This window comes from Ornithodoros turicata, chromosome 2 (genome assembly GCF_037126465.1).
Source record: "Ornithodoros turicata isolate Travis chromosome 2, ASM3712646v1, whole genome shotgun sequence".
Classification (NCBI taxonomy): Eukaryota; Metazoa; Arthropoda; class Arachnida; order Ixodida; family Argasidae; genus Ornithodoros; species Ornithodoros turicata.
Window position 1 is genome coordinate 116,536,184 of NC_088202.1, and position 144,179 is coordinate 116,680,362.

Genomic DNA, 144,179 nt, shown 5'->3' on the forward strand with positions numbered 1-144,179 from the left:
GCTGCCTTGCTTTTTCGACGACTGCTACATTTGAGTTCATCAAAATGAAGTTGTTGTAGCTATCTTGAGAACAAGCGGCCCAATTTTGGCGTTTACGCCTTCAAATACAAGAAAGCATTCTTCCTAGCATGGCACTTCGTGACTAAGCAATTTAAGTGTTCGCAACAGATTCCCTTTTAAGAGTTTGATGTTCCGGATGGCATTATTGTCCCGATTCGCATATCCATATTTTTTTCTTTTTCAATCAATCAATCGATTCATCCATCAATCAATTGTTTCCGTGTTTGAAAATCACTGAATCGCACTACATGAAAGCACGTTGCCGTCGTCTTCAGCAATATCTGGGAGGAGATCTCATGTCTGAGAAGAGAACTTACTCATACTCGCTTTCTGTTTTGTTTTTTTTCCGCTCCAACACGCGCAACTTCTCCTTCTCCATTAGCAGTGCGACACACGGGCATGTTGAGCATCGTTTCCACTTAACGCAGTGCTTTCGGAACTTCCCCAACAAGCTCTGTTAGAGCAACCATCGGAGTTCATTCCCATATGGCCAACTGCGCTGGGCGTGTCGATAAAGCTGTCCATTTCAGCTCTCAACATCCGGCGCACCATTTAACTGGTCATTTCATTTCTCGAATCGTGCCGTTGACACCGTCCTTTTCTCCCCTCGGTGCGAGAGCGCCGTGTTCGATCTTCCGTGCCGTGCTTTGTTCCGCGGAAAATTCCTAAAGCTTCTTCAGTGAAGTTTTCTGCCTGATCCCATTGGCCCATTCCTGATTAGAGAATTTCCGTGCAGGTAGTGAGGCCTTTTGTATCGCGTCTTATATTCCGGACGTTGTTGACGCGCAGCTTGTCTCTTTATTTATTATAACCTTTTCCGGGTGTTCGTGTTGAACATGAATCTCTTTCTCAGTCAACAGCGCGTCAAGATATGCTAGGTAGCAGAGGTGGGGTGTAACGCACTACAAAGTTGTGCGGTACTGGTAAGGCGTTACGGTAACGCATTGCATTTTGGAGAGAAGTAATGAGTAACGTAATGTCATTACATTTTTACCAAGTAACATGTACAGCGGCGGTACGCATTACTCAGGTTTCGAGAACGACGCTCATTCACTGTATAAGCTCCAAAGAATTGTGACAGTTCTGCCGTGTAGAGCCCCTGGATTCTTCTATTCGTCTTTAACCAGGACAAGAAAGTCACAGTCGCACCCACGGAGAACACCAAGGAAGGATTATTGACCCGTAGGTTAACACCTGTTCAGGTGTCCCATATAGTTTTCCCACCACCTTTATTTTTCTCTCCCTCTGGCACATTTGAGGAGAGGGAGGAGGAATGTTTCTTCCAAGCAGGTTGCCGCCATGCTGGAGGAAAATGTTTCTAGTTTCAGTCATTGTCTTGGTGAGCCTGAATATATCCCTGCAAGTTAATGTTCGTGTTGCACACTAAAAAACAAAAAGAGAAAAGAGAATAAGTGAGAGATTAATTTAGTCAAGCATTGCCAGAACCATTAGTTCCTTTCGGGTCTAGACGCATGGGGACTAAACGAATGCCACACACTGTGGACTGTATTTAACGCTTTGTCCTCACAGTCCTATCTACATAAGCCATGTGCATGAATGAATGGAATACACGAATACATGATAAGGGAAGGATCTCCGTATTATTTTTAGTCCGTCCAACTCCATGATAAGGGAAGGAATGGAAATACTTCGAATACTTCGAAGCGTGATATGTCAAGTAATATAAAACCTTGTGACAGGTATAGGGCATATTTTGCCAAGAAAGAACAGATAGCTATTTCTTACGCCGCGGGCAGCAATTACGCAATTATATAGCCATGTTCCAGCAAATTCACGAAGAGAGCATATTTACGTTGCACTCAGGGGACCATTTGCGAAGTTTAGTGACTATTTAAGCCCTGGGGAGCAAATTTCAAGGTCGAAGAACTAAAGTGAAAATAATTTCACCCTGGGGGAGGGGGGATATGTTTAATAGAAAGAAAAGAAAACAGGAACCTGGGGACTGGAAGTTTTCGAAAGAAGTAAAACGTACGTGAATTCTTTTCCAAAAGTACAACGAAGCAAAATTCAAAAACCTTCCTGACTTTCTTGAACACACACATTTTCATACAGTGTCTACATTTTAAACTTAAATAGTCTAAACGTTGCAAGAGAAGTTGACGGTCGCGCCATTTCATGGCACATCTTCATTCATATTTTCGTCCCTGCCGTCGACCAACTGTCGAGCCGCAGAAAGCGAACGGATGCCCGCGGGGGCAAACGGGCTCGCCTAACAATTATTCCTTTGCGCGTGGCCGCGTCAGCAACTTTAGAGAATGAATGGCTTATTCCTTCGGTGTGCAATGTGATGCTGCTTTGCACTTGGCACTGAATCAAGAAGTCTTCTCAATTAATGGAGAGCCTGCGTGGTTATAGCAGATCTTATTTATTGTGCCCTATATTTTGCACAGAGCGGAGAAAAAGGAAGTTGTAAAAAAATAAGGGGAACTTTCTCCGTTCGAGAGGTCCTCGTGGTTTTGGGCTAAGAATTTACTTTGGAGACTTTCGTGATATTAATTCTGTTAATGAGTAGATGACCTTGACTGATAAGTTGCAGCCCTTGTTGACAGTCCTGAAACTGCTGAAGAACCTCTCGCAGACGAAGTTGACGGCCGTTGATTGGTGATCGAGCGTGTTTGAGAGCACTTGGATGAAACTGGTAGAGGAGCCGCGGCCATCGAAGGTTTCTCGATCTGCAGACTTTCTAGCTCTACGCCCTCGGAGACAGATGCTCCGTAACACCACAGTATTTACATGAAATTTCTTGAGTTTCAGCCACGTAAACGATCGGAGAGACGTAATTCTCGTACAAAATATCACGCACAATCAGTGGACAATACAATTGAAATCTTTGTTTTGAGCCGACCAGAATCATGATGACAAAAGAAATGAACACACAACCTGGCCCTGTGGTAATTATACCAGACCCAAAAGCCGCCCTCCATATAATATCCCACAACTACGAAAACCGCCCTACTGCATTGCAAATTCTTAATCGTTAAAGGTCAATGACAGTACAATAGCCTTGCAGTGGGTACCATCACACAAGGACCTACCTGAAAATGAGACAACCAACACATCGGCCAAGGCAAACTTCGACCTACATTGCCTGTCATTCCAAGTAGCGCTCAAGGGCAAACTACGAGGGGTGTTCAAGTCAAACCGGGACTTTTCATTTTTCGCAAAAGTAAAATGAACTTTCAGGCGAGAAATTAGTTTTATTTTTCAAGGTAATATCCAGCTGCACTAATGCACTTGTCTCAGCGTTTCACGAGGGCTTGGATACCAGCAGCGAAGAAATATTTACCGGTGCGTAGCAGCCATGATCGGACCGCATTCTTGACCTCGTCGTCGTAGCAGAAGTGGCGGCCCCCAAGGAACGCCTTCAGTGGCCCGAATTGATGCAAATCGCTGGGGGCGAGGTCTGGACTGTAAGGGGGATATGGCAGCAACTCCCAGCCAAGTTAATGTAAGGTGCGTGTCGAGAGATGCGTGGTATGCGGGCGTGCATTGTGCTGTAGGAGTAGGACTCCTAGGACGAGGCCCGGACGAGTAGGACGAGGCCCGGCCGCTTTTGCTTCAGCGCCTTATGCACATCACTGAGAACCCGGCACTAATATGCACTATTGATTGTGGTACCTGTTCTATATCCGGCAGAAAATCAACATGAACAACGCCAGCCTTGTCCCAGAAAACCGTGGCCATGACCTTACCCGCAGACGGGGTACTTCGGAACTTCTTGGGAGCTGGCGAGCCCCCTATGCTTCCACTGTTTTGATGCCCGTCTAGACTCAGGAATGAAGTGGTGCACTCACGTTTCATCGCACGTGATGATCCGATCAAGGAACAACTGTCCTTCAGTGTCGAAGCGGTACCTTAGCTCTTGGGAGGTTTCCAGCCTCCTCTGCCGGTCAAACACGGAGAGCTGCCTCGGGACCCAACGGGCACTAACTTTCCGAAGCTGGAGGTGTTCATGAATGATAGTGTTCAACGTTCCCACAGAAAGGTCCGTCTTTCGAGACAGTTCTAGACATGTTATCCGTCGGTCCTTGAGGATCAGGCGCTCCGCAAGTTGGATGTTCTCAGGAACTCTTGCACTGGGCTCTGAGCCGCCCCGGGCGGAATCGTCCTGCACTGATGTACGGCCGTCTCGGAACCGTTTGCACCACTCAAACGCTTTGCTGCGGCTACATGTATCGTGGCCATACTGAGCCTGAAGTGTTCTGTGAATTTCAGATGACTTTACGCCTTCATTCACGAGAAACTTCACGACAATTCCCTGGTCGATGTGCGCGCTCACCTCGTTGTCGGCCATCTTGTCCAGCACGTGTCTTCTGTTTTGCACAAACTTTGGACCATTACGTGGTGAACGCGGAGGCCTGTCGCGTGTGAAAATGACGAAAAAGAAGTAGTGAGAGCCATTTGTACACTCAGGAGACAGAAAGTCCCGGTTTGAATTGAACACCCCTCGTACTATCAACCAACATGTGTGGGCGCTCTCACCCCGATGAAAGTACATCGATGAAAACAGATCCCCCCCCCCCCCTCTGCATCACGAGGGGCTTCACCACGGAAGAAACTTCGCTTCCAATGAAACTAAGAACTAAAAAGCGCCAAGAAATAAGGATGTCCTCTACACTACAGGACGAAGTAAAGAATGCGTCGTGCAGCACCTGTGATGCCGAAGAAGATATCGAACACATCCTGCTTCACTGCAAAAAAAAGACAAACACCAGAAAAGACGCCTCATGAGAAGAATGGAAAACTTTGGTCGCCTGGCTCCTTTACTGGAATCACTCATTTACCTCCACTGGACCAGTGTCAACACCACGGACGGCGTAAAGAATAGTACTAGACTCCATGAGAGTGAGCGCCATCCTAGGGGTCTTCTGACAGCGAGGGTAGACACCCGCACAACGAGGCAAAGCTGTGACCAGCTGAAAGGTGACCAATGGCCCTCTCAACGGACCACCGACGGTGACCAACGGACACCATAGCCACGGCCAGCACCACTTATGAACATTACACCGTGCGGGACATTTCTGTGTGTTGTGTGCGTTTAGTTCAGTTTTCTTTGGTTTTGGGGGCAACCTGCCGCCCTTCCCGGCAGGCAGATCGCCTTTTTCCTTTTCCTTTTTTTATTCCTTGTTAGCGCCGCGAGGCAACTGTGGCTATGAGCGGCGTACAGATGTGCACACATGGAGAGGGGACAGCAGGAAAGAGTGGGGGACAGGAGGGTTAGTATGCGTCCTTTGCCGACTTCAGGGGGAACTGTGCCGGCATTCGTCTGGAAAGTCTTCGGAAAACCCAGGGAAAACCTCAGACAGCACAGCCAGTGGTAGGATTCGAACCCACTACCTCCCAGTCTTCAGCACGACCTTTGCTAGCCTTTTTTCTTTCCGTAAGCAACTTGGAGTCTACACCTCCATGTGCTTCTGCTTCGTTTATTTTTTTCATTTTCAATACAATGCAGTACAATTCTTTGACTTTTAATGAAGCTGATACATGAAGTTATAAAATGTTGTGAGTGCACTGGACGCACTTTATGGGAAGAGAGAGCCACTAACGTTTTCTTATTCTGGTAGAGAGAAAGTTGCTTAATTATATTACGTTCTTCTATGAAACCCTCGCAGAACACATGCAGGGTGTCCGCGCTGATTGTGTCCACTTTTCTTTCTCTCTCTCTCTTCTTCTTTTTTTTTTTTTGTTAATGTGGGGATGTCTTCCTTCAATTACAATATATTCTTGGTTAAGTGGGCCACCTTATGTCCGCACTAGCCACCTCCTGGAGCGTTGCCCTCATTAATTTTCACTAATGAACTTTTTAATTATGAAACATAAAAGTTCGGCCCACATGGCAATATATGTTTCCTTTGGCAGGCTGAATGCCGTTTTCAGAATGGCCCCTGAAAGACGGCAGATTCTGAGGTTGCCTGTGTCGCTGCCCCAGAAATGCGCTCTTCTCTTGCCCTTAAGTGGGAGGGAGAACAAGCAGTAACTGTTTATCTCCCTCCCGTTCATGGGGAAGGAAAAGCATGTTTCTAGGGGAGCTACAAGAATGGCCTCCAAATTTGCCGTTTTTCCGGGGCGATTTCCTCGGGCTCGATAGATTGATAAGATAAGTTTAACTGGGTTATGGTGTATTGGAGCTAGGTGGTTGCCCTGAGGGCGCCTGCAGCTCCAGTCTTGCGTGTTAAAATATGACAGTTGGCTCGATCCTTTCTCTGAAAACGGCAACGGCGTCGGCGCGCCAAAGGTAATATAATACGCTGTTATTGGGCCGAACTTATATCTTTCGTGATTAATAAGCTCATTGGTGAGCTCAGGAGGCCATCACGTGGCCTACTTAACTAATAATATATAGCCAATTATTGTAATTGAAAGAAAGGCATTTCCCTATTGTTACGAAGTGGGAGACGACGAAGAAACACACGCTCATTCTGTTATTAAACTCATGCGTACCGCTTTGCAAGGATGTACATTTCCTCTTCACAAACTGGTGGAGGTTCTCTATCCCCACCAACCAACAGTTGAACCGCACGCAGTTGAACAGAGACGCACGCTCATTCTGTCATTGAACTCCTGCATACTGCTTTGCACGGTTGTACATTTCCTCTCCGGAAGAGGGGATTGAGGCTTGTGCAGTGACGTCATGTTTGGTCACGTGACATTGGAAAACATATTGCAGACTGAAGTCACAGTAGGACGGCATCCCGTGAGTTGTTGCGGTATGCGTGCAATTACGAGAGAAAATTGTAAAAACATACGCTGCTGCCTCATTCGGCCCGAAGAAAGACGCCTCTGAAGCATCCCCATGTTTTCCCATGTCACGTGGCTCCAAGGCTGCGCCTGCGCGGCTCCGTAGGTGCACGACAATCTGTTGTGCAACGCCTCTACCTTCTAATTCATACAAAAAGAAGAAAGAAGAAAAATACCTTGCACTACAACAACAACTTTATTTTGTGATCATGATTATGGAGTTTCATCGCCAGGGGAGATACTCTACCCATTGCTGATGGTAATTTGGGAAATGAAATAATGAGTCGCCTCATTACCCAATGAGACCACATGTTACCATGTTTGTAGCTCAAACGTTTCTAGACCAGCAGTGGACAGGGTTTCGTCCCTCTCGGACTTCGAGAAAAAATAGAGCGTATATCTCCTTGTTTTTGTAATTCCTAATGAAGATCAATTATTTCAGCGTCAGGTACGCATTCCTGCGAATGTGAATCGGAAATACATCAACGTGGAATGCATGGGCCCTGGTAATTTCAGATGTACGTGCTGCATAGGCAAACACAGCAGGAGGGAGAAAAAATGATAATGTTACTATGTAACTAACTTGCGTGGTCCTGACTCAACCTACATAAATTACACGCCACATACTGTCACTCCCGGTTTTAAGCAGTACGAGCCTAATTTCCTGCCCTGCCCCAGGAGTGTTTGTAAGCCGGTTATGCGGAAGATTATAGTGGAATCAAGTAGAATCCCCTCTATTAACCATTTTTGCGCCTCGAAGGCTCTCGTGCGCTGCGATTGTGCAAGCTCTGCGTCTGTGCTCTGCGTGCTTCCATGAATATTAGAGGGCTACGTTCCCACCGAGACTATATCAACGTTTCGCTGACAGGGAACAATTCTTACCGCCTGCTCGAGGAATGCGTAGTACAGTTACTACGTCAGCTCGTGCGGTTGAAAAGAAAGGTTAGATAACTGTTACAGGAAAGGGAGGGTGCGCACTTTCGCCCAGCACATGTCCGTCTCCCTTCCTGGATGTGTTTCACAGCAGTTTGCCCTCCGGACGACTCATTGTAGTGTCCGTACCAAAAAATGAAGGGGGATGCATCGGCGTTTCCTATTTGTACGAATTTGGGTGGAAAACGTGTTACGGTTCCTGCGATAAGTGCGGGCAGTCACGCTAGGCGGATGCGTTCGTCGTACGGTGGTCCTTTCTATCCCATCAAACAAATCGCACGCCAAGCCTTGACATTGCGGTACGCGTTTGCGAACGCTGAGTAACGACCAAGTCTCAAGAACTTTCGACCAAGTCTCAAATTAAAACATATTTCATGGCGAAGTTTGTAAGCTTCCTTGCAAATTTTGCGATTTGCTCGCAAAAACCCGTCCACGAATCGGCAACATCCTCTGTGTATGATGTCACGGCCAGCACGTCTTGCAGGCAGGTCGTAGCAGCCGCCGTTCACGGCCGGGGTTAATATAGAATATTTTCGCCATTTGAACGATTTTTCAACTTCATATTTCACAGGGTGAATGCTTTAGTACAGAGGAACAAATTGAAAATGTTTGTAGGCTTGTCAATTACCCTTTCATTGTCCCTTTAAGTGCTCGTGTTACTTTAGCTTTCATCCGGCGGTACGCTATAATGTCAGGAAGTTGCCCTGTTCGACGAGGCGTTCTTTCTGGTTGGCGACGTAATTCCCTAAGGTGGTTAATTGCTGGAGAAAAGATAGAAGAAATAATTCGTAAGAAATGACGCTTTGTACTGTAGGCTTTTTAGCGCTAGCTCATAAAATCATATTAACTCATATGCACTCGGGTAGGTTCCAGTAGCCTAAGCGGAAGAACACCCCATGACAGCAATGGCATCATCATTCATAATTAAAGTGTTGTTGTTGCCGTTTTAATGCGCATACAATGAGACAGATCAGGCTTACAATGGTGGATAGGGACCTCTTGACGGTGGCAAATTAAGTCGACGGAATGGAACCTCCCTCTCATCCTGTTTTCCGTTTACAAACAGATGTAACAGGGATGGTGTTTTCAACATTGATAGTAAATGTATTCGTAGCCCTTTCGCTTTGACCTTATAGTCCGTATTGCTGCATTTGGTGAGGATAATACGTTTCTAGAGGCTGCCTATAGCCGCGAATCGCTAGATGCTGCAAGCGTACCTGCATGGAATCTCCGTGTGGACAGACTCGGCTCACTTAGCACTAAGTGTGCAAAACTCAGCTGCGTCCAGTGGATGCTTTCCTCAAGCTTGATCTGAAATTAGGCCCGTGTTCCGTCCGCTAAATCAAACCAAGGCCTTGCGATACCTGGGAATCCGCTTCGATGTCAAAAGGGAGACTTCGGGGGAAGGATAAAGTTTTCCCAAACTTTGTCCAGCGGGAAACTTGCGACAGAGCCTGTATTCAGGGCGCGCGGGCGTTGTAAGATCTTTGTGTCTTGCGACAGAATAAATTCTCTCTCTCTCTCTTACGACAGAATCCCACGGAAGCCACCGAGCTGTCGCCCTACGACCATCATACATGTGCACATGGTTACATTGCAGTTCGAATATTGAATGATTTTGCAGTATGAGCGAGCTTTCGTGCCACGTACGGTCAATGTTTGCAGATATTTCCCAGAGTCACCTCTTACGTCATTGCAAACTACCACCAGCGGCGTGGCCGAGCGCGTTAAAGCGTATGCTCGTTAGTGGTAGCCAAGTTCGTGCTGAAGACTGCGGGGGGTAGGTTCGAATCTTACCACCGGGTGTGCCGTCTGAGGCTTTCCTTGGGTTTTCCGGCGCGTCTTGACCGACGAATGTCGGCACAGTCCCCCATTAAGTCGGCGCAGGACGCACACTAATACCCCCACTCTTTCCACCTGTCTTATCTCCATTCGTCTAGGTCTCTGGGCCGCTGAGAGTAGAGCACTGCACGGGCCCGGGCCCCCGACCCGGCCCGGGCCCGACCCGGCCCGCGGGCAGGGCTGGGCTTGTTATTGGCTGTGTGCTCCGGGCCGGGCCGAGCCCGGGCCGACAAAATACGGCAGCACCGCGGGCCGGGCCGGGCCCGGGCCGTTAAAATACGCCACCACCGTGGGCCGGGCCGGGCCCGGGCCGACAAATATGTTCCCGAGAGTCAGGCCCGGCCGGGCCACGCAGCTAATTCCACACATTGGAGACGCATTAGTTCATATCATCATGCGCTTGCGTCATTCCTGTGCATATTTTGCAAAGACAAGCAAAGGGTACTGCATTATGCATATGATTCGACCCTCTAGAACATTCTCCAAGCCACTTTACATTGCTCCTCACTCCTCATATATTTCACAATCACTTTGGCAAAGCTTGGTGAGAGGGATAGGGACTGGGAGAAGCAGTTTGTCGACAGCATGCTCTATCTCCGCAAAATCTTGACAGTGTAACGATAACGCCCCGTGCGTTCTGGATTTAATTTGGTCTCGTGCGGTTACGGTGTTAAACCGCCATCACTTGTATGTTTGTCTTCTCTCCTTATAAATTTACTTATAAATTTGTTTGATAATCGCCAGAAACGCGTACGTCGCGGCTGGAAATACTAGGCCGGGATCTACTCGCCGGGTCACCGGGCCGGGCCGGGCCGGGCCGGGCTCTATTTGCTTAGACGCCGGGCCGGGCCGGGCTCTAGTCACTGGGTCACCGGGCCGGGCCAGGTCGGGCCGCATAAAAATGTGAAGGTCCGGGCCCGGGTCGGGCCGGGCCATTTTTCGATGCGCCCGGGCCGGGTCAGGCCCGGAAAAGTCGGCCCGTGCAGTGCTCTAGCTGAGAGCCACAGTTGCTTCGCGGCGCTAACACGGAATAAAAAGAAAACTATCAATTTCCGAGTACGTTAAAACGTATAAGTTATGCAAGAATTTGTACCTGTGTGGGCGGCATCTGTAGACCGATAGTTCGATTATGTGTTTCATTAGTACCATTGCCATAAGTACCATTGAAATCGCCATAAGTGTTTCACACCGGCATGAATTTGCGTACGGACTGCGTTATGTTTTCACCAGCGCAGCGTCGAGCAGCTTGCGCAGGTGGACGCAAAGAGGCTGTAGGTTACACCTTCACCCTCACTTGATGACAGTGCACACACCTTCAAGGACCTGCGTCACCCACTTGTATCCGCTCCTGGGACCAGCGGCATGGCCGAGCTGATAAAGGCCAAGGTCGCGCTGAAGACTAGGAGGAAGAGTGACGAAATCTGGGCTTGTTGGTATGAGACCATATTGCTGCTGAGCGCTATAAGACGAGGACTTAAGAAGGAACACAACACATGCGCAACTAGGAGGAAGACAGTACCGCACCCCTGACTCCTTCCTACTGTCCTCTCTCCATTTGTCGATGTCTGTACCGCGCTCATAGACCCAGTTGCTTCGCGGCGCTAACATGGAAATAAAAAAAATCAGTTGCGGGATAGAGCTGGTTAGAACCGGTGATCAGCTTTCAAATAAACGTGCGATCTTTGAAATAAAAAAACAAAGAAGTTTTGTCTTGCTTAGTCAGTAGCGCACGAGACTATTAATCTCGGGTTCGTGAATGCGTGCCTCGCTTTGGGCGCCAAATTGTTGGATTTCCCATGTGGAACACAACCGGGATTCTTTGTCTGACCTGCTTAAACCTCAGCCGCTCCACTATAAAGTACGAATACAGCTATCTAGCATAGAGAAACATCAATGAGTTTCACTGAATCGCTTTCGCTCAAACGATTCGCGAACGTTATCCCGGGTGACCAATGACAAAGGGAAGTGACTCAAAATGTTATCCTCCGGTTGAGCTGTGGCCAAACCGTTCGCGAATGGTTTGAGTAAAAACGATTCATCCAAACTCCCCAAGGTATCATGAAGTCTAACCGTAGGGATATTCTTCATTTACCAGTGTCTTCCCCATTTCAAAGCCACTGTTATCATTGTTTATAAGGCGCCACACGATTGTGACCACGTTCCTTGGCGTCTTTCACAGCACTTTCATGCGACAAGTACACGTCTAACGGGAAGTCGGCCGGGTTTGACATGGATGAATCGAAACACGGCCTAAGTTGCTTAGACGGGCCGTTCTCCATGATAGACGTTGCGCCATTTACTGAGATTTGAGCGCACATTAAATTACCCTCCTGTGGGCGACACTAATCTTCTTACGCAATATCGTGGCATCGATCGTGACTATACTTGCCTACACTGTACAAGACAAAACATCGAATTATCATTGTTTTGAAAATGCTTCGTTGACCAGTATATTTCCTTGTTGAGTGCTTTACTTCTTGACTTCGCGTCATCATCAGGAGGAGCTTCATCGCTCGAACGCGGACCGCAGGAAACCGGTGTGAACAAGGTTTCTTCAGGGCCTCCGACATGAGTCCTACGGACAGCGGCCACCTAAGCGACCACCTGTGGCCCGCTACACAGATCCCTCGCGAACTCTATAGATGCACTGTGTTTCGGTAGTTATTTGCCTCTGTCAGCGTTCCTGCACGGGGTGTTGGGGAATCCACTTCGCTAACATATAGACGACTCGCAGCAGTACCGCATGAAAAGCCCTTATAGGACTCAGCATACCGGCCACGCGACTACGTGGCCTTTCGAAATGCACACTGTCACACAGCATTGGCATGCTGGCGGCCCTGTTTTGAACTGGGTGTCATTCAGGTGCACCTTTTACAGTACCGGTAAGAATAACGCAGAACACTGAGCTCATGGGGGGGGGTCATCCATGGACATTCTCAAAGTCATGCACTCCTGCGTTTGCTATGCAAGAGCGCGCACATTCTTCGTGCCCATACAGAGAAGCACGTACCGACCAACAACAAGGCGTACTGAAAAAGTTACGCTTGGAATGCCTTTTCATATCTACATAGTTCACAGTAAAGAGATCCGAGCTTGGGAACTTCATAGCACTTTGATATACTCAGCCGTTTCCGCTCCACGAACATTTCATACAGCCACCGTTCCCCTTTCCCATTCTGCGTCGTTTTTTTTTTATCGTAACGTTATTTTAATCTCCACATTCTTTCCCTCATGTATGTTTTAGCACCCCCATCTGACCCGCCCCAGTCCGCACTAAACGGCGGGGAAGCGCAGTAAGACTAGCGTACCCAAGGTGGTCACCCCATTTCCCATTGTCTGGAAATAATGGACGCTCTTATCGGCAGCAGACACAGCGCGCCAAGCAAGCGAGCGAGGTGATGAGTACAATCCGGCAATCTCTTTTCTGTTTCTTTTCCTTTTTACTCTTCATTCATTTTCTTCCTCCGCCATTACTTCTTCGTTATTTACTGCCTCCCGCCCCTTTTGCTGAGCTATACACATATGTATCTATATATTTCAAATCGAGCTGGTCTCAGTTTTTTTTTTTTTCTCCAGGACTATTTTTTTTTTGTCGCACTAAACCCCAACGAAAGGATGAAAGGCGAAAAATTGATCAAGAAGTGTTGACGGGTTATGAAGGAGGGAAAAATGAGAGGCGCCTGATAAAACCGGAATCTTGTTTTACAGGCGAAGAAAAAAAATGTCGTTGCGATGAATACCAAGTGGGATGGAAGGAGTGGGTGTGAAAGCGAGGAGGTGTTCGCTTTTGTCAGCGTTCCCCCTGCTTTACTCCGATGTCGCGAGCGATTGATTAATGTCTGCCATTGTGCGGCTCCTTGCTTGTGGGGCTCAAAAGGATGTCGTCGTCTTCCTCCGGTATACGTTATAAGTTGTCTTCTGGGGACTTTCGTCGTTCTGTTGATGCAATTCAGCGTTAAACATCATCCGCAACATGTCGCATTTTAGTGGGTCAGGTTGCAGCCCCAGGCAAAATGGTGAAGGTGGGTGTTCCTTGACAAGAGATGGAATTGAATGCTTCTTGAAATCAAGCTGTATTGAAAGGAAATGAGCGTGGACAGACAATCGGGCGAACAGTGTGCGCACATGCATCGTAATGAAAGATAAACAAAAAGCTTTGTTTTAGCGACTATATGTATATTGGGTGTTTCATCACCACAGGCGATACTCTACCCCATTTGTTGGGAGTAATTTGGGTAAAATATAATGACGAACCTCACAGTGAGGATGACCGAAGCCCTACATTATCCAGAAAGTTTAGTACTTCCTTTAGAGCAGCGCGTTGATGGGTTCTATTGTACCGTGGACCAGGTAATTTTGGTGTACTGAGAAAGCCAAAGCCTAGCTGATTTACAATAATAGAAATGTCCTGCTGGCTGTGGGATAATTTTGTGCCGTTTTTATATCACCCTAGATGATACGGAATTGTCGGAATTTGTAGAAGTTCGTAACGAGGCATAAATACGTTTGTATACGAAAGCAGCAAGCGATCGGTAACAGAGCACATCAGGGAAGTGTGGTCGACAGTCCTTTTACTAGTACTCTATTAGCGGGTATACAGCAGTAAAAAAAAAAGAAAGAAATCAGTTCTTTGATGAATCCCTTAGAGGTCCTGTGAGTGCACGTACAGTGCTGGACAGAAGGTTACGGAACACGCCCCGGCGCATTCCTTCCTGTGTGTGACACGCTAGCAGCGAATGGGACCTTACGGACTTACAGACGTGTGCCTAGGTAAGCGAGTCACGTGTTTGCAAGTCCGTACAGTACCATACGATGCTAGCGTGTCACTCAGAATAATCAAGAATCGAACCCATTGCACTACGCTGGCGTCGCGCTCTCCTCAACACACCAATTCCTTATTCATGAAGACGCGTGCACACATTCACTCTGGAGGCATTCTCCAATTCATTTTTCGTCGCAGAGTCACACAACTTCACATTTCCTGGGTTTTCCTCAGCCGTTTTCAGACATATGTCGGCACAGTTCCCTTCGAAGTCGGCCCAGGACGCACATTCCCCCAGGGCGTTAGTCGTGACTTTGCCCACCTCTGTGAGGCCGACAACGGCGAACCCTTTCACCATCCACCACCACCTATAGAACGTGAAGCGTGTATCTGTAAAGCGTGCTTTGCCTGCATGACTTCAGCGCACGCAAGAAAGCCAACATTACTATCACTTGGTCCATACTGCACTTCGCGATAGCGTCTATTCGTGATCTGATTTTCATGTTTCGTATTTATTTATTTTATGCATACAACTCCACAAGACCTTCAGACGTAATAGGTTCATTTTCAAGTTGCACATAAACGAACCGATACTCCTTACTTAAAAGGTGTCGCGTATGAACAGCCTTGAGTGGGTGGCGTGTGTGTGTCTACGTTGATCTATGTATTTGTGTGGTTTTCATTCGTCCCCTCTACTATATGTGCTATTAATACGGTTCCACATATTATTTGGACGGCCTTGACGAAACTTTATATCACGATAACATTTTCTTATGTCTTATATCACGATTTAACATTTTCTCAGAACATAATTGTGCCGTTTTTTACACCAGCTTACCGCCAAGGAAAGACAGACTCCATTTCGTCGACATCGCTATTGCTGTTTCGCCACAGATAAACCATAAAAGGGAAAGCAGTAGCTTTTACGTACTTTGTATCACCACTTCATTCACACAAGCTCACACTCTAAAGATAAGTGACACATTATACACAATCTTACGAAGAGCAAGGGAAATTGCGATTAAGAGAAGACATCCTCCTTAAGATCTTTTTTAACCACTAGGTAGAAAGTAACGGCACACGATAATTCAACAACATGATTTAACGTAGCGAGCGGCATAAATGGTTTTTCCTACGTTTCGTCCATTGAATGCGAAGATCCTCTGTGTTTATTTCATCTTTCTACTACAGAGGGAACTGCAGTTTCTACGACCACGAAACTAAAGACGTGATAGCACTAAGAAAGCGAGAAGAAAATTGGCGTAGGGAATTGTGCCGGTTCCTTGAGCCATCTGTCTGTTTTTCCGTCGGAATGGCTCTCCGCTAATTAAACGCATGACATTAAGCTTCCAACGTAGTAAGTCCATGAGTAAGAAAGTAACAAATGTCATTTATGCTACATAATTATTAGCTTAGTTTGACTTGGTCTCGTGGGTTTTCTTTTCGTCTTCTTCTTCTTCTTCTTTTTTCTTTTTACTTTGCGCCAGTGTCTTACTTTTTTGACACGGTCGTCGTTTCTCGTCGTATCGAGATATATGTTCTCCCAAGTAGACAAATACTTTCCACGCTTTTATCACGCCACACACTGACAGTTAGTAGCAGCTTCAATTCATTTTTTCCGCGCTTCGTTTCTCTCCACACTCGCGCCTGTAACACGCACAGTACTGTGACGAATACTGGCAACTCTGTCGCCGTCCTCCCCCTTCTGTCGAAAGCTGTATTCTGTTTCAGTGTAGGATTTCAAGAGGATTATGTTTACAAAGGAGGGAATAGAGAGAAAGAAGAACAATAAAACATAAGGCACACGCGTGGGGGTAAACATTTCGCAGAAGTGTCGAGAACGAAAACCACCAACACGTGGTGTGACAACTGCGTTCCTGATTGATTCATCTGACGATTCTATTACACAGGAATTATTGCACAGCAGACAATATATCACGTACCCTAGAAGAACGTGACATACTGCAACGTCGATTGAATTGATAAGCATGGCATTTCATATCCTTTGGTCAGAATCCTGAAATTCCCGACCGTCGTCACGCTTACTTTAATCTTTTTTTTTTTCTTGCTCAGAAAAACGAGCTGAGCTGTCTTGTGGCATAACTCGTAATGTACAGTCGAATAAAACTTCAGCTGTGACACACGCACAATAATAACAAATAAGGTCGAATAAGTGAATATTTTTTTTTCTTTATTTATGCCTTGGTTTTCTCCCTCTCCGTCGTGCGTGGGCGACATGTGCGCTGCTATATACAAAGACGAGAAGAGCCGTAAAATGCAAATATAGTAAATACACAGGAGTTGGCTGCTACCAAATGTTACCGCGCGTATCGGACTATTAATATTACATGATGCATTTGGATACGCAATTCATTGGACACTTTTACAATCCGATTACACGCCAGGGACGGTCGTCGTATGTGCATATGTCATAATCTGTTAAGCCTCTGTCCAGATTTACAAAAAGCACCCTGGCAAATGGACTGTGACGGGGGATTAGGATCGCAGAGAGACACGTCTTTCTTCGTTTTACGAGTCCGGATTACGAATTGACGGCTTCAATCCCGTCGTCGGCTCGTATTCAAAATGAATTTCGCTTTTTAAGGCCCCTTATCTTGGGTGCGCGATTCATTCCACCCTCGTTCGACAGGCATCGCCAATAAGCAAGCGATGGAGAAGCTAAAAAAGAAAGTCTAAGGCTCTCGCCGATTCCGTGTCGCTATGATGTCGCATTGGAAGTTTCAAACTATTAAAGGTCGCATTGGAAGTGGAATTGAAAAGCGCGCATAAGTCGCTCAGAATAATGCCGAAAGGGAGCGCTACAGTACAGGCGCGAGACGTTGGGACTTCTATTTAAAATGTACTTGGAGTGATTTGAAGCAATACAATTTACAATTACTGCAATAGGTCGTGCAAGGCAGGCGAGAAAAACACGAATCCCAGTGGTATCTGTCGAGAACCGCGGAATGACTTCCGATGCATCAACTGATTATTCTACTGTGATTACTTTTCCCAAGGAAGCAGGCTGCGCCGCGAAATGTTTCGTGTAGTAACCACACGTTTTGTGCGGGGCAAAGTCAGTGGCTGCGGCATCGGTACCCGCACAGCCGACCGCTCAACGTTTGCTCAAGCAGTGGCATTCGTATACGTTGACCACGAAAAAGGTGCGTTCTCTAACCAAAGCAGTTCAACGTCTTCATTGTATATATAGTTAGGCTGTACATCGGCGACGCGGACATACAACCTGTGTCCGAGTTCTGCTTACAGAAAAGAGAGAGAAAGAAAGAGAGAGCATTCACACTCAGTGTTATATAGATTTAAATAAACTCTTGAAATATGTGGAATGCAGTAAGCTTTCAAGGCTGGTCTGGTGGCGCGCAGCAAAATAATAAGTCTGAATATGTTTGGTCGTTGGTTGTTCCATGAAATGCATGCCTATTTATCTGTTCAGTACACCAAGCAACATAGCCAATAACACATTTCTCGCCTTTCGACGGTCGTCGACTAGCTACTCTGACCGTGAAGAAAACAATAACGGACGTTGAGTTCCAGTAGATCGCGGCCGTGTTCTGTTGATAACCTTGTTTGGAGATTTTTTTAAAAGATAACACTGCTCAAGTCACAGGTCTTTTGCCTGAACTCAAATTTATTTCTTTCGTGGCCATAGTATATTTTGTGCAAGTGCGACGAGGATCTGTACATGCATGCAAGTAATTAGCCAAACAAGCACAAGTAATGGAGAGTGAGGAATTTCCCACGCCGACAGCGGAACGCCAATGGGGCCAGCCACCACAACACACGGGTGGACTGTCGGCAATAACAGTAAGCCCCGTTCGAACCTACAGATCTACCATGTAATACCGGATGTGGGTTTTACGTAATTTTGCTGAGGACATCACAGAAATAAGGATTACATTTCGAGATGTAAACGAAATATACAATGAACGTGGTGCCACACGTGATAGAGACCGAAGAGTGGAACGGAGACAGTGATAAAGTAATTACATCAAAAGAAGAATTTTAAAAAAATATATATTTATCGTTATTTGGGTTACCCCAGCGATGTCTGCAGTGAAACCGGTTACTCGATAATACTTATTACAATATTTAGCAGTTTGGAATGCGTAGTTTAATAGTGAACGGGAAGGTGGCATTGTTTGATGTTCCATATTAATGGTCACGGCTTTCTCGATGGATGATTTTTCTTGTACAGACACTGGCGAACAGGCACCCAATTCTGGCAATAATGTTTATCTCAAGAAGAACGTTTCGTAGACTATATTTCTTAGAACCGACATAATCTCTTTTCGTTATCATAAAGATATATACAGCGAATGTCCGTCTGAAATGTACGCTCCAATGTCAATGCATGTACGATACCACAACGCAGGTTGAACCCCGAAAGCTGTGGAGCCCCGGAATGGGGTATGTAGCCCTTAGATTCGCGCCGCACCACACACTGCGCACTTCGTTTGCGTTATGTCCGATGAGTGTCGCCTATTGAAGCACGTTCCATGCTCGTGTTTCCGCGTTCCAAGGCCCGCGATGTTGCGTGCGATCCGTTGTTCACAGTGAGTTCATGGAGCACAATCCCTGTAGTTACGTCTGTCACTTGGTGATTGTAATCCAGGGCGCGCTGCGTTGGAGCACGAGAATTGCCAGGCACACGACCAACAGCAGTCGTTGGCAGCTGTCACCGCTGAAGGTTGCCCGCGCTCCGGCTGAAAAGAAAATACAGGGTAGAGACATACACAAATGTATCGGCGACTCCGTACACAATGTACGATGCGTGCTTTTGGCGTAGACAGGTTCCTATGATAGGTACAAGGATTTGAGTAATGGGAAATGCTGGAGGGACGGTGTCCCGTAAGATTGCCTCAGAAGAAGGGTTTGTCTTGACGTAATGGGCCTTCGAGCTATCCCCAGTTTCTAGCTCTGCCAACGAGCAAGATGTTAGTCGCGTGTTTTCTCACAAGCTCTGTATTCAGAACGACGTGTATAGGAACGGAAAATGACACAGGAAGAACAATGAAAAGCGCTAACCACAGATTCACACAATCACATCGTCACTTATGACTTTCAGTACTTGCTTCGCGTGGTCACGTGTTTGCTAGAAATCACGCCACATCAATTATGCAATGCGTGTGCTCGTCAGTAAACGAGGAAAGACACGGAAACATCGCACACGTAGGACGCGTTAAAAGAAGAAAGTCCGGGCTGACACGAACTGGCGAAGCATAAATACATGAAATGCAGACAACAGTGGTAGGGAAAGTTGCAAAAATGAAAGTTATTTTGCTCTGAGATAAGCAATTTAGACTGGCGCTAAATAAAAGTTAAGAAGAATACAGAGGCTCTGTCGTTTTTTTTTCTTCTTCTTCTTCTGTGTGTGCGTTTGTGTATTTATTAGTTAATGTGTGTACGTGTTCCGCATATATTTAACGGAATTCCGAGAGAATTACTGTACTTAACTAATCCCCGTAGAACACTTCAGCATATCAATATAACTTCTTCTGAAGAACGCAATATATATATATATATATATATATATATACTGTATCCTGTATCATCGAAATAGTGTTAAGGTGTTGTGTCTGTGTTGCATCCATGTATCTTGAGGGTCATTGATGTATCTCCTTATTTATTTATTTTTATTTTATGCATAAGTCTGCTAATTCGACACTTCGTACAGCAATGGTGCAACTTTGTAACATGAACATGCCACGCTGACGGTCTGGAGTGGCCAAGAAGCCTTTCAGGCTTAGGCCACCCATGTCAAATAATAATGGACGTTGTAAGTTACAATACGACGTTATATTAGATAACCCGGATAAGCATGGCGGCACGATTTGATGGTGAACTCTGGAGAAAACGAAAAAAAAAAAAAGGACGAAGGTGATAAAAATGTGCACTTGGAAATATGAACCACTCGACTGACCGTTAGCGGTCATGTACAAATTGTTGCTCTGCTATACAATTATGCCATCCTTCTGTTTTCTCTATCCCACTCCTACAATAGATTTGTAGGCTAGCAGTATAAATAATCAAAGGCATCCTTTTGACTGAACATGGGCAAATATGTCACCGAAGACGACAATACACAGTCCAGTCCTATGAAAGATAAAGCCAGAATTTATGGAATGCTTACAGACTCGGATCATCTTCTCGGCGAATATTGTCCGGAAGGAAGGAGCATCAGCTGAGACTTCGCATTTGTAGCTACCCTCTGAGGTGGCGTCCATTCCGCGAATAACCACACTCCCGTTGTGAGACCGCAACATCTGTCAAGAGAACAAATACATACATACAGATCCACGCGAAAGAACAAGTGTGCAGCGAGTGGCGCGAAAGGAATAGAGAGAGAGAGAGAGAGACAGAGAGTAAAGCCAGGGCGCGCGCACTTTGTGAAAGCAAGAAGCCGCGAAACAATTTGTGAAGAAGAAAGAAAAGGAGGCTTCTTGCGCAGCCTGTGCCGGCGCCCACGTTCGTTTTTGCGAGATTGACGAGCATGGAGTCTAAGGTATCTCCCTTCTACCTCATATTAATACCTAATGTACGTGCTGTTTAGGAGTGGTATTCCAGCGATGCAACGCGGACAATAAAAATATCCAATTGAATACGATTAGAGCTCAACTTACTATCTGCTGTACGATATGTGACGAACTCGTACGAAGTACGCGTAGAGATGCGAATGCACATTCTCAAAGACATCGTCAAGTTATGTCGTCGTGAAACACCATTACATGAACGGGAGATGGCGATGGGAGATGGCGATAAAAGATGTCACGCTCTGCAATAAATAAACGATTGTCTCGTTTCAGACCATGTCCAAAGAGAATGATGATGTTAGCGAGCGAAATGCGTCTGCATAGTTTAACTCTAATAATGCACAGTACAACAGTAAACGACGCTGGGAGGAACACATCAACACTGGCACTTCAGCGGCGTACATATCACAAATATGCGACACCGACCTCAACGGCAACGGAAATATACGCAGTATACCTATCGAGAGCTCCGGAACTCGGGAACGGGAAAACTCCCGAAAGGAGAAAAGTAAAGAGAACAAAAGAGGGTTGAAACGAGGGGACGACAGACGGAAGAGCCGTCATCCACTTTGGACTCGGTGGGCCGATCGAAGAGCCATATCTGTTGGGATTCCTGGCATTTCTGGTGGGAATCGAAGGGCTCGCTCTCATAACATGGTTTCTGAGGCAGTCACACGGAGAGCTGATAGCTCCACTTAGTCTCGGCCTGCCTTTGTTGCCCGTTGCCCTGGAGCCGCACGCCTTACTATACGCAGCGACAACTGCACTAAAGAAATTGCAGCTGCCTTCCCCTTACAGGAGGCATTTCTTTCTACGAAAGTAATGTTCGTCTCTTGTGGGCCGTTGATCTTCTTCCGTCTTGCAAAGTGTGCCCTCTCGGCATTCCGGTGAAGCAACACACCGACTGTGGGGTACCGCATCTGTGTCTCAGACGCAGCGTATGTGCTATTGCAGTTCCACGGATAAGTGCATCCCTAATGCGTTGTACTCTAGTTCTTTTTTCTTCTTCCCCTCAAACAACTCATTTTTGCGTTCAAGAATGATCATCACATAGCCCGCTACGTACATTTGAGGTGGAAGATGCTGCCTTGTGTTCTTCAGACGTAAGCTGAAGCTTCCGTACTAAAAAGGATGGGTCTCCATCTAAGTTGTCGCATATCTTGTACATATGGTGTTTAGGGTAATGGGGCTATTACATCGCAGGATGAGGTCGCGGGGAAGCAGAAATACGAGGCGATCCAGTGGGCGTCAGAAACGTAAACGACACAAAAAAGATCTCTCTTAACGCCGTTCTATTTGTGGAGCGTGCGTACACTCTCACTTTTACGTGGGTGGTTAGTGCTATATGTTATTCTTCTCAAGTCATCCTAACGGAAATACTGGTAGAGTTCCGTGTGAAGTCGGACCAGGAAGCATGGGTCCTCAAGCAACGTACTGGCAAAATAGACAATAAGATGCCACAACGAGCGATACAACCAGCCAGTGGCGGAAAGAGCCAAGTTTTGCACTATGAGTGCATCGCAAAGTACATAAGCGACGTTTTGGGCGTAGAGTTTCCATTGGGGGCCTATAATATAACACAACTAATTAAGTTTACTTTAATATAAAAAAAAAGGTTAATGTCAGCTGTATCATGATATGAGTTAGCTATATATCGATCGATGCAGAGAAAGAAAATAACTTCAAGATCACACCCACGCTTTCGCTGCGGTGTTTCTGTTTCCCAAAATATACAGGAAAATTCTAAATTTTTCAGGATTTTTTTTTCTACCTTCTTTATGCGCATAAATTATGCAAGCAGATGATATCATTTTTGCGACGTTCACAGTAGGCACACCACGACCCAACGCACTGCAAAACCTTTCCACTGTACTAGCAGGTCACCGGGCATGCCTGTGCGTGTTTAGATTCAAATAGCCCTACGATTAATTTGTATTAATTACATAATCCATTAATTTTAAAGGTAGACGAGGAGGGATCTGCTCTATGTCGAGTTCCTACACGGTGCTATATAGAAGTGCAATATCGACTTCGGCAACAGCCGTGTTACGAGCCATGATTTATCCAGACGCCCCCCCCCCCCCCCCCCCCCAACGCACACGCCTCCTCAACACCTCCCAGACCTTTGGAGACACCCCCTAACTTTTTAACCTGCGCACCTCTTACAGGGTGGCCCTTGCTATTTCAGCTTTAGACACATGTGGGTAATGATACGTTAAGCTGCTATGACGTAAATGTAATAATGACGCTCCCCCACCAGCCCCCATTTTTTTGCAACCCTCCGACGTGCTGGGTTTCTGGATAAACAACTGGTTACGGGTATTCGGCAACGACATTTACGTGTACTTGGTTTCAACGGACAATTTGCACATACTTCAGAACAGCAACAGGAAACGGAACGGGGGCACTCGTGCAGCTTGATTTAGAGTTCCACCAACATTTGCCAATACTGTATTTGGCGCATTTCCGCAGTAAGTCGGTATAGGGTGCTCCGTGCTCCCCAAGCAGCATCCCCCCACATCTGAGGGCCAGTCATTAGTCATCGGAACGACACAACCCACCAACGCTCCCATACTTTCGCGAGAACACGTGTGTTGAACGGACATTGACAGTTTGGCCATTCCACGCCAAATGATCAAAACATGCCTCTCGACCATCACAGATATATATTTTTTTACAAAATTGCGCAGGTACAGGGCTTCGAGGGAAGAGTAGTTTCGAAGGTCTTGGTTCAAAATATATCAATATTTAAAAGTGCTCGAAGGTTGAGCCGGGTGAGAAAAGTGTACCTGACATTTTCGCGATCAATTGGTCCGTGCTTAATTCTATAACCTTCTATAAGTGATTTTTATGTCATTGGAAGATGCGACACTCTACCCTGTACACCTCATGGAAAACATGTTTCCCCTCACCCTGTAATAGGACGCGCAAAGGACGCGATGTTTGGACTATGTTTGCAAATTTTTACCGCCTTCCTTTTAAGAAAATAAACACAGTCTTATGTTGTATGGCGTTCCAGCTGTACATGAACAAAGGTTTCGTTTTTCTCTGAGCAGTACCTTCCGCGCTAGCGACACTTGAAAACAAAAGTTTGGCAAAACTGGCGATTTTCGAGCTGGGTTTTCGGAATGTGGCGGTCCAGACAAATATAACACCGTTGTGTGACTCGATTGTAAAATGCTTTCACTAAGTCCTCCTAAGAAACTAGTAAAAACTAGGAATACAAAAGGACATCAGTGGTGGTCGAGCGGCATGTTTGGATCATTTGACGTGGGATGGCCCAGTTGGAAGTCACGAATTACACGCTGTACAGTGGCCTTTAAATCGGATAGCGCAGCAAACTGGCAGATCGAGGTACTATAGTGAGTGACTTACGTCCACTCGAATGCCGTTCACTTGGAAGTACTGCCCCGGCGGCCGGTCAGACGGCACGTAACGGAAGAACTCGATGTCGTCCTTGTACCACTTGACCGAGTAGAGCAGGTCTCCCTCCAAGTCGTAGGCGCACTTGAGCTGCGCCTCACGTCCGACGCTCACCTTCTGTGGAACATCCAACGACAGGATACGGATGCCCAGAATACCTACAACAAACACGATCAAAATGTAAGCGCATGTAGGATGGAAGCTGACCGAAGGGTTACTCTACGTGTTTGTTGCGCACTCATAAATCCCGTTGGTCGTTTTTGTGCAGCGTAGTGTAGTGTGTCGATATGCCTTCAGTGTCGAAACGACCGATGAAACGCGACACGCGTTGCGTTGAGGCGAGCAGTGTAACACGCGCACTCAGTGCGCACTTTTCTGCACTACCACCATTAGTGGAATTCGCCATCACAAACTAATACGCTAAAGCTTAGGATAAAAGTGCCAAAAATTGGAGAGGACGAAACACGAGCACATGTTTCGTCGTGCCCGATTTAGCGCTTCTAACATAAGTTCAATGTTGCACCAACAGGCCCAAAAAGTGGTCTTAAACGGCTTTGTCACTAAAGCTTGTTGCTACATCTCATCAAGTCGCCACATCTGCTGTCAAGTGCCAGTGAATCCATCCCATATAACTTCCTGACCTGTAGATGTGTGAGCAAAGTGGCCATCGTACTTTGCTGAAAAGGATGGTGTTGTTCCCTGTATGCCACTATTCATTTTATCTGCAGGGGAGCCAAACATGCTTTTAGTTGGTAGTAGTTGGTACTACCAACTAAAAGCATGTTTGGCTCTCCTGCAGATAAAAGGAACAACGAAACGATATCATTTCGTTGAGCTTGAGGCGATGGTAGGGACAGGAACACAAAATACAAGTAGACAGAACTAGACTCAAACCAGCAATGAAGCCTTTAAAGGGACAATGAAATGATTTTCGCGAATTCCGAGTGCTCTGCCCGAAATGGTTCTCATGATCATTGACTATCATACACAGATCGACTTTTAACCGTATTCAGTGCGTCGGGGGCGCAGTTACCACGCATAAATAGCGGGGCGTGACCGCCGGATATATCCCTTCGAAGCGGGCTCCCGTCATCAAGATCCAGTCCTCTCAGCCAAGTGTAGATGACCCGGAACACGCACCCCGCGGAACCACGTGGGTACATGGTTTCGGGTTGGACAACGACGTCGTATATCTGCCGTCGAAATCAGTAGAAATATGGCGAAACGCAAATTGTCAGCGATGGAGGAAGAGATTATGCGACGCACACAGCAGGGATCGTTCCGTACGCAGCAGCTCCCAAAAGGTAACCGACAGAGACATTTTCTGACGAAGAAGATGCTCACAGAGGAAAACGTGCCCACCATAACCATGCTGACAATCAACGGTTAGGGGAGGGGGGTGGGGGAAGTATGTTTATTGCAAAAGAAAGGGAGGAAAGGTTAGTCAGTCGGAGGCCGACTTGCTATTCGTTAAAAAAAGAAATGTAAAAACCACACCTACAATCAACGGCTACATTACACTTCTGGTAGGATTCTGCGTCAACGATTAGATACGATCTCAGCTCGAGGTCAAAGCAAAACATATCTGGCGGCGACGTTTGCGAGCTTACTTGCAAATTTTGCAATTTGCTTGCAAAAGGCCGTCCGCGAATCGGCAACATCCCCCGTGTATGATGTCACGTACGGCAGGCGGGTGATGCCTCGCAGACGGGTCGTAGCAGCAGCCGTTCAAAGCTGTGGTTAATATAGAATATTTTCCCTATTTGAACTATTTTTTGCTTCATATTTCCAAGGGTGAATGTTTTACTTCAGAGGAACAAGATGAAAATGATCGTAGGCTTGTCAAATATGCTTTCATGGTCCATGCATTGTGTGTAAGGGATGCAGAGAACCCAGAGTAAATAGAAAGAAAGCACTTCGGCGTTTCGGCGAAGGTGAATATGCGTGAAACTTGATTCTTTTAACGGTTAGCGGGAGCCTTGGCAACAGCATGAGGAAGCGCAGATGGTCGATCAAAGGTTTGTGATAGGTCAAAGATTGCAAAGCCTAAACAATGGTGCAAGGACAATCAGTAAAAACAGACATACACAACAGCAGGCTAAGTTAGCAAGTACTGGATAAAAAGCCTTTTGAATTTTTTAACATTTGAAGTCAACAGGTCAATATCACAAATATCATGTACAGTACCCTATTAAGTAAACATTGCAACCGTATTATTGGATTTAGCAAATTCACTTGAGTCACTACGAACACCTCATAATGTCTTAGTTGTCTAGTGGGTGCATTGTACACACAAAGCACGAGTCTACAGTCCATCGACTACATATATCACAGCCATTTAAAATTCTCAAGTCTTCATAATAGAAACGCCTTCCCAAACATAGTCATAGTAGATTTGCATAAATCTATACGTTGTACATCCCCGATTTTAGATGTCTGGAGTAGACAAATACTGTTCCACACTGCAGAACAGTATTCATGCATGATTTAAAACCCCGAGACTAGGGAACACGAAGGGACAGACACAAACACGAAGAGACATAACACAAACACACAATAGAGACTTCGTGTTTGTGTCTGTCCCTTCGTGTTCCCTAGTCTCGGGGTTTTACATCATGCATCATCTTCACCAGCTCGCTTGCTTCCTAGCCATTTTTTCACACTATTCATGCCTTGGGGTAATGAGAGCACAAAACAATCTTATAAAGCAATGTCGATCACTGGACGCACGAGTGACTTTTGTGATATGTATGCAACGATATGTAGTAAAAGATGAGTAAAAAGTTTTTTATCACTGGAATAGAAAAGGAAATTTAACAGCGGAATAAAGAATATGATCAAAAAACAAGTTAGGTCGTGCAATCTGTAGAGATCTATTTCGCTTCAAAGGACTATATAAGTATCATATTATTACACGTTTTACCGCACTTTTTAGGACTATTTCCCACCAGCCTGTTTCTGACGTGAAGTACAAAGGAGGTTCCCATTACAGCGGAAGCGATACAGAAGCGATAAACAAACTGGGGCTATTATAAATTGAACTTTTCTGTCGAAAGGCAATTCAATACAGGTTTTTTAAAAAGTACCCTGACTCAACATTAATCCTACTTCGTAATTAAGCTAATTAAGCGTAATTAAGCGATGCAACCTGATATCTACTAGCAAGTGTTTTACACAAGAGTAAGGCGTAGGAAGGTAAAACAAAATCAACAAATGCTGTTTTTTTGTGTGTAGAGAGAAGGCGGAGCTTCCGCCGAAACGTAAACTTCCCCAGACCCTTAGCTTAAATGCCAGTTTAATAAATAACTCTCCCCCACTCCCTACTTCAGTCTCTGGTGTCTTTTGTCCCCTATCTATATACAACATCCTGGTCGTTCGAACCTCCATTTTGCAGCGTATATATATATATATATTATACTCATGGAACGATGCGACAGCACCAGAGGACACGTGTTTCGCCGTGTTTGAGGCTCGTCAGCCCTGGGTAGCTGCGCATCGTTCGGGATTGGCAAACCAGGGGTCACTCAGCGAGCGCTATACACCTGGGGTGGGGGGTGGGGGGGTGGGGGGGGGGTGACTGAGCACTCCTCAATGCCACAGTGCAAGCCAGTGAATTATAAAGAGGGGAAAAAGCCATTAAAGAAATAAGTAAATGACGCTAGCGTCATTTGCTTATTTTTTTAATGGCTTTTCCCCCTCTTTATATATATATATATATATATATATTTCATCTATCAGGGTGTACTCCCTCTGGTTCCTCTATGTGTATATTCATCTATGTATTTTCATTTGTTTTGGTAGAATAAATAAATGTCAAATGTAAAAAAAAAATATTTATTTATTTATTTATCTTGCAACGTGTGCGCATCCCAACGATGTAAAATTACTTGTGTAGTGTGTACGCGTGACACCGAAGCAGCACTTGGGCAAAGCAGGGTGCTGGTAGAGCCGGACGGGCTATCCTCCGGCAGCTCTGTAACAACCGTTCCACTAGCGGAAACAGTAAGGGAAACGAAACGGAAACGAAATTAAAAGGCCGGTATCAGAAACAGATAACGGAAACGAAAATGTAGCAGTAACGACAATGGAAACGGTAACCAAAATACGTCCGTTATCCTTCCCTGGTACATACACAGTGCTCATGTTCGTGATCGAGAAGGCACAAGTTTTTTCTACGAATGCTCGCAAGTATGTTGCATACTTCGAAGTTCGACAAAACAGTGCAGCTGAAACAGAAGCGAAGCAAGGAAACGCGACACACGAGGCCGCACACTGCACTGGCGCGAAACTTATTTATTAATCGGGTTGTTGCGTTTATTTGCACTGCTTACAACCTTTCTCAACGCGGTTCATGTATACCCGTCTCATTGTCATCAGTCTGCTGCGAGCACTGCAATTCAGCGCAATGAGCGCGTTAGCACGTTGGATGTTTTCCCCGGTATTGTTCCCCCTTGAGCTGTGAACATCAGTGATGTACAGGGTTCACCAAGAAACTTTGGGGTTTGTAATGGTTAGAGAACAAAAGTGTCTGAAGCTAAAGTAGACGCTAGAGGACGTATTATGCACCAAAATTTTATATCGATACTGCCACTTGGATAAATCCTGGAAATTAAAAAAAAAACTGGCTATACATGTGTTTTCAATCTGCTATACCTGTGCTTCATTTGCTTCCGTCAGGTGGCGCCACAGCCGAACGCGGCGTTGCAGATGATATCGAAAAGTTGACGCAGATCGGAAAGTTCGTCGTTGGACTTGCAGAAGATCGCTGTAGGCAGGATAGCCTGCTTATTATTTTTAGTACAGTAGTGATTTTTAGTAATTTAGTAGTAGTAACTTGTGCGTTTTGTGTTCAGTTATGTGCTATAACGACATGTTTTACCACTTATAAAACGACTTCACGTAGTAGTACTCTATATTTAGTTCCAGTTGTTTACGTGGTTTCGACATCGTCTGCAACGCCGCGTTCGACCGTGTTGCCATCTGACGGAAGGAGCTGAAACACAGGTACAGCCCATTGGAAATGTTAAGGCAGCGGTGTTTTTTTAATTTCCACGATTTATCCGCAGCGAAACGGCCAAGTGCCACTATCGTTATAAACTTTTGGTGCATAATACGTCCTCTAACATCTGCTTTAGCTTCCCGACACTGTTTTTATTTGTTTTATCTCCGTTACAAATCCCAAAGTTTATCTTAGCGACCCCTGTACTTTGAAATCTGGAGCGCCACAACATATTTACATATATATCTTAATTTTCGCAATTTATGAATTATTTGTTTAGCAAACAAGCCAGTATCAGCCATTATAGCGCCCACAGTCAGGGAGCCCACTCTGTTTATGTCCCCTGAATCTTTAATTGGTTTTCCGATAGGCTTCGCGTATACCCACGTCTAATGGATCACTATCTGCGGTAATGGTTTGATCTTTTTCTTTTGCCATATTGCGTAGTGCGTGCGGCACGCATCGTGCAGTCACACAGTCGATACTTACTGTAGTGTGTCCATTACCTGCTTCTGACAAACACCGCGGAGCTATTTACCTGCGTGGAGTACCACGGAAGCGAATATAACGCTTTTCTTTCTTTTGCTGTGCGCAAAGCGAAATTCTCGAACGAATATAACAGAAAAGACCACAATATATTTAATCCCGGTTGGACGTTCATGCGAGGATTGATGTCGCAACCTCGCCTAAGTACACTCGTCCATTGGTGTGGGAGCATATTCTAAAAGATCGCAATGGGTCTTGCACGGCTAGTTAGGTACTATGGGGCGCCGTGAAGAGAATAGAGGGTAGATTTCTTTAATATGGTTAAACACTTTTGGGGGACTTGGTAACCACCCGTTATCAAACCGTCCTACACTGGCAAACATGACTTCAGTGAGGCCACTAATAGAGTTTTTTTTATAAAGTGATTGTTATTAAAAATCAAAACTATCTTAATTATTCAATTTCAATCAGATTTATCCGATTCAGACTAGGTGCTTTTGACCACAAGGACCGCATCTGTCAAAATTTCCGAATAAAACCCTGGCAAGTTAGACGGAGCAGTGGTCGCTAGTGTCAGTGACATAGAGCTTTAGAGATGCGAAGTGCGAAGGCGTTAGCGTCCAAAAGCCAAGATGAATCTCTCACGACAAACTGCAACAAAGAAGTCGCTGTATTGCAGATCCTGTCAAAATCTGGAAACCACTTCAAGAAACACCGGAATGTCTGTTAAAGAGAAACGTCAGGACGTAACAGAGGGCGCGTCGGAGGCTTGTCCAGGCGCTCGGCCGACCACATGTTCTCACCAATATCACCCAGCCCAAGTGAGAAAGTAAGCTTCTCGACCCTGCAGAAGGATGTGCAATGCCTCGGGCCTTTCATTCTCTTCCTACCATAAGCGTAGACTACCCAAACGTTACCGAAACGTTTGTGAGGTTCCAGAGCGGGAGCCCACGTTGTTTCGTGACTGGCGAGGGCGAGGGGTGCACAACTCTTCGTTGCGCACACGGCGCGCCTTCTTTGTCCGAGAAAATACGAGAACGTACTCAGGGAAAGTATCGCTTCGCCGCTTGTATGGTCTGCTGAAGACGCTCGGTGCTTGACACGTCAGTCTACGAGAAGGTCCAGTCAGCCTGACATGCAGAATGAACATGTAACTCATCCAGAGACCATGATTGTCTGCTGCAGCACCTGAAACTCCAAGCTGCCAGGTCCACCTATACCGGTGCTTCATCTAACAATGGCGACGTCCACAGTCCGTTTGTGGCCGGCAAATCTGTTGGTGTGGGCCCTTCAGCAGTTATTGCAGGAGACATCCTGGGCCCGTCTTCAGCTACCGTAGATATAACTTCAGCTGGCAAACCAAGCACGCGAGGGTGTCATGAAAAGACCAAGCCGTCATCCACCAAAAGCTACGGTGGGCGGGGCTACCTAAAGAGTTGAGAACCCATCAACGAGTGGCTTTCGTACAATGCAAAAACCGCTAAGGTTCATTGTGCCATCTGTGTCACTGCCAGGGACAAATAAGAAAAAAAAATCTGCTACCATGCGCATTGCGAGACAAGGATTCATACATTCCATTTCTTGAAAGAGGTTTCCAGGACTGAAGAAAAAGCACTGCAACCCTTCAGAAACCATGAAAATTCAGCGCTTGATCGCGCAGCTTCCATGGCGTTGAGAGCTACAAGTGCAGGACTTCAGTTGGCGTCTGCGCTCTCACAGTCAAAGCTTCACCAAATGAAGGATAGTCGCCGAGCTCTGTTGGCAGTATGTAGTCGTCTGTTCGCGTTTTGGCATGCCAAGACCTCGCATTGCGCGGTAACTTGAGGTAACTTTTAACGTTACACAAAGCCGACGTACCAGATCATGGGGCATGACTCAACACAACAGGGTATAAGTGGATTTCCTCGGAAGTGCAGAACGAACTGTTGGAGTTAATTACCCAAAGCATGCTTCACTCCCAAATGAGTGTTTAGGATGCAGTGTTTGATGCGGTGATTGCTGACGAGACTTCCGACATAAATACGCACGAACAGCTATCCTTTTGCCTCAGGCACGTTAAACAAGGTCTGCAGGTGGAAGACGTATATATGTTGCATTTTATGTGATCGCGGACACCAGAACGAATACCCTCCTCTCGGTTCCGAAAGATGTGCTTTGTCGAGTCGAAAACTGCCGTGGGCAATGCAGAGCTGCATGATTTAGTTGTTGTTGTTGTTTGCAAATGTTTCCAACAAAAGCGGTGGGCTTCGAGCCCTAGTGAAACACATTCATCCATCATCATCCATCATCATCATCATCGTATCTCTATTTGTGTGTGTGAAACACATTGAACCAAGAGCTATGTAGGTCCACTGCCTTGCACACACACTGAACCTGGTATTGCAAGACTTGTGCATGAAAATAGATGTATGTCGGGACTTTGTAAGTTTGTTCGGTCGGGGTCAAGAAACTATTCCGAGCTAGTTCAATTTCTTTTCATGGCGTCATCGGATAAACAAAAATGCACAGGGGCAAAAGCTGGTGGGTACGAAAAGGGGCAGGCTCAAGAAATTCGATTACTATTTCGTGCTTAGGCTCATGATCCTTGTTTTTGACTGGGTCGTTTTTACGGATTCCAGATGTGCGCTGCAGTGCGTGTCAACTATGGGACTTCGCGGCTCCCTCGGTCCTGTGGTCATTGAAATTCTGCAACTCAATAAGAAAGCAAGCGCACAGGGCCACTATATCGTCTTCCAGTGGATCGCGGGTCATGTGGGCATGAATGGAAACGAGAACGCAGATCGAACAGCCGCAGGCGCGCATCAGTACACCCGGTGTGTCCCCAAAATCTTGTCTTGGTTGGATCGCCGTTACCTCGTCTCAAGCCTCACCAGCTCCAAGATGCACTCTCAACGGCAACATGACATCACCACTCACTCTCTGCTTTACTCCGTTGACCCCACATTGTCCTCTCCTCTCCCTCGCCGAATGCCACGTTCCTTTACCACAGTCTTTCACCGCATGAAACTTAATGTGGCTTTTACATCGGCTTTCTAACATCTCCTTGGTGTTGGCGTGTTCCGTCCCTGTTCCACAGCAACAAGAAGAACTGCGCACGATTCCGACGTTGTGCGAAGGACACGTGGCAAACGAGGTTTGCGTGACGGCGAAATAGACCGCAAAGGAGCCTCGCCGTGTGACACTCGTAGAGAGCATATGTGTCATGCGTGGTGGGATACTCCTGTAATTAGATGACTCTTGAGTTGTAGTTAAAACATGTCTTGATACATCCATGAATTCCATCGTTATACGAAAGGGACCGTAACGTGCATCGATGTCTAAAAACAATAGAGTGTTTTAGGTAACTGTGAGTACAATTTTGTTTCCTCTTACGATTCAGGTTTTTGTCACGAGACGACAGAAAAGAAAAAAAAAAAAAAAACTAGAGATACTCGTCGCTTTATGCGCTACGACTCCATATCGTGATTGGCGGTAACATCTGATTCCGCGATCGACGATCACTTGGCAACGTTTTCGAAATGATTTTCATGAAACACTTCACGTAGAAGGCAAAAGTCGTCGTCTAGTGTGAATAGAGAGGTTTAGTGCATCGTACACTATCGCCTTTGCATACTTAAGGGATAGCGTTGGCGGCTCTGCGCAAGCTCTGGAAGCTCTCTTTCCGTTTTGCGCGTGCGCAGAACATACACAAAGGCGATAGCGTACCATGCACTTATCTTGCACCATACTATTATCTTGCGGGATATGCCGTTCATTCCGGGACACTATAGCATCTCATTTCTGACAGTCTCCATTGCGCTGGAATAATCAATTTGTTAAAGTAACCCGGTTCAACTACAGTGAGTTATATGTCCGTAAAAACGTATCTCTCCCTGACTCAACCTGCGCCCTTGACTGCCTGCGGGTGATAGGAAGTCTGATTGGAGACGCATGTATAATTCCCTAAAACTCCCTAATGCTGCCTGTTTACCACGGACGTGTGTCGTCTGCAGACGCGATAAGTTTATACGTTTTCGGGCAACGCGTATGAAACGTTTGCCACGGTAACATTGAACAGGAGTGGACCTAGACCCATTTATCATGTTCCCTGTCCTGCGCATGCATGTGCACCGATCCTGCACGTAGGTTCGCCACGAACCAGCGAAAGCTGGATGCAGGAACCGTATACAACACGTTGTTTTAACGAAGGTATTTGTAATGCACCCGGGAGCTAACACAAATTTTCAACGAAAAATCTGAAACTCGAACACACACGAACAACTGAAGTACTAATGTTGTAGTGGATCAGGCAATTAAACTTACGACTGAAATACTCTTTGGACGCATCTGACCCTACAAACATTTCTAGAGAAATGTGAAAAATTCAACACCAAACAGTTGTCTCGCGACGTAAACACCGAATTATTATTAATCAAAATCAAACGAAAAAGTGCGTAGATATAGTGCTTGCAGACTTTTTTTTAACTGTCGCTTTGCTTGAGGCCATAGAAGGTGCCTTTGACTCAACCGTTCCGATGCACTACACCACGAGCAATATGAATTTTACACAGTGCACGAAAGTGTTAAGCACTACATAATTAACAGACATACATGTATATTGCCTTGTTCGAAGCTGTATAATTCATTCATGTCAGTCCGTTTTTATTCTTCGTGTCCATGAACAGCATAAGTCCTGATAATGGTGCGTATGCAAGTAGCAACATAAAAGCAGAACAAAGAGTGGTGAAACGTAAGGTGGTGAAAAATAAACGTACCTAGAAGATTGGTCAACCATTGAGAGAGCTGATGCTACAATAGAACAATAAATGTTCTACGAAACAAAAAGTCGTTGGATCGGGGATTATATTGATTTTACCAATAGACGTAATGGTGATATGCGTTTCGAGCGTGAAGTTTTCAGTACTTTCCGTTGAGTAAGAAGTGCAATAAGAGTAGTGGGGCAATACAGTTAAATTCACATCAGGATCGATCAGGATATTATTGTCTTTTTTTTTTACTTTCGTGTTAGCGCCGCAAAGCAACTGTGGCTATGAGCGGCGTACAGACGTGGACAGATGAAGAGAGGACAGAAGTAAGGAGTGGGCGAAAGGGGGGGGTTAGTATGCGTCTTGGGCCGACTTCATGGGGAACTGTGCCGACATTCGTCTGGAAAGTCTTAGGAAAAAAACAGGGAAAAGCTCAGACAGCACAGCCGGTGCCGGGACTCGAACCCGTATCACCTCCTAGGCTCGGCGTGGAAAGCGATCATCCTAACCACTATGCCACGGAAGATGGTCACCTCAGAATTGTGATGCGGAAATCTGTACCTAGCAAGCAGGCCTGCTTTCTGTTGCGCTGCAAGTACCGCAACCGAAGAAAAAAAAAAGAAACAGTGAAAAATAAATAAATAATAATAATAATAACAACGTCCGAAGAAAAATGCGAGACATAATGCAGTGCGCGGCGAAAGCCACATGGCAGTAGCAATAATCCAGTACGCCTTCTATCTCGCAACCACATAACCGTAAACACACGCATATAATACATCGCAGGCATTCAGCCGCATTATATGGAAAGGAGCTCCGGATCTAAGTGCACGTGAAAGCCAAGAAACGCCAGCAAATGCCTCTATTATGGTGCCCGTGAGGTCTGGAAGGTTTTACCGGGGTACATTTGCTATTGTCCATAACGTCAGAGAGATGAGGCTGTAAAAATACAGCACCGTTCCGAGAGCGACGTAAAATGCGAGGCTCCTGCTGAGTGAAGACATCCCTCAGAATAAAGCGTCCACGAAATCCATCCAGCCGACATCAGCCCTAAAACGGCAACATAAGACGCTACAGATAAGCAACATAGCTGAGCTTAGCCAGCTCGAGAGCCTGCATTGCGTTACCCAACTCGAAAGCAAGGGACGTTTCAGTTTTACTTTTCGCTTCAAACTGCAGAACGTATCCTTTGGTTATACAACTTGTGCGCAAGACGTTGTCTAAGGCCATAGTGCCTGCAGATCTTCTTAGTTAGTGGCTCTGTCCCGAGGGTATATATTTACTACGACGTTCGAAATGATGACACACGGCTTGAAATAAATATAAGAGAGGAACAAAATAATTGAAATGGCTACTTTTACAGTCTTATTCGTCGCGCAGTATTTGCATCATACTTTGAGTAATGCTGGAGACACTAAGGTCAGCATTTTTTAGCGTCCTATAGTCCCTGGGTGTGCAATCTTGTGTTCTTTCCTTTATATACGAGGTCTAGGCAAATTAGGTCGTCGCTACAGTAGAGCTCTATCTTTTCCTTCTTATCCTTATTGTCTGAGTAGGATGTAGAGGAACATAATCTAAATAGGACCTTCATCTAGAATACCGCATCTTTCTTGCACGCCGTGCAAGAATAACACGATGCCGTGCTTTCTGCAATGCAAATTGATCGTTCGTCTTCATGAACATTGAAGCCAATGACTTCAGCAAAGCAGTGTGGAAAGTATCAGATGAACAGAATACAAATCTAACTGGGAAACTATTCGAAATATCGGTGGCTGTCGTCTTGAGGAAATTCCCTTCATACTTGAATTTCGTAGTTTCTTACATCGAGCCGTCGAGACACGCGAAGAGAAACAAGTTTAATCATTCTTATCCCTATTCACTAAGTTTTCACTCTTATAGCGAAGGCGTCAGCAAACAATTTTCTCGTAGTCGTCTTTCTCGTCGTCTCGTGACGTCTTTCCGAACGAAGCTTATAGTCTATTCAATGGCAAAGTAGTAGAAACATAGAAAGAAAGAAGAGCGAAAAGGAATCATGACGACCCATCGATGTGGATCAAGCGAAGAAAAGATGCTGGCCAAAATCGATTGCCCAGGATTGAACTTTATTCTATACCAACAAATCCCCGCGGTGTCGACCCGAACACGGGTCCACCTCTGCAGTGTCTTGTACGACCGAGAGTGGAAAAAAGAAAAAGAAAGGAAACGCAGCATTTACGAATTGCCCGAACGGGCCGTGCGAAAAACCAGGAAGAGGGGAAAAAAGGACGAACTGTGCATTGTGCCTTCTATCTGTTGAAAGGACGGCAAAGGCGTGCTCATATGTCGTCGAACGAAGTCTCTAGGGAAACGATTTCACTGGAAAGCAAAAGAAGGTTCGACAAGTTTAACAGATGTTTATGAGCGACCCTAGTGCTGTTCTGATGTGGCTCCAGGGAACGGAGCCGAAGAGGTAAGGGAAGGCGTATGTCGTCATGTGCTCATGCGATATCGACGTTGAGCGCTCTGGGGTGTGGGATGTGTTTTGAGAGATATACACGGACGTGAGGTTTGAAGCGCCGTTGCTAATGGGTGCGAAGTGGGTATCAGTGCTGCACATGTGCGAAAGTGGTTTCGAGAGTCGTTTCTCGATGGATTGCGAGGGTGGGTGGAGTTAGTTGGGGTCTCCTACTAAGGATGGATGAGAGCACGCGGGAAGCCGAACGCTATTGCCGAATGGGAGACTGGCTGCCGGTGTGCACTTTGTACGTGTTTGAGGAGGAGGTGGAGGAGGAGGAGGTGGTAGTGGCTATCAGTTGTGAGGACAACCACGGAAGCGAGCGATATGGGTGACTGTGAAGAGTGCGACCAAAACACCCATGGCGTATGTCGTGAGGTCCAGAGCGGCCCAAGGAGGCGCTAACTGTATTGGAGGCTATTGGTGGAATTGAAAACGAGACCCTGCGTGGTAGTCGATTCAAACCAACGGCATCTGCTATGCCGTTTACGCTCACAAGCATACAGGAGGTGGCACTTATACGCACTGAAGAAATAAAAGTGTTTCACTTCCTGTACAAATTTCAAACCCACCATCTATGTGAGAAACTGTCAGCTCCACCTGCTAAAAGGCTGCGAAAGTTTAGAGTGAGAAGGAAACTTATTCTGTCATACACGTTCAAAAAATTTTGCACACCAGGTACTGCTAGCCAGGCCTGTAAAGTAATTAATTACAAGTAATTGAATTACTGTAATTAATTACTTTCTTAGTAATTAATTATCTTTCTTAGTAATTAATTACTTTCATAGTAATTAATTACTTCCAGAATTACATTAGGTTTTATGTAACTGTAATTGAATTACTTTTACAAGTAACGCGTAACACATTTGAATTACTTACGGAATTACTTCGAACGCTATCTGGGAAGGCACAATGTTTAAAGTTTGGGTCAGTTCCACACCGTTTCTTTTTCTTTTTTTTTCACAGTAATTACCCAAAGACTTGATTCAGATCGGTACAATTTTCGGTACAGATTTTTTACATTTGAATGTAGAAGGAGAAAAACTCTTGCGCCATGGGAAAAGGAGTATACGAATTGTGGGTATCGACCCGCACTTCAGAGTCGTTAGAGTGCTTGAAAGATCTTCCTTGTGTGCTCGAGGTGTTCATGAAGTACAATGTTGGGCTGCCCAGCAGTGCACCAGTGGAGCGTCTGTTTTCGGTTGGTGGTCTTGTTATGACAAGGAGACGTGGCAGCCTTACAGACAGGAACTTTGAGAATACCTTACTCTTGAAAGCCAATGGACGTTACAAGTTGCACTCATGATCTGCACTTTGTTCACATACGTGAAGAAAGAAAGCCCTTGACTGTGATGTTTGGTGTTGCTTTAACATGGCAAGAGACTTGTCCTTGTGTAAGACTTCTCTAACTTGTTTTTCTACCACAAGCACAACTACCACCATCTTTCAGAACATGTGCAATAAATGTGTACATGAAATCTCGCAGTTTGCACGTCGTTTGCCCGTTGCAGTCAACTTTGTGAATGTAATTCAGTGTAATGCAATTACTTTTTTCAGTAATTGTAATCGTAATTGAATTACAATAGAAAATGAGTAATTGTAACTGTAATTTAATTACTTTTGTGAACATGTAATAGTAATCGTAATTCAATTACTGGCAAAGTAATTTTCACTGGTCTGCTGCTAGCATTTTGCTCACATTACGCCGAGCATTACTCGCGAACTCGACGATCTGCGTAGTTTCACGACTTGAAACTGCTAAAATGTCACATCTAGTAAATGGAACAGGCAAAAAAAAAAAAAGGGGGGGGAAAGAAAGTGGTACATAAGAGTGACGCACATGAAATCAAAGAGTACAATGGCAAGATGCGTAGCTACTCCTCCTTTGAATCAGCCAGACTCACGACCTCTCACTGTGACAAAATTAGTTTCGTCCATGGTCAAATGCAGCCAGGGTGTCGAACCGCAAAAAATATGGGTTCGGTTCGGGTTCGCGTTGCTTTGGTTTCGTTCTGGTTCAGTTCGGGTTCGGCCACGCCAAAAATCGAACCGGTTTGCAAACCGGTTCGCAGCCCCGAACCGATTCGCGAACCCGATCAACCCTTCCATATTACATGTTCCATAAGACTGCTTTTATCAGGAAATGCGTGGCTGATAGCATACTGCTGTTGTCTGCATTGACGTTTTTAGCGGTCAGGTACTTCCCTTAGCGAGAGAAAGGAGAAGTGGATGAACACTTATTGCAAATAGAGTCCACGTTGATGAAGCGGTGTAGTCGTGCTACTTTCTGTTCTCGAAATCTCTTTTTTCACATGCACAGTGCCAGCACGATAAAGGAAGTCTAATAAGATGAACAGCATTACATAGACCACGGTACTTGCCGGCACACTGCATTCGCAGCATAAATCGATCTGAAACCGTACTGAAGCATGTCGAAAATAAGCCTGCCAGCCGTACTCTGTCCGAGCTCACAGCAGTGTACCAGTTAATCCACAACACAAAGGCACAGAATTGCACTACCAATAAGCAGAACTGCATTTACTTTTCAAACCACGACCAATCAAACAGGCACCATTCTGCGTACGCTTCTTCTCCACTTCTCATGTTTCTGACTTGTTTAATTTTTACTGTTCACGTGTAAAGGGAAATGTTGGGTGTTTACTTAATCACATATTCGTCCTATAGAGCTACATAACTGCCCTACTCCATTCCTGTGTCATTCGTGGCGCCTCGTCTCTGAAGAGTAGACGCCGCAGCGCGTGCGTGGGGTGCTAGCCGCGGCGGTCACACGGAAAACTGCGCTTCATCGTGCTAAAAAGACGCTCAAAGTATACTTGCTATACGTCCTCGTTTGACTGCTAGGTGAAAATTTCCGAAATCCATGATATGGACGCGTGATGATGATTCCAATGTGACTTCGTTCGGGGATTGGGAGGAACTCTTATCCTGACTTCTCTTATGTCCGAACCGTTTCGTTGCGAACCGGTTACCGCTATTATTTTTTACGGTTCTGCTCCGTTCGGGTTCAACAGTGTCATGAAAATTTCGGTTCGCGTTCGGGTACGGTTTTCGGTTCGGGTTCGCGTTCGGTTCGACACCCTGCTACCAACCTCTCTGCCCTAAACGCACAGCTATGACCTTACTGGATAACGTGGAGCTCGCGGTACTCATAGTGAGGTTCATGATTATATTTCCACCAAGTTACCGCGACCGATGGCGTATACTCACCCTAATCATCATCATCATCAAAATAAAGTTACTGCTACTACCCTTTAAACACCTATTGCACAATGAGGTATTCCAAATAATAAATTACGAACACTGTCTTCTATTTCTTCAATGCGCAACCAAAGGCCCTCCGTATGTTTACTCAACATCACCATCACATAGATACGGAGTGCACTATTGCATCATTTTCAAAGTCGGGTACTGCAATGGCATTTTAGACACCGCGTGGGTGTCTAGCAAAAGGGTGTCTAGGGTGTCTGTCACAGCAAAAGTATTCGCGCCTGCGTGAATAAAACCGTGAATCGCATGCGCGTTATGTTCATGAATATCACGATAGAGCTGCCGCCAGAAGATGTAAAAAGAAGGTTCTTGATGTTTACAACAACGTCCTGTCTGCCGAGCTTATTTCAAAACAGCAGGCGTGCTACTTGTAATCTATGTCCGCGAATGCATTCATACGCCGCGCTGCGTGCATCTACGACTGCGCTCATAAATTTCGTGTCACAAAAACCTTTTTTCTTCTATCTCTTTATGTCCGTCCTACTGCAACGTCCGCTCTGCAAGAACAAAAGCTCATTTCGCAAACTCATATTTATATATTAAGGAAAACAGGAAGCACGATGACAGTACATTACCTCTTGTTGTCGGCAGAACACAAATAAATGTTTCCTATTTCTGAAAGCATTCAACGTTAGCAGGTAAACCTGCTTCTGTTCTGAACGGCACGTTGACCAGGTTTAAAGCTGCCGAAAGTTATTTATATTTATAGGTCACACCATGTGTATAGAGGGAGAAGTTGTTGTTGAAGATTGAAGAAAGCACATTCTTGTTTCGCCGCAGGGACCAGACGACACATGAGCTCGTAGAAGCCACGCAGGTTTTAAAAGCCGGTTACAGGTGTATCAGCTCGTCCTCATTATCACTACCTGATAGTGGAGTGGCCCTGTTAGATAATCAACCGGTTTCTCTCGCTTCATCAACCACTTGATGTTTTAAAACCGTCATATGTGCACAATAAAGTTCCATTTGAAAGTAGCGCCATGTCCTGAGTTCGTCTCTTCTGTCCTTTCGCCTTGCGCAGGTGTATGTAGGGAGATGCAACTGAACAATCATCGATCATCACTTCAGTATTACTTATTGAGTAATTGATCTGCAGTTAGCGAGTTATACTAGGAGTTAGAAATCCTGAACTGTCTGTGTTGTCTCTGAATGGGCAATGGCACGAAAATATTGTTTTAAGAACAGGACGAGGAGGCCTCCAGCTTAATATTCTCGCCGTGTATTCTCTGGCAATATCAAAGAACGCAATTGTCATTTGTAGATTATGTTTACGTTCCTTGATACAGGATAGCAGTGACCGCCATCACGATGTATTGCACGCGCCCCCTGTGTACAAGATGTATCGCACTTACACCGTACAATATCAGTTTTGCAACGAGCATCATATGCTGCTCTTTCGGCTTGAAGCGTTTCCATTAATTTCTCATTTATCAACTTTTATCTCCTCTAAGCCAGGTCGTTTAGCACGTAGAAGGGCTTATCGGCCTACATCCGTCCCGTCGTCTGTGTTTCTTTCCGAGAAAATTGTGGATGAAAGCTTTCCCGTCTCCACGAACTTCTTTTTAGGCTGGTTTCGCAGTAACGTTTTTTTCGTCCGTGTCTTTCACGGATGCAAAACGGACCCATTGGCACCTAAGCGCATCGATTGCCTTTAGGTTCTATTTTTGAAGCAAACGGACGACAAAAACGTCAGTGTGATTGATTGATTGAGGTATAAAACATATGGAGAACATTATGAAATGAACCTTTAGTCGCATGTCGGAAAGGTGTCGTTGAAGTCAACGTTTCCCACGCTGTAGACAATGATGCAATGGTAAATACACTCAATCGGCCGGTGTAAAAAGATACAGGTAATAAGTCATACATGGGTGTTCCAATTATCGTGTCAAAAAAGTAGAAAAGCAGAAAATCGACAGAACCAGAGAGGGAATGTTAAGAACAGAGCCTCGGGACAAGAGCCGTCAATATTTGAAACAGAGACAAAGGAGGAGAAGAACAGTTTCTGTTCGAAGTATCGGCTGCTCTCGTCCTGATACTCTTCCCTTTACGTAATAACGAAAAACACGTACTATACTGAAAAATATGCGATCAGAGGCATTTGAATTGATCGTTGAAAGTTACAAAGTTAAAGAAACATTCTCTTGCCAGAATCAGTAAGTGCAATGTGGATTTGCCAAAATCCACCACAAAATATGCTACCTACTGCAATGATGACACTTTAAAAAAAAGTTAAAGTGATCACTTCAGACGCGCGATTGCCGAGTTATTAACGTTGCAGAACGAGTGCTGAAATAAATGTTGAAGTTCGACTGTATGCGACTGTTTTATTTTGCAGCTGTCCACGCCCGGGTGGCTTCAATAGAAAGCATGAATAGGCTGCTTATTGGAGAGGTAGGTTGCATGTCCTCATTTGAGTAGCTTCACTTTTTCGTCGATATTATTGCCTCGTCGAGTGATATTACCTGCCAATAGAAAAATAAAGTACATATAGCGAGATAACCAAAACGCCCATAATCGTAACGGCATTCGACTTCTGCCGGATGGTGGATGCATGGTGTCTAATCGATATCGGCGTTCCACGCTTAAATCGTATCGGGATCTATGACTGTGCACACCACGACTACGTAAAACGAGTCGATATTGAAAGCAGTCGGTATAAACGGCGATAATGGCGGCAGCTACTAAGATACAATATACACAAGGTCCGTCCGCGAAACAGCCAAGAGTTCAGACTTGGTGAACTGTTTGGTATGCCATGCAGCACACAACTATCTCACATTCTTTAGGCAATAACTCCCCTACACACACATTCCTATGAGATATATAACCTATCATATGTTAGCATTGATGGATCACCGTATGCGGAGTGAACTATTGTTCACGTGACACGGGCAACCAATAAGGTGCGCTCTCGTATATTGAGCGTCATCACTTTAAAAGGGTGTTCAAAAGCGAGTACGACCTTGGAAGAAATATATTGGCTGTTCACTTTTATACTTCGCCGCTTGATCACCCAGAAAGGACTGGTTTCGAAATATGGTGCGGTAGGTGGGTTCGTATAATTAAAATGCTCGCTGTATTTATTGTATTGCAATTTAAAATGATCTGCTGGAACGCTGTGCAGCGATTAAACGAAAATAGAGTTTGTCTGAAACTGAGAGTACCGATTTCCTACGCATTGGAAACATTCTCAGTGTTGGAAAGATTTATTCTGCCTACAGCACAGACCAAATCCAGCACCTTCCCCGTGTTGTTTTCACAACGTCGATATAACACATTAAAGGGGCACTAAAATGCAAAAACAACTTGTTCTCAAATGAAAGTCACTGTTTCAATTAGTACAGTGCATACAAAATTAATTCACACATGCTACCGTTTGGAAGGAAAACACAATCAAACAGAGCCGCATTTGGCAGCAACGAATGGTACCCTCAAAAAGCGAAGATTGGCGGCATCCAATGAGACAGCATGAGAAGCACGCGCATACCTGTCGTGTGCGTGTGGATTTGGAACGGGTCCGATCGTAGTGTTCCGCACATGTTGTGCATGATGCCAATTGTTGCGCTTTTCAGTAATGGTTTACTGAATTGTAGACCAGAAGAGTTATCACAAATGTTCCACTGACACCAATTATCTTCACGTCCCTCGGACAGCGACACCAGTCCACTTCGCAACTCGCACTACGTTTTTTCCTGGGACTGCTCCATGGCGTGGCACGCGCGTGCACGAGCAGCATGGACGAAAGCCACTCGATGTATAACCGATGGACGAGATGAAGCGACGCTACCTAAATACAGAAGGCCTGCTCATTTTCAGTGAAGGTCTTTTCAGTGACTTCCTTCTTTCCTCATTAATTTCTTAGGCACTACAGTCTTTGTATGTATTTGTCATTTCTATGTGTTCAGCCTCAGAACATCAATTCCCATCTTGTTTTTACATTTTGGTGACCCTTTAAGGTTTGCCCTGTCTACCGCTTAGTATGAACATGCAATGTTAGAAATGTTCTCGTTTTTCTTTTTCTTTTTAGGAATTCGTGGGGGAATACATAGCGATTGTGTGACTGAATCTGTGAATGTAAATCTTTATAGGTTTTATTCTTACGTATGCAAATGAGCAGTCTTCCCAGCCACGTGTAGGATGGTCGATAGCAGGGCCTGTCAAAGTACGGTCGAATGCGGCAGCCGGTTCATATCGCGTGCAGGAGAGCGGTATGCACGGTTTGCTACCTTGTCGCTTATGACGCGGCGTTCTTCCCCTACCGTACCCAGATCCAGCCTTCCAAGAGGGACCAGACGAACTGGATCCAGCTGCCTAGAATGTTTCGTATAGTAGTATGCTGTGTGTGGAATTAAAGGGGAACTCCTGGCTTGAATAAACACTCGACTGCATGCGACTCTGCGCTTGCATTCCCCTAGGGGAAGTGACAGACAGTGCTGAATGGATAAAAGGACATGCATAACTAAACATAAGCGAGTTGCTCAATCCGCTCTCTATTGTATGCTAGCTCCAGCTGATTACACCCAGCACATTTGCTGCCCATAGTTAACCTAAAGCATTTCTTCTTGCGCCCATCTGTCCTGTGTTACCAAAAGATCCGTCGACATTTAACACCCTCAGCAGAGCACAAGATATCGTCGACAACCATACACTGCCACACGACGTAACTAAGCCAGGCGGGCACTGTATTCGATGCCACGCAGTGCCAAGCACTGCAGGCCATATATCTGGAACTTGTTGAACGGTTTAACCGAAACAGATATGACGTTCCGATAGAACTACTCAACCTGCCTTATTGGGAATGGTTTCAACTCAGTGGTTCACCAGGTATGTTTTTCAAACGAAGACATGTGGAAGCATTAATGTTTTTCTTTTTTTTCGAATGACACAAGCCACACAAAACATTATGTTGAAACGCTTCTGCCCAACATTCATGGTGGTTCCATCGTCACACCAGCGGCAGTAAAGCAACGAGACTACTCTTCTTCGCAGAACAACAACAACTTTATTTTGGCTGTGGAGAGTGGGGAGGTTCATCGCCACAGGCGATACTCTACCCCATTGCTGGTGGGAATGTGGGGAATAAAATAACGAGCCCCGTCACAATAACGATCGAAGTCCGATGGTGTCCAGAAATGTCAAAAGAGCTTTGAGTGCAGAGCGTTGCTGGGCTGGATTAGGCCAGGGACCAAGCAATTTCAATAGGGAGAAGGGGCGAGAGTCCAGCTGACGAAGAGACTCGAAGAGTGTGGTTCGGGAAGGTTGGTAGTGGGAGCAACGAAGAAGAATATGCTCCAGATCCTCAAGCACACCACAGTGGCAGCAGGTGGGAGGGTCAACTTGTCTCAAGCGGTAACGCCACTGAGCTGTAAAGGCCACATCGAGGCGCATTCGGTTGATTAATGCAGCATCTTGACGAGAGGTATTTCGTGGCATGCGGAAAGCGAGCGTTGGATCAACTCTGCTCAACATAGAGGGGGGAAGAATGTCGGTTGTCCATTGGCGAGAAGCAAGGGGTGTCACTAGTGTCGTCGGAGAATTGAACGGCGGTCTCCTCTCAGCAGAACAATACTGGTCCGTTTCCGATACGAGAGTGCTGCTTCTGCGGCGCTGTCGGCCTGCTCGTTCCCCACGACACCACAATGGGCTGGAACCCACTGGAGAACTAGCCTGTGGCCTGCTGCGTAGATATTGTGTTAAGCCATTAACACATATGTGACTAGGGGTGTGGATGGGCCTCGTATGCCGGAATTTTCAATTGCTTGAAGTGCAGATTTGGAGTCTGTGAAGACTGCCCATTCCCGCGGTGTAAAATCAGCGATGTGTTTTAGAAGGAAACGGATGGCATAGAGTTCCGCAGCTGTGGAGGAGGTTGGATGTGAGAGGCGTCTTCCGTGCACTACGCCTTCGGATGGTATGACGAATGCTGAGGCGGACTTGTTGTTTCGGGATGCGCCATCGGTATATGCTGCCGTAGACGTCGAAAACTTCTTGTCTATCAGAGCATGAAAACGGGCTCCCAGGACTTTATTGGGGGACCTGATCTCTTCTTTCCAGAAGGTTTGGAAGGCGTACAAAAGTGGGCGGTACCGGTAGAGACCAGGGGGCTTCCGGCGGTATAGTGTCCTTAGTTATGAAGCCAGTGAGAGTCTGGCGTGTCCTCTGCGCTACTCGATAGAAGTCACTTTCAGGGCGGTATCGAATTTTCCTGAGGAGCGGGTGGCAGGGAATGTGAGCACGCAACCGGAGGAAGTGCCGAGCCGTATTACGTTCACGGAGAACCTCAATCGGGAGCTCACCAGCTTCAGCCAGTACTTGCCGTGTTTCAGCCATTCTTGGAACTCCGAGGCATCGACGAAGGCTTCGAGCAAACAGGGACCGAAGTGTATTTAATGAAGTTGTTGATATCCTGTGCAGAATAGGAAGGCTGTAAAGCACAGTCGCCCTCACCAATGTCGCGTGAACCGCGAGCAGGGAACGCTGATAACAGTCCCATCCTGAGCCAGAAAGATGTTGAATTGCGGGGAGCCATCGCTGCACTTTAGTTTCAAGGTGTTTATTGTGGCGAGCCGAGCGCAAGTCCGAGTCGGTTACCACGCCAAGGAAGCGGTGGAAGCGTACCGGCTGAAGTTTCTTTATACCAAGCTAAAGAGGGAAATTGGCCATAGCTTTGCGCGTGAAAGGGAGCTCGACACACTTTTTGGGTGAAAGCTCCATGCCAAAGTGCGTGAGGTACGTATGGATATTATTTAAAGCGAGCTGCAGGCGGCGCTGCATGGCTGGGCGTGATTTTCCTACTGTCCAAAGGGCGACGTCATCTGCATACACGGAAAACGACACTTTACGAGGAATTACTGATTGTAGGCCTGCCATCACCACGTTAAAGAGTGTCGGGCTGAGAATGCTTCCTTGGGGGACTCCTTGTGGAGCAGGATGCTGAGGGCTTTGGCCTTGCGACGTACGGACAGCGACAGTTCGGTCCGTAAGGAAGTCTTGGAGCCAGATGAAGAGCCGACCGGATACCCCAAACGAGCGCAAGGCGTGCAGCACACAAATGTGCGAGACGGTATCATATGCGCGCTTAATGTCGAGGAAACCCGATAGGACGATCCGTCGATGGGCATGAGCATGTGGAACTGTTGAGACTAGGTCGAGAACTGGATCCATGGAGCTTCGGTGGCGACGAAATCCAGCCATTTTGTGAGGGAACGCACGTTGTTTTTCGAGCCACCAGTCGAGGCGATGCAAAACCATTCTCTCCATCAGTTTCTCCATACAGCTTGTCAGGCTCACAGGGCGGAAGGAGGATAGTGCATTTGGGGGCTTGCCTGGTTTCAGGATGGGAACAACAAATGCCTCCTTCCATGTATGTGGTAAAAATCCTTGTTGCCAAGACGTATTATACACATGAAGGAGAGCTTGAAGTAACCGCCCATCAAGGTTTCGCAGGGCAGCATAGGTGATTTTATCGGGTCCAGGGGACGAGCTGCTAACGTTCACAAGCTGCAACGCTGCCTTTAGCTCGATTAGTGTGAAGTCGCGGTCCATAACTTCCGGGGGACGGGGCCAGTCTTGGTGAAGTTCAGCTGTCAAACTGTGGACAAAACTGGGGTGTAGTGGCGTGGTCGACGCAGCCGCCGGAGTCGTTAGTACCACACAGAAGTCCGTCGCTAGCGTGTTTTCGTCTACAACCTTAACGATAGCCAAGACCGCGAGAGGATTCTTTTGAGGGGGCGCTTCCTTCAGAGATCGGATTGTCCACCAGATCTTCGTGGCGGGATCAAAGGGTGAAAGGTGGTTGCAAAACTTACGCCAACGCTTCCTGTCCTCTTTCTTAAGTTCTCGTGTTACTTTAGATTTCATCCGGCGCTATTCCACAATGTCCGTAAGTTGCCCTGTCCGACGAGCCGTTCTTTCTGCTCGGCGACGTAATGGTCTAAGGTGGTTAATTGCTGGGGAATGACCGACATGGCCTGTTACCCTTTTAGACATGACCACCGCTTCCTGAATACCGCGGGTAATTGCTTGAGAGAGAGCCTCTGGGGACATACCAGTGTGCACAAATGTTCTGAGGCCCGCACGAAAAAGTCTTCAGTTTGTGAAAGAAATCAAGAAACCACAGAACAGAAGGTCACTTTCTCTCCCTAAAATATAATCGCAACATCGAGCCATATATGAATGCCTTATGCAATTGAGCTGAACCCCCCACCCCCACCCCACCTTCTTCCAAGGTACGGCTACCATTCCATAATGTCCCACTTTTATCGATACACCCTGGCACTGAAATGGAGCGGGACAAGCGAATGTTTGCCAGCTTCGAATGTTCAGTCGTATCGCAAGGCTAACTATAACCGCAGTCTCTCAAACTTTCACACTCGGATACATACGAGCAACGAAAACGCCCCAACACTCCCGTAGGCACAAAAAGGAAAGAAGTGTACACACATTTTCGCTCGCCTCCCACAACCATACAAAAACCACAGGCAATTAACAAAGCGCAAAAAAAGTTCTCGGCAAACAAGAGGGACGCATGTGCCGCAAACTCTAACACATCAGCACATTCGGATCACGTACAGTACGTAATTAGGGGAGGCTGCGCTTCCCCGAATTATTAATACAAACGAGCCTGCATGTCTCACCTACGAAACGAGCATTTTAGCGAAATTGTGCCAACCTGTAACGGGGAAAAAGGCGGGCATCGATGCAACTTCAATTACTCGAACTCGTTGTTTTTCCCTTCAGGTCTCCCAGGCGCGTAATGCATACGCGGCGAGCGAGCCTACCCGCGGCAGCCAGTTCCTTAGGTGAATCGAAAGAAATTGCATCCATTTGTATGCACAGCATCGCTCGAGACGCGTAGCTGCTACCTCGCCTGCTCACCTAACTTAGCTTTAGCCTTTACTTCCTTTTCCCCCTCATTCCAGTTTGAGTCGGGTAAGTTTCGTGCCTGAGTTGTTGTTTCGTAAGCGATTCGAGGAGCTCCCTTTTTCAGATGGGGTCGGCCTACGCGCTCTGCAAGCTGTGCGTATGTGCGTGTACGTGTGTCTGGGGAAGTTCTGCGCTTGAAGTACTGCGGTGAGCAGGTGGTAAAGTGGTTTTGTTCATCGACTAATGCGTTCTACGATAGAATAATGGTATTGTCTCGGACTCGCTGTTGGAGGGTGATACGGGTCCAGGGTTAGGAAGCCAGTTGGACGGAGGATTGCCATGTATTGTGCATGATGACTGTTTTTGTGAGCATGAGGACAGGATGGGCGGTTGTAGTAGCACGCACAGTGTAATTGTTCACTTTTGTTTCTTGAAGACGCTTTTTGGCATTCATTTAATACTTGCAGGAATGATGTGTTGCACGGTGCTACACGGTGCTCGAGGACGACAATTGATAGTCGTCAGGTGTACCTAACTGAAATCTGAAGGGTCCATGTTTCTGTCTTCTGTTATTCCGACTCTTTCGAACAGCCGCTTTCGAGTTTTCTTATCAATATCTAGTTTATTAGACCGGAAAAAAAGGGAGGGGGGCGGGACGTATTGGTTACGGAAAGAAAGAAAAAAAAAAGAGAAAGAGAGACATAATTTGAAAAGAACGTGATTGTCGAAGCGTAAGGGTGCAATGTTTTTTAAACCAACTAACACAGGAAGGTGTCAAGTGTTGGTTCAGGAATATGATGTCATCCACTTCAATAGCGTGTTCGGCTGGTCGTTGAAGAGTAAGTCGTCGTCTGGACTCGTTGGTAAGGTATACTTCCAGTAAAGGCGCGACCCCGAACACAACACAAAACAGAGAGAGATACAGAGACAGAAGGACTATTTCTAGCGCTGGCGCCATTGCTAGAAGTATGGGTTATCGTGTTTTCGAAAAGGTTATCGTAGATGCCGTTTGAGGCCCATGGAGCTCTCCATTGTCTGAGTGTCGAGATACCGACTACGCGGAGCTTTGCAGTGTTTTATCGGTCATTTCTCATTGTTGGAATACGACGTCTAATAAAGCCAGTCTAGTTCCATATTTGCTCTGTTAGCATCATCATCATTATCAAGGCCAGTCTAGCTGTTGATGGTGAATTAATACTCCAACCAGTTTCTTACTTCACTGACGTTTGTGTGTGTAATGGAATTAAGCTTAGACACCTCACCCTTCTTACTGTATCAGAACCGAGCAGGACTCTCGAATTCGCGGAAGCTTCTAAACTAATGGTAGAAGAGCAAGGGTGCAGGCGAGCTGGTACATTGTAAAACGTGTCTCTGGTTTTATCGTCTTCTAAACTAGATGTGTACAGTATCTGTTTTCTTCGTGGGTGGGAGGGAAGAATGTTCAGGTCCCCCTTCAAATCTGCGTACTTACGTGAGGAGGGGGCAGAAGTCCTCCTGCTCTCCTGTTAACGCGGTTTACCTTACTGGTCCTATCGACTGTCTCTGCATTTTGTTTTGGTAACCTGAAATAGCGTACCGTAGCATATGCACCAACTCAGTGCAGTATCCGCGGAGCTCCGCGATACATTACGTTACACGGCCACTCGTATGTCCGTGGAATGTCGCTAAGAGTAATGGCTTTCTCTTACGGAGATTGCAATCTCCGTAAGCGGATGATCCATGGAAATCCCCAGGACATTGTGTTCTGTCTGTGTTCTACCACTGAACTTAGTGTCAAAATCATTATCACCACCTCCACCTGGAGTTAAAGAAGTCATGGCTGCTTCCACAAGCGACTTCTGCTAATTAGCAACAGGACCATATAACCGTTCCGTACAATGTAAAAGATAAACTTTTCTGTCAAGTTTGGTTTGATGAAATACTATGGAGAGGCAGCCTAACACCACGTTGAACCAGCTACTCCAGGGGCTGAAGATGAACGAACACCGCAACTTTTACAACGGGGAATGCTTTTCGAGGGTCTTGATTAATGATACAAGAAGGTGGAACGCACCTTCTCTATAGACGAATGGCCTGAGCCCTTCTTAATGTTGAGATGTCTATTGTTGGATCTCCACGATACACTATGGAGAACTCAGGGCTACTGGCGCTACAAAGCGCTGGAAGTAGGTAATTTGTGTGGAACTCCACAAAGGGAAAAGTCTCGTCTGGAGAGATCGCTCCGCAATCATATTCAGAAACCCCCGACCAAGGACAACATGCAACCGGAACGGGTGAAAGTGTGTCCAGCGGCGTTCGGAAGAGATTCGCTATGCGCGTTGAGGGTCTATGTCGACGAGCGGTACATCTAGCATACTTGTAGATATCTTGAGTACGTACTCAAAATACAGCATTTTAAGTACTTTTCCCGATATTTTGGTACTCTACTCAATACTTTTTGCGACAAGTATGTTTAAAGTATTTAAAATTATTTTTTCAGTATTTGCTACTCAGTACTCAAAATACTTTCCTTGCGCATCTGTCATTTATCCTCCTGTACAATAGGCTGGTCCCAAGCTTGGCCTTTCTTGTCAATACACCGACCCCTTCGTCAGGAGACGGTTCCTATTCATATTGCCAGGTGAATCCCCAGGGGATTAGGTACAAGAGAATCCCGGCATTTATTTCCTTGGTCGCCGAAGCAATAAACACGCGCCAGAAGCTGAAAGACCCGAGCTGACATACAGGAGGGATCACGAAGTTTTGGGTCAGAACATATCACGAAACCGCAGAGCCCTGGACCGGTAATCCAGAAGATGTGGGTTCGAGTCCTACATCTGGCTAACCTTTTCAGTGACTCCCATCTTTCATCGTTAATATCACGGAAGTTTACTTGAGTTCACCAAAGTTCACAGAACATTACTTGACACTGAGACCTTGCAAATAAAAGATATTGCTTAAGTATGGCGGATGAAGTTTTTTTTTGTTTCATTTTTATGGACACGTTCAGAATACGCGTTTCACTTAATGCTAATACGCACTAAAGTACTTTAAATAGTATCTTAAATACTTCTTAGAGTATTTAGTACTCAACACAAATTACTTTCAGTATTGAGTATTTTGTACTCCATTTTGAATGCTTTTACGCGGAGTATTTAGTATCTTATTTTAAATATTTTTGCGCAGTATTTTCTACATGTCTGCATCTAGGCTAATGGGTTTTTACTCGGTATGGAAGTATGCTCCCTGCATGAACCTGCGTTGGCGGACTCCAACCGCTGGTAGGTCAGCTGCTTCGTTCTTGCAGGAGACTACATGACCCATAAGGTATGGTGGCTAGATGAATACTGTCTGGTGTGAGGAGCGCCCACAGCCTCCTACCCGACGGAGCGGGACTCTTGCGGAAGACGGCCACCAGGCGCGCTGCTCCACGGATGTATGCTAGTTTCTGGACGCTCTGGCTAGTCCCCGGGCGGAATTCTTTCGTCCGTGACATATCAGAGGGTGGTATAGCGACGGTGTCGCATCTTTGAAGTGTTTTATTTTACTTTATGGTGGGCTGTGCACTGTTTCTGTGGAATGGTGAACCTTTAGCAGACGTCTGACGCCCCTGTGAAGCAAAAGCAGCGTGCAAAAACGAACAGAGCGCAGACCATCTGTCGTCGTACATGAACGAATTCAACAGGGGGCCTACGATACTGTTCAGAAACACTCTTCAAGCTTGTCTCCAAACTTGAAGATACCTTCACAATGTTGTTCTCATGTCATAAAGGGCATGCAGACAGCCTACTAGAAGTCATGGCATGTGATAGGGCAGTGACGGGCAGTACTTGATGTATACCAAGTACTCAAGTAGTACTTTGTACATTTCTGTGTACTTGTACTTTACTTTAAGTACATTTTAAACCGTGTACATTGTACCGTACTTAAAGTACTTTTTTCCAAGTACTTTCCCATCAAGTACTTAAGTACAAAAAACTTGGGCTCCAGACAAAAAGTCACAAAAGAGTATCAAAAATGCTCATCAAATGCCTATCAGTGCTTTTAGTGGGATGCAGTACTAAGAGTCCCAGTCTGACATTTTACCACAAGTGATTTTTATGCTCTCTTAAAAGCATATTTGTTGAAGCAAATTTATTGTTGAGAGGCTTGGAACGTTGAAAAAGTATCAACACTTCTATGACTATGTAAAACGAATGGAATGCACAGACATCCACACATTATTACACTGCAACCGGCCGCACAGTGACTTGGTCAATTGTCGTTTCAGTTCTTCCAATGCAGGGTTCTATGCTTTTTTATATTGTTTCCTTCATTGGCAATTAATAATCATTTTATATCACAATGTGTGATCGCATTACACGATGAACACTCTGAAAGACACACATGCTTTCATTTTTGACATTTTACGTTTTGTTTTAATTGGTCACGTGGATTACATTGCTGCAGATCACAGTCGTATAAAAATTATGGCTTACATTGTGCTTCATCCTTTTTTACTTTCTTCATATCAATCTTCAGGCACAATCACAGCCCAGATGACCCATTACCGCTTACATGTAGCTGCAAATTATGTCATCTGATTAAGTTCATATTCACGCGTTAGCACTTAACCTACGACTTTATGGCTTTAGAGCATTTGTCAAAAATGCTCGCTACAGTTTTGCCAAACAAACAAGACACATATACTAAACAGTGAAATGCAATGCGATACAAATTAAATTAAATGTACTTGAAGAATACTTGAAGTACTTTGCCTAGTATTTTGTACTTTACTTGAACTACATTTGGAATTGGGTACTTGTACTGTACTTCAAGTATTAATGACGCCAGGTACTTTGTACTTTACTTTAAGTATAATTTTGAGGTACTTTTCCCATTACTGGCTAGGCGAAGGCTTGAGAATGAATGTTGGCTGTCAAACCCATAGTGAATATCTCATTATGAACATTGTAAAATTCTATGCTGTGATGAGAATGCACTTCCCCGTAAAGGGCATTAACCGTTCTTGCGCAGAGCGGAGCAAAAAGCAGAAACCTTCAAAGGAGGCGCGTCTCCAGTAAATACACTTATGTGAGCATTCAGACTCGTGCACAGATGTTCTTTGTTTTCATTGTGTGCATATGTATGTACATATATATCATGATGAGGGGATGAAACAGCCCAAGCAGCAAAATGCACTGAAAGTCGAGTGCAATAGGGGTGGACGGGTAGATGAAAGGCCTTGAACAGATTCATGAAACTAGAACATTGATAAGACACATACCGTCCACCCCTAATGCACTCGACTTCCAGAACATTGTGCTGCTTGGGAGGTTGTTGCTATTGCTGTGTATAATAAATCTTGTTTTTGGCATTGCCAGGTTGAAATTTGGACATGATCGTGTCTTCATTGACTGATAGGAAACTTTATGCATCGAGGAACAAAAAGAAAGATTAACCGGCCTTGTTGCTGTGACATTAAAAAATAAAAAGGTACTAAAAGTAAGAATGAATAAAGAAAACACCTGATAAAAGAGATACAAAAGTTGAAAAGGATGATTGCTATCAGCTTTGTCACGTCCAAGCTACGCATGGGACCTACAAAGCTGAGTACCTGTTCCTTTGCATGCTTGAATAAGAGATCTTCAATGTGTTTTAAGCTATGACCATTACTATTTTGTTTTCCATTGATATCTACCCCTCACCGTTCCATTCCTCCGCAAAACTTCTCGGCCACACGGGCGAAAACGGCCCGTTCAGCAGACGCGCTTCGGGAGCGCTCGGGAGAATCTTCGCATACATCCGTGTTGGCGCGCCACCGGACGGCGTCTTCCGCGAACGGGCCGCCTCGGCTGCGGCGCCCCTCACACCAGACAATATTCATCTAGCCACCATACATAAGGCTTTCATTTCAAATGGACCATTTCCATATCCGCGTCGCCCCTGGCGGCCGAATGTGGAACATCGTATCTTTGGAGACGCTTGGGACGCTTTCCGGACTGGCACGTTGCGTGGGAAAGTAGCAAGAGAAGATTCTCAGAAGAATTCGGAAAGAGTGAAAGCGCATTGTACTGATTATCAGTACAAAGCGCTGTGAAATGTCGACCTCAAGCGTCAGTGTAACCTTGAAACGGATTATCTCCCCCAATGAATATGGCACTTGCCCGCAGGTGGCTGCGCATGCGCATACGCTTACCCGGAAAAGGTCCATTCCCATATACATATTTTTCTATGCACATTCGACGATCGTAACGTCGTGCTCTTTCGGAACACTGGAAACATGCAGTGGTTGGTTGGTTGGTTGGTTGGTGTAAAAAAAGAAAAATATGGAGATGTTGGCCGAACTCTACATTGGGCCGGCATTGCTACGTTATCAAGCTTCGTGCACGTGGATGCAGCTATTCGCAATCCAAATGTCTTGAACTGCTGTGCGGTCTGCGCCCAAAGCTGTTACGAACCGAAATTTGGACCAGGGTATACGATCTGCAAACCAATCATTTTTAGTTCCCAAAGCCCATTACTGTACCTTATGCGTTGTTCGTGGAACATAGTCTGCGTACAAAGCACGGAACTCGCGGTAAATGTCGCCGGAAAGAAGTCTGCTTAATGCTACGAAGACGAACAATACGAGAATGACGAATTGTATAGTCAAATCTAGCACGTTTCTTGCATGTATTAGTCGCGCCTGATGCTGACGAACAGGAACCGTGCTTTTGCATGAAAGGCTTAGGGCACCCCACAGTGCACGTCGCCCATATATAACCCTTATCATATTTATTTTAATGCAGATCTGGCAAGCACGTCCCTTAAACGCACGTCAGAGCGATACTGTCAAGCCAAGATACGCACAGTACAGCAGGGACGACAGTGGGACGCCGTCCGAATGCACAAGTAAGGACGTAGCGCGGAATATCGAAATGGTTTCCTTTGTTCCACGTTGTCAAACAGTGACCAATGATCTCCTGAAACATGCGTACAACGTGACGGATGTTCTGAGAACCTGGATTTCCTTGCAGTAGGCAAGAAATGTTATCCCGCTGTTAAATATTTACAACCGTGCCCTGAATAAATATACTTGTCTCTAACAATGAAAACTTAACAACTCTCATGTGTCTTGCGGCTGATACGAAACTGAGTAGCATGGAATTTTTATGCAGTGTACGAAAAAGGGAGGCGAACTGAGTTTCTCTTTTGGTCTTTTAATTGCGCCTGGAACACGGATGGAATGGTAAATATTATGCACAAACAGCGATGTCGTAAGGAATGCTGAACACATTCCTCTTAGGCTGTCACTCAGACTTCCACGTAACGCATTATAAGTAATTGCGTGACTAGTAATCAGTTACTTTCTCGAGTAATTGTGCAAGTAATCGATTAGTTTTCCGAGCAAGTAATTTTCCAAGTAATATGATTACAATTTTGAGTTATCGGTTAGAAGTAATCGATTACTTTTCGACTAAGCTTTATTCATATACGAAACCAACCCACAGGCTCTATCACAGCCTTTCCTATCTGCTTTGCTTTCCACAGCCATAAGTGGAGGTCATTGTAATAGTATTCCGCACATGCATTTTGAGTTTCTGGGGGTGAATCGCCCACCCCATCACCATCCAATGTATGTGTGTGTGTGTGTTCTGGGGATACCTTAATCCCTTCGGACCGCAGTCTGCTGTATATACAGTAGGTCAAGCTTTGGACATAATGAGTCACCTGGAATTTCCAAGTTAGAATGTAGCGCGGCTGAGCGCTTCTATTGTGAAGACATCAAAGGTAGACGCCTTGGTAGGAGATCCACAGAGAGGTCGTTCAGAACACTGAGTCGGTAATTGCCATTGTTATCGAAAGGAACGGCCAAAGGAACACATTACTTTTTTAGCCGTTACTTTATTACAATTCTAGCAGAGTAATTTGTAACCGTAAAAAAATACTTTTTGTCACCAGAGTAATAGTAACGGTAATCAATTACATTTCTCGAGTAACATATACAAGTCTGCTGCCACTGAAACATATAATTCCGGCTCAAATTGACTAAAGCCTCAGAAAGAAGCTATATTCTACGCCTTCGCCGTTAACCCTTTGGAGCACCGCACGGTCTTCGACTAGTTGGGGACTTCTTGACGGCCAGCGGTACGCTCCAGACGCTTTTGTTGCGCCCAGTAGGCTTCCGCTATTTCTCCGTTTTCTTTTTTCTCTTTTTTCTACTTCACAGCCGCCCTCGGGATGCTCCAATCGTTCTTCGAACTCTTTTCATTCATTGCTGTTGTGTCTTAGCCGTAATGGGTAACGTGCCCGAGTTTCAGAGTTGAACTTACCCATGATATCATTCACTGTGTGTTTGTTGTTGTCGTTCATTGTGAACGTCAATGTAGTAATTGCGTCCAGTTCATTGGGCGTTATACATACTACAGCTACACTGTCGCATATTTCACTCTCACGGCCTTGTACGTTCGCCAACTGCGCTATCATTAAATACTTTAGATTCGCCGGCCACTCTTCAGACTCTCGCACTTCGCCACGGAGACATACTGGAGTGTTTCGAAAGCTAACCGTTATTCAGTCGCTTACAATATCTAACTTCCTTCCATTGTTGCGTCATTGTCAGCGCACAAATACCTCAGCACTCGTTCACACGCCGAGCATTCAATTGAAGGGCTTAATTGTGTCCGTCTGCCTCGTGCGAAGAAAGCCTCCACACGTCTCACAGATTCAATTTGGTAAAATCAGTTGCGTCTTCCGCAAACGCAGACAACGCTCACCGCCCTGACGTCTTAGGCCGTGAAGCGCCTGAGCTGTGAAATGAAGTAATGATGATTATTACGAAAGCAGTGACACTGATATAATGACTTATTTAAACAAGTACAGATATGGGTGGAGGCAAGAGGTAGCAAGCTCTGCAGTTTATTTATACACACATACGCTCGCACGCATATACATGGGTTGGAGTTGGAGTTGGACGGACTATTAATAATAATGAGAGGTTGAAAATGGGCACATGGGTTGATGATGTGATGTCCCATTCATCGCCGCTATAGCGGTGCAGTTTCTTTACAGCCTCAAGGTGCGTTCTCATTGCCGGGCGGGAGTCCGGAACGGCGCCCGCAACGGCAGGAACGTCACTTGGAGAACGCCGGAGGCCCGTCCTCCGGCGCCGTCCAAGCAGTCGCTCATTGCTCGACTGACGCCGTCGGACGAATGATGACGAACCAACCGTAGCAAAGGAGAGCAAGGCGTTCCGAACGGGGCGTTTGTTTTTCGCCTCATTACCCACGTGGTAAACACGCCACTTCCGCTCTCGTCTGAACGTCATGCGCCATGGCAGATCGCGACGTGGAATTGCAGCTGGAAAGGATATATCTACGACAAAAGCCACCCAAACTACAAACATACACGATTGAAGGAGTGGACGTGGAAACTAGCAGGGAAAGCGTTTAATTATTATTATTTTATTGTTATTGTTTATAATAATAATTATTAATATTGATAATAAATACTAATTAATGATTAGGGAAAGAGTGTACACACGCATTCACTTAAATTTAGTAGACATTGGACGTTATATCCTCACGTCGGCGATTGTAGGGGTAGGTCGGGGATTAAGATGAAAGGCAACACTTCCTTCACTAGCTGGACTGCATTTTATTCGAGTAACTTGTAATAGTGAAAGTTGCATTTTTCAAATCATCGACGGTGGTGCTAATGAGTGACCTTGAAGGGTAACATGTGCAGTGGTACGAATCTTTGAATAAGTGCCCTTCCTAATATTCCTTTCTCCGTGTTCTTTTTATTTGTTTGCTTTACCACAGAATACCGACAAAGACCATAATATATAGTAGACTCGAACGCTCTAAATATACGAGAGAAAATAAAATAGAAAGGAAAGCCTCAGCAAAAAAAGAAAAAGAAAAGTACTAAACGCCACGCAAGCCGATCTATGGGGTGTGGTCGTACTTCAACCATCTGTCTTGATATCAATGATGAAATTTCTACGCGTCCTTCGTGTCTTTATTTCTTTTTCGTTTTGTTGAGCAGACTATAAATCACACAAACGCGGGCAATGTGTCACGTCGCACTATCCAAGTGACGCGAAACCTGAATTAACAGAGCCGATGATCGACGCAAATTAGGTGCTGTTTCTTCGTACCAGTGGAGTGGAGTGAGCATGAAATTGCACGTTCTGCACGTTAGTGCATGTTTAGATTTACGTTGCGTGTTTTTGCATAAATGGATGCTTCGACCGCCAAGACGTGCGGTAAGTTTAACCATAGCCTCCTATACAGGGTGTCCCAGAAAACGTGTCATTGAATTATAAAAAAAAAACTACACCACCTAGAGTCATGCCGTCAACGGCATTTGTTCTTACTGGGTTTTTGCCACCTCCTGATGTGAATGTTGTGTAACATAAGTTTAATTATGTAAATTTTTGCGAGCTTAAGTCGGAACTTTGCCAAGTAAAGGTCACTTTTTTACCCCACCAATGTGAAGAGCGTGTCTAATTTACTCAAATTAATGATAATTGATAGGGATATTCAGGAGATATCCCATCGGAACAAATAGCCGAACATCATGCTCTACGGAGTTCCCACAGGATAGCGCACGATGAATTTTTCAGCGCAATCTTTGTCAGTCCGACGAAAGGAGGTTGGAATTTTGGAAACCCATCCCACCCCGGCATCGCAGAAAGAGATAACACAGACATGGCTTATCGCGTCCGACTTTCGCTGTGATAATGCTTTCCCTCTCCCAATTTAAGAACTGCTACTTTTTCTACTATCACTCTGTGGGCTGGCTTTGGAACCTACTTTCGTCGGACTGTGAGTGATTGCGCTTGTCATCGCGCGTTATGGTCTGGTGCTCCAAAAAGCATGATGTTCGGCTATTTTTTTCGATGGGATAGCTCATGAATATCACTGTCAATTATCATGAATTTGAGTGAATTCGGCACGCTCTTCATATTGGTGGGGTAAAAAAGTGACCTTCACTTGGTAAATTTCCGGTATATTTACATAATTAAACTTACGGTACATGACATTCACATCATGGAGGTGGTAAAATACTAATAAAACCAAATAAAACCAACGGCATTTGTTCTTACTAGATTTCTGCCAACTCCTGATGCGAATGTGATGTATCGCAAGTTTAATTATGTAAATATTTGCGAACTGAACTCGGAAATTCGCCAAGTAAATGCCGTTGACCGCATGATTCTAAGTGGTGTAGTTTTTTTAATTATAATTCAATGACACGTTTTCTGGGACACCCTGTATGTCTGCCCAATGAGGCAAAAGCGGCCGTTCACGCGAACGTATGGGGGGCGCCAGTTTCCTATAGGTTATATACATATAGGTTTCCTATACGGACAGTCAGAGCAATGACAACCTTTGCCTTCCCCGTAAGTGTACGGGGTAGGCTCCGTATATGCTCGGTGCATACGTTGCTCACAGTGCTTTGCGGAGATAAGCGTCCTGGATGGGCGCACGCTGTGCAGGCTCTGTCATCTTTACAACTTGGATAACAACAGAACTCTTGGATAACCATCGTGACGCAGCAGAGTGAACAGAGTATTTAAACGTGCCCGCTTCCTCTTATTAAAGTAGTTGGAAGTCAGCGGTTGTGTTGTTTGTATATTTCTTTGTGTTGTCTCCTGCGCTGTTTCATTCCAGAGGAACTTCATCACGTTGTTCATTGCTGTTGACAGAACGGAGTGAGTCAGTACCCTGTTAATCTTCATTTCCAAGGCGAGATGGACTATCTGCGCACAGGTTAATGCTGACTGGTTGTGCTACGCTCAAAGCCGAAGAACATGAAATGGCAAGAAGCAGGGTGCTATCTGTTGTTACTGCCTATCTTTTCTCCCACTTCTATTTTCTTTTGATCATTTGGTTCCTGCTGCGTTTATAAATTGCACACAGAAACGTTGAAGCTGTTCAGTTGAGAGTACGCAGTTGTCTGGGTAGTCTACTTGTCTTTGTCCGTGTCTTCTTGGGCTGCGCTACAGGTATGACATATTCGGAATCAGACGTTAAGAACAGGCCAGATAACAGGCAAAGGATAAAGCATATTCAGGTCGCTGACGGAGTACACGTGTACGTAGAAGGCACTGAATACAAGCCGGCCATCGCGCGTCCCTGCTGCTCAATATTGGTTTACTCGTAGAAATGAAATTCAGAACTATTCAGGCGGTTCCGATGAATGCCCCGTGTTGCCAATAGGTTCGGCATAAGTGAGCGCAACTGACTTTGCAAATTGTTTAATGTGTGCAACCGTAAAGAAGACGAAACACGCCTTCATGATGTGCTGTGCACAAGTGTACCCCAAAGGTTAAATCGAAATCGGCCCTCGACTGTTTCAACAACATAAATTTTGCTATCGCGAAGGTGTTTGGAACTCAAGATGAGGGACGTAGCGTTTTCGGCACTTTTAAACGTTGTAGTGGGTTGTGTTACGGATAGAGTGTGTTAGGCTCGTGAGCAAAGCGCGTATTATCGAGTTCCTTTGAGCTCTGAGTTTTTGCTGAGTGTGTGGCGAGGGGGCACTGTATAACGGGAGGTGGGACGTGGTCTAGGAGTAGCAGAATCTGTCAGGTGATGCATTCAATTTATTTTATTTTCCTTCGCACTTCAGTTCGATTTAATAAGATTATAAACGTGCACCCCTGAACTAGGTTTATCACTGCGGCGGGAGCTTCATAAGCAATGAACTAGCTATCTAATAATAATCAATCAATCAATCAATAATAATAATTCGGGGCGTTACGTCGCGAGACAACTGTGATCATGAGCGACGCCACAGTGGTCGGATCTGTGGATTAACTTTGCCCACCTGACTGTTCCTTAACGTGAGCCGAAATCTCGATACACGGCAGACCACATTTAACGTCCCTCGCGGGAGATGGCGTGTCCGAGCAACTTGTACCCTTCCACCAAGTTGCCACCGTCCTCGACCGGGTTTGAACCCGTTGAACCCGCGATCTTGTGATCAGCAGGCAGACAGCCTGCCGAATGAGCCACCGAGGCCGGCGAACTAGTCCTCTGTTGGTGGTGGGTGTACAAAGTTCGTTTGGTGGCGAGTTCAAAATTTTCCCCGCTTTCGGAATGAAATTATTTCGTTCCTGACACAAAGATATGGATAACTGTGCATCTCCTGACGCGCTGGTTTCCGTAATTATCTATATCATACCGCAGTCGTAGCGTGCGCCATGCGTCTAAACAAAAGTATTTACGCAGTATGTCCTTACTGCTTGTGTACCTCTGCGTCGGAGCCCATTTGGATGACATTGTAGGAGCATTAGGGACAAAAAGAAAGAAACAGAAACACATTAGGCTCTCACATTAGTGATCCGGTTCGGTTGACTAATGGATATGATAGCAGATAGGAAGAGCTTGCCGAGATCGATGACAACCGGCTCTCATCGCGTTTGCTTTACAGACCTCGGGTGACGTCGATTTCCCGCAGGGCATGTTGTCACTGACTGCGCCACTGATTTATGGACTGCTAGATGGGACCGCCGTATTTCCGCTTCCAGACACTTTTTATGAACATGAAATTGTTTTGTCACAACCGGGGGACCCTTCTGTCATATCGTCCTCTCTTTGGAGTATTGCGATCGGAGAACAGGCGCAGGGGAGCACCTCGTGATTGCGCGATGAGAAAGCAGGATGAGCATTTATTTGTGTTTGTCTGGTATCGTCCCTACCTCGTCTCGGGTTTTCAAGTTCTTTTTTTTTTTTTTTGAGACTGTGTTTGTGTTTGTCTGTTATCGTCCCTACCTCGTCTCGGGTTTTCAAGTCATGGATCATTTATTTGTATTCGATTTCGACTGTTTACTGATATCATTCGCGAATTGAGATAGGATAAGCTATGCGGGTTCTTCTCTTGATGGCGTCATAAGAAGATTGGTTTACCTTGTAGGGATCGCATCGAAGCCGAAGGTACTGACGTGCTGAGATTGCCACTGAGCACGGAAAGAGGGAACGTACTGCTTTGCTGAGCATCTGTTGTGTCTCGATTGAAAACACAGTGGTGTTGTTCCAGTGCGCTTCACAAGCTCCAGAATACTAATATTCGTGTTCCATCGCACTGCTCAACCAACTGACAGTGTGGATTTTGTCTGCGTCTGAACATCTAACCAGTGGGCTGAGAAACGTCTTCTAGTACGCGATGTATGTAAAACAAAATGGCGAAGATCGAAAACGGATCTGTCAGATATTTAATATTCTTCTCAAAAATTTGATGCATTCAGCTCAGCTCCACAAACCGCATGCGACAACCCACAAGCCCCCCCCCCCCCCCCCCCACACACACACTTACTGCTTGTGTACCTCTGCGTTGGAGCCCACCATTGACATTGTAGGAGCGGCAGATCCCCCCGGTCGCAGGCACACGGGCACGCATATATATTTTTTTGGCGTCGATACATGTCAGCTCAGAAAGAGGAAAAGCGAAAAGCTGACAGTCTTCGTCTTAATTTTCACGAATATTTGGGCGGGGCGAGGACCCGTACTTCAAAAACACATTAAAATGTAACGGCAGATTCATTAAGATGACATCTGCCAGGAAATTCTTGAGAAGCCTCATCGCGGTCTCTGAAGATGATCTCAGCAGGCAGCTCATTAGGAACCGTCTAATAACCTATGCGAGCACATAATGCCTTTGTACCGCGGGGGAAAGGGGAGAAATGACTGTCATAACGATAACGGGAAGTGACGAGCGTGGCCGCAATTAAAGGTGGACTTCACATATCTAATCGCATTTGAGCAAATCGTCGTGGCTTCCGACACGTTCTGTTTGTGTAGAGGCTTTCCAGGCATCGTAGGCATATCCAACACATCTTTTGTGGGATCTGACGACGTGTCACGCAAACAGGGTACGTGAATAGTAACAGACACATGCGAGGATGGTGATGAAGTGACGCCACAATTGGTGCAAGTATTCCATGTGGCAGTTGTCGGTGAGCCATATTCTGGAACTTTAAATAATTCTGGAACCCTTTAAATAAACTAGTTTTTGTTAACCTTCCTGTAATCTGTTGTTCACGTCTTATTATTTTACTTATATATATATGTGTGTATATATATTGTGAGGGAGATGATGGTCTCATGAAGGAAGCACGTCGTCGTCATCATCACGCTCATCTGTTTAAGTCGTTTGGCGCGCGGATTCATTCGCTCGGCTGCACGAAGCTTAATAAACGTGGTTCCACCCTTTCCGTATCCTTCTAACAGTTTGGTGGAGGTGCGGGATATATATACATATATTATATATATTTACAGTTTGACCGTGCGCTCCCAGCCGAGTACAGCTGTTTCGTCCACAGGTGACGCCGTCACCGTGGAACATTGACGTCTCACCGAGACGCACTGTTAGCGCCGACCCAATACCGTGTCACTTCCCTACGCCGGGCTTACGAGTCCCAGTAGGACGAAACAGCTGTACTCGGCTGGGAGTGCACGGTCAAACTGTAAACATATGCTCAACGTGCAGCTACAGAGCTTCGGCTATTTTCCCTTTGTGTGTGTGTGTGTGTAACGTATGAAAGAGGAGGTGCAGCGCGCGCAATAAACATATGTTCGTTCTCCGGTTCACTGATTGCTCCGTTCCTTCATCACATGTATATAAAGAAAATTTATTACACTGATCCGATGGCTTATGCAATGAAGTCATTCCCAATTTTTTAAAATCTCTCTTACGCGAGAGAATACTTCGATTCCATTTCAGAAGCTACTTTGTTTCGAAACGCGAACGGCTTTCTTCTTTCATCATTAATTTCTTCGGCACTTGAGGCTTTGTATGCAATTGTCCTTTCTATGTGTCCCAGCTGCAGAACATCAATTGCCGTCATGCAAACAATACACCTTGTAGTTGAAAGTATGCAGCAATGCTTCATGACTGCAGACCCTTTAGCAGACTATAGCTTTGGAAGGGCAGTTCGATAGGAGAGATCTCTCTACAAGTCTGTACAGATTAGCAAGAAGGCTTCTACTCGTCGTCGAGTAGGCCATAAAGAGTCGTCCACGTATGTAATACTGCATCAGCCCCTAGAGAAATCACAAGAAACATGTTCCCTGGTGCTCAGGTTAATGTCGAAGCAAGAAAATTAGTACAGGGTAGTGCTCTTATCCCATGGCCCCTCCACCTCTTCCGTCGCAGCGTCTCTCTTCTGCTGAAGCTTTCGATATGGCTTCCTCTTTTTGCCTTTTCCTCTCTTTTTTGTCCGTTGGCGTACTAGAAGGGCCTTCTTCCCGAATGCTTCGTTCAGTGGCCACTTAAGCAGAAAACAGCGTCGATCAATGTCCGGACTGTGTGGCTTGTTCCGCGACTTGTTGATGTATTGCTCTAGGGTTTCCTGGCTTTGCGTTTGGAGATTTCTTTAGCCTCAAACGAGCGGAAAGAGAATGGAGTGTGTGCGTAATAAATTTCTGCGGTTCAGACCCGTCGGCGGTCGGCTCAAACAGCCTGTTGGAAAGGTTCTACAAGATCGATATTGATATTAGTCTGCCTTCGACGCTCGGGCAATCACTGATTGCGTGCACGTGACATAATGTGCTCTGTCGCCTGTTATCTACCTCTTCTGACGAGACGGCCAAGCTATAACGTGTAGAAAGACATATTTTTAGGATACAATACTGAATGATGGAAGATAAAGGCGTTACTATGGAGATAAAAAAAAAATAACGCGAGGAAAAAGGAATACGCAGTGTGATGGAATATTTGTCTTTGCACGACAAAGAAGTGAAACCGATCGACGAAAGCGGTTGCTCTCGGCATCACGATTCAGTATAGGGTTGAATGAATGGATCGAACGCATTCATTTTAGGAGACGGCACGTTGTTTGGTTTTCGAGTAGAAAATGGAGCGGGCGTCAGTCACGATCCGAGGGTACGAGATGTCACCACCCGTAAATATCAGGAGGAATAATTTAATAGGAGTAGTAGGTTCTTTAGGCGAAGCCATTTTCGACAATCGGTAGCTCGCGTGTTCATGCGAAAATATGATGAATAAGATTCCGTTTGCTATTAAGGTTGGTTCACAGTGTCACGTTTACGCTTGCGTCTACGGGTTACGGGCGCTTACGGTGGGGGTTGCCATGACGACGAAGAGACGGCGCCCGCAAGATGGTTTCCGCAAGGAGTTGAAGCAACTTCAACTTTTCTCCCGCAAGCTCCGTAACCGTAAGAGCACTGGCCAATAGGATGGCAGAAAAGTTCGGATGCCGCGCAAGCGTTTTGTCTCGCGCGTCTCCTTGCAAAGGGGGCGTAAACATTGGATGTCTTAGAAGCTCTTATTCTCCTAGTTGATAAGTTTCCCTGGCTATACAATAGCAAAATAAGCGACTACAGGGATGCCACGAAAAAAGAAAACTCATGAATGACAATTAGCATAGCAGTGGGTCTGTTAGGTGATATCTTCACTCAATGAATCTGTCCGAAGTAGCGAGTTGTACGTTGCACTGTCGACGATGGCGTTAAGTTAAGAACATTAACAGTTAACAGTTAAGAACATCGTCAAGGAATGTCTGATTGTCTTCCAAAGCAGCCGGCACCGGGGTGCTGGACGCCATGCTACTCTGTGGCTCTATTTCACTTTTCTTCGCAAGGATGGCGCTCAGGAGGCCGCTCCTCATTGGAGGAATGGACTGCCGAAACGTAGTAATGTGTAACGATGGAGGAACGGGGGGGGGGGGGGGGGGGGGTAGCCGGCAACGAGATGGGTACTATGTAAGCGCAACCCGTAGCCCGTAAGCGCGAATGTGGCAGTGTGAACCAGCCTTTATACACCGTAAACTCTGACAGTTGCAGTCACACAGTACAGTTGTCACAGAGTAGTGTTCACATTACATGTGACTTTACGAAGAATGAGTTCCAAAAACAGGCGTCCTCCTCCAGTGGCGTGTAGCCAGACCTCCAAGTTAGGGGGGCTCGATACGAAAACTCTCCCCTCTTTCTCCCCCCCCCCCCGCTGATCCTGATCCTGTGTGCGACAACACACACCACATACTTGTGCACACTGCAAAGTGCAGATGAAAACACGAAAGTTGATTTCGACGTTCACAATACGATTACATGTATAGGCTGCCATGACCAATGAGGTGGTGTCACGAGATTGGGAGTATTTTGAAAAGCTCATACGTTGAAGACCATTCAAGAGTGCTACATAGGTAGGGGGTGGGCTCAAGCCCCCTAGCCCCCCCCCCCCCCCCGTGGCCACACCACTGTTTCCCACACAGTTAGTATAGATCACGGTTTACGATAGGAGAAGCAAGAATATGTGGATACGTTATGTCACAGCGCGCATGGCCGTTGTGAAATTATGTAAAGCATCGTCATCAGTGGATTCCACTGTTACTCAGTATTGATGGCGGGGAACAACCTTTTTGCCAATAAATTGAAGGCGATATGAAGTTTGCTGCTATGAAACTGCCGAGTTATGCGTGCGTTGAATCTATTGTGGTATATCCTATGTGAGTTCGGGTTGCCGTTCTCCGTGCCTACCGGAATGTTTTCGTTTTGTTTTTTCTAAACAAACCAGTTTTCTGCTTTTGCATGACGAAAAGGCAGTTACATTTTATTTATTTCAGTGTTAGTGCCGCGAAGCTACTGTGGCTAAGACAGTTACAGAGGTGTCCATTACGGTCCTTGAATAATCTAGTAGAGTCGATATGGCAGGAAGTACTAACATGCAACGCATTCAGTGAACGTGCCCATATGTGAACCATCTTTTGCATACTGTTCCTCGAATAAAGGCCGAAACGCATTGGACGTTTGCTCAGCGTCAAAACGTCGCGCGCACGCCATGGCCTTGCACACGCGGCGATCTTCGCCGCGTGTGCAACGCCAACGAGGCGACCACCCGAAACGCATGGGACGCGTACGGAGCGAGTGACGCGCGCCAGTGTTGCTACATTCGTCGACCACAAATGTCTGCTAGAACGTGCAGATGCTCTTCTTTCCTCACACGCGCGCCGAGCGTGCGCGCGTCCTGAAAACGTGGGAAAAACGCTCCATGCGTTTATTCCTTAAACGCAAATCACGAAAGACTAGGGCGTTCTAGGAAATCGTAAGCGTTCTCCGATTCCGACTCCGTATCGCTGACAGTCAATCAGATATCAGCAACGCGATTTCAGCCACTATAAAGGAATCTCGCGATGGGCTTATCATGTTCTCGCAAATGTTGTCGTGAAACTTCTACGTTCTTCTTAAATTCCCTATTGTCATCTGGACGCTTTTTTCTTGTTATTTCGTTGTAAAGCTCGCGTTGGTTAAAAGCCAACCTTATATCTCAAATAAGAAACAAAACAAAAACAAAAAAATGTTGCAGCGAGGTTTTAGTATGCGCGAGCCTAACAGGTGGAGTGCTGAGTGCTGAGTAAAATCTCATGGTAAAAAACAACAATAACAACAATAGATCATGACGATGAGTAAAAAAGTTATAACTTGGTCATAGCGCAAAAGCATTATTGTCTGTAATAAAGCACACTATGTCTGGGTGAACGTGGCAGTAGCCGAAAACAAACCTGTTTTTTCGTGAAAACAACGTTCTGCACTAAGAAAAAAAAAGAAATAAAAAGCGAAGTAAAGTGGGGAGTAACTGCAGCTTTTACTCCTCTAGACTGCAATTACTCCCGATTTTAGTACAATAACCCCGAAACTTACTTCCCAGGACAGCAAGTAGTCACTGACCTTCGCAAGTGCTCTACTGAACGCAACAGTCTACGTAAATATGTGCCCTTCGTGGATAGGATGGAATAAGACTATATACATAACTTGGCTAACTTAGCAATTTTCCACCCACACAGAGGAAAGCAATACTGTTCTTTCATGCGAAATTATGCCCTATGCATGTCGCAATATCAGTCGACATGTCAGTGTTGAGGTTTAATTCAGTAATTCAGTCATACAAATAAATTATGTACCTGGCACTATTAGAACAGAGTGTGAAATGCAGCCCCACTCGGTGACATTCATTTACTCCCTTGCATTTACTCCCTAGAGGGATTGACTCTTGTGGCAACGCATTTAGTCCCCAAAACTACTAAATTCACTCCCTTTTTTGTTCGAACGTGATCGGACTTCGGAGACGGTACCTACAGAGCTCTCCTAACTGGATAGCACATGGGCGTGCTAGAAATCGAAGTTGACAAATTCAGGCAAATGCGGAGAGGAGTACATGTGGAAAATGAGGGGGATACAGATGAGGATAGGAAAGAGATGAGCATGAGATTCATACGTCGCTCCTCAAGCAACAAGTAAGAATAAAATAAGAATAAAACAAAGATGTGCGTTGTACTGCGTTTTTCAGCGATAGCACACCTCGTTGGTAAAAAGAAAAAGACGCGAAATATTTTTTATTGATATTCGATTCTCTTTTTCCTTTTATTTTCCGACTACTTCCGTATAACTAGTCAAACCGTACCTGTTATGAAACGCCGCTTATGTATTCCCACATTTAGGAAACTCCGCGTAACGATTTGCACATAGCAAAAAATGTTTCGTCTGTTTTGTGAACCTTTATGCTGACCTATTTACTTGGTCAACAACTATTAGGGTGTATTGAACGGCAAGTTTTATTTCTCTGAAACATTATAAACTTGTAGTACATCTTTATCATCGGACAATTGACATGTCCTCGCATTGTAAAACATGTTGATGACCTCGATAAACATTGACTTTTCTTTTAAATGAAAGGTAGCGAAAGAAACTTAGTGAGAAAAAAGCTATGCAATTTTGTTGAGGCATATCTGTAGCCTTGATAACCAAACGTCAAAATATAACCCCAAGAGCTCATGTGCCATCTGATCCTTGCATCTCGCATTTTCACATATTACAAAACACACAACGATGATATCGCTTCTCTGTCATCCATTGCGGCCAGCTTCATCCGAGTAGCTCGAAATAGTATGTAATTGGCGGGAGTTAAAGTACGATGAATTTTGTGGCAAGGAAAGCGATCTCTTGCTTCCTGGAAGAAGCGGCCCAATATAAATACCTTTCTGATAAGAGAAAGACCTAGAACGAAAAGCATCACTAAATAATGTACCCGATACCTTCTATCACCGAGTTCCAAATGAATTGCCCCGAAGCAGATGTTCGGAGTGAGCAGATTCAGCCGGGAAGAAGGCTGCTCTCAATTTCCGAGCGGCTCACCGGAATAAATGGTTGCAAGAGATCGGAAAATGCAATTACGCTTCTCGCAAACAAAAGTAACGGCACGTTATTGGAAGGGTATTGGTCAGGTGTTATGTAAGATTCCTCGGGGGGAACCCCGGATATGGTGTCTCCGAACGAGTGGTGCCAAAATGCAGTATAATATTGGCATATGGTATCATACCGATAATCCACGATGGGGGGGGGGGGGGGGGGAATATACGTTTATTTCGGAAAGGTCGGAGTGTGTAACATGGAACTTAAAAGGGTCGGGACACTTTCATAGATGTGGCTCATTACGTCACGGACGCGTTCTACTGCACGCCAGAATAGTGAAGTAAAAAGAATTATTCTTCTTCGTGTCTTACTTAGCGAGATACAAGCCCTCGAACACGCTCCCGAGCAAAGCGCCGACGTCAGAGAGCTCAGAGTTGCGTCCATTCCTATTGGCAGCCGTAATCACGTGACTTCTCGTGCGCTGCCTCACTGGCAGCGGCGTGCGCTGTGATGTCAGAGCCGCATGAGTTTCGGTACTCGCGGTGTCCATTTTCTCTGCTTCTATTACTCTTTTCGTCGTGAAACCTTCAATGTAGGTTAACATTGGTGCAAAGAACCGTCTTTTACGTTTATGTGGGATAACGTGTGATGACTTGTCTCAACCCCTTGAAGCGCTGGTTTCGCTGTTTGGTTTCAGTGCTGAATACAGGGTACAAATAGGGAGTCAAGCCACGCAAAATGTGAGCCCGTGCTCTTTTAAAGCAAAATGCACGACAAAACACGGACCCAGTCAGTCAACGTTCCGCATGTTATCACTATTTCTGTTCGTTTGTTGAAGATGCGAGGTTTTTGCTCCCTCCTTGGATCATAAGTGGTACCGATATCATCCTGGCTGGTCCTGAGCATGATATACAGGGTGTTTTTTTTTAATCCTTTACAGTATTTTTATTTTAAAAAAAGCTATGAGAGCAGCATAGATGTCGTTTTTGTACAGGGGTAGCCAGTCCGATTTAGTCATGACTCACCTCTCCATCAACATCATCGTTTTTGCAGTTGAGTTCTATGGCCATGCGGACATCCTCTCGAAGAAAATGTGCAACTACAAGATCACTAATTGCCTAAAATTCATTAAGTTGACCAATTGAGAAGTAATTTTTAAAAAATCATTAATTAACTTTTTAATTTGGAATTTGGGGCAAAAGCGAGATGAGCGGTCCCACACATCTTCATGAGTCTTCCTGGTCTTCGGGAACGACGAGACCAAGTTCCCCACTCCCCCAAGTCTTTTGGGCCCATTTTTATGCTCTGGTAGAAGATAAATTTTCCACTTCTGCAGTAGTATACACGGATGGCGCTTCCAGAGGTGGCAATTCGGCATCGACCTCTTGTGACACCATCTTAAGGCGTAGCACAACTAGGACGACGCCTTTCGCATCCAGTCTGATGAACAACTGCAGAGGTCTCTGCAATTCTATTCTTCCTGCAGCACGCAGTTGATTTTAGACCGCGAGTGTGGATAGTGTTCACCGATTCCAAATCTGCACTGCAAGCTATTGAGAACACAGGCATACGAGGCTCGTCCGCACACTTAATGACAGATGTGTTAAAGGCTTACGATGCGTTACACAGGCTAGTTCTCCAGTGGGTTCCAGCCCACTGTGGTGTCGTGGGGAATGAATAGGCTCACAGCGCCGCAGAAGCAGCTCTCTCATCTAGGCGACGAATAAGTATTGCACTGCTAAGAGGAGATCGTCATTCCATTCTCCGACGTCTAGTGGCACCGCTGGCTTCCCGCCAATTGAGAAGTGACGTTCTCCCCCCATTTATGCTTGCAAGAGTTAATCCAACGCTCGCTTTTCTGATGCCAAAGAAACACCTCTCGTCGACACGCAGCACTACTAATTCATCGGATGCGGCTCAGTGTGACTTTTATAGCTCAGTGGGGTTACCGCTTGTGACAAGTTGACTCTCCGAGACGCCGTCACTGCGGTAATCTGGAAGATCAAGATGCTTCATTGCCCGCACTACCAACCCTTCCGATCCACACTTTCAGTGCCTCTAAATCAGCTCTGCTCTCGCCCTCTTGCTTTGTGAAAATTGCTTGGTACATGGTCAAATCCAGCCCACAAACGCTCTGTTCTAAAAGCACTTCTGAAGTCTTTGGACACTGTATAGGACTCCGGTCCTCACTGTGAGGCGACTCAATATTTAATTTCATCACATTACCGCCAGGAATGGGGTAGGATATCGCCCCCTTGTGATGAAACTCCCCAGTCATCATATCATTTAAATAAAGTTGCTGTTGTTGTTTTTTGCTTTGGATAGGAGAGGGCATCTTTTGTCAGCTTGTCTAGCTGTTCATTGCCTCTGATACCACAGTGAGATGGTATCCGTTGTAATTTGGCTTGACGTCCTTGATGCATGCTGTCGGAGTGGCGGGTGTGGATCTTGTAATGAAGTAGGAAGGTCATGTCTGGTTGGGGTGATCCCGAGAGGGCGCCTTGGAGGCAGAGCAGACACTAGAGATTCAGCTGGAGTCAGACAGTCCAGGTGCAAATCGTGCTTGCTTTTATATGTGCAAATGCTTACATGATGCCATGAAGCTCAGCTGCTGTGGACGATGTCGGTGTGACATTACAGAAACTTCTTGAGACGTCATCTCCGTAGACTGCATTAGCTGAGCCAGTGAGTGTACTGGAGCCACCTGTGAAGATTTTCGTAGTCGAAGGGTGCGTACGTCCCTTTCAGAAGGACTGATACTAATGCCTCGAGGACTGGAGCTGGGAGATCTACTTTCCTGTTTATACCTGGGACTTCAGACTGCATGGTGATAGTCGGTAGAAGCCATGATGGCTTTTCACGGTTTAGGTTGCGTTTTCTGCACTTTGGGAGGAACTTTTAGACCGTTAGGAGATGCTTGTATAGTGGAGACTTTTTGGCTATTTGATGTTATTGATCAAATGGTGCTGGGTGCGTCTCGCTAGTCTGATGAGATGCTATCACGGACAAATCAATGACTCGCCATTCATCCGAGCTTTGAGAGACGAATTCAGAAAACTAAACGGACAGCGTCCCTACATGTTTGTTCATTCAGCAATGGAGGGACTCCATCGTCAACAACAGCGGGTGCTTTTGCTAAACGATTAAAATGTAAGAGCTCACAGTAGCGACATCTCTACAGACCACACGCTCTTGCGAGTAGCCTACATGATGTTGAACTAGATTTGGGTTGACAACAGCGAACACGTTTACGTTGATGAACTTCATCGAATCCATCAAACTAAGAGCCCCGACGCTGGAGTCGGTAGAGTTGCGATATACGAGGGCGCCTTGCTTCGGTCCTGAACAAGTAGAAAGTGCGAAAGCAGTGGGAAGCGCAAATCGGAGTCTGTAGTCGTCACGATAGCAAAACCTCATAGGCTAGTGCCGATAGATCCCCGATCAGCGGTACACAAAACGTTTCCAGCGATGTGGGTGACATTTGTGCGGCGAAGACTGTCTTGAACAGCATACCGTTGCTACTGTTCTCACTATACATCTCGCACCCAACCCCACTACACCGTAGATCGAAGCGTTTCTTATGAAGTACCTACTTCCTTACAACAGGCACGCTGCCCCTTGAGTATATGTTCGCGACATTAACGACGGGAACGCCGACATACCCATTCTCTTCACTGGTGATTCCAACTTGGACATTCGCAAACCACAGAACAAGCGTTTCATAGAAGTCATGAGATACCAGTTCGTATTGCGCCTAACTTCACCCGATACAATCCCGACTACCTTGGGCTGTGCTACTGTCGATGTGGTTTTCACGAGGCACTTGTCCATCAACGATGATCTCAATCACCACGTATCTTACTTCTATCATCGACCTCTGCTTGATCATAATCAAGAGGGCAACAAGAGCGCCAGTGAACAAGTGCCTTCGATACCTAAACTGCAACATCTCAACTGAAATATATTTTGTTGTACAAATATCTACAGAATAAAGTCTGTAAACCGGCATTCTTTTCCCACGCAAGCCATCAAATCATTAATACACCTCTAATATACCTCTTTTCCCTGAGTTGTTTCCATTCATTAATACAATTCACCAGGAAGCTCGCGTTGTTGTATAGAGCCATCGTTGCTCTCTGAAACCGCGCGTAACTTTTGCAAATTGCGTTTTGCTGTCAAGACGTAAACGCTATACGTCGAAATATTACGCTAATGCAGAGCAACAGTACGTAAAAAAACACCTTCCTTTTCTTTTTTATTCCTCCCGCAGTCACAGTTGCTCAAAAAAAGAAAGAAAAGAATAAAGTGTCATTTATTCCTTGTTTAATTATGAGCGGACTGGGCAACCAACTCGACGAAATTAGGAAACGCTCAGGCGTTTCAAGGCACGTTTACAACATTTCTGCACTGGAGCTGCTCCAGTGGCTTCAAGTATGCAGGTATAGATCAACGTTATTGAGTAGAAGTTAGCGTGTGCTAACAAAGACGTGCACGGTACCCGTAAAGAGAGAGAGAGAGAGAGCGAAAGAGAGGGAGGGGTGTTCAATATCGTTCTGGTGTAAGGTAGCACAACAACACTTAGCACTCCGGATGTGATCAATATCAAATTTCTATTACGAACTTTGGAGCACGAGTGCCTTTCCGAACTCCTCGAAGTAAGATGGCTTCAGGCTAAATGCCTGAACGCCCTAGATATTCAGTCGAAAATGGAAAGTGCTTCTGAGGCGTGAAATACATCCGCGGAGAGTTGCGACGTAAACTGGAAAACTCAACATCTGCGAGGCAGTCTGCAAATTAACGACGAAGCTGTTTCTGTCTTGCCACGATGGGACATTCCGAGGCGCCTATGAATACCTGTATAATTAATAATCTGTTTGCAGAGCACAGCGCCAGTTTGCTTCCGTCTCACGCGCCCGCACAGAACTTGGCAGGCCCCTCTACACACTGTCTTGAAGCATTCACGAGGGGATTACGCATATTCATGCGGGTTGTCCTGTGGGATGGGGTATGAGGCGAAGTGCTTCCACGTAACATTCTTTACACGCACGCTAAAATCTCGTGATATACTGTGTATTGGTGTGGATGCAGCAATCGCCGCGGCACAGGAGGGTTGTCCGTCAAATATATTTGTTTATTCTGTTCGGAGAACAACATTCGGTGTGTGTGTTGTGCTTCGTTCGTTACTTTTGGTATCGATGTTTCTATCAGCATATGAAGACAGTCTACATGTAGGTGAAGGAAGTAAGAAGAAAGTCACTGAAAAGGACAGCCAGCTGTAGGACTCGAACCCACGTCTTCTGGGTCTCCGGTCCAGGGCTCTACCAATTGAGCTAAGCTAACACGCCTCCCCAGTGACTTCCCAGGTTGCGTCATGTGAAGGGACAAATCGTCCAGGGACAAATGTGGGTTCGAGTACTACAGTTGGCTAACCTTTTCAGTGACTTCCTTCCTTCATTCATTGTTCTAAGGCCCTTGAGGCTTTGTGTGTTTGTCCTTCTTCTGTGTTCCCGCATGAGAACCTCAATTTCCATGGTGTTGCGTTATGGTAGTACACTAAGACGAAGTAATATGTAAACTCGTTAATACGCCATCACTGCTGTGAGCAGAAGTTAACAAGGGGATCAAATAAACCTTCTTGGATTTACAAGAACATTCCCGCAAGATGATCCAGATCCAGATGCGTGAGAAACCACGCAGAAAAGCGTACCCTTTTCGAGATACAACAAGAGTAAGTTAGGTACTGACATAAAGTGCTTGGACTCTGTAAAATTGCTTTCGAAAGTTCTTGGCTAGTGCACTACAACCACGAAGCAAACTTCACGTAACAAAGCTCTTCCCATTCTTACAAGACCGTCAGCGTTAACGTAATCGCTTTTCTTCTTCGGTTCCGAATTCAACAACTTCCCACCTCCGACACATCACCGCATCTCCTGAAAGCCAAAGGCTTCTCCCCTAAAGCGCGCGAGAGCTTGTTTGTGAAACCACTCGAAGATCACATCAAACGACAGCACTTTTTTCCCCTTCGGTCGTTTTCTGACCTCTCTCTCTCCTGACCCCCCTTCTCGCACACTTAATCATTTTCTTCGGGAAAGGAGACTCTCTTAGATTTTTGCTCCGTTTCCGGAGAAAGCGAAACGGAACTCGCGAAGATTTGCTTTGACTCACAATCAATCACGGGCCCCTTCCTTCTCTCGGCTGTTGCTGGCACCCGCTCTGGTTTCTGAAGTGAGCTTTGTTTCCTGTTCGCGCAGAAAAATGGGTTTAACCCTTTATCTGCCAGATTTTGCTTGTCACGTGTTGGCTTTTCCACGACCTGCATTCGCCCCCGAATATAAGTGATGGCGAACACCAACTGGCATGGGAGCCAGTCCCTTCAATTGCTTGAAGGGCCTTCGTCTTTTTCAAACCTTTCTGCTGGGAGGGAGAAATGTTTTGCAAAGCTTGGAAAGTTTGTACAGTCTTGCAAAGACAGTCCATCTTTGTTCAGTTCGTTGTTCTAGTTACAGAAACAGATGAGATAAAAGGGGCGAGCAGGCTTGATCCGTGAACTGTTACGGTATGCAAGGTTTCCTTTACTGCAGGTGTCCTACCACAACTCGTTCATCCCGAGGACCTCTTCGAAGCTTGTGAACTCCGCCTAACAGCAATATACAACGCATTGCACGGGTTTATAATGTTGTATCAAATGAGGAGCGTGCAAGCGAACATCTAATCGTCGTATCACGCAACCCATGCAGAGCTCTCCGGACAAAGCCAATAAGAAGGGTATTGATGTTCTGAGGCTAGAACACATAGAACTGACAAATACATACAAAGCCTCATGTGCCTAAGAAATTAATTACGAAAGAAGGAAGCCACTGAAAAGGTTAGCCAGGTTAGGGTTGGTTAGCCAGTCAGGGTTAGCCAGAAGATGTGGGTTCGAATCCTACAGCTGGCTAACGTTTTCAGTGATTTCCTTCTTTCATCATTAAAGCCTACAAGGGTGTGATGGGCTTGAATATCTTGCTGGGATGAGCAGTATCCTGATATATTTTCGTTCGCGAATGACGCAAGGTAAGTCATAAGTAGAGTCACTATTTAGTCACTTATTTAGTGACTCTAGTCATAAGGATGGGGGCTGAAGTGGCGTGTGCGCGTGACACTGCTTTTTAATGGCACTGACTTTCTGGCTGGATTTTCTGACTGGACTTTCTTTGCCAGATTCTGAGCGCTTGTGTTCGCTTGATCGTAGTAACCTCACTTATTCGCGTAGCGTTTTTGCTTAGCGACAGGAATCTGCGAACTAGAACTTTTTTTCGCAAGGCCTCGATACAGCCGGGTAGCGGGTTACCCAACTATGTCCGGTGTCGTCACATCCGCTCCGCGAGGGTGCGCATCGGCCCTGATTGACCCGCACGCAAAAGATAACGTGGGTTAGCAGACGGCGGAACCGGAACACGAGCGACCGTGCTGCCCCTAGCGTGATCCAAGCGACTAAAACCGCTAGATTCCTGGCTCTCATGTTGGGGCATAGGTGGTCATTTTCCTGTGGCCTCACTCATCCTCACCTCACGAAGCACAGACTTTATTGGCCTCACTCACGCTCACCAAATTTTCCTCACCAGTAACTAAACCTCAGTCGTCCTCACCCTCACATTCCATTTTATATTTTTTTATATTTTGCCCTCACAAGCCTCACCTCACGGCATCGGGATCCCGAGAGGCCTCACCATCCTCATCCTCACATGCCTTCACCTCATGAGGCTATTCACAACACTTATGGCCTCCCGTATCTTCATCTCATGAGGGTCCTCATCCTCACGTGTCCTCACCTCATGAGGGCCCTCATGTCCTCACGGCGCGTCACGTACTTTCGCCTAATGAGGACCCACATGGCCTTACAAGTCTTCATCCTCACGTGCCCTCACCTCATGAGGGCCCTCATGGCCTCACCACCCCTCATCGTCACGAGCCCTCGCCTCGTGAATGCCCTCATGGCATGACGTGTCTTCAAGTCACTAGAAGGCACATGAGCCGGCGTTGAACTACTGTGTCGGTAGTTGGTACTAATGATACTGCGCGGCATTAAACTGTTTATAGGGTTTCGTGCTGTGCTTGGATAAATTTGGTAACAGTTGTTACTATCACAGTGAGGTTTAACGTTAGTGTTTGGCATCAACAAAGAGGAGCCCGAACCCGTCACTTCATCCGTGAGGCCCCTCATGAAATACCTCATGACCTCATTCATGAGGTGCCTCACGAAAGGTCTCATGGCCTCAACCGTGAGGCCCCTCACGAAAGGCCTCACGGCCTCATCCATGAGGTTCCTCACGAAAGGCCTCACGGCCTCATCCGTGAGGTTCCTCACAAAGGGCCTCACGGCCTCATCCGTGAGGCTCCTCGCAGAATGTGTTGTACCCTCACGTATTGACAGCCTCACGACGACTGGCCTCATGAGGGACAATGCCTCACGGTTGTCCTCGTGAGGAACGTTCAGCGTGGTCTGGCCTCACTCACCCTCACCTCATCGTCATGAGGTGAGGGTGAGGCGTCTTCATGAGGGTCCTCATGAGTGAGGACGCCCAGCTATGCGTTGGGGTGGCAACGGGGTCACGTGATCCTGCGCCGGCGACAGACTAGCACTTTCCAAGCATTATGCCGTGTTGCCACGAAATGACCACGCCAATTCGCCATGAGAATATATGGGGCAAACTGACAACGTATTTGTGAACAGGTAATAAACAGTGGATTTTGTAGTATCTCCAGAAGTAATTGCACTGGCGACGAGGATGGCATCACGAACCTATAAAGCAATGCATTGTTGACATGAAGTGGTACGCGAGGCCCGCTGTGTGAGATTCTGATATGGCGCCCCACAGGAAGACAGCGTGATGGTACGTACAAATAAGTAAGGTACAAGCATGTAAGCAGCCAACTACTCACTGGACGCGTACCTGAATTCTGCCCAAAAGACGTGGAATTTCGCAATATATATTTATCGGTTTGTAGGTTTTGCAAGAGTTAATGGGGAGTTGGGGGGGGGGAGCAACACGTAAGAAGCAGAATGAGGAAATAGCGAAGATCTGTCTACTCCACGTTCATTATGAGGTACAGCAATAGAATACCATTCTAACTAGTAGACCGCTGTTTGTTATTGTTTATGGATACGAAAGCCTTGCAGAAGGAAATATAATTGAGCAAATTTCCACCCACATAGGGGAAAGCTAGTTAGAGGAACTTTCTCGCCAAATTGTGCCCTATGCAGGTCGCAAGATTTTATATCAGTCGACATCTCACAGTTGATGGTTTAATTCAAATTATTTTCATTCATGCACATAAATTATGTTTTACAAGAGTTGATGGAATAACGCAAATGACATATTCGTAGTGGTCATCGGTTCCTCTGATATCACATCAGGATGCTCTAAGGACTGGAGCGAGCATCAGCCGTTCCTAGTGTTACGTAAACGTGTTCCGACGACATCGACACATCAGGCTTTTTGGCGTTACATCGGGAATCGTGGTGTTTATATCAGCCTGTTCTGATGTAGTTTTGTTGCACGGGCAGGAACAAAAAGTGGAAACGACATAAAAGAAATGTGAAGCATTGTCCGCACCATGGCGTTTCAGTGCGTTCGTCAGCGTTGTGGCCGTCTGCCAACCGACGCAAGCCCATTCGAAAGCGACGGACGCATAGGTTCGCCAAGTTCAATATTTGGACAGAATGACTCAAAAAATACCTGTCGTTGCCCCGGTAACAGTGCCGCCGCCCGCTCTTGTCTTGTTTTACTTCACTTCACGTAGTCGGTTGTAAGCCTCGCGAAGTATCGTCGAAAAAGTGTGGACGTGGATTGGAAACTCATACGTCCGTCGCAGAGAGACGCTGCACGGACGGACGTACTGAAACTCAATAGTGCGGACCAGGCTACACTACGAACCGACACTCCGTGGCACCGAAGAGATATCCCTTCCATAAGCGCATTCGGCAAAGTGAAGCATCAATTAAAGACTTCTTTGCCGTGTTTTAAAATGGTTGACCCGAACACGCAATTTTTGGGACGCTTTTGAACGACTCCATGCGGGATCAACTTGTCTGCGAGATACGCAAGGATGCTATACGCTAGCTCAGAGAGCTCATTGGACAGAGAGTACACTATGGCATATTCGATGGAAGCGGCTTGAGGATCCACATGGACGGTCATCCTGATAGTATTTTGCCTTGACCAGCTTCCGTGGCGTAGTGGCTAGGATGATCGCTTTCCATGCCGAGACTGGGAGGTGACACGGGCTCGAATCCTGTCACCGGCTGTGCTGTCTGAGGTTTTCCCTGGGCTTTCCGAAGACTTTCCAGACGAATGTCTGCACAGTTCCCCTTGAAGTCTGCCCAGGACGCACACTAGCCCCCCTGTCCCCATCTCCTTCCTGCTGTCCTCTCTCCATCTGTCCAGGTCTGTACGGCGCTCACCGCTCACGCACAGTTGCTTCGCGGCGCTAGCACGGAATAAAAAAAAAGTATTTGCCTTGACAGGTTTGCCGTACAGTACATGGATCGATATTTCGAGAACCATTAGGAAAACTGAACATCCCCACCTTACCACTTATTGCAAACGACAGCGTGCCTTGTGTATGTGGTCTGCCGAGCGTCAATGAGCGTATGCCAATTTTTTTCCTTGCTGTGTGTTCGTCTTCCGATTTCTGTGTGGTACTTCCGCTCAGTAAACGAACGTGTATGCACAAGGGGTGAGAAGAAAGGAGCTAAATCACACACGCGCCAAGAACTACGCATTTCCGTACGTAACTTTCGAAGGTAGTAAACGTACCTATATAGCATAGCGCGAACAAAAAAACACAACAATGAACATGACCGGTGTCGAATTACAATCGGCATTTAGACTTATTTGAAATCCTAAACGCCCACGAGATGACGCAACCGAGATAGCCTTCTACACGTACAAAGCCTCTAACGCAGCGAGTTCATATTCCCTTGCCGTCATGACCGGTGATCCTGCAGCGCATCGCATTCCCTTTATTGCTAACCTTAGCACTGTTTACGGAAATGGAACCCTGCGATGTCGAAATTTAAGCTGCAGTGAGGGTCTACTCTTAGCTTTCCGAACGTACCGTTTTACATGCACAAAGAAATTGCAAATCTCGAATCGCTCTCGGAGATTCATACGTTGATGAAATTTCATGTTCAGCTGTGTGTCGGTTCTCCTGCTGTGTCGGCCACTTTGTGCGGATTCCTTAATACAAGGGTTCTCGCCCTACCGTTTTGTGTTTTATTGGTCTCTGGGGTCAGTGATGAATGTTTGGGCTGTGTGCTTTGAAGGCCGCACTATATCAAACGTCGTCGAGGATGCGAGTAATTGCATTCATTATAGTGCTCAATAAAACAAAGTTCGTTGCCGATGGTCGCATGATAGTGATAATAATGATTATAACAAATGTATTTTTGATCCGGTGACTATGAATAACCGCTATGCCTGAGGATTGATTCGCCGCATAACATAAACAAAGATCACAATTACAAGCAACAGACACAGGAGACAACACTTATGAGTAGTAACACATGAAATGAGGTGGAACGAGGAGGGTAACGTGTAAGCAAGGGTAGTCAGTAATGCTCATATTTTGTATTATGATAGAAATACATAATACTTCTCAGAAATCAGTGGTATAATACTAATACGAAACACTTTCATTCTGAGGTATTACAAAACATAATACTAAAACTTGTGTGTATTACAAGAGTAGTGTTAATAGTACTCAAAGAATTGGCTAAATAGCAAGCGGGCTCATGACTATAGTAATGCATTGATATCTAAGTCGGGGGTTCTCAAGAAAGAAAAAGCAGCAATATACACAACTTTTAATGTAGTCATTTTTCAGTCACGTTGTATTTCAGGCAGTTTCATTCGGGACCCTAACGGCATTAGACGATAACGTCATTTGTTGTGCCCGTGTGGCACAGGTATTTATCTGTGTCGTACGGACACAGCAAATGACATTATCGTCTAACGCCTTTAGGATCTCGAATGGCGTTATCCACGAAGGTCGTGCCACACGTCAGTTTGTAATGACATTAAACGGCGATGATCGATGCCGCCCCGTTGGCGTCTTTTAACGTTGTGTGTGCAATTTTCAAACTAGAGCTTGTCCTTCATAAAGGAATGCTCGTGTAACCTCACATATGAAATAATCTGATCTTACACGGTACCAAGTGGTCTAATGGAAGAATAAAATTGTTACTCTGCGCAGACAATGGGAGTGAGAGTAGGCATTTCATCGGTGAATTAGTTGTGGCGGTCTCATTAAGCAGAAACTGTCATTCAGACAAATGTCACTAAATATCTCTTTGTAGCACCGCACGAATGACATTAAGACTGAAGCCGTTAAGCACTTAATGACATTTTTCGTGCAGGTGTGTCCATTGGCCTATCCGATGTGATGAGATGGAGCTGATCAATTTGGAGCTATCACAGTGGACATCTTGCTCACATTGTCGCAGTGTCTTGAGTTCGTTCAGTGTGGTCGATAAAAAAAAGGGGGGGGGGGGCGTTCAAAATTGTGCCACCGTGCATGCTGCAACCGCCTGTAGGATTTACTGGGCTGGACGCACGGGAGGACCTCGATATTCCCGGTTGCGAAATCCCCGATCTCGAAGTTCACGTTCTTGAATCAAGGAAAACCGAGGAGAATGCTCGATTGCTTCGTAAGATGATATGCCGTGTTTAAAAACGCAACATCACTATTTAACCACTCAAATGCAGGGGTTTTCGATGTTTGTCCAAGTGGTTTTAGCGAACCAAACTCACATTTTAGCGTCCGTTAGGCTTAGCAGGGGAGACACAAGGGTGACAGCACGTTGGTTTGTTTATTATTTGGTTAGCACAAGTTTGGTGTTTGCATTGTTTAGGCGGGGGGGGGGGGTTCCACGTTAGTCCAAGTTCGCTGTTGGCAGTTTCCCGCGCGTGACTCTGCATTTTATAGTGAAATGACATTTATTTACAGTAGGTTATTTTGGAACGGGGATTTCGATCACTCTGTGTCGAGGTACGCCCGAACGACAGTCTGTCTCGGACGACAAAGGGCTTGTAATGTGCTGACGCATCACTAGGGACGCTGAACTAGAAGTATTTGAGGTAGCAGTTTGGAGTAAGAGAACAGTATATGGGCCTCATTTCTGTATAAATGTCAGTAAGATGTGGGAAAATGACCAATAGAGTGCACCGGTGCTTAAGACCTCTCAGTAGGTATTACACCTTCTAGAGTATTATAAATGTAATACTTCAATTTTGTGTATTATAATCAGAGAGCGGATTTATATGCACTAGAAACTGTGCTTTAGGTGCCTAAAACGGCAGTGAAAGGGGGTCAGAAAGGCACGTATTTGTAGCAAAAGGCACTAGCAATGTTGCAATATGACTTCCGTGAGGTAGACATTGGACGTGTACTTCTACAAATAGGATGCGCCAGACCCTTCCCCTGAAATTCTATCCTATCCACATCTTCTGTGATAGTACCTGACGCGAAATGAGATGCTCAACCTTGTTTCGTCAACTAAGCCTTGACCTTAGGTCGTACTAGGATATTTCAGCAAACATGAGAGCGTTGTACTTTCCAATAGAAGTAACTACAGGCATCATGGTAATCACCTCCGAACTTAAATTACGGCAGCAAACATAGAAGGGGTTAAGAGCAACAGCAACTCGTAGGGGACGTGAACTGTCTTAGAAACTGTCAGCTGTCACATTGTTGAATGCATGAAAGCAGTACATTCTTCTTTAAATGTACTAACTGTACTGTACTGTACTGTACTGTACTGTACTTTGCTTCTTTAACTGTACTACTGTTGTATCAGCCCTGCAATGTATAGGAAGCATGGGCATCCGGGGGTCTTTGGCCCCGGTAGTAGTGAGTATCCTGACGACGCTCAAGGCTCTTGGGTAAACAGGAACACCGGTTGGCCCTACAGTGGGTCTCCGGCCACACTGGCATTCAGGGCAACGAGGAGGCAAATTTGGCGGCTGCTGCGACCCACTGTACCTGTAGAGTCGTGCTCATTTCCTCTCCAATGGAGATAGGCGCTTCTACTTGTCTGCGTTGGTGTCATCCTTGGCCCTCCGGCAATGGTCCCATGACATCATTCAATGGTCACTCCACCATGCAGTGGACCCGTCAGTATCATTTAAGACGTCAGGTAGCTTCCCTCGCAGTTTTACGGCACTTCTGCGGCGTCTACGACTCAACGTCGCCTTCACCCCTGTGTTCCGGGTTAAGCTGGGTTAGAGTAACACGCTGTGCCCACCTTGCCACACCCCAGCTACGATCCTCCGTATCATCGAGGACTGCGAACGGTACACTTGTGATGCCGGGTGTTTCGACGCCAACTTGAGCTCCTTGACTATAGACCATTCAGCTTGTCCAAAGTACTTGGCCCATGGAGCTGCGCATCAGTGCCGGGCTCTTCGCTCCCTTTTTGGTTTCATGCAAGCCACTGGACTCCTCGAAGAGCTCTAAACAGAACTCGCGTACTTCGCTTCGCGTTCACCATAATTCATCCTCTCATATTAACCTCTGTGAAGTTGGGAGGGGGGATATATTTATTAGACGAAAAGGAAAAAAAAACGGGGGAAAGGTCAGCCAAACGAGACGTCGGCTTGCTATTCCAGAAATAAATAAATAAATAAAGATAATTAATAAATAATAAATAAATAAAAAGAAAAGAAGAGAATTAAAGAAAGAAAGAAATAGGAAGGAATAATAAATAAAGAAAGTTAAGAAATAAGAAAGAAATAAAAAGAAAAAGAATTAGGGCAATAAAGGATAAACTGACAAATGATGAAAGAAGGATGAGGTAGATTAAAGACAAAGATGACAACAACAAAAAAGTGGGGTAGGGGCCTGTGTCTACCACGAGGAAACATCCCATGTCATCATCACTTCTCCTTCATTTATTGTTGATGTTGCTCTACTAACTTGCGTAACTAACTGTAACAAAACTTAGCTAAACGTACTTCAGTAACTTTACGTTCTCCAACGTAAAGTTCTGCCTCCTATTACTCAGAACCGTTTTGTACGGAGATAATGATCTACTGCGATCGAAGCAACCGTTGCATGCTTGTACGAACAAATGTACTTCCGTAGCACGTCGTCTGGCACAGCTGAGCTGAAGCGCCACCAGGGAGGCTAAGTTCGTACAGTGTAGAGGTAACTTGATGCGTCGAGATAAGAAATCGGAGTATTGGACAGCGTTGCGCACGGCGCTACCCGCTGTCCAATGGACGCGTTCTGATTATTTTTCTCGACGCATCAAGCTATCTCTACACTGAACGAACTTAGCCTGCCATTAAACAAATGCAACGACGGTGTCTTTCCAGGACGTTGTTTACTTGTTGCACACTTTCTACACCGCGTATAGACGGCACGCGCCCCTACGTCATAGATTACGTTTCGCCACAGCGCAAAGGATGCTGGTGGGCACTGTCAGCTTTATCAGCCAATCAACCCACGCGTTTTTCCCGCTTCTTGCCCACCACAGCAAAATATAACCTCGAACCGATCTTCTCGTGACGTCACATGTTTGTAGACAGAGGGTCGTGTATAGTGTGTGGGACGGCATCGTGTGCTCGACATATACGCTTTCCATCACTTTGAAGGCGCCGTAAATGGCGTTGTCTAGTCGCCCCAGCTGTTTTGCCCTATGCAGGAGCATGCTCAGTGGAGCGGGAGCTATACGAAAGTGGATATCACCTCCAACAGTCTTTCTGGAGAAAGCTTCTGGGCAGTTCCTACGAAGGCATGCTTCGTCCGGTGAGAAAGCACTGATGATACGTTGGACAGCGGAGCAAAATACCGTACTGCTTCCAGGCACGTATATATCCCATCGTGTAATACTGGTCTGGACTAGTAGAGCAACGTTTGACGGTCGGTCCTTTTGAGGGGCACTTAAGGAAGACATTATTCACTGGTGATATACACTGGTCTACGCGGTCTTGTAATTATTTCTGACCCTATTGTATAGCGGGTAAAGCCCGTGCATAAAGCATGTGATGTGAGTCATGTTGGGATCAGAGTTGCGGAATTAAAATTCCGGAATTGGAATGATTCCGGAATGATGCCCTGTTTTTACCGCACCGGAACGGAATGGGAATGGAGTTAAGTCACCAGCTGTTGGGAATGGAATTTGAATGGAATTAGACCTGTTTGGGGCCGGAATGGAATGGCCAGCGAATGGTGTTAAATTGCTGGCCTCCAGCACGCTGGGTTTTGAGCGGAGGCCACTCAAAGTAAGTGTCTGGCAACCATTCAACCGAAGGTCGTCTATAGTTTCGGATATACAACGCAAGGAAAACGTCCGCACTTCGGACGCTGTACGTGCAGGCAACCTTGCTCGTAAACGCCCGTCGCGGCGCTGGTTCTTGTTTTAAGATGTGAATGTTGAAAACAAAAGGGAACACAAAAATCATTAAAATACAGCAGTATACGATTCGTTGTGCATTGGCTGTTTGTGGGATATCTAGTATCCCGTTATATGTTTCTTCTTTTTTTTTTTTTTTTTGCACTGATCAGTGCACCAGTTAATAACTTATAGTGCATCACGTTAGCCCCGGACACGTGGCCCCGGAGTGGGAATTTCCTTTTCTTGGGTGGAATGAGAATGAGCCTCACGTCTTCATTCCGAAGAATTAAAAGGAATGGACTTTCCCCTCGCGCCCACTCCTCGGAATGGAATTGGAATTGAATGGATCGACCCATTCCGCAACACTGGTTGGGATAGGATGGCTGAAGGTGCGACCCAGCAGCCAACACGTAAGAAGCTGTCGTGAAGATAAGAACCAGTTCGTTATCCACTGTTAGCTTCATGGACCGCAGGGACGCGCTGACAAAAAGTGCCGTATATTCCTTTAGTCATTCATCGGCACTTATTGATGAAAATGCACAAAAAGTCGAAAAAGGCAAAACATATACACGAATGATACCTGTTTAGAACGTCATTTTCGACCTGATTCGTGCTTAGAACGTTGTAAGGCAGAAATGAGTTTTAAGTGAGCTTTAGTATGTCGTACGCTATTGCGTCCGTGTACGTAAGGGATAGCGTTGGCGGTTCTGCGCACGCGCAAGACATAAATAGAGCTTTGCGCATTGCGTAGAACCACCACGCTATCCCATACGTACGCAAAGGCGACAGCGTACGATATAGTTAAACTCACTAGTATCTCGACGTTCCCCGACAAAAGACATTTGCCTGAAAAGCCGCTCTCTGATTATAATACAGATACAAGTACTCAAAAGTATTACAGTAATAGTATCATAAAATTCATAATACAAAGTATTACCACCATTGCCTACACCTGCGTTGCCTACATTGTCTAACAAACTAAAAAGTTAGAGCAGAACTAATAGCGTTGAAAAATTAGTGGTACGGAGCAATCATGCGTCTGCATCATGGTTTTCACGGTGACTGTGCATACACGCTGAGAGGCCGTTTATCGGATATAACACATAACTTGTACACACGGTCTACATAAAAAAAAAAGGCATCTTAATGGACGGCAGGGTGTACTGATGTTTACCAATGGCAAACATGGCAGTCAAAGATGGCATGTGCAACTTTATAGCGGAAAATACAATCTGTAAATGTTGTGCGACGTGCTAGGGTTGGCAATCAAGTTTATAGAGGATACGTTAATCATTATAGTAAGTGCTGATCTCAATACGTCGGTCATAGAAAACACTAAAGAAGCTTCGTTGGAGGTATTCCATATCTGCAGAAAGTGGTGTTGACACAATTTCAAGCAACAGACGAAAATTCGATAATAGAAAGAACAACAATAACAACAATAAATACGAAGAAGAATAGCAAAGGCTAACTGAAGCCACAAAAACAGCAACAAATAGAATGACGGTAATGAATGGGGAAATTCGCCACCTGAGCTGTGGCAGTCACTACCGAAACGATAGTGCACATAAGTTCAACAAAATTTGAGCAATATACGTGAGGTTACACCAAATTTCTGCATAGGAGTGCAAGTTATAGTCAGGATTGCCAGGTCGAAATCCTGAAAAATCGCTAACGCGCACTGAGAAACTAGCCAGAAGTAGCCACCAACAACAACAAATACACTGATGATGAATAATGGGGAAATTGGTCCACACTTGTGACACCCACTACCTCAATACCGACGGGGCTTATAAAATAAAGAAAAAAACTTATAATTAAATATAAAATGACAATGAGGTGACGATGGGGGAGAGACGATAGTAAGGCCGCACCTCAGCATAAGAAAGTAAAGGAGAATAAAGTAGCCATTTGCTCCTGTATGTAGCCAATTGTGTAGCCAGTGGTCTTTAGGCATCATCTCAAATGTGCTGTGCTCCTTTAAGGTAATCGTACCATGAATGCGGAACTGTCATTTGTACGGGAACACCGTGATACACATTGACCAACTGGTAAAACATTCAGGTCGAGTTCTTGAGGCACACGAAAGAAAAAAGAAATACCAGTGTCGTGTCGATATGATCTAAGTTCCACGCGAAACATCACTCAAGAAGGAAACGTAACCATCCTAGTGGCCACAGACTAACCAAAGAGAAACCTTATGATAATTCGTATAATGTCTACCCGTGTCTTTAGGTTGCGAGAGAACAATGGTCATACGCGACACCAGAGAAGGATCTTTAACGACTGGTGGAACACCACGAGAGAAACAAAGTTCTACTAAGGGGACGGGGGGGGGGGGGGGGTCATATGTTTAATACAAAGTAAAAAACAAACAGAAGGGAAAGGTTACCGACTAAGGGAATGCCTGACATCAAGCGACTGAGGAATGAATGCAGTAATTCATTAGATATGTCGGCACGATGAAAATTATCGTGTTTTAGTTTCACAGAAGTCCCAAATATCGGGCCAAAACGTATCCACAAAGTAGCTAGAAAATAGCCCAGTCGCTATCGCCCAAATATCGGTGCCGCACGACAGCCAGAAAGTAGCCAGTTCGGCGCAAAGTTGCCACGTCTGGCAACCCTGGATAGTGGTTTCGTGCGTGTGGAATATAAAGGAAATATCGAGAAGGACTCCAAGATCTCTAACAAGAAATCATCGTGTTATATTAGTGGAAGCAAGTGAGTAAGCGTGCTCTATGATGATCTATGCGTGCGTCCAAAGCCTCGCTGCTTAATTGTCTTTGAAGGCTATGTTTCTGCTCATTTTCAGACAGACCATACATTGATCGCCACTATTAACCAGACAAAAAAAAAACTATGTGTTAAGGCGAACTGATAAATGTACCATAGCTCCACATTAAGGCCATTTATTATAAGGAGGAATTCCGTTTGGAGAGGATGCGAATAACCATACGTTAGCTTCAAGGAGATGTATAAGAGCGTGTTGGTTGAACTAAAGTAAAACACACGTGGAGGACACGAGCAGCGTTCCGTTGACCGTCGGTGTCCATCCCCGTCCTCCCTGCACGTTCGTTTACCATGCTTCTGGTTTTTGTGTATTCTACATGTTCAGTAGAAATCCAGTAGAATTCAGTAGAATTCAGTAGAAAAAAAAAAAAAAACTATTGTTTCGGGACTGCGCATATCAAATATGTTTCTTATGGAATGGAATCAAGTTATTATTTTTCTTTTTGTGCAGCGATTACTGTATCCGGTTTTGCGGCGTTGACGGTGACCATGGGTACAATGCTATGGCGAGCGTAGCAGGAACGAAATAACGTCGTCGCACAATTACGTCACATCATGACGTGGTACAGTGGATGTCACCAATGATATCGCACCACCTGCAGCACCGCCATTGGCCGGCACAGTTGTCAATCGCAGCGCAAGGGAAGGGAAATAAACCTGAGCTGTGAGAACGGTGTGATCGTCGTGACCGGGAGCAAACGGTTCATGTGATCGTCGCCGCAGTCTACATATCGCCCGGAACCACGCAAGAGAGTAATCGCGTAATCCCTCTGCTGTACACTGAGCATTTTTTAAGCAATCTAATTTCAAAGATTGTTGCACCAAGCAAATTTTGCGTACTCCAAGACGCGGCAACCCTGAGATGACTCGCGCGTCATCTATTGATAATGCACGCAACCAGGCTAGCCATCTCAAGTTGTGCGCAGCTGCAATGTGCACTTCGTCGTCGAATGTGCGCGGCTGGTGCATCTCGGAACACTGTAACGTAAAGCAAGCATCCGTAGAAATCGCCTGAATGCGAAGTTTTGCACACAGCACAGACACCGAGCGACTTTCACAGCTTTCATCTTCTCGTCACTCTACCCACGCCGTGACCGTGGCTAATGGCAGAGGAGCAGACGACGCGGAGAGAGAGAAAGGCCAACAGGTGGTGCACATCGCGCAGCCATTTTTTGCGGGTTGCAACAGCTTAAACCGAAACTCTCGGGAGTTGCTCTTATTCTTCAAAACTAGTCCCATAGTAGTAGCCTGTCTCAAATGGGTTACATTGTACTTCAATATCACGTGACACCTGTGCACCAATCCGAGGCGGGCTCCAACTGTTTTCCTCGGCGAACGTAGAAGGTCGCCACCGTTCACTGAAAGTTGATGACTTGTGTCTGTCACATTCGCACTAAAATTTCTGTCAGTTGTCAGTAAGCAGTTGTAGCGTCAAGTCTTCGTCCCTCCTCTTTGACTGTGTTCTTCTGTATCTCACATCACACTGCCAAGTTCTACATGATGGTATCTTAAAACATGGTGGTTATATTTCACTTTACAGTCCCGGTGTGTTGTCGCTAGTTCAATAAAGCAAGTGTGAAAACAGTTGTCTATGTGTTTGTAGTGAACACTATACTGTGAAAACATTGCGCCATTTTTGCGCGAAGATGATACAGCTATCGTTGTCACTTCTTCGTACAGTGAGGCAAAAAAGCGTGTTTTTACGTACCCGACAGAAGATGCACATGGATTATTTTTATTTATACAGGGGACCAAATTTTTGAGGCAAGCAGGAGACGCTTTCACATAAGTGAACAAAGGTGATGAGCGAATAAGACAACAGTAACACAACATGATAGAAACGACAACACAACTGCAACAATAGAAGATGTAACAGTATGTGAAACAGAAGAAACAACGCTGTGACTTATTTACAGTGTTTCCTAAAGAGATTAGGGAATTGTTCGGTGGAAGAAGATGTTTAAATCCATTAGTCTTGAAAAAAAAAAAAAAGAGTCAGCCGAAAACCTCATTGGCCGACAGGTGTTTTCTTGTTTGTTTGTTTACATTGCTCTGGACTGAATGAATTTAGGCAGGAACTGTTACATTACAAGTTTAAAAGCTACCTGGTTTTGCTTTTGATTGTTGCTTAGTTTTATGGAAATAATTCAGACTCGAGAATTTATGCATTTCTTGTAGTCGATTAACAACATGTTAAACAAATGACGTTTGAGAAGAACTATATAGGTATATTTTCTCCTGAAACTGAAGCATTATTTAATTTGTTAATATTCTGCTTCAAAACACTTTTCACTAGAAGTGTTTTTTTTTCTGGCCTTTTAAACTCTCTTTAAAGAAAGGATTCGGAAGATTCGAGATCTGTAACATTCGTGGATTTGTAGAACCTTCCTTTGATTCGGATTCGTAAAATTTTGGATTCGTCCCATCTCTAATAAAAATAATACAATCATCCGCAAATCAATTTAACGAGATCATTAAAATAAACCAAAATCCACAAATGTTCCGAAACACTGCCCCGTGGAAAACCTGACCGACACGACTGGTATTTCAGGAACAGTTCTTAATTTCTAGTCATTGATGTCTGTCTTAAGATATGTGCTAATCCGCTGAACAACACGGCAGGAAAGTCCTATACACATCCCAATTTATGCAATAACTTTCCGTGAGGTACGTTATCAAAGTATTTAGAGAAATCTAAAAACGGTGCATCTGTTTTCTTCCACAATATCCAGTACCCTGGGAAATGAGTGCACCACGGACGCAAGCTGAGTGACGGTATTTTTAAGTGTTTTGGAGTAGCCGGCTCTTATGTTTTGTAGGAGTCACCATCTCCATATTTTTCTTTTTTAATTCCAACTGAGTGACGGTTGACATGCTCTTTCTGGAAGCATACTGATAGCCCGCCAGAACACAGTAGTCAGTCTCACACTCACTCACTCACTCACTCACTCACTCACTCACTCACTCACTCACGCACGCACGCACGCACGCACGCACGCACGCACGCACGCACGCACGCACGCACGCACGCACGCACGCACGCACGCACGCACGCACGCACTCACGCACTCACTCACTCACACACACACACACACATGATGAGATTGGACTGATGCCGGCCAGCAGGCTGAGCTGGGCAGTCACTAAAACACTTCAGCATATCATATGCTGTAGGTTACACAACACTAACACATGACGGTAAGTAATCATTAATCTTACGTTTCGAGTTGTCGAGTTGTCGGGTCGAAGAGCCAAACCCCTGCTCCAGTCCTCAAGCAGGCTACTGTGGAGTGGATGGACGCTGCATACGGATACCAAACCGCCGTATATACGGACGGTTCCTCTACTACTGGCGGCTCATCTGCGGCATTTGTAGTTCCAGAGGAATCAATTTCACGTGGGTTCCGCCCATCGCACCGCACCTCGGCCACCTCTGCGGAGTTGTATGCCATCCTGTTATTCCTAAAGTCTATTTTGGATCACCACCCCCGCCTCTGGGTGGTTTACACAGATTCGCGGGCAGCGCTGCAGTGCATAGACAACATGGGCATCCGTGGCTCCTTGGCTCCGGTGGTAGTGAACATCTTGACGACGCTCAAGGTTTTAGGAGACAGGGGCCACCGGCTGACCCTCCAATGGGTCCCTAGCCACATTGGAATAAGAGGCAATGAAGCAGCGGATCGGGCAGCTGCTGCGGCTCACCATCGCCGCTCAGCAGTCCCCATCAAACTTTCGAATGGGGATAGACGCTCCCTCTTGTCCGCATTGACTTCGCCTTGGGCCTATCAGGAATGGTGTCATGACATCACCCGGCGGTCGCTTCTGTATGCTGTTGACCCAACACTATTATTTGAAATGCCAGGCGGTTTCCCTCGCCTCTTTACCTCTCTCGTGCGTCGTCTACGACTTAGCGTCGCATTCATCCCTGCACTCCGGGATAGGCTGGGCCACAGCAACACGGCGCTGTGTACAACTTGTAGTGTCCCGGCAGCAATCCGACACATTATAGAAGACTGCAGCCAGTACGTACGCGAGCGACGGGCCTATAAATGTCAACTTGAAATGCCGGATCAGAGGCCATTCAACATCTGCAAAATTCTCGGCCCATGGAGTAACCCTGGACATCAGTGCCGTGCACTTGGCGCTTTCCTTTCCTTTCTGAGGGCCACCGGCCTCCTTCACGAACTGTAGGGATTTCCTTCCCTCGTCATCCTTTCATATGAACCTTTTTGGAATGGGGTAGGGTCCTGCACTCAACGCAGGGAAACATCCCACATCATCATCATCATTGTTGTTGTTGTTGTTGTGTCTAAATAGAATCCTTCCGTGAGCAACGGACATGACATACGTACTGTTGAACATGTGCGGGTTCGAGTCCTACAGCTGGCTAACCTTTTCAGTGACTTCCATCTTTCATACGTACTGTGTTGTCAGACACACTCCATGAAGAAGAAGAAGAAGCAACAAAAAAAAGAAGAAAAAAGAACATGCACTCTATTTTCTTGTCGTGACTTCTATGTTGACAAGGTACGTTGTACTTTGTGGGTTACGCTAGGGTTTCACACATTTTCTTTCGCTCCCCGTTTCCCATTGCCATTCCACCTTTCTCACATCAAATACATGTGACACACTGAAGATTATTAGCAAAATAAACACAGTGTTCGCAAAGAACGAAGATTGCTATGATTACCAACCAACCCAGTTTCAAAAAATCTGCCAGGAGTAGTACTGCAAGGAATACTGCCCCGCGACCTTGAGGCCGTATTCCGAGACACGGTCCACTGAGGCAGACCGCGTTAACCAAGGGGCTCTGAGCAGGCTCTTTTTTTGCCCCTCTCCACCGCATGTGTCGCCTCTCTCTCGCCGCATGTTGCCGCCTCTCCACACCCGTTGGTGTGTCCCGTTTTTCGTTTTTCATTTTTTTGTTTTTCTTTCTCTTTTTTTTCTCTCTCTCTCTGTGGCAACTTGCCGCCCGTCTCGGCAGGTAGACCGCCCTGTCTTTCATTTTCTTTCCTTCCTTTTCATAAACGATCCCTCCCCCCTCTCACTCCGGGTACGCGGATTTGAAGGAAATCCAGAGCACAACCAACCAAGTTGCACATGAATACTATAACCGTAAATGCGACTTACCCTGAGTTAACAAATCACTTCTATGTGTAAGTGTATTGGTTTAACAGAATAGCCTTTCCAGTTACACTGCGATCTATACAAATCACAAATCAGTGTGGCCTCATTTCATCGCCGTTTTGTGCAGAGGGAGAGCACGTGTAAACATGGCCCTCGTTGAGTACCACATCCCGTTCGTCGTCCGTGTAGTGGCCAAGGTCAATTCGATTTTGTTCGCGAGATTTGTTAAACGAGCCAGTGTCACGCATCCCGTTGTCCATTGTAATGCTGCCGATATACTAGTTCACTATCGTTGCCTGTGTTCTTCTCTGTTCAAGTAGGAAAAGGAAGTAGTAATAGCGTCAATGATGATGATGATGACGATTGAAAGAAAGAAAGAAAAAAAAAAGGGGGGATTGGGTAGCCCTCATCACGAGGGCCGGCTACCCCAGAGAAATAGCGTCGATGTTTGCAGCGGACTGCATATCCTACTAATAGACCGGCCTGGGCGGGCTCATTTGGGCCTCACATATAAAAATGAATGGAATACTAAAAATCCCTCCGATCATGTCGCAGCGCAGACCAGCATCGTTGCGTGAATCGGGGGTAGAGATAGTCAATCCTAACATCACGCATCCACCATTTACGCTGTAACCTCGAACCTTGCCAATTGCAAAAATTTCGAAATGGTACCGAATACTAATATCTCACAGAGACTAGAAACCGAATGCGAATTTGTTTATTTCAATTTCGAATTGAATTGGAATTTTCCCAAAAAAGGGCTCAATTCGAATATTTCTGATATCTCACTTCGAAAAAAAAAAAGTAGTTATACGCGTATGCCTACTGGGAAAGCGCTGCCCCTATTGGGGAAGCCTACGCTTTGCAGTCGGAATAAAATACCATAAAAGAGGGAGAAGCCCATCTACTTTAGTTATTGAAACACACATTACAATGCTGGGTCCATGACCTTTGATTTGTGGTTTGGTTGTTTGCATTTGTACTTTCTGTGCTTTTTAGAAGCTGCAAATATTTCCCTCTGTTACTGCACGCGAATACGGAAGCTGTGAATACATTTTTGTTGCACCTATAATGCGTATTGTATAGTAGGACTTAAAATGACCGATAATGTCAGCAGAGCAAACCTTCCGTAATCACCTGTGGAAGTGTGCCTCTTGTGGACCCGTATAGGAACATATTGTGAGCACAAGTACGAGCTGTCACGCGGAAAAGCTCGTATTTGTGCATATAGGCTGATTGAAACTCAGCGCGAATGAACAGTGAACATGAACAGGTGAATGAACAGTGTTTGCAGACAGAGAGTAGAGCCCTCACGTGACTACGATGCGACTGACACATATGGCCGATGTGAAAGCGATGCTTTCCATGTATTCCATGCCTTCAAAATATTTCTGTTACTGCTTTTGTAATTTATTCGTTGGCTTCAGTATAGTAAACCATGAGAGGGCTGAGGTATAGCGTAATTCGGGACAGTTGCGTTTGAGAACGTGTTGTGTCGTGTTCTGTTTGCTCACTGTCTCAGCTTTCCCCGTTTTGCAATGTACCAGCTCGCCCGCACACTAGCGCTTTCGCCGTTCAACGGATTATGTTTTGCGTCGTCATAAAATACAACGCGTCGCTATACTCCTATCGCACAACACGTTTCACTGTTTCTCGAATTTTCCCGGCTGCCTCGTCCTCGTCCACAATGCTGGCGTGAAAATGCGCCAGCCAAGTTAGCCGCTACACTACTTTTTTTTTTTTTTTTCACAAATAGTGGAAAACTTCGAATACTCAAACCGCCCGCGAATACTGTTCGAATAACGTTAACTATTCCATTGGAATTCGAAGGTTCGAATGTTGGTCGAGGGCGAATATTTGTGAACCGATACTGTGCGATACTTCACTGGATAGGAATATTAGTTACTTGCATACTTCCGGTCAAAGGAAATGCTAAGGCCAAAATGCAGATTGCAAACTGGAAATACTTACAGAAATCGCATTGTACCCTTTACAGAGTCCTCATCACACAGTATTAACGCAAACAATGATCAGCATCCTCGTGGCACCTCCGAGGCCAAATGTCGTTCAGGAAACAACGAGTATGTAGATCAGGGTTGCGGAATGGGGACAACCATTCCATTCCATTCCGAGGAATGGACATTTGTGATAATTCCATTCCTTTCAATTCTTCGGAATGAAAAGGTATGGTCAGTTCCCACTCCTGGAATGGCTTGGCAACCCTATTCCATCCCTTTAAGTCCATCAATAAAAGAAAAAGGACCGGTAACCGTGCTGGCTAGCGCAGCAGTACTAGAGGAGACTGACATTACCCAGCAAGAAAAAGGTCCACGACAAGGGTATTTCATGGCAAAAGGGGGCAGAAACCACCGGGTTGAAACCAAAACTACCACCGAGGCACCCAGACCATTCCGTCCCAATTCCATTCCTGCCTAAAAATGCCTAATTCCATTGCGTGCCTACGACAGTTTCCGCCATTCAATTCCAATTCCATTCCAGGCTTTGATAAATCTGGAATGATTCCGGAATCATTCCAACTCTGGAGTGGCAACTCCGCAACCCTGGTGTAGATTACTATCTTTGAATGCAAATCAGAAGCAACGAACGATGATCAACCGAACCAATCAAGCAATCAAATAAACGATAATGAAATTGGACTCCGAACAGCAACAATGTAACTCCCAATAAATGAAATCAGGTAAATTAAAGAGTTTTTTTTTTTTCGACCGGGTCGCAAAAACGTGGTTGAACTCGCAGAGGAATATATTTTAAACGCACGACCAGGCAGCTGTAATGAACGTCGCGGGCGTTAACGCTTAGTCCCAAAACGTAGCATGCGCTGAAGATACTGTTATCTGTACGAACCAACCCTTGGGGATTGCTGATGGACTACGGAGGAAGAAAACACAATGAAAACAAGCATGGATCATTACTCGGTTTTAGAAAACTGAGCGGCACGATTCGTGTCGCGTCCTCAACTTTCCCGGAGGGCTGCGTGCCCAGCATCAAAGGAATACTTTTTCTTTCGTCCGCTTTCGCTTCTCATGGGCCCTGGCCCACAGCACCGCCGCAAACAACGGTTAATGGTTCAAATGTCTCCGAGAAATAAAGAGAGACAGCCTAATAGAAACAGTCGAATGGGCCTTGTACTTTAATGAATTGTCTTAGCTCAACCGCCCTCAAATCAACAACAACGGCCTTCCCGCTCTTTTCTTTCTTTTTTGTGGGCCTTATTTCATTGCCACGGATTTTCTCGTTGTTTTCTGCAAGTTTGGCGGTTGAAACACAACTGCGGACAGTAAGAAATTGTTTTCGCTGTTTCAGTTCGTTACCGAAAGCGACTGCACGCCACTGCGAAGGACAATAAAGAGTTGTCTTTTTTGAGCTGTCAATGCTTCTGTCTCGTTCTGTTCGTAGCATGTGGATCGCTTCCAAACTATTGCAACTGTGGTACGAGAATACTGATCATTGTACTGATTATTACACGGTCCTGCAAACGCTGCACCCGGTGGTGTGAACGGCTTGTTGTTGTTGAATTCACAACTGCGGGCAGAGTCGCGACTGTAGCTGGAAAATACGACGAGATGAAAGTAGGAGGGGATTACGATGGATAGTTCACGCGTAATCTAAGTCCGAGCTAGTCCAAGGTACGATAAACCCAACACTTTGACCAAGCACATCATCAAGCTCTCCAAATTAGCACGGTTGCGCACAGGAAGCGTGCTAGACTCTCACGAATCTCTCGGAGAACGTTGCTCTGAGGTGCGCAATATCCCTCAGTGTCCTTGCAGTCTCCATCACACGCGTAGCAGTCAATAGGATGTGCACAGTGGTCTAATCCTTGCGGTTGCCGTGGTACCTGTCTTCTGTGTTGGGTAGTCTTGCATGACTACTTAAATCCCAGAGCAAGAGGGACTGCCACCCCTCCCTTTCCTGTGCCTGTACCATCTTGCCTCTTCACCTTCCTTTCCTTTTCCCTTTTTCGTTGCCCTTTCCTCCCTTCTCTCGGTGCATCGAGAGGCCGCCACCAGTGAGCCAGCTGACCGTAACATCCCTACACATCAACCCTTCCCCTATTACCTTTTACTTGAAAGCAGACCAATTAATAAGACCATAGTCATGTGTCAACCTTCAATCAGTGTGATGTAACAAAAAAGAAGCATCGGATCGGCGCGGCCCCCCTGTTACGGAATCACTGAGAAAGGCAGACCATAATAGCTGCTGTCTACTGAAATGCATATCAGAATTTTAATACTTATTATGTCGAAATAATAAACACTCTTTAGGCAAAAAACTCAACTTTAGAACCACTTGTGGTGCACTTTAGTTGTAGTGCATTTAATGCCTTTGAATCTCGAAGTACAGTCGACCCGCGTTTATCCGGACGGCTTCGTTTCCTGTGAAAATGTCCTGATAGCGGGGGAACCGGATAAGTGAAACACGAAAATCCAGAGTGATCCTAAACGGACATCTTCATTGACCATTACACAGAAAACGATACACTGTCATCTGTTTCATTCTAATATACGCATCCAGTTCTTGCAAACCTTTGCTAATGGCATTGACTTGCGAAATATTGTTCTGTTGCTCAAAAAATAATAGAGCTGTTTTTTCGTTTTTTCCGCCCGAGCATTTTCTATCATCACAGCTGGTGCCCACCCACGCTTTCATCGTCAGATTCTTCTTGAACGCTATCGGAAACGGCGACACTGACGATGTCGTTATCTGTGATTGCAGCGCAGGGGTCCTTCTTGTGGACCTTGTCAGTCTGAAATGACCAGACTGCTCAGTGGATTACTTTTGTGTAACGTGCAAAGTCGGAAAGGGAGAAAATTCTTCCTAGCAACACTGTCTTTGTGTCAGTAAAAAGGAGGCCACGACCAGGGTTCTCGACCTCACTTGACTAGGTGTGGGCCAGGTGTCATTCCTGGACAATGACCGGATAATTGAAGCCGATTGTTGGGTATTAGTCACTTCTGTCCCCTGGAATTCTCGTCCGAACCCGGAAGCTGAAGTCCGGATAAACGAGGGCGAAATACATGGCGAGAAATCCGTCCCCATGCTTTTTTGTCCGGATAGCGCAGGATCCGGATAAATGAAGTCCGGATAAACGCGGGCCGACTGTATAACGAAAAGTATTAGCGCAACACAGTTCTTTCGCGTGACAGTTCATCATAGTTCCGCCCGTATTACCATGGGACCAATCTCGCACGCTCATTCCTTTGTGGCAGTTTTAACTCGAGCAACAGTGCATGTAATGCAGGAGTCGTGTCTGCCCTATTGACTCAAAAATCAATCCATTATTGCTCTTCGTGAATCACACTCCCATACCAGAGAATCGATTGGGGTAACCAACGCTGAGGCTCGTCTTTCGTATCTTTGAGACTCTAGCATGGAAGGCCACTCGGGCCTGCTGCGACTCAACATGTCTTTGATGAAGCAGTATTCAAGTGCAATGTCAAGGCTGCAGAGATGCGTTGCCGGGCACATACAGTTTAGCTAAAAATGGAACACGTGTGGGAAAAGTATGTAAGTAGAGTAAGTCTGAACTCTTGAATGATTGATGGATAACTTAAAAGGAGGAAGTGATCAGGTCATTTTGCGTGTCCCCCCCCCCTTTCCCTGAAAAGGACACACGCAAAGAGAAAGGAAACTGGTATATCTCGCCCATTCCGCCGCTGGCTATGAATTTCAGTGCAGCTCAAAACGTTAAACCATTAGGAACCAGTGAGTGTTTCTCTGTGCCGAACGTCTCCCCCTTTCCTTTTTGCCTTTCCCCCGTTTTCCTTTATGCCTTCTCCTGCTTGACCCACTCTACCCCTTTCCTGTTTGTTTGTTTTTGCTCTTTTTTCTGGCTCTATTTTTCCACCTACAAACGCGTTTTGGAGTAGCCAGTCCTAACTGGGCCGGGACTAACATCTCCATATTTTTCTTTCATTTCCAATTCCAATTCAAAACGTTGCGCCTCTGTTCTAATATTCCTGAACGTGTATAGACAATAAAAATAAGCTCTAGGTCTACTCCGTTGAAGTGAAAATCTAGTATATGCCATGCATCTTCACAGACACTCCTTCAAATCTTTTGTAAGAACTTGCGTCGTACAGGATGGCCAGTAGTCACTGGTGCAGAGGTGTTTGAATGGATCACGGATTGGAAGACGGGACTACGAATGCCATTTCTGGATCGGTCTTGCAGAGCGACAGGAGCGACGATCTTGTAACATTTGCAATGTTCATAAGTTACTTTCACGTCATATTTCAATTATATCTCAAGATGCTGCGTTGACGATAATAGTGTTTATTCTTCTATACACCATCTGCAACCATCATAACCTGGGATCAGGGTGTCTGTGCGATATCTGTAGTTGTCTTCTATGGCCTTTCAAACCCTTCTTCTGAACCTCATACACAAGTAGGAGTTACATTTATCGTACTCTGAATACAGGTACTGGCAATATAAAATGCTCACCAGTGATTATCGGTGTACGATTATTTTCACCGACCGTGTAAAAATGTTTCCGGCGTGCAGTTATCGGTGCTTTTCAGTCAACACCGAAAACCAGTAATCCTGTGCATCACTCACTATCTGTATGTAGGACTATGTTGACCGTATACACCAGTGCCAGGAATATGGACACTAATGAAGATGGCGTGGATGGCGTCTTTTGCGTTGAGGTACAACAAATGCACGTACTGGACCGGAACCCGTCGTCGTGTTATTGGCGAATAGAGAGTTTTAGTACATCAGAAAAGTTCTATGAAGGCGAAAACGATAAAGCAAACTGTCAAATCAATGACCAGTCACTTCATAGGGACACGGCGATTGCCTTAGGTACCCTTATAGAACTGTTACCTGACTCATTTATTGGGTCCTTGGGATACTCCGCGCAATCAACGAAAGGCAATCCGTCTGCTCGTAGCCTTCTTGAGTGAGACTGGTCTCACAACTGTGTTGTGAACACTAAGTGCGAATTTCATCTTAGTGTGCTGCTGGCACCGTATTTTGTAGATCTGTAGTGAGCTATATTGCTTTCCCGCAGAAGTTACGGGCCTTTTGTGCATAGCGAGGAATCACAGAAACAAACAAACAAACAAACCGAGGTACGGCTATAGAAATTCGAATATTGCGTCGTTTTTTTGAGCATCCTACAATTCACAGACTCCTAACCACAGGTGACGTGTAGATTACATACTAATAGAGGCGTTGTCACAAAAATTAATGTACTTATCTGTTGCGCATTAAATTGCCATGTTAAGACTGATATTTTTATTTACTTATTTTTGCGCGTCATCATCACGGATCAATCGTGAGGCCAAATGAGCAAACGCAACCCCGCAAACGAGCCGCGTCTGACATTCAGATTGGCAAACGCGTTTTGCAAACGTTAGGTAATGCTGTCATTACAGCATAATTTCTACGCCGAAGAACGCTTGCAGAAAGTTCGTCTCGCTTACGAAATTTGAAGCATGACTGATAACGATAGTGATGGGCTGCAGCATGGGACCGTCTTGAGTACATTGCAAACGAGGAGCGGGACCACAATCAATAGCCCCGGACAAGATCACATTTATTTCTCCCATTTACTATGGCCCCCGCTCTTTGTTTAGAACGAACTACAAGCAAGAAACCCAACCTTCTACACTGATATCTCGAATATAATGTGAGCTGTGGATTACTCGTTAAATGAGGTAGCGTACCCACTTCGTAGGAAAGCGGTCTAAAGTTTTCCGGATGCGCTTGCAGACAGCGCAAAAAACTATTACAAAACAATTCATACACACGGAAAACAGGAGAGCCTGTGGCAGCGCACGAGAGATATAGGATCACATCTTACATAGTGACATCCATCCCACTGGTCCTCGTAGCGCATAAAACCTTAAGTGCAACATGCATTGCGTTCCACTGGTCGTTCTGTACGCTCTTCGTTCCTGCCTGCACTACAACTACGGGAAGCTGCAACACCACCACTCCCCCCCCCCTCACTACACAACCCACACCGGCACACTATACACTGCGCTGCACGAAACGACAAAATCAAACGACACTCTGGTTCTTCAGCCTCGACCTCAGGAAAGTGGAGGTAGAATAGGTTTTCTCTAACCGGTTGTAACGGTCCTGGTAAGACATGGGCACATGGCCGAATTCTCAAACGTGGTTCTTAAGAGTTCTGCTGTACTGTGGCGTTGTGTTGGAACATGAAGTGTTGTTTATACATTGATTTAATGGGCCCTGTGCTAGCCGCAATGGCATCGCGGGAAGTGCATGCTTCTGTTCTGTGTGTACGTACAACTCACGGGGCGGAATCAACTTTGTTCCTGCCTATTTTACTGCCTCGGCAACTTGACAGTGGCGACGAGCGTTACGAGCATTCGGCTATGACGATCAGGTTGTCTATCATATTAATGGATCAAAGGTCTCTACCCTTGCTTCCGGTGACATTTCTCACCAGAGCATGCAATGCGAAGAGGACGAACGATACCCGAGACAAGGAAGACGCGCACAACACACGCAAAAATTGAGTGTGTGTGTATACGTGTTTTGTGTGTTTATGGTGGTGGTGGTGCTTCTGAAGGAGCTCGCCGTTGTCGGCCTCATAGAGGTGGGCAACGTCACGAGTAACGCTCTTGGGGAATGTGCGTCCTGGGCCGCCTTCTAAGGGAACTGTGCCGACATAGGTTTGACAGTATCTGAGGAAAACCCAGGAAAAAACACAGACTGCACAGTCAGCACCTGGATCCGAACCCGGGTACCTCCCAGTCTCAAGGTGACGTGCGTGTTTCTTCCTCGTCTCGTCTAGCTAGTCAGCACTCTTCTACTCCTGTCAGAAGATACACATCCCAAAAAGATGTGCAACCATCCAGGGGAAGAAGACTTGTAGAAGGCTTATGGACGATGCAGCGGTACACATAGCTCTACCCCATTGTTATATGAGCAGTCACGTAAGGCTTTTTGTTGTGAGAGACCGCAGCATCAAATAGAAATGTACGGGAAAAGAAGAAAAGGGTAAATGGCATGAATTAGCCGAGGCAGGCTACGAGCATGGACGACACAAACGCATAAGCCTCCAACGCCCAAGAAGAAAAGAGGTTTATCTTCTAATGCCTCCCTCGTGTTTCATAATGTTTCCTTTTGGTGACTTTTTTTTATCTCGCGCGACACTGTAATCTTCTAAAAGTGCACAGTTATAGCAGACCACGTTTCCTGTGTGTATCGCGCATTCGCACAATCCATCGTCTCCCCGATGCAGGAAGACAGTTATCTGCATATCATACGTATGCCATTCTCCAAACGTCGCTGGAAAACCCGTCTTTTTGCCATCTCAGGTACAAGGCGACGTCAACTTTCTTTCCTGCCCTTGTCGAAGCTGATAACTTCCAGATGAGCGACTGCAACCGGCGCTGAAGGTGCACGTCAGCCGAATCATTCACCGTATGATCGATCACAGAAGCTTTCGATGGAAAAATAAGAAGAGTTGATTTATACACTGGCTATATCCAGGCTGCCATCTTCAGGGAGAGTTTCATGTGCGTTCATGTGCGAAACACAAAGATAAGCTAAGGCGAGCTGTGCATTTTGCGACGCACTGGGATTAAGTTCCAGTCATACCTGCGCAGTTGTTCGCATATTAGAAGCTTCTGAGAGTACACCTTGAGAATACCTCGCGATATATACTACTGGCACACTATACTATACAAAATGAACGTTTGTAGGGCCTTTCGAATATTCCGAATAATTGTGTATTCGATTCGAACTCTGAATCGAATCGAATACATAACTTCATATCTGAATTTCGAATCGAAAATATGACTCCTTGAAACCGATAATATTTAAATACTTCTGAAGCTGCACGCGTAAAGTCGAAAACGGCACATGAGAAGGTACACAACAAACACAACAAGTGCTTCTTTGTACCAAGATTCACATGCACATATCACGCATATATGTATTGTCCATACGCTGTATGCGTGCAACTATAGCTGTGTATCCGCTCGCTTAGGTTATATTTTCGCTACATTCCCTTCGAATATGTACTGCGGTTATGTTTCTATTTACTTCGTATTCGCTTCGGTGTTAAAATAATTCGCGCAGTCCTAGCTTTCGATACGCTTAATTAACCTGTCGTGATAGCGCTACTACGAGGCGAATACATATTTTTTTTTTATTATTGCAACTTTGAGCTAATTTTCTGTATTTCCTCTTCTTCTCCTTTAGCTGACGTCGCCTGTTACAAAAGGTCAGATTCATTCTCGTAAACTGCACGATTTCACCAATGCCGATTAACTTTAAACCAAGATCAAGCGTCCCTTAAACTTGAAGTTAGCCGTCAATTCTTTGTTAGTAACGTTAGCTAGTTACGTAAGGTGAACTCCAGTAACGCTAGCTAACGTTCGAGAAAGAGGGTTGAGTCGTAATTTCATATTAAGGGACGCTTGATCGCGGCTCCTAACCGGCGTTGGCGAAACTGGCCCCCGACGTGCTAAAGTACCGGTCAAGCCTCATACGCAGGGAAATTTTTCTTTTGTTTCTTTTTTATACCCAAACCATCTTGATGCAGAAAACTAAAGAAAAAATAAACTTTGAAATTTTGGTCCTATCCTCCAATTAAGCGTTCCGTGATCAGCGCTCGAAGCTTCACGATCAATGAGACAGCTTCAACTGTCACCGGTGCGGTGTGCTCCACAATAAATATGTATCACTACATGACATACAGTGAAGTGTTGAGCGAAATGTCGATAACTATTGGCAAAAAAGTGAATCATACATCTTAAGGACATTCGTGAACCTCATCTTCTGCCCCATTCCACGTCCCAGTACAAGTCCGCAATTAATTCGATCAGAGCAAGCATCATCCCATCTCACAACGACAACTGTGAACACCTTGCTGCAGCTTTTTTCCCCCCATTTTCGGTCGAGTAACGTTCGGACAATTCACAGACGTTCGAGCAAACGACGCTAAAGAGTCCCTCACTCACCGGTCTCGAGTGCCGCCAGGATGACATAATAGACGACGGAAGCTGTCGACATGTAGGACTGCCTCCGCTATCCGCTCTGCGCACCGCTATCGTGCACGTGCTCGCTGTCTGCACAGTCTCAAGCCGAGTGAGTCGCGGGTCCTCTTACTCGGCCACTCCCTCCCCCTTCTGATTCAGACATCCTCTTCCTCTGCCCTTCTCCTTCATTTGATTCAACGGTGGCGCTACCAGATAGAAACAGCGCCCCGCGTGGTTGAGGCGTGTACCAATCGATATTCGCAGTTTGCGTTTTTCGCTCTTCTCGCCGATTAATTATGGTCGCCAAAAGCTGCGTTTAGGCTCTTTGCTTTGCGGCGTGCGAGTAAACATCTATTATCAACGGCAATGCTAAGATGAACACGCCAATTTGTTTTTCTCGGCGAGGATGGCTCGCAAGGGGCACATGTGCTTTGCTCGAAGCCATGAGCAAACGCACGATCACGTGTACTTTTGGTATACTCGTCAAAGAAATGAGCAAATATTGTTTCGAATACGTCAGAAATACTGTTCGGAATGAACATTCTGGCTCGGGTACATGTGCGCCAGCGTAGTTAATTCTTCCTGTAACTTTTCTTAGCCAGACAAGCGTATTATGATGTCAAGGGTGACCATGTGATGTACCATACATGACATCACCACGCATGATGTACCACAAAAATTTACGTGAACGTTCTGCGTGCCAGCATAATAATTTAGCTGGACATATTGAGGCTAAAGGTGAGGGCCTGTGAAGAGGTTCGTGTATGGCCTCCCCTGTGTCCAGTCCATTGCTCCGTCTGCAGTTCTTCGCGACGGTGCTGTTCACTTAATCTGCGCAGACCCTAGTGATCTGCGTGACCATGCTTGCGCGACCATGCTTGCGCGACCTGGTTATATCACCCCGCAATCTCTCCTGCGCCACGACATCCTGGCTTATGGGCAACATCACCAAAAGCGTGCACTCATGGTATGCAGCGCATTCACCAACGGCCGTTTGACCTCGCCAAGATTCTCGAACCGTGGTCGAACGCTGTACACCAGATGCAAGACCACTGTGTTATTGCGCCGGTCTAGCGACGGATCTTTAAAACTACTCCTCCCACCATCATCGCCTCATCCGTTCCCAGAGAGCAATGGGGCAGTGTACTGCCACAGCGGCGGTGAATCCTCCACCTCATCGTCACCTCATGTTTGCTTGTGTGTACGTTCCTTACACAAGCAAGCTCTCAGAGTGCACATTTGACTTCACGCAAGCTTGAGCTGACGCTACCCGGACGTGGCCCGTTTGGAGCTTGTATTAGTTACAAGTCATTTTGCTGCCTTAGCTCATTTTGTGTTCCTGTTGTTGCTCCTACGCTACGGATAACAGAGTGTCCAACAGGCCCAAATGACCATTCTGACTATTTCAATTTCTTACAGCAATCGTTAAGTCCCGAGCGGAACACACTGCAACGCTCTGGAACACAGAACAGTAGAACGCAGCGCACAGGGATCACCCGCTTGAAAGGTGTGGGGCTAGTCGTTATCACCTAGGTCTGTACGCCGTTACCAGCTGCTCCGGGCGAGTACTTCTGATAACTTCCACATGATGCACACAACCAGAACCGGTGTAGCCACTCTCACGTGTTTCTTTCAGAACTCTCACTTTGTCACTAGCGTGCTTAGCACCAGCACCCTTGATACGGGTGCTGGTAAAACGATCGGCACCAGCGCCCGTTCGTGCTTGCGTAGCATCTTCATCCAAATGAGGAGAGGCGTAATCTATGACTCTTTGCCAACAAAGAGATCTGTAACAGTAGCGTTTAACAGAGTCGGTGGAGTCGAAAATATGGCTTCTTTTAGCTTAGAAATCGCCTGAACCAGCTTGTCGCAAAATCCCGCATGTTGTTCAGCTGTATAACCCGAAAATGAAGCGGTACGAGTGCCTCACACCTTTAATCGTTATGTATATAACTCGGGACATTTCTTCGCAAGTGAGAAACATGTGTTGTTATCTGACCCATTTAATTGCATTTCATCACGTCAGTTTTTTTTTTTTTTTTTTTTTGCTTTTACTAATCACGGACTACAAAAATCAAGCGCGCCTAAGGTGAATATCATGCACTTGTGAACATCTTGCTGTGGTGCCGCACGAATATTTTTATTCAGCAGCTTGACATATACCTGTCACTTTGTACAGAAAGCAAAGCACACTGTATCGCGCGCGACCACTCAACGCTGGTAAGCTACGACAAATCTGAAGTGGCTAAGCTGACACTCGTGATATCGTACGGAAGTACCCTTGAGCTTGCAGAAAGCTTCGGAACAAGAACCAACACAGCGACTTTGTATTTGTCAGAAATGTGCACTAATATTCATGGAAGTGTCCCTGGCAGTATATTCAAACCAGTTTGCTCCCCAATTCTTCTTGCGAATTTACACATCGGCTTAGTTCCAGTGAGGGGTCTTCCAAATAAATAAGGAAATAAAAATTGAAATGGAAACACACAGACAAAAAGAGGGACATGACAATACGATGTTGCACACCATATGAGCTGCGCAACATCCGCATTTCGTCGTAACTCGACTAGTTTTTCAGTCACTCGTTCGCATAAGGTAATATTGAAGTATACCATGCAGTAGAGATACAATTTATAAAATAACTATGCCGTTCATCATTTCCAGCGAAAGCCCATCGAGCAGCTCGCTGACTGCTCTAGTTTCGGGCACGGAAACCTCCATTCCATCAAGAGAGTTGACTTTAGCATGTCATTATGCACCCCGTCCGCTGTCTACTGCGTACCTTAAATTATTCCTAGCATGATCGACTACGCAATTTCATGGAAGATGGACAGAAGGCAGGGGTCTTACAATACAAGGAAACTGTGAATGGTCCTTCCGGCAAAACTGTTGTCGTCCCAGACATTTCCTCTACATGTTTCTATATGCAAAAATAATGTGGACCTATGTACGGGTCTCTGATAACTACGACTAAGGCATGCAGGCGGGGTAGTTGGTGACGATTCATACTGAGCAAACTATTGAGACGATCATGAATCATAGTAATGAACCATGCGCATAAGTCATACTAAGGTATGCAGGCGGGGTAGTTTGTAACTATTCATTGCATACTGAGCCTACTGTTCATACGATCATACGGATCGTACAATCATGAATAATACGATTCCAATTCAGTCGTCATCGTCTCTCGTCCTTGTTGTTCCTGATGCTTGTACACTCAGTATGACTCTGATAACCATACGGAAGTCAATCAACGGATTGTACAGAGGGAGCCGGTATGTGCACATGGTGAAATAATTGCAGCAATATGACGAGGACACGGGTTAAGAAACAAGGTAAACAGGACGTCTGCAGACTCGCAATTTACACTTTCTTTCACGGACGGGCTTATTTATATAATAAACGACGCGGAAACGGAGTTCATCTTCTATCGCGCTTACTAAGTTGGAAGTTGATCATCTTGGGCCATTCTGCACGCGGTGCTGCGACGGTGCAAAAACGATTTCCGGAGGTACTAGATCAGTGTCACGCATATGTGGGTTGCATTCCGGGGCGTGGAGCTCACTCTAGCGGAAGTAATCAGCCTACGTTTATTATATATGAATGCCTGTCCGTAAAATAAAGCTTCTCTTGTGAGTATGCAGGCGTCCTTCCTACCTTGTTTCTTAACCGGTGCCCAACGTCTTTTTGCTGCAGTTCTTTCACCATGTATACTGAAGTCTTCAATTGTTCCAGTTGTCGCGGTTTTGGCGTACGTTTGTGTATGGCCTGCTATTAGTTGCAATCAATTCTTAATTTCAGCGTCGTTGTGTATGTTGTGTACATCCCCTGCGTTATCAGTAGTGTATTTGTATTTATTTCTATTTATGTATTTGTTGTGCTGCAACAAAAACAGCAACGAAGCCGAGTCAAAAGGCAAACTAGTTGCCTGACATGGGCCTTAGCTCCGTAAACACACACAATGAATAAAATATGCTAAAACACACACACACACACACACGCTTATAAACATGTAGTAAGAATGAATTATTCTAAAAAGCAAAAAAGTTAGAGGTAGACTCCGCTCACTAGTTTTGTCGTACTATAAGTAGTACATGCTTAATAGGCGCCGTGCAGAAAGTAGCGGAGGCTACATTAATAATGCCTCAGACAGACCCTCATTCATTGATTCTGGTTTTGTTTATTCTTTTTTTTTTTTTCATGGGTGTTTTATTACTTTTTTCGTGAAACGTTTCAGCCACCAAGACAGCTTCCTCCATTGGCCCTCATGTTATAATTGCGTATTAGATCGATCTCAATACGTACTTGTAGTAGTGAGTGAGCAAAAATGTAAGAGTGAAAGGAGGGTGAGTGAGAGTGAGTGGCTGGTTTGTCGTCCCTTCAGATGACGCACCCCGAAAGTCACTGGAGAGGCGTGTTAGCTTAGCTCAATTGGTAGAGCCCTGGACCGGCAATCCAGAAGATGTGGGTTCGATCCCTACAGCTGGCTAACCTTTTCAGTGACTTTCATCTTTCAACGTACTTGTCTTTGTACGAGGCACTGTTTTTTTTACCACTTCAGTAAAGTACTAGATATCTTAAGATGAGTGAGCAGGTGCGAATGATCCATTGTTCTATTTTACGATCACTACAACAATAAGGAGTCAGGAAAGGGCAGTAATATTGCAAACAACAAGACGTGATCGCTTTCAAAAGCGACGGCAATTTGTGATTGGACCACAGATTGCCTAGGTGTTTCCGCTGAAGCGGTCTGTCTGGGGAAAAGGAAAATTAAGGTGCTGTTTCTACGTTGCCTTCTAAGTACGTCATGCCTAAGATGAGTGATGGCACCATAGCCACTGTCGCCTGTTCGCCGCTCCTCGTGCCACTCTGATCGAGCGGCTTGCTGCCCTAGGGCTGAGGGAGGTCTCGCTGGCAACGCTACTGGGCCCTCTGCAGCGCCCCATTCAGTGGCGCGTCGGAAGGGAACTCGTACGCTTCCTTACTGACACAGGGCTCGCACTCAGCCTGTGACTGCGCTTCTTTTCTTTCGCTCTTTTCGTTTTTTCTCTCTTTTTCTTCATTCTATTTTTCCTTTTTTGTAAGCGGGAATAGCAAGTCGGCTTCTGGAGCGAGGCTAACCTTTCCCCTCGTTCTTTGTTTTGTTTTTTCAACAAACCTATATTCCCCCATAGCATGATTACGGCGTCAGGCTACCTGTGACGTCATTAGGCTGAGACAATAAGTGCATAAGCACTGTTTCTACCACTGACTATCAAGTGCCGTGTTTGCACAATTCCGTCCTCAGAGAAATCGCAGAAAGTCGTGTCATGAGCAGGAAGCTGCACTCCTTCACGAACAGTAGTGCCCCATGAAATCAGAAATCAGAGGGCTATTCTAGCACTCTAGAAATTACTAGCTCCACATCAGTTCCAAGTGATGTAGATGGTCAATAAAATTTTGTCGACGAAACCTTGAGTGTTGAACACAAGTTTCAATTCTCCAGTGCGGTGATAAATCAGTGTGCATGCTATCCTGTAAAGCGTGCTTTGTCTGGTAAACACTCCTGTGTGTAGGAGAAGCTGAGTGTACGCTTTCTCTACAGAGATGTGAAAGAAGGGCGCACTTGTACCGTAAGAATTATATTGAGATTAACGCATTATGCAATCGCAGCTCCAACAGATCATGGCAAGTATACTGAAAAAAAAAAAGGTAAAGAAACTTGCTTTTACAACCAAGCTTTTCTGTAGGCATCGTTACAACAGGCCCCTGCCTGTACCAAGAGGACACGTTCAGCGGACGCCAAATATATTGTTACATGTAGGAAGTAGGTTACACGTCAATACTGTGGCACCTTTTCTGATGAAAAAAAGCAGAAATGCTACCAGTTGAGCTCAGGCAGGGAGGTCCCATCTACCTCTTGGATTTTCATTATTTTTTTTTTTACATTTAGAAGCTCATCGTACATGATGACCAACAGCGGTAAAATGAATAATTTATACGAAATATTTTTCACGCAAAAAAAAAAAAAAAAAAACGAGAAAATCCGGCCCTGAATTCGAGTGTTTCAGTTTTGCCGTGTTTGCACGCGTATATCTCCCGAGTTTTAAAAGATACTGCAGTCAAATTTTTTAATGCTTTAGTATGAGTACAGGCCAGCAGTCCGAGCGCAAATTTCGGCGCGCTGGGGCAACGCTCTGTGATATAAAAAATGGCGAACATGCTCTCTCGTGCGGTTTTGTTCGAACTTCGACGCGTGATTTCTCTCACTGTAGATATTCCTCACTACCCTATTTTATATCACTTCACTCAGCTTTTAATGCTGTTTCATCTGGTATATATATCGTGCGTGTACCCCCTACAGGTATCTGCTGAAACAGGCAAATGTCAAGGTATATTAAAAAAAAAAAAAAGATTTTGAGCGTCCGTTTCTCGAAAAGGCCCCTTTTTATTTATTTTATATTTTTCCAGGACATGGCCCGATGTTAGACCTTTCATCTTACGTAAAAAAAGTCTGCTTCAAAAGGCGTACACTGGCGATTAGCGCGTTAAAACGCGGCCCTAGTTTGCGTGCGTACGTGTCGGAGCCCGGCAGCCTGTACCGCGGGATGGCGGGCCTCGTGTCGATGCTCCCTTTGTTTGAGCAAGGTTGTCTGGCCTTAGCCTTACCTGAGCTATTCGTCGGCAAACTTTTGATGTCCTGCTGAAGAAAAAATTCACTTCTGGGAGTTAGTGATTTCCAACAAAGGATCAGAATGAAATCCTACGTGCCGTAAAGCCGTATTTCAAGGGCTAGGTCAAACTTAATGGTCAGCGAAGGTAAAACCTCACTCTTGCAAGCTCCGTACACGGTGATATCAATACTGTACAAATAAATATCGAGTTAGGAATTGCTTTTTTCCAGGGTTCCCGCAAGTTCCTGCGAAGCGAAGCTTGCGTTACTTCGTTTTACGATATTTTTAAGTTATGCAGAGGGCTTTTAGCACGAAATGCGTGTGCTGTGCTGAACTTGCAGCAGTACATTTCTTCTTAGACCTTGGGAAGTGGGCGAGTTCCCGCATTTGTCATAGTTACATTAGATACTTTCAGAGCAGAGCCATACGGGAGACCACCTAATGCACTTCGATTTCGCTCAAAACTGGACAGTAGATATGCCTAGCGAAATACAGGCGTGCCACTGCGGAAAACAGATTTCCATATCCACATGTGTGGTAACAGCTGGCACAGAAACGCACAGTTTTGGTGTAGTGAGCGACGACTTCTGTCACGATTCAGGACAGCCACTGTTAGCTTCCATAGCTATTGAAGAATGTCTTGACGAGGGTGTTCCTCCTGCAGCTAATGATTTACGTATCAGATGGAGCGGCGAGCCATTTTAAAAATCGGCATAGGCTCTATGAGCTCTCTAAATCTACTTTTACGAGCGCGACATGACTGTTCAGGAACAGTCCACGACAAAAGTGTGTGACAGGATCGGTGTGACAGGAATCAAGCACCATGCCACGACACCTAACTTGCGTTCACTCGAGCGAGACGTCATCTTAGAGTCACAAGATATGATAACGTGCTTGCCAAAACACCTAACGCGCGTCCATTTACTCCATGTACGGGCTGAGGACGTGGCTTCTTTTAGAATGCAAAAGAAAAAGCAATGGGAAAACCTATACCGCATCAAAGTGGCATACAGGGTTCGCATGCGTGGCAAAGCAAGACACCGGAAAGTCTAAGCCGAGAAACATTTATAGCTAGTACCGTGGACAGTGAGTGCAGAAGAGTGACGTTTTCAGAGAAAATGAGTGAAATCATTCGTCGCTGTCACTGCGAAAGATTGCTTTTTCGCAGTCTTGTAAATATATCGACATAATCTACCACTTTTGATTATGTGTTGTACACACAAAGTTGTCCCTTTCTTGTACGACATCGACAGGAGGCCCGCCATCCCGCGGTACCGGCAGCCGGGCTCCGACAAGTAGGCACGTCGACTAGGGCCGCGTTTTAACGGGCTAATCGCCAATGTATGTCTTTTGAAGCAGAATTTTTTTACGTTAGACGAAAGGTCTAACATTGGGCCGTGTCCTGGGAAAACATGAATGAAGTAAAAAGAGGCCTTTTCGAGAAACGGACGCTCAAAATCCTTGTTTTTTCGAAATATACCTTAACATTTGCCTGTTTCAGCAGACACCTGTAGGGGGTATACGCACGATATATATACCAGATGAAAGAGCATTAAAAGCTGAGTGAAATGATACCAAATAGGGTAATGAGGAATATCTACAGTCAGAGAAATCACGCGTCGACGTTGGAACAAAACCGCACGAGAGAGCATGTTCGTCATTTTTTATATCGGAGAGCGTTGCTCTTGCGCGCCAAATTTTGCACTTGGACTGCTGACCTGTAGGAATACTAAAGCATAAAAAAAATTCACTGCAGTATCTTTTAAGACTCAGTAGATATACGCGTGCAAACACGGCAAAACTGAAGCACTCGAATTCAGGGCCGGATTTTCTGGATTTTTTTGCGCGAAAACTATTCCGTAGAAATTATTCATTTTACCGCTGTTGGTCATCATGTACGATGAGCTTCTAAACAACAACAAAAAAAAAAAAAAAGGAAATAGAATAGGTCGATGGGACCTCCCTGCCTGAACTGACGTGAAACTAGCCACATCTGCTTGGTACTGATTCTATATAGAGGGTGTTTCTCTCTTTTTTGTGTGTGTGTTACAGAAACGGGGATATTCCTTGTTGTAAGCCATTCCTTGTTTAAAAAATTCTTAAACGCGCACGTGTGTTTAAATATCCCTCGCTGCATTTCGGTAGGCAAATGAGCCGAAACAAGAACTGCGCACTTTTGGGTAGCAGAAATGACGTGACCTTCGCCATATCTGGGTCGGAGAGCGGTCTACCTGGCTAACTGATTAGCTCCAACACCAATCAGCTCCATCGCTCCAAAGCACGTGTCCCTCTCACGTGGACTGCCTGTCACGTGGATGCCGCTCGAGAAGTGCATAGTTCTTGTTTCGGCTCATATATATAGCGAAATTCAGCGATCGATATTTCAACACACTTGCACGTTTAAGGGTTTTTTAAACATGGAATGACTTTCAACGAGGAATATCTCCCATTATGTTATCCGGCTTATGCGCGAAATGCCCTAATTAAAAAGTTAATTAATAAACTTTAGGAAATTAGTAATGATGTACTTACATGCTTCCTCCGGGAGAATGTTCGCCCGGTCATATAACTAAACTGCATAAACGGCATATATTTTGCTCTGCTAGACTTAATAAAAAATATGTAACGAAAAAAAAAAACACACTCTTTATATCGCTTTTATATCCCAGAGTTTACGAAGGTAACCAAAGAGCTTTCCTGAGGTACGGCAGGCGTAACATGAAGTTAATATAACGTACACATACCATCATTTTTAAGAACTTGCATAATCCCGTTGAATGAGGAGAATCATAACAAGCAACAAACATTCCGTCGAACCCATCTGTCGCTGAGGCATTGTGCATTGGTTTGCCCACAAGTACGCAACTTTTTTAGACACACTTGGCGAGAACGAATGAATTCAATGCCGAGTTGCGTTGAGTTGAGTTCGTGAGGAAGGGACCCTGAGTTTGTGCGCTCAAAATATGATCCAAGAAAAACGCGCCCATTGTGCTCTGTCTCTGCCTGTGGAACCACTATCTCCATGTATATATATATTTCTCTTTTACGCTCACCCATCCAGCTTGAAGACTTCGTTTTTCTGACACGTGAAGCCTCTCTGAAGGAGAAATACAAAAGTAGCGCATCCTCGCCTTATATTCACGCCATATTCTCTTCTATTTCTGAAGCGCTCCCATTTCTTCCTATATTATTCTGTCAGGAGCGAACGCGTTCTCACTTTACACTGCATCCGCGCCGAAATAAAAGGCTGTGGTAGGAAAGCTGCAGCGTGTTGATCACGGCGACGGGCCGCGTCATAGAATGTTTAAGGTACGGAGCTTTGCTTCTTCAATCATGCAAGTCTTGGGTAGTGACTAAATTACAATTAAATTGTAACTGTAACCGGTTACTTTTTGCAGTAACTAGTTACTTTTCTACACAAGTAACTTGTAACTGTAACTAGATACCGCTTTTGGTTAAAGTAACTGTCAAATGCAACTGTGCTTAAGTTACTCAGGTATCGCAATATTTTCCATGCGTCAGTTCCGTAACGTCGTTGTCGTCGTCGCAACTCCACGAATTTTGTCGTCTCCTATACAGCCAGAACGATCTCAGACTAACTCCCACCATGCTGTTACAGCCCATGTGAAATCCTCCGTTTATAACAGGTTGTAACTATGCTAGGACTTTACAAGTGCTAAAACAAACTCGTTGAGAGATAATTTTATTCGATATTTTTTCGTTAAAGATAACCGTAAAGTAATTAATGTGGGAACTGTAGCTGTAACTAGTTACATTTCACGAAGGGTAACTGTAACTTAGCTACCTTTCCCGGGTAACCTACCCATGACCGAATCATTCCGAACTTTTCATGATGATTATTCTGTAACCCTGCTTTAATACCTAATCGCAATTGCTTTGCTAAGGGAGCAAAGCACGAAATAAAGGTTAAGGGATCATCACCGAAAATGTACACTTTCTGAGTAGCCTTTCGTTTCGGGTGCCAGAAAGTTATGATCTGTTATAGATTACATAGTTAAAAACTTAAGAATTTACAATAAATGCAATTGGGTGTCTGACCACTGCGCAAGAAGAAATGTACCGGGAGAGTACAAGAACCTTTTTTTTTTTCTATAATCAAACTCAAACTCAACTGCCGGACGGCTGACACGCAACCAATAAGGCTATAAGTTGGATTGGACGTACGTACTGCCAATTCTATTGTGAGGCGGTAATGTCGACTCTGTTGTGACGGTGTAGGTAGCGCATGTACGCGACTGAACCTTCACATCAATGCTTGTATGCCCATTGCATTGACGATATTTTCTTCTCGAAAGTTTTCACAGACGAAGAACGTTGATCAAAGTGTTCAAATCACGACGTGATTTGATCGTAAGAAGTTATTCCAAATGAATGTGTGATGCAAGCCTTCCTGGGAACCATAACATCAAAAAAGCCCCACATACTCTGATATACGTGCCAACATTTGGAAACCGGAACGGCACTGTCCTGTCGCGTGATATCTACGTATCATATAGCGCTCCCTGCTCATGATGAAAGGGGTGTCGCTGCATGACTCACGATGCACCGTCTATCGCTTTCTCCAATCTCGCTGATTGTGACATCATTGAGATACAACATCTGTCCCGCGAAGACACGAGCCAGCGAAAGATAAGCTGTGCCAGTCTATAGCCATTTCCAAAACACTAGTTAGGAGAGACGCCAGTGGAGCAGAAACAACTGACTGGTGCGGCTTAGTTGCGGCCCCATATAGCCTGGGCTGCCTGGGGCTGTCTTTCGAAAATGACGCGGTCGCCGGACAAGGAGAGAGGGGTGAAACATACAATTCAATCGCCGGCGTCGATCTCCTACAAGCGGACCATTCTGGCCGACTGCGCTTGTCTGGGTTGCCAGCAGCGGTACTAGGTTAGATCCAGTGGAGCGTGAACCATGCGGCCTAATATCACTATATTGCGAACTGTCAACTCTCTTTGCCGTTTTGTGGTGTGACGCGTCAACCTTGGTACCGAATCCTGCGCGACGTATCCTTCTATTCCGGCGATTTTCCCTGGCCTTGTCATATTTTCATTGGTCATAACATCAATACCCATCAAAGCAAATTAAACCGTTGCGCGAATAAAGTTTAACCAGTTCATGTCGAAGGAAACACACTTCTGAAGAAGAAAACGTCCAAAGCTTTTCTAGTTACGTAACAATTGGGGGACAGATTTACACGTAAAGTGAATAGGGTGAGAGACTGGGCCGTTTGGACGTTAAAATAAGGCAAATCCCCTGTGCTCGATGAAAAAGAAAGGACGGACGTAGAAGGCGCTGATGTGAGTCAGTTCAGTGACTGAGTGAGTGAGCCTGATGCTGGGTGTTCGCCTTATTTTAGTTAGGTAAGGCGAGTCCTCCCCCCAATTCTGTGGCTACATGCTGCACGTGCCGCAGAGTAGGACTGCGGATAATATCGACCACCTGGGACTCTTTAACGCATGTCTTCCCATTTCGCCTACTCCGGTTTTGCCTAATCTTTTTTCGCCAATGATCTACCCATCCCTCAGCATGTTCGCCAACCTACAGATACAGGGTCCCAGTTCGCCGAATATATGCGGGAGGTGCTCCCGTTTCGCCTACTGATGCATGTCACCTGATATCACACGTATCCAGAGTTGTGCCTAACTCGTTAAAAGTAACTCGTTGCTTTGTAACGGTCACTTGTTTTGGTAACGAAGTAACGATTCCGTTACTTTTAAAAAAATAGTAATAGTAATGGAATTAGTTACAAAAATTGGTAACTCGTTACTGGCGTTACTCGTTCCGTTTCAGCGAGGAGGAGCACATTTCGGCACTCTGTCTGGCGCAATGCATGCAGATTTGGGCTGCGTGAGGTGATCCTGCCTGCGACGTGGCCTGCGTGACGTGGTGATCTCCGATCACCCCCACTTCGGAAACAAGGGAGAAGGTCCAGGCAAACTGATATAGACTCATGGTAACGGGCCGGGAGACACGGAACACGAAGGACGGACGACAAATTTCGAGCATCAGCTTCTTCTGAAGTGCAATTCCTCATTAATAAAGAGTTGAAGGCAAGTGACGGCATGTTCGTTGGCTCCTTTAACTATGCTGTGGTAACGTAAAAGTAACTCGTTACCTGTGAGTAACGAGAACTCGTTACTTTTGTATGTTAGTAACGAGTAACGTATTTAGTTACTTTTTCCTGATGTAACGGGTAACGGTATTTAGTTCCTTTTTTTCGGTAACGAGCACACGTCTGCTGACATGATTTTGACTTCGAAATGTAAAAGATTTTACGACTACGCAGAGCTGTCGACTGACGACCAGATTCATTTCATGCAGTAGTCAATCACTATCGGGGCGGGGCGACATTATCGGCTCACTATCTCCTCGCTCACTACCTTCGCCTAATGCCGACAGTCTCATTTCGCCTAACGCCAGTCACCCCTCTCGCCTCTTTAATCCGATAACTTACATTAGGCGAAATGGAAATAAGCGAAACGGGACATAAGCCTTAAACGTGCGCTGGAAGTATCCGACATGCATTGCTGGGAGTCTGGGAGCAATGTTTACGTGCTCCACAGAAGAAAATATTGTTTCTGTTTCATACACAACAGTCTAGGAGTCGCTGCATCCTAAGTGTATTTAGCTCGACGCACTTTGGCAGTGGCCCTGATTGCGAATAAAGTTGCCGAGATCTTTCTTAAGAATAAACATAGAAGGGTTCTGCTGCTCTGGGCAACCTGTAAAGTTTCCAGCGAATGGTTGCATGCATATTCAAGGACGGCGGGACATTCGTTCAGAATGTTCGGCGTATTGTCTTTCCGGTGTACTGTGCCCAATGTGTTTTCGCAGTTGTGTGCATACCATGTCGTCGTAGCTTCGCCTGGTCTTGAATAATTCTGTCCCCCTTCTTTCCCTTCCAAAGAGTCCACTCACTATTCCAACATCTCGCTGGCTGGCTTCGCAAGACGGGGACACGTCAGCCTTCGTTTCTAGTCACCACGCTTCCCATCTTCATAATTCATACCCTCGCTAAAATTTTAGAAGTTCTTAGAACCATCGGAGGAAGTTGAGGGCTTCACAGAACTGCGCAACTCGTTCATTTGAACGTGTGCAAAAATATTGCGCAACTTTCCTTTTTTTTTTTTTTTCTAAGTTTACACGTGCATACCTATACAAAATAATGACTGTTATATAGAGTCGGAGACGGAAAGTAAAGCGTCAACAGCTTATTAAAGAAGCTAAAGCTGGACTAATTAATTACTTGGCTATCGGTAAAAAGTGTCCACAAGTATAGTCAACCTGTCGGAGGAGACTTCGCCCTCAGCGGGACACGCACCTAAATATAGAGGCTATTTTTTATTCTTCAAAATTTTTTAAAGCTCTCAGAGCAGCATAGATAACTTTTACCGTACCATACCGTACCATAGATCCCGTACATCCTCTCGAAGATGGTATATGCCTACTAGATGATCATGCACCGATTAACCGCAAATTAACGTTAATTAATTTATTAACGACCAGCGCATGACCGAATGGGCTAAGGCGTCCCTCTCGTTGGTGGTAGCCAAGGTCGTGCTGAAGGCTGGGAGGTGGTGGGTTCGAATCTTACCACCGACTGTGCTATCTGAGGTTTTCCCTGGGTTTTCCGAAGACTTTCCAGACGAATGTCGGCACAGTTCCTCCTGAAGTCGGCCCAGGACGCATACTAACCCCCCCTGTCCCCACTCCATCTTGCTGTTCTCTCTCCATCTGTCCACCTCTGTACGCCGCTCATAGCCACAGTTGCTTCGAGGCACTAACACGTAATAATTTATTAACGTGTAGTTAATCGTATATTAACTGTTTAACTAGACGATTTCGGACAAAAACGATATAGCCGAACGGGAGACAATCCTCGTTGAAAGCCATTCTAAGTATTTGAAAACTTTGAAACGAGCACGTGCGTTGTAACATCCATCACCGAATATTGCTATACAGGTGAGCCGAAACCAAAACCGCGCTCCCCAGGAGCGTACGACCTCCATCGTCGTCGAGTTATCCGGGCAGCAAAGCGGCAATCTCATGTATTTTGAGAAGATTTGCACGTAAGGTGTCTCAGCTCATTTATGTGGGAACAAGCTGCGCGTGCTGCAGGGTAGGACGCCGCAAAGCGGTTGATCTGTCCAGCAGATGAGCACCTACTCCAATCATCACGATCGCTCCAAACCACGTGACCCACTGACGTGGAATGAACGCAGCCCTCCCTTCGCTTTTGATGCTCGCGGTTTTGGTTTTGGCTCATTTGCATAGCAAAATTTGACTATCGATATTTCAACGCTCGTGCTCGTTTCGTTTTTTTTTTCTTTTTAAACAGAAATGCTTTCAACGAGGACTGTCTCTCATTGTACTATCTCGCTATCTCAATAGTTGTTGAGTGAGTTTTATGTAATTAGTCATGCAGTAGTTACATACTCTATTCAAGGGAACGTCACCCTGGTCGTATATGCGTAAATAATAATAAAAAAACCTGAATATACAGTGTGTCTCACCTAACGTAAAAATTGTATTAAAAATTTGCTTGTCTGAACATTATGGGGTCAGCGCTATTTATCTAGGGGGAGATTTTGCCATGACTTCTGAGCATTTTTATGAAATTCGTGAGAAATGTTTTCCCAATTGTACTCCGAAATTTCGCAAGTCAACCTCACGTTTTTCTAACAGAAACGGAAAGCGCATGCCGGACTTAACTCATTGTATTGCAAAATACATTCACTACTAAAATGGTAATAGGAGGAAAAGAATGCATACAGCAGATTACACCGGAAGGGCAACCGAAAGTGGACAACCGGAAGTCGGGTTTTCGCCTTGTTGAGGTACCAATGTGTGTTGTGCTGGACACTAAGGTGACGTGAGTAAAAAGATAAATCAGATGGGGACAACAATGATGGGATACGTAACAAATAAACTGCTTAATAATTGATATGCTATGGGTACGGATATATACCAAAGGTGCGATAGTTGTGGCGGATACTCCGCTCCAGGACAGAATGTTTCACAAACGGTTGCAAAAAAAAAATAAAATAGAAAAGAAAAACAATCAGCATTCAGCAAAGGCTAAAATTCGCGACGTCACTACGCGCATTTGCGGCGTATGCTGTTGAACCCATGTGGTGGTGGTCGCGGTAATGGTGACAGCTTGCCGTTGTTTGCTTAACAGCTGTGGGCATCGTCACGACTGTAGCTGAAGATGATGACGATATTTGTAGAGCATCTTATTTACTATAGACACCAATATCCATAACTATGAAATCTCAAATCTCAATTACGCAGTAGAAGTTGTCGCAGCAAACATTTTCTCCAGAGGCAATCTAAACTTAAGTTTTGTGTCCTTTACAATTCCCACTTCCAGAAAGAAAAGAACGATAAAGCAAGAAACATATATATACATATATATATTTATATATATACATGTTCTGTTGAAGGCAGCGCTGACTGCCGAAACGTCGACCCCTAACTGTAAATCTATTCCTAGCGCCCCCTTAATTATTAATGTAATAAAAGTAGCAAGTGTTTTTAACCCTTATACGGCCTCCCAAGTCTCTTCATTACTTGTAGTCTATTTGTTTTCGCGTCCATCTGTACTCAGTTATACATTTATATATATACAGATATATATTTAACAGAGTCAGTCCTCTTGAGTAACCGGCGTCAACAGCAATCTAATATGAGTCACTTGTTGTGAGTTCGGTTCTATTCGGTTCCAGCGCTTATAAGTCGCATTACTGTTCAAGGAGTGTAAACTAGTTCTACTTTCCTCCTACAGCGGTGCCTCCCGATATGTACTTTATACTCAACGCCCCCTCATATATCACGCTATATATTACACATTCAAAATAGACCGTTTTATGGGAATGCATACAGACGTTACCATTGAAATAACTCATAATAAGACGTGTGAAGTTTTCCCCAGCACCCTATCACGGAAGTCCCCATCCGACACATGCCATTACCACGAATGCGACCCGACTATACGAGATGGCATCCCACAGGCGTACGTCATAACGAGGAACAACACCGACGCCATAATACATACATAGACGCACTCACTTCGTTGCAATCTTAATAACCTGCAGATTGCACGAAGTATGTACACGCCGGCGGCGAGCCCACCACCAGTGGGTAGAGAGACGAAAGCGGGGGACTTCCTTTCATTACCAGGAGAAACTCGTCATTGACCCTATCGCAACCCCCGACTCCCCGAGTACACGCCGTTGGCTGGGTTTTTTTTCTCTTCTTCGCGAGCTCATAAGGGAGGGTGAATCGCCGGCCATCACGGTGCTCTATCTCTCGAGAAACAACCACGGACGTAAGTTGCGAGGGGTGTTATTACTAATGTATATGGGGCTAAGGATAAGGGCCAGGGCGAGGTTCACGGGAGATAAAGGCGGGGAGAGGAAATCGAATTAATGTCTTTGCTCGGTCGTCCCTGATAAGGCGGAACACGGACCTTTTAATTCTTAATCCGAGCGTCGAGAGTACGGGAGTGCTTCCGCTGTTTCCGTTTAAGTCCTCCGCTTACAGGAAGGTATTAGGTAGATACGAAAGGGACCGCATACATTATGGACAAAGTGAAATCTCTGACGGCTGAGGATAGCCCGGTTCTTACTCTGTTTTCAGGTTTTAAGATCTAAGGTTCATAATGAAAGCATCGAACGATACGCATTCAACCGGCATTGGCCTTGTAGAATTCCAGATGATTCCTAAAACTTCTTCCGGTGTATACACAACTTGTTTGACTACTATTGTTTAAAGTGTGTGAGACACAAATACTATATCGTAAAGCCCCGATATATGTATTAATGCGCAATGTTGTTGGCTTTTATGGGATGCCTAGTGCCTCTTCACGCCTTCTTAATTCAAGGTCTATGGCCCTTCGGCCGGTGAACCATAAGGTATAATCCCGCACGAAATGGTAATGTCTATAGTTAACAGTAGTTGACTGAAGCAGACTAATTGTGCTTAACTTCAATACTCTGCTCGAGTTACTGTATCTGTAATGCTTTGGGTGGTAGCTGCGTATCTTTTAAATACTTCCAAAAGTCAGTATTAGCTAAACTTTCAAAGTTACTTTTCGGAAGTAGCTTATACCCATTTCTTGCGTTACCTCTTAGATACTCCCTTTCATTAATTATTTTTCGGGAAATAGGGAGGTCACGAAAAAGTTATGTGTGTTCTGCGCTGTGCAACTTATGTATACATTCCATCTGAAATACCTCCGGGATACTCCTGTCCTTCTGTGGAAAAGGGCGTAGCCTGCAGGTGCGGGCGGTGCCTCAGGTTCAGTGGATGCGCGGGACAATGTGTTGACTTTCTTCTTTTTGTAAATTTCGCAGTGTTAGCGACGCTAAGCAACTCTGGCTATGAGCGGCGTACAACTATAGCTCACAATAAACGTATCCTACGAGGATCCACGGAAGAGCAAGAGTATCCAGATGTGTATCCTTTTCTATCTCCGCTTTGTTTGTATCTGTTTGACGATGAATTTCACGGTTTGTCGTGTCACAATTTAATCTCGAATGGGCTTTACGAGAGTAATGCAGTATCAACTTGTGCCTATCTTCAAACTTGAAGGAACACATTGAAGAAGAAGTGTACAAGCGAGCTGATGGGCATTCCGTGGAGGCAACATTTCCGTGAGTTAGAGGAACGAAGAAAATACAGAAGACAGACACTAACACTACGAGACTCAACCAAGCAATGAGGGTTCATTTAACGAACGTAAAAGGTGAACATAGAGGATACGGAGAGAACGCTTACTTTTTTATAATAACGACATATAATAATGATTGGGAGTTTACGTCGCGAGACAACTCAATCTTGGACATATGAGGTTTTTTTTAAAATAAATATGAAAGGCCACGATCGTCTTAGTGAACATGACAGTCATGCAAAAAATTATTCCCCTTCTTACGAATTGGCCAACCATGTGACGACTTGTGTGCTCCTGTTTTAAACACACTTTCTCACACTTGACACTTCCCACCAGACATGTAACGCTTCCTCCGTATAGTCTCCGTAATCCAAGGATACTTGTAGGATCGTCGGCCATAGAAATTAGGCCAAATCCCATCAGTCAGCCCTCCATTGTAATTCCCACTTGCTTGGTGGAACGCCCACTTAACGCTCCGATGAACACACTGCGACTGCAATTTATCTGGTGTGTGTGTGTGTGTCTGTGTCTGTGTGTTTTAATAGCAAGCCGATCCCTGTCTGGCTGACCTTCATACCCCCTCACCCACCTAAGTATTCTACCCTTCCGCTCTATGTTCACCTTTTTCGTGTGTGAGCTCCATCGCGGGTTTGAGTCTCGTCGCGTTAGTGTCTGTCTTCTGTATTTTCTTCGTTCTTCAAAATCAAGGGAATGTTACCATCATCTTCAAACTTGTCTTGTGTCAACCATATCACACGCGCGTCACATCGTTCACGAGAGCTCTGCAAGGCGCAAATGCACCATGCAGGAGCAATGGCATTTTTCATCGATACTCTCTTTCTGGTATATTGAGAACACTGTTTATCGAGGTATTCATATTCTAGCTGTGACCCAGTGCAAACAGCTTTATTGCCGTAATCAACATAAATCGCCCACGTACGAGCGCACAGAGGTGGTTCCGGAACCCACCATCTGCGATTTACGAACTAAGAAAGAAATGTTTTTTTGCGGGACTCCCAGCTTAGCCAATATTTATGGCTGCCATCTCTCTGTCGTAGTATATCACCCGCATTGAAAAACGAAACGGAAAAGGGGAGTTGAGAAAGAAGAATACGGGCGCAATAAAAGAAGAACGTTTTGCTAGTGGCTTTTACCGTCGGCAAATGTGCCAGTTATTGGATGGCATCGGATCAACATGACCCTGCGTTACTAAACTGGCTGAAAAGCGTTACTTTTGAAGATTACCGGAATAGTCCAATTTTTCGAATGCCGAATATAATTGTGTATTATGTAATCGAGATTCGAATCGTCAATCGTACCCATGTTTTGTTTTTTGCCGCCCTCGTTGGCTCAGTCGGTAGCGTGTCCGCCCGCTGATCCCAAGATCGCGTGTTCGAACCCGGCCGAGGACGGTGGCAACTTGGTGGAAGGGTACAAGTTGCTCAGACACGTAGTCTTCCGCGAGGGACGTTAAACGTGGTGTGCCGTGTGTCAATATTTCCGCGCACGTTAACAAACCCTGGGGAAAATTAATCCACAGACGCGACAACTGTGGTGCCAATCATTATCACAGTTGTCTAACGACGTAAAGGCCCGGATTATTATAAATACCCATATTTCTTCCAAACCGTAATTCATCAGAACGTGACACACATAATGGCAGAAGCGGCAGAAGAGAGGACGTAGACAAAGTAAACTATTTCGTATTCTGATCTCTATGTTTATATCGTGTATACCTGGTATACATGAGTTTATGTCCCTGCATATGTATGCGCTTCGGTTATGCATATATTCGCGTCGTATTTGCTCCCGTATTAAAACGTACGGCCCAAACAGCCCTCTGTACACTCGATTCATTGAACGGAAATATCACCCCCAAGTCACTGCCACAGACACCCTGATCCGTCTCCGGCCCTTCCGCTACTACAGAACAATCTTCAATCAGAATATGACGTACAAGAGGAAGTCCCAACAGGACATAGGCGGGCGTGACGTCCGAACCAAACGGGAGGGCGCGCCCACCGACGACAACCGTGGGGATGTTCAGCTATTAATGCACTACTGAAGCACTCAATCTGAATCATTTCCAAGATTTCCTGAATTATTTTCTCCACGTAAGCAGCACGGAAACTGGACATCGGAAAACGCTTCGTAATGCCGCGTGCCAACTTCCGAGCATCATGCTACCAAACCGGCAGAAGAAACGTTCAGGAACTTTACGATTATCACTTATTTTCGTCAAGCAAATGAGGAAAGCTGCTACAGGTTTCTTTTTTTCTACGCTCTGCTGGATATCAGCATTTAAATTAGTGTGCTAGATACACGTTTTCTTGGTATTGTTCAGCATTACTGTGCAATTATACTTTGATAGCAGCCGGAGTATTTCCTGTAATACACTTCCCCGATTAAAAAAACAAAAATGATTGACTCGGAACCGTTAACTAATTCAGAAGAGCGAATCTTTGAGCGTGTTGTTTGAGCATGATAAAACGGGTTAAAAGCGCTAAAACGACAAGAACAAAGAGTGAGACAAACAAGACGCTTGTTTGTCTCACTCTTTGTCCTTGTCCTTTTAGCGTTTTGAACCCGTTTTATCGTGAACTAACTCCCAAGAATCCACACCAAAATGTAAAACCGGCTTCACCTGATGCACCTAGGCGTTAGGTGAAGGCTACCATTGCCCTGCCCATAGGCGCCATGTATTCCGAACACTATTTCGCGTATAACTCTATTTCAGTTCAAGTACTTGCAATGTTTTCTGGGTTTTATCAAATGGACTATAAAATACACGAGTTCGCCAAATTAGAATGAAACATGCAGGTATGAATGTAGAAACGTGTAACTTTTCATAACAAGACTTCTATATGCGTGCTATTGGAATCCCATAGAACATTTTGATACCTCAAACCACTGGCAAGTTATAGCGTTGCAGAGTGATCGAAATTGATCGCGCGGAGCCTACTCGAAGCGAAATTTGGGCAAGTGGGCCGACGCAAGGAACAGTTTTCGAAAACATCCCACCCATATATTGAAAAGCAAATAGACCGTATTCGTAAAATCATAATAACAAAAATAATAAATAAATCAGTATCTTATCCGCTCTCATAAAATTCCATTCCGCTGTACTACCCGAGCAGACGTGAGAAATGCTGACCAGTTAAAAATGTCTAGGTCCTAACTATACCTCCTAAACATTGGCACGTTGATTTAGTTTCGCCAGACTTTCGTTGTTCTGCTCACAGGTATTCTTCCGGAGCGCCGCGCCCCGTAGATGTGTAGGTTCCCTACGCACGCCAAGGGCTCATTTCTCTCCTTGGCCCCATCTTTCCAGAAAAACGTACGATAGCAAAATGTATTCAGGTACGAAGCTACGCGTGGCATTGTTTTAATCTGACGTCTCCCTTGCATCCAATTTACGGGTGGGGCCACAAAAATAATTCAAAAATATCGCACGTCATTTTGCTCTCCGCTCATGTTTTATTCATGTGGCTACGCGAGTTCATAGAATAGAAAGAGAAGAACAAAAGACAAAAGAGGGGGAAGGGGAAGGAAGTCTGTTGTCAGAGCACGATATTCGTCGCTCGAAAAGGCACGGTGTGCCGTGTACGCTTTTGCATAGTGTCTTTTGTACTCGCACGGACGGGCATTAGCTTTGATATGATACTGTACGGGCTCACATAATAGACCGCACATCACCCAAAATCTGAAGCGTAGCTTCATACTGGAATGCGTGGACTGATCCTGGACTCTGCGAAATGGTGACTTACGCCAACCAAAGCGATGGTCGCACGGTTTCGCGTCTAATATACATATTTCTTCTAACAAACTTCACGATGTGTTCGCTCTTGTTCCGTCATAACGTCACGCTTCCTTTGACTCACTCTCACCAGCTCCCGTGGCATAGCGGTTAGGATGGTTGCTTTCCACGCCGAGACACGGGTTCGAATCCTGTCACCGGCTGTGCTGCCTGAGGTTTTCCCTGGGTTTTTCGAGGACTTTCCAGACGAATGTTGGCACAGTTCCCCCTAAAGTCGGCCCAGGACGCATACTAAGCTCCCTGTTCCCCACTCCTTCCCGCTGTCCTCTCCCCATCTGTCCACGTCTGTACGCCTCTCATCGCCACAGTTGCTTCGCGGCGCTAACACGAAATAAAAAAAACACTCACTCTCCTTGATATATGTATTGGCATCATGGTGGAAGACCTCAAGTGGTAAATCGTATCGCAACATGTATTTCGGCCTACCTGCTTCCTCTTTTTGTTCAGCTCGTTCCACCAAAGTGCGTACCTAACGCTGTGTGCATTGCAATGTACCAATGTAAACGTAAACATGTGTGCGATTGTGTGCTCCCCTTCCGTGGGACAATTTTCCAGCGGCCATGAAAAGGGTCACGCCTTCATGCATAAAACGAACCGATAGGTGGGAGGCAGAGGCGATAAATATTAAATGAGGGGCATTACGGGGCCTGGGAAAGCGATTGCATTACTGGGCCCGTAATTAGATGAGTGTCGGCCTAAATAACCTACGGCGTACAAACGTGCATGTGGAGGGGTGCTACGGGTTAGTTACAGGCTTCACTTTATGTTATCATTTCAGACGCCAAGGGTTAACGAGGCAAGGCCGGAGACCTCTCAGAGGGCGCCAATATCGCCTTCTTTCGTACGACCTCGCCCAAAGTAAGCGATCATCTCAGAATCCTCAGTTCCACAGCGTAATGCTTACGAGTAGAGCAGCATGCATTAAACATTGGTAGAGGAGGTGCTGAAATGCGCACAAAGGCGGCGGGCGTTGAAGTTGCTTTGAGAGCTTCGACCTAAAGAAAATTAAGAAAGGTAGACAGTTTTGTTAACAATTCAGAGGGGCTCTCTCTCTACTGGTGGGGTCAGCAAGGATTTGGGCGTAGTTTTAGTTGAATTAGTCTTACTATATTAGCTGAATTAATTACTAACCAGTGAATTCGTTCATAAGTAAAAGTAAATTAGTTCCATACATTTTATTAATTTAACCCTGCACCAAACCCTAAAGCCAAAACGTAACATGACATTGCTTAAGTGTCCGCCACATAAACGATCGGAAAGGCATAAATTCTACATGAAAACGTCAGGTTATAATGACACGTGAGCAAGTGTTTTCCGCTACGACAACCGTCAGAAATACTATGGCAGCATTGTCCAATAGGAATCAGTCTTCTCTCTACAGCAAAGATCAGGCTACCGTTCGTGTCAAAGTAAATTGCTACTCAAAAAAGAAGAAGAAAAAACTACCTGACTGCAACGCGCAATGCGAATTCAAAGCCGAGTTTCATAAGCGCCACTATGCGCACCATTAAGACCTCCATACCGGGAATCGTTCCAGAGAATCCCCGCAAGTTCAAACTTGCTGACACCGGCACCATTTAAAAGGCAAAATCTCTTCCACAAAGCAGTCGTGTCGTACCCGCATACCAATCGAGTTTTCGAGCGGACGTGCCACCATTTATGAACACCGCGGACTGCGGTTAATTTCTCGCCGCCCAAAAAACAATAACGCAAGAAGGACGAAGCATGCCAGAAAGAGCGCTCCGTGTTCACGTTACGAGAGAGAGAGTGTGTGTATGCGAAGAAGCAGCGCATAATTTGACTTTTCGAAGACACCGCGTGCACAGAATCCGTCGGCGGCGCTTGGGCTGTTTGTCCCTGACCGCCACAGTGCGCATAATGCCGTGGACGGTGGGTATATTTGTAGTCTTCTCCTCGCTTCTTCTGTGTTGTGTTTTGTACTGTGCTCTCATGCTGTGGAATCCTTTATGCGCCAGATTGAAGCTGGCGCCATACAGGAGAAAGCACTCGACTATAATTGAAAGCGCGTTCCTCTTGCTCCTGTTGTTCGCACTGAACCTTTCCCTCCTCCAAACCCCCAATGCTCCTATTTCGACAATGTGTGTGCTCTCATTTTCTTCCTTTTTTGTGTCCTAGTGATTCATAAGTCCGTGGTCAGATGGCGGAACGGATACGGTCACATGCACATGTGCATAGCTGTGAGACCAGCACAGGTTGATGATGAGGTTGGCAGGTGTCACGGGGTGTCATTGGTGAGGTGTATAGTGGTTAAGCTAGTAAATGCCGTAGTAGGTACCGCGATGCGCGAGGGAGGAAGTGTGAGTGCAGGTTATCGCTATGATGAACGTTTCTGTGCTGCTGCTTTTTTCTTGCTTGACGACTAGTTTGTAAATGACCCGGGACCGGCGTCATAAATCACGAAAGCGTGGGCCACACGAAAACCCTACGGTGGAAAGCGTCAGCGTCGTAGGTGATACAAAAGTTCGTTGGTTATGCACGCGTTGTCCTGCGAGTGGCTCTGGGTCCTAGTTTCCTGGACCTAGTTTCCGCTTACTGCAAAGACCACTTCGTCTTGAGTCTTGAATGGCATCGACTGTATCTATTCGAAAGCCACGTATTACATGTCGAAACAACACCATTCATTGTACTCGCAACATAGCTGAAGCAGAGCCAATGAAACACATAAAGGACGAACAAAACACCTCACAGCACCCCGTAGCCCGATTTAAAAATGACATGAGTGCTGTTACTTTTCTGTCAATACCATTTTTTTTTCTACTCGAAACGTGATGTGCTCGGAGATATGATATGCCACAACATTTGGTTTTCATGGTGGCTGGCACTACGATGCTGAACTAAATACAACGACGAAAATAAAATGACCTTGAATGAGATGGAGAATAATGTTTGAGAATAGCAACGCTTGCTCTCATTACTTGCACCTGGTGCGGTGCCTGCATTTTAGATAGCGCATTTTGGATAATGCAGTATAACGTCGTGCGGCTATAAATAAGACCAGAAGCCGCTAAACTTTAACCATTATACTTTTTCGGCCAATCTAAGCACCTGCAACGCGAAACGAAAATGGCGAACAGGCGCAGCAGCAGAGGTCTCAGTCCCTAGCCACGGAAAGTTTACGCTTTTGCAGGGCAGTTACTCTCAAATAGTAGCTCAAATTTCTACTTGCACTTCCTATAAAGTAGTTGCTCTGGCGTTAAATGTGCAGCTACCGTCAACCTTAACAACAACACTGGAAAAAATTCGGGCTCATTTCCGAGCGCGATAACAGCCACCCTTGGGGTACTGGGGGAATGTTAAGTGAACAAAATCATTGCGTTAAACTAGCAGAATAATTTTGTTCAGTTAAGATTTCCTCATGGCCCCAAGGGCTGCTGTAATCGCGCTCGGGAACGAGACCATATTTTTTCCAGCGTTACTATTAAGGTTCACGTAAGCTGTACATGTCGTTACACTGGAGGGCGTGTTGATTATTTTCCGACATATTTTTGTGCAATATCAATCGCTATGACTCACGTATACCAGTGGGTGTACCCATGAATGTTAATAGGAATATCTGGTCCTTTGTGGTGAACTGCTGACTTTGGAAAGGTACTGAAGATAAGCTCCGAATATAATTGTTGGTAACATTTGCGTGAATTTGAAAAGCGGATATAGGAAAAGGATGATCCCTCGACCTGTACGAAGCGAACCTTAAAGGGACACTAAAATGCAAAGATAAGCTAACTTCAAATAACGCCGATCGTTGGGCTAGTTGGTATTCCATAGCAAAATGTGCAAAAAGCGTTCACTTAAAATTCCGTTTTGTATAGCCAACTGTAGGATGGGACAAGCGTAAGCTTGCCCACATCACGGTTCAAAAATAGTACTGCCCTCGCCCTAAAACGAAGAGCAGGCATGCACTACAGTGTCACCCTCCACGGCGATCATTAGATCGAAGGGAGACGTTACACGCCATATTAATTTCGTACTTCTTATCGTAATTTAAAACTTTGATTCCGTTACGAAGCTACAATCAAAATTAAACCAAACTGTTTCTTGCTTCGGCGCTAGGCAGTGAACGACGCTTCAACTCGTGCATCCGTGTTTTTAGTCCAAGGTGCGCGTGCACGCGCGTGCCACGCCACGGACGAGCCCCGGCCAAAAATATAGTGCGCCTTGCGAAGCGGAGCATGGCGTTGCTGTCGGAAGGACGTGCAGATAACCGTGTATTCACACGAGCGACATTTCCCCACAAGCGGAACATGCGAAAAGTGTCATAGCTTTCTGCTGTCACACGAGCGCGAGCTCTCAAGGTCGTGTTTTCACGTACACTGCTAACCGTGGGGAATATCCTGCTACACCACCACAAGATATTCCGTAGCAGACGATAGGAAAACACGCGGACGGTGTCGTCTGCTAAGTGCGCAGTACGCCACTCGCGATATTCCGCACCGTGTGACTGCTCAACACATCACGGGACGGAACTTCGGCTCTGTGAGCAGTGTTTTCGCTTTTTCTTCCACTAGAATATTCCGTGAGGATATCGCTCGTGTGAATACACGGTAAATGTTGTCAGCGGAATATTCGCAAGAACTATTGTGGGCCACACTTCAGTCAATCGCTATTGCAATTGCAGCAGTGCGCATCATGCCGTGCATATACGGAACACCACGATCGGGCCCGTTTTAAATCCACACAGGCACGATAGGTATGCGCGCGCTCCTCTTGCTGTCTCATTGGATGCCGCCAATCTTTGCCTCCTAGGGATTCCATTCGTTGCCGCCAAAGGCGACTCTGTTTTCATTGCATTTTTGTTCTAGAAAGTAACGTTGTGTGAACTAATTTTGTTTGAGTACCAATTGAAACAGGACTTTCGTTTGAGAGTTGTTTTTGCATTTTAGTGCCCCTTTAATTGAAGCTAACCTGAACTGTGCGGTCCAGGGAAACGAAAACAGAACATGCGCGCAGACGGTTCCCGCGATCTCCGCTTCTTCTTCTTTCCCAATTTCTTACAGCGGATATGCACAAAAGACAGGCTCAAATAGACGAGACGACGTCTACAGGTTGTCCCAGAAAACGAGTAATTAAATTACAGTTAAAAAAGCTACGCCACCTAGAATCACGCGGTCAACGGCATTTAACGATGAAAGTTGAAAGTCACTGAAAAGGTTAGCCAGCTGTATCAGTTCTCTGATGTTCAACGGCATTTGTTCCTTCTCGGTTCTTGCCACCTCATAACGTGAATGTCATCGACGTTGCTTTATGTCAGTGTTTAGGACATGAAATCGGAAATTTGCCAAGTAAAGGTCGCTTTTTTACCCCACCAATGTGAAGCCAGTGTCGAATTTATTCAAGTTCATGATAATTGACACGGACATTGAGGAGCCGAAAAAAATAGCCGAACATCAAGCCGTTTCGCAGAGCATATACCGCAAAGCGCTTGACCATTTTTTGCGCGCCCTCGCTCTCAGCCCGACGAAATGAGGTTGCTAAACCCAGCCATGGAGATGATTGGAGTTGACGATAGTCTGCTGGCCGTATGAACCGATTGGCGAGCCACCGACGGCGGCGGTCACGTGGATGTGACGGGCGCGGGCATGCATGGTTTCGGTTTCCACTCATTTGCATAGCAATATTCGGCAATAGACAACAACAATAACTATGTTTGATGATGATGATGATGACTGGGGAGTCTCATCGCCAGGGCGGTACCCTACCCTATTGCTGGTGGTGGTGATGTGGGAAATGGGATAATGAATCACCTCCCAGTGTGGGCCGAAGTCTTACTTCGGCGATGTCCTTTCAACATACGTCCTCTTACTTTACTTACTTTACTCTTATTTTATTCTTACTCCTATTTTGATTCGTGCTCTTATTTTAAATATAGAATAGCGTTCAACGAGGATTGTCTCCCATTCTACTAACTTACGTTTGCCCGAAAGCCCTTAATGAATTTTAGGTAATTAGTAATCTTGTAATTACATACTTTCCTCGAAGGATGTCCATCTGGCCAAAAACTCAAAAGGGCTCTATGCTGCTCTCAAAAACAAATCTGGTGCAGCATAAAAACAAAACAAAAAGGACCCGCACATGAGCCTATTTGCGGAGCAGTCGGTCATTCATTTAATTTTCAAGCTGATGGAAACGACGTGAGCGATAGACGAAAGAAAGTATCCCATGCCTGTATTTCCCAACCAGTGCGAATGCATTCGTCGCACTTCACAGTGAAGCTACTTCAGAGTATCACGGGAAGTGAAGCGTTCTACCCTCTCACTTCTGACATCCGCAATCTTCTCTGCATTTGAAGTACAAAAATGTAAGTAGAAATTGATCCGCCGTAACCAAAGCGCAAATTTGCCAAGATAACTTTCTCTCTGGTAATACAAAGTCACTGCGAAGCAAGCAGTCTAACATTAATGAATAAATATGACCCCCATGAGATGCGGCTGGCGCCGCTGAAGTGCAGGGGAAAATTGTCCCATTATGGCAGGCCCTCTCCTCTCACCTTTTCCCTTTTGGTAGCGTCATTTTGATTGGTGCGGAAAATGTTATGCTTTCCCTACCCCCTTCCGGCGCTAATGACATATTTCCTCCTCACCACTAGCATCGACTGTATAAGTATTTCTACTTATTAAAGTGAGAGTTTCAGATACTTTCTGCTGCTCTATTTTATAATCATGAGTGAGTTCTCTGGCACAGATGTGGGTGATTTGTTACACATATTGCAATGCCATCGCTTTGTTTCTGTGACGCATGATGTGAGTTTACACCGACACAGTTATCGCGTGATTTTGTGTTTAGAAACAAGGAATACAAAGCAAGCAGCAGCAGGATAACTAGGTCGTGACACGTCTTTAGACTGAAGCAATTACCTGACACTGCATGGTGCCACCATGAGGAGAACTGCTACCGGAATCCGTTACTGGCAATGGGAAAGGGGACTGACAGGGCGGAAAAGCGGATGGCGTAACCACGTGCACCTTTAGGTATTCATCACCCGCTATATTACGTACGACGAGCGCTATCCGCACGTGACGTGCACGCGCGTTTTCTACGATAATCACCCAGAGTTATGTCCTAATTAATTGATTACCGATACTTCTACACGGAAAGTAATTGATTACAGTTAGCAATACTCGACTCCAAATCTAACTGAGTAACGAGTAGGAAAGTAACGCGTTACTCCTGTTGTTACGCTGCATTCACGCAAATTATACCCGTCCTTGTGTGCCTCGGAAAAGAAGAAAAAACGTTCAACAGCGGAACACGCGTACGACAAGCAGATCTGTACGTCCACTGTATTTATCCCACGGGAAGTCGTTGACCCGAGTGCGGAAGAACATTGCGTGGAACATCCTCATGACTCACTAAACTTCCAGAGCTTCAGGTACCACGACACTGGTGTTGTAGGAAGAAATTAGGGAGACAGACCATGGAATTCCAGAACGTTATTACAATGACCTCCGCTTGCTATTGTAGAAAGGCACAACAATGGGGTTGAAATCCTCCTGTTCTCCATACAAATTTGCCCTAGAAGCTTCCTGAGATATCTTTCTGGGTCCATAAATGACGTCATTGATACTTCTCCGTTCTTGTTGTATTACTCGCCTCCGGAAAATGGCATCGCCAAGAGTCGCACACCACTCTGCTCGTAATTTCCCTACTAGCAGTGCTATGTCTCGTTATTTTCTTATTTAAAAACTATCGAGGTATCGAGCCCCGCAAGCCACAAAAACTCATCAGGTGCCCCGTATAGCACTTGTGCCAGAAAAAGCCTACCTACCTACCTACAGCCGTTCTCCGTAACACATTCGTAGACAGACAACTATCGAAACGTTAAATATCTGTATTAAATATTTGCATCAACTGGCGATACTCTATCATATGTCCTGCTCCGCAGTCCTTGTCCTTGTAACTTTGTACATGAAGCACCGAGCGCGCCATTTGAAGAATCCCTGACGCCTCGGAATTGTTGTAGCATTCTGTACCTTCTCTGGCGAGCTCGATATCCGACAGTGCCCAGCCGAATCGCCACTTGGAATAGGATTTCAGTACGTGGCACATCTGTGGGCAGGGACGCAGTTTCAAACATGTTTAAAGTAGCACAGAAGTCATTTTTAACACCCTGTTTTCTTTGTGTAAAACTGCTGCGCAGACTAGTAAGATGCACCATAAGAATTAATTCACCCCATAGAGTCATAATTATCGCAGAAATCGAATTTAAAGTACGCCATCAAAAGCAACGGTGCGCAACGGTGGTGGCGATCAGTACCAGCCTGTGATCTGCCTAGGACCTCGCGCTGACGCTACAGGGGCCACGCTCGCTGATTGATCCAGAGAAAATGTCTGCTACTCAGCTGTCCAGTGTTAAGAAAAAGCATTGCCCCTCTCTCGGTTATGATTCGGCCGCTCCTTCTATCCCCAATTCTCTGGGGGAGCTGGAAAACTGGTTTACGGCGGCAAAGGAACCGGGGGTTGACCCCCACTGACCAGCGAACCAGAAAGAGTTGCCCCTGTAACGTCATCGGTGACGTGGCATCATACTTCTCCTCCTCGTTACACCCGGAGTGGCGAGTTAAGGCTGGACGAACGGAGCCATGTTTATGCGAGTTTTTCTTTTACGGCTTTTTTTTACGAATGAGTTAACAGCAATCGCAATCAAGACGTTCTCCCAGTTACTGTCATGCTGTGCGTTTGAAGCCGGTTTCACACTAACGATGTTTTCGACAGTGTTTTTCACGGTGCAAGACGGACACATTGGAACCTACGGAGGGGGGGGGGGTGTTATGTAGGGGAAGGCGCGGTCAGCCTGCTGTGAAATGGTCGCTCGGTGCACCCATGGGAGGAAGAAGAGGGGATGGTGAAAGAGGGAGGGCAGAGACGATGGTGGCACAGGAGAGGGAGGGGTGTGCTAACCTTCTTCCTCTGGGATTTGGGTAGTCCAAGAGGACTACCCACTACAGAAAACATGCGAGCATCCGTAAGTTGTCTTCATTGAAATGTTCCCTGTACCACGGTGACCGCCAGGATTATTGGCAAAGTTACCCCATGTATCCCTACGGGGCTCGATGGCCCCTAGGTTCTATTTTTGAAGCAAACACAAGACAAATACTGTGTGAAACCAGCCTAAGAAGCGTTCGTGAAGCATTCTGGCGTGAGGATATTTTCCTTTGGATACCATTACCTTAGTGTGCAGGCTTTCCGCAACGTCATAAACGTACAGCAAGGCAGCTGCTTCCTCCGTACAGTTGGTGTTCGTGAGCGTGAACATTTGCATCGAGTTGTTATCAAAATAGGTAAGAGAATCGTTTTCGGCCTTGGCAGAACAAACCTTCAAGAGAAGCATAGAAATAAATAAATGGAATAGGCCACAAAAATTGTAAAATGGAAAAACGGAAGCGGTAACATGGAAGTATCTTACCACTTGCGTGTGGGCTAGAAAGGGCATATTTTGTGGACGGGCTGTACAATTGCTGCCGAAGTTTACGTAGCGCGCATCCACTTCAGCTCCTGGCTTGCACAAGTAGCTGTAGGCATGCGGCATCAAAGTAGACGACGGAAATAATACGAGACGCTTTGGGAACGTCGTTGCGTCCACGAACTGCAGTGCTTGTACCTGCACATTTTTGCTTCTTCAGTAACCTCTCAAGAACACACAACAGGCAGGCCCTAAAAGCACAACATGATCACTTGCGGCTGTCCTAAAGCAACCATAATTTGTGTTGCAGTTGCAGCTCATAAGCACACAATGGACCTTGAAGACTCCACCATTTTTGAACTCGAATTAGGGGAAGGTGAGACAAGATGACAGAAATTTTCAATTGAATATGAAATTTTTATTTATCATCCTTAATAAAAAACTAGCCTTAGGCGCGTTCTCTGTGGTCTGGAGCTTCTGACCTGTGAATGCAGAACGGACGCACCCGGTGTAAGGTACACACAGAACAAAAAGTAAAAAACGCGAATCGTGGCATCTTGCCGCAACCCTCGGGCCAAGACGAGACACCGCGTGGGGCAAGACAAGACACGCCGTGCTAATGAACAGTTTGAATGAACAGTGGTAATAAAATTAGTTTTTGCAGTAGAAGTAGACAAAAGGCCGTGGACCCCTACACAATCTCCGTGCATATGCTGTGCAATGAAACACAGATACCGGTGCTGTTTTGCTCAACTGTCCTTTGCAAACAAGGCACTGCCAGTCTGGTGTGTCGCTGGTCGCTCACTTTTGCGTGCGCTTCTGTTTTGCTGGATATATCGTAGGAAACAGGAAAATTTGCTGAAAGATCCTAGGCAATATGCAAAAAAGAAATATCGGAGGAACAAGCATAAAGCCACCTAATAGTTGCCGTATCTGTTTCTAAGTTACATTAAATTTAAATTACATTAGATTATCGCGTCTTGCCCTAAGTCGGATATTAATTGCGTCGGGTGAATTAATTTTTCTGTTCAACACCGGAAAACAAAGAATTCCCATATTTTGCAAGTATCTAGATGCATGGATAAATAAATAGAATGTGGACTTACATGACAGAATAAGCCTGCGAAACGCTGCTGCACAGATGACAAGAAAATGGACTACAAAGAATCGCGCCTTTTTGGCGGGTCTTTACACTCCAGGCAGAAGTAACTTTTTTTTTCTTTCTCTCTCTCTTCAAAGCATACACCAATCCGGACAATACTCATGTGCAATAAAGCAGACATGCGGGGCCCCCTATGAGTAAAGTTTCAAGCGAATGGAGCAACGCGTGTCTGAGACAGGCGGCGTCGAACAAAGAATGTCGCGTCTTTCCCGGTGTCTCATCTTTCCCCCACCTTACCCTATTAAGTTGTATAAATATTGGCGTCCAGCTCGGTAGAGCAATCGTAGTGCTGTTGTACAAAGCATAATCGTAGAACGACCCGTGTTCTGTACTGTCAACAGGCAAGATACGGAAAGGTTATTCACCTATTTACCTATTGATCCTTCTCAGGCACGCACGGGCAAGCATCTGCCGCTTTTGAAATATACTTAGATCAAGAGTTAGGAAGATTTTAGTGTGATTAGCAAATTTACCCTGAATGGCAATGCAGTACTTCGAGGACGGGAACGACGAGTGAAGCGCTAGGTTACTTACGTCGTTTCTGAGCAACATTGACAACATTGAGCAACATTGACGATGATGAAGCACTCTACTGCAAAAGCATTTTCAAGAAAATAACGTAATACCACGCGAGAATGCATTTCCTATCGTTCTAGTGCTTTCCTGCTCTCCCGCTCAATCCAAAACTCGTACTATGAATCCGTCGATTTATGAACGATATTTCGAGAAACCGTTACCGTTCATTAGTTGAGTATTGAGTGTATATACATGGTTTCTCACTTCAAGGAACCACCAGGCTATGTGAAGAATAATATTTATTATTTGGTAATTTTATATACCTTAAAAGTCATCGGCCTCGGTGGATAAGCTCTCTATCTAGCTAAGCTATCAGCCCAGTAATCCCAAGGGTGCGAGTTCAATCCCGGCTGAGGGCTCCAGAAACTTGGGGGCAAGGTACAAGTTGCTTAGACACGCAGTCTTCGCGAGGAACGCTAAGCACTGAGATTTCGGCGCCCGTTAAGCAACTCTCAGATGTGCAGAATTAACTCACAGACTGCCTGTTGTGCTGTTGGGCACGACAAACGAAGCTTCTAGCTAATTACTAATAGTTATCTAGAACGCACGGATTAGAGGGCATTAAAAAAATGTGTAGATAAAGGCTACGAGTTATATCTTGAATAACTTCGCTCGCTCTCACTCCATGGCACGCGAAGCTCAAAACATTCTATGTGGAAACTACAATTGTGAATTAAATCAGTACGATAACTGCACGATTTTGGTGGAATTTTACAAATTAACGCCGGTACATGGTGGGTAGAAATTCGATATTATTAACCGGCAAAACATTTCTAACGTTTTCTTTACCTACTTCTTCACAAAACAGAATGACCACTTTGTACGACTTAGCAAACAGCTTTGACAGCCTAGCGCATGGAGAGATAGGGACGGCGGTATGCACCTGGTGCAACTGCAGCTTTTACAGATCTTCGAACACCCCATTCTATTAACCAGCCCTTCGGCTAACCGAGCGAACCAATTCTCGCAACCAAACAATTCAGCACCGGACCAAGCAATTTTGACGTATTTTCAGCCAAGTTTCAAGCACATGATTGGTTTCCGTGAAATGCCTCATCCATATTTAGACGCCACATAAATTTACAAATTTATACGAAAAACGAATTTCTTCATCTTGTACGCGTGGTTTGCACAGACTGCTACGCTGTGAAATTGGAACACGTCGAATAAATCACACCGAGCGGCTTTTGCAGTTCAGTGCGCACAATATGTCTTGAGTAAAACCAAGTGCAGACGAACGATGTTTCTGACTCTGGCTTGAGAAACAAGTAGATCGCATGTGCGAGCGGGTTAAGGCGTCCTACTCCTTGGTGGCAAACAAGGTCGTGCTGAAGACAGGGAGGTGGTGGGTTCGAATCCTACCACCGGCTATGCTGTCCGAGGTTTTCCCTGGGTTTTCAGAAGACTTTCCAGACGAATGTCGGCACAGTTCCTCCTGAAGTTGGCCTAGGACGCAAACTAACCCCCTGTGTCCCACTCCTTCCTACTGTCCTCTATCCATCCGTCCACATCTGTACGCCACAGTTGCTTCGCTGCGCTCACACGGAATTAAAAAAAAAATTCGCAGTTTATCTACAATTGAACTTGATTCCTCGTGAACTCATTTCAGTGACGTCCACGCCAATAGCTTCCGGTTTTAGTGTGATACCTCAGAACCAAATGAGCAACCCAGCAATTATGCGACTTGCGTTATATCTTTGTCACACCCCGTGACGTAAGTAACCGTGTGCCTGCTGTGAGGCGTCACTGTGCTCGTTCACCCTCTCACGCTGAGGATGAAGGGAAGACGCGTCTCTGGAAATGCGCATTGTACTGCTCGCGACACGGTTGTCTGAAATTAGCGTCCCGCTGCTTATCCCATCCTAAATCTTTCGGTGTTGCAAGCCCATTCGTTTTGAATAGTAAACATGTGCACCATATGGTCTACCTTTAAATACAACATTGACACAACATTTCGGAGAGAAAACAAGGAAGCGCGAGCTGCGATCCACTGATCGGCAATTTCAAAGAACCGTGTCGCGAACAGTACAAACTAAATAAAACATGGTGTTCCTTCACGAATTTTTTGCGGACGATCTATGGAACGGATTTTTGTTCTGAAAACGGCTACGGTATCAGGTGACCGAAGGGACCAGATGTTCTGATTGGGACAACCTCGTAGCTTTTATAATTAAAAAGTTAATTATTAAAAGTTAATTAGGACATTGCCTTAGGAGTTTGCTGGTGCCCCCCTATGGAGTCCCTTTCTGCATATGCTATATTGCAATTCATTTCATCTCGGAAAATGTGATGCACAGGGTGTCTTTTTTTTTTTCGATACAGACTTTTCATTCGAAAACTATAAGGGCTATAGACATCCTGTTTTCACTTATGCTCCTTTCGGTCACCTGACATCGTAGCCGTTTTCAGAACAAAAATCGGTTCAGTAGATCGTCCGCAAAAAATTCATGAAGAATACCATTTTTTCTTTATTTTGTTGAGTTAAACGGAAGTCCCATAGGCGAACGGGCGAGTGTTATGGTTGTGTATTATAGAGATGGTCGTGGTCTAAACAACGACTTTTTTCCATTATGACAGGAGTGTTTCTTGGCTGCAGGCGATACTCTACCCCATTGCCCACGCTAATTTCGTGAAAATGATGGGCTTCACGGTGACGGCCGAAAGCTTTACATTGTCTCGGCTAATATGATTAGGTTGTATGCTTACGAAACTCGGTTGGTCGTCGTACAAGCTACCGGACCACGGCCCTGGCCCTGTAACGCGGCAGTTAGGATTTTCGTGGTGGTCCACGTAGTATTCCGTCCTCAACAGGAGGCCGTCCATTGGAGCTTTCCTGTTGCAGATTTCAACATGCATTGTTAGAGCATTTTCACGCAGTCCAATAGCATGTATTGTTCAAAAGTACTTAGCGGACTTACAGCAGCACAGTGCTCAAGAGACTCGCTGCTTTTTCTTCTGTCGTGCCCTCTTCATTGCCAAGAATTTTTAGACCAACAAAAATGCATTCTGGTTCAGCAGAAGCGTCCGATTTCATTTTAACTTGCAGACTTCTTATTGTCTGCAAAATACGTCAGTTTTACTTCTGTACCGTTACTACACCTGAGAAGCCTTAATAAGTCATAGGTAAACAAATATGTATGATTCCGGGCATTCGGAGTCGCTCATTATTTCCGAGAATTCGAACTATTTCGTCGTTTATTGTTAACAATCATAAAAATGTCCGAAATTCAGAGAAAAAGTGACAGCTGTGAAACGACATGCTCCCAGAAAGAACAAGAAGCTACCTTGCAAAAACGCTTAATATTAGGGGGCTCAACTTGCAAACAACCACATCTGTATCGCGATCACCTGGGGGCGCGGACATTTCAGAGTCCCGCATTTCCTGACGTACTTGCAGGGCAGCTTTGCGTTACAACAACTGCCCTTACGAAATAGGGCACCATGTTCAGTAACTTGAATTCGGACTTATCTCTAGCTACGCTGCTCGGCCCCACACAATACAGTCAGGTGACAAAGGCACTTGCCCAGTTTCTGCGGTCCTGTGGCCTTCTGGGTGAACTGTGACCAGTTTCATGTTTGTTTTCCTCTTTGTTCTTTTGTTTTTCTTTTTGTTTGCCTTTATTTTTCCTTTTTTTCCTGGGAACAGCAAGCCGCCATACAGGTGCTCTTATTTTTTTATATATAATAAACATATTCCCCCCCCCCTCGAATGTCGAGGTGCATCAGGCAGACGGATGCTTCGCGCACTGTTAAAGTGACGTCGCATCAGCAAACCAATTTATGAAACCGTTATCACCATGTTTGGATCGGCCGACAATGTACTTGGCTCTTTTTTTTTCTTTTTTTTTCTTTTTTTTTCGTTCGAAAAGCGCTTAGATCGCTGATCATGAAAAGATCATTGCTGGTTCCCCACCTGCGGAGGCTCCAGCAGCACTGACATCATCGTGACGTCACTCCCTAACAGGATGAGTGAGAAGGCGGCCCGCCGAGGGGAGAGGCTTTGTTTCCGCAAGGTTGGTCTGCTTCGCGCGGCCGCGGCATCCCTTTCCCCAAGGCCGTGCTGTGACTGGCGTAAAAAGTTGGTGTAGAGAATGGCGTTTTCGCCTTTTTCCAGAGAGGGAATTCCGCCATACTCTCAAGTCCGGCATCTGTCATATGTTTCATCGAATAGCAATCAAAGTACGCGACTATTTCACGTGGGATTTTTGACACTGTAATCAATCGTCAACGAAGAATAAACTGACACCATAGTTTCAGAGTCTAATGGAGTGGACGCGACCTCTCTTTAAGTAAGATACGGCTACATAGTGGATCGGGGTCAAGAGAGCTAGCCTTCCTTGTCGCGGTGGCTGGTAACAGTGACAAACCCTATCGACCAGTCATCAGATATGATGTTCCTTGCTGAGCACAGTTACTGGAACTCCCAGAAGTGGGTGGTTGGTGGTTTTTAAATATTTTATTTAAATTTGTTTTCGTCTACAAAGATGACGGTGGCCCCGAATAAAAAGCAGCTACTCTGCAGCTGGAGAAAACCCGGGGACCAATTTTTTTCGATGAATCCGAAAACCTGTATAAGTAAAGTACGAGAATGCTCACAGTGAGAAAGTTAACCAGTGTTCCCGTGTATTCTTTATCTGTGGTATTGTCGATAACGCCGTTTAAAACACCGTACTGGTGTATGTTGTCTTCCCATATCTCTTTCACAAGCCATACACCTCCTGGTGTATGCAACATGTTGACTGCCGTCCTAAGACTCCTGTAAGGCACAGAATCATAATCTGGATCACATGCGGAAAGAAAGTTCGCAGAATGCAAACTTCAATTATCCAGTAACTGCTCCCCTGCCATTGAAAACTCCATTGGCCACTCGTATGTCATATTGCAAACACAATGTCCTTTTAGAGTGAAGAGTTTAAGGACAGTCCGCCTCCGTCCTGGTTCCGACCTGAAGCTTTCTCCTAAACAAACATGGAAAGCAGTACGAAGGGCCTATAATTAGGCTTTCATGGGCGGAAGTACGGTTACGGACGTGACTTGAAGCATTAGCGTACAGCACCATACACATATCAAAATTGCGAATTTCTGCATATCTTTCTCGATATCAATAAACGCGATCCGATATATCCATACTTGCTTCTTCAACGGGTTGAGACACATCAAAGTTTACCGAGTTCTGCTAAGCTTCGCGTCTGCGTTGTGCTCCGTCGGGCAGCAGTGTCCGACACTATTGCGCTTCATTCATATAGTACAATACAGTGGCCTATATAC

At 45.5% G+C, this 144,179-nt stretch overlaps 2 protein-coding genes across 5 annotated transcripts in view; both read right to left on the reverse strand.

Moving 5' to 3' along the window:
* Window positions 1-16,767: 16,767 nt before the first annotated feature.
* On the reverse strand, window positions 16,768-105,744 carry LOC135383972 (uncharacterized). 2 transcript variants are annotated; one of them, XM_064613241.1, is made up of 4 exons: window positions 105,576-105,744; window positions 24,280-24,485; window positions 20,505-20,637; window positions 16,768-19,077 (listed from the first exon to the last, which is right to left on the reverse strand). In XM_064613241.1, the coding sequence occupies exons 1-4, from the start codon at window positions 105,625-105,627 to the stop codon at window positions 18,965-18,967; spliced, it is 504 nt and encodes a 167-aa protein (XP_064469311.1). In that variant the 5' UTR covers window positions 105,628-105,744; the 3' UTR covers window positions 16,768-18,964. The 2 variants fall into 2 exon arrangements, with proteins under 2 accessions (XP_064469311.1, XP_064469312.1); XM_064613242.1 differs by lacking the exon at window positions 105,576-105,744 and adding an exon at window positions 25,361-25,395.
* Window positions 105,745-135,585: 29,841 nt separating this feature from the next.
* LOC135383973 (uncharacterized) overlaps window positions 135,586-144,179 on the reverse strand; it is a 14,640-nt gene continuing 6,046 nt past the window's right edge. For all 3 annotated transcript variants that reach the window (XM_064613245.1, XM_064613244.1, XM_064613243.1), the window contains 6 exons: window positions 143,508-143,667; window positions 141,830-141,969; window positions 141,618-141,744; window positions 137,177-137,371; window positions 136,940-137,086; window positions 135,586-135,819 (listed from right to left, as the gene is read on the reverse strand). In XM_064613245.1, coding sequence (XP_064469315.1) covers window positions 135,592-135,819; window positions 136,940-137,086; window positions 137,177-137,371; window positions 141,618-141,744; window positions 141,830-141,969; window positions 143,508-143,667 — 997 coding nt within the window. In that variant the 3' untranslated portion in view covers window positions 135,586-135,591. The remainder of the gene's footprint in view (window positions 135,820-136,939; window positions 137,087-137,176; window positions 137,372-141,617; window positions 141,745-141,829; window positions 141,970-143,507; window positions 143,668-144,179) is intronic.

What these genes read in the sequence shown, in the direction of transcription:
- LOC135383972 (XM_064613241.1), bottom strand. Translation starts at nt 105,627, where the DNA reads ATGTCGACAGCTTCCGTCGTCTATTATGTCATCCTGGCGGCACTCGAG. An exon ending in CCTGGCGGCACTCGAGACCG is followed by an intron (nt 24,486 to 105,575) that starts GTGAGTGAGGGA and finishes TGTTTGTTGTAG; the next exon opens with GTATTCTGGGCATCCGTATC. An exon ending in TGAACGGCATTCGAGTGGAC is followed by an intron (nt 20,638 to 24,279) that starts GTAAGTCACTCA and finishes TTCTCTTGACAG; the next exon opens with ATGTTGCGGTCTCACAACGG.